This window comes from Sturnira hondurensis, unplaced genomic scaffold, assembly GCF_014824575.4.
Source record: "Sturnira hondurensis isolate 20B ecotype Veracruz unplaced genomic scaffold, ASM1482457v3 Scaffold0020787, whole genome shotgun sequence".
In the NCBI taxonomy this organism is placed as follows: domain Eukaryota; kingdom Metazoa; phylum Chordata; class Mammalia; order Chiroptera; family Phyllostomidae; genus Sturnira; species Sturnira hondurensis.
This window is the reverse complement of record NW_028093418.1, coordinates 254,866-374,843: the sequence shown is the minus strand read 5'-3', so window position 1 is coordinate 374,843 and position 119,978 is coordinate 254,866. Positions and strand designations below refer to the sequence as shown.

Sequence of the window (119,978 nt, the reverse complement as noted above, 5' to 3'; positions counted from 1 at the left end):
TGGCAAAGTTCTAAGCCCTCATCTCAGTGGTTCTCTTTATGAATGTTGCCTTTACAACTCTGGGTTGAGCTACACATATATATCTAATGTGCTTTTCTGTGTGTGTGTCTCACAATTTTTTAAAAAATTAATGACTTAGCTTAGGTTCTCCTCCCTCTTCGTAGAAGTAGTTACTATCTGCACTCTGACTTGTGGCATTTCTGTCTTGGACTTGGTTCTCTGAGCTGAGTTGTAAAAGGAGACGTTCAACACAGCGTAACAGAAAAGGAAATACTGGAGAAAGGAATAGCAACTGCAATAGACACAGAAGATGTGTGAGTGGGTGAAGAGCTTGAGGAAATTTAACCAAATGATTTTGAAGCAAGCATGGCAGGGAGTGGGGAGTGAGTAGAATATGATCACAGTGGGGACAAAGTTTTGCATCCCTCTAAATTTTTGTGGATGGTATCACGGGTGATATTAAAATATTGAACAATCCGCCTAGAACAGGACACCAACCAGGACTGACCATGTTGCTGAAGCAGACTTCTGGAGGCCCCCGGGATGCACCAGGTACTAACTTAAGTGCTTGGATCCTCGGGAAATCTGAAGGAAAGTCCAAAGGAGGAACCAGGGTGGCTGAGTGGCATGGGGAACACTGGAGGCAGCAGCTAACTACAATACAATTCAGTACAAAAATATTTCAGTACACTGGATATTAGCTCTGGTTGCCAGTGATAGAAATCCAACCCAAATTCGTGTATAGGAAAGAGAAAGGAAAATGTTTTCACCTACCAAACAGGAAGCCCAGAGATGCGGTTGGTTTCAGGCAATCTAACAGGGTCATGGAGATACCGTGTCTCCTCCCCTTGGCTCTGTTTTCTTCTGTAAATTCTCAGACAGTCTCTCCCCATGTGGTGGCAAGATTACTCTGGAAGACTTTTACATCTGTAACCTCTGAAGAAAAACTAGACTCCTTCCCAATAATTCTAGCAAAAACTCCCAGTGAGGCATGCCACTGGCTCAGGTCACATCACGTTCCTTTCCCTAAGCAAACACTGTGTCCAGAACCTGCAGCACATTGGCCATTTCTGGGTCACGTGCTCACCCTGGGAGCCAGGAGCTGAAAGCAGTTCCTAAATAAAAGAGTTCGGTATCATAAGAAGAGGGAGCGGATGATGAATGGGCTAAACCAATAGCCACCCACTCCATTCCACCCCTTAGCTGCTCCGTATCAACACACATTCTATTTTCTAGACATGCAATATCCAAGCACCTTCCCGACACAATGTTGCTATCCCATACGAAACTGCACTCCCCTTTTCTCTGGAGGAGACCATCCAGAGCCCTGCCTGATTGTTAACATCCAGCTCCAAGCCAAGAATGTTTGAATCAGCAAATTCAATCAACTCTACTTTCAAAATAAACCCAGGATTTGACCACGTCTCACCACCTTGACCACCATCAACTTCATCAAAGTCACCATCATCTACTTCAATAGTCCCACTGTGTTTTTCCATTTGGATCTTTGTCCCCAGCTGTCTATTTTTCTCCCACAGCAGCCAGAGCTCAAAATCCATCCATGGCCCATTGGTACTCTGAGTAGAAGTCCTGACAATGGTTTTACATAATCTGGCTCTCACTCTTCTCTGACCTCATGTCCCCCTACCCCTCTCTCTGCTTCAGCCACACTGTCCTCCTCACCGTTCTTACTCATGCAAGGCATGTTCTTGCCTCAGCTGCCATATCCCCCCAGCTCACTCTCACCCTTTCTTTAGTTCTTCCCTGACCAATCTATCTGATTAACAGCCATATCCATAGCACTTAGCACCCTCTGGGGTAGCTCCTCGTGGCTCAGTCAGCACCTGGAGGCTAGCCATCTGACACAATAGATAGCATAAGCATGTTAGCTTCCATAAAGATGCCTATTTAGAAAAGGAGAGGCCACACTCAAAAGTGTCAATTCACGGTGTCCCTGGAAGGTGGACTGCCTGACCTGACAGGGAAGGGATACCCTGCTTCTGGGAGAATTCCTCACCCACTGTCCCATTTTCTCATGAGAAAAGAGCACTGGGAAGAGAGTCCTTCTGGACGACGGAGAGCTTATTGCATGTCCTGTTGGCATCACTGGAAATTGTCTTCAGGTGTGAGCACTTTATGGGCCATTATTTGCCTAGACTGACGTTTGTCTGGCAATACAACTCCCTCACGATACTGGTGTGATTCCTGTCTCTTGCATTTTACCAACTTCTCAGATCTTCTTGGGTTATGACCCTTCAGTCTAGACTTGGGACTGGATATTACTGTCCTTTAGCAATCGAGGTCTTGCCCTCCTTTACCCCTCAGCCAAACGGCCTGCATCCTGGCCTACGCCAGCCACTGTACCTAGATAGTGTTGAACAGCAGTTAGCTTAGGTACGCAGGCACAACTCACCTGCCCCTGTGTCTGTGTGCCCGCCATTTGCCCAGCCGTATACGTTGGAGTGTGTCTCCTTTGCCCTACAGGAAGTACGGAGGCAGGATCGTTTGGGGCAGGGGAAGGGGAGGGGAGGATGTCAGGCTTCCCACGGCTCCCTCACTCACCTCCATCTCTGTTTCCAACCATTGGCAAGTGTTTAACAATAAGCTATTTAGGAGGGGGGGAGGAATCCCAATTTGTAGCATTTTCTGATTTAGCTGATGTTAATGCTCCCACCATGGCCCATGTCAAGCCAGCAGAGTGACATTCCCTCAAGGCAGGATTGGAAGAGATGGGCGCAGTCGACCTGAGCCAGTAAGAGCTGGCTTCAGCCCACCATTGTTTCCAGCCTCCCTGCCTTTTCTGCACCGATATTAGCTTGGAATGGAAATTTATTTTTCCACTCTCCAAGGCACAAGACTGTAAGATCTCAGCCAGCATAGTCCTCCTTTCTGCTTTCATATGGGCCAGCTTGGGCAAAGCGAGTCTTTCTTTGTGTGCCTGTACTAAGCTTGCAAGAAGTAGCCCACACCTTTCCAAATCCTTGCGGTTTTTCTGTGAAGGTCCTTAAGCTGATGCAGCAAGCAGCAGGTAGTCTGAGTTTCCAGACACAAAAGGCCACAGCTAAAAGCATGACAGAAATTTCCAGATTCAGATCTGGGGTACTCTTGGTGACCTACCCCGTCTCAGCTTGGCCAGTGCCACACTCTGAGGTCCATTAATAAGGACACCCAACTCCAGGTGTCAGTTTCTATGTCTGCCAGAGTTACATGGTTACAAGAGACAGCAATCAGTTTCAGCATGAAAGGAATTTATGGGAAGGCTACGGGGAAGCTGTGAATGGAACTCAATGCTAAACAATCAGCAAAGACAGCAGCCAAAGCTGGGCGGGTATCTGGGCAGGCAGCACCAATAGAAAAATCTCTTTGTCAGTCCACAACCAATCAGTTCCAGCTTTGTTCCCCTTTAGTGTCCAGTCAGGATTCAAATTCCAAGGAGAGAACATCTGATTGACCCAGCTCCAGCAAGAGAAGGAGGGGCATTTTAATTGTTAGCACCAACAAGACTGTAGTCAATGACCTCCTGCTACCACTACCCCCCCCCCAAAAGTTAAGGTATTGTTACTAAAAAGAAGAAGTGGGGTGGGCAGGCAAAATGCAAGTATTACAAGTTATGAGTTGGATTTGTGCTTTGTAAAGCTCCCTCTAGCCATACTGAGAAATTAACAAGAGGCTAACGTTGAGACAGAGAGATTAGGGAGGCGGTTCTGCTAAATGGGGACCTGAACTATGTATTTTTAAGTTTCTCAAGCACATTGACTAAAAGTCATTTATGAAGCCTGCTCCAACCTAAGCCTTACTAAGCCAGATTGAACCCCCACAATATGGACTAGGGGCCCAGCTTCCATGGTTGTCTCTGGTGACTGGTCCATATTCTTTTCCTTCAGATAGAATTCTCCCTGGGCTCTGGCTAGGTGGCTCAGTTGGTTGGAGTGTCCTCTGGATATGGTGAAGTTGCGGTTTCAATCCCCGGTCAGAGTACATACAAGAATCAACTAATGGATGCATGGATAGATAGAAAAGCAGACTGATGTTTTTCCCTCTTCCTCTCCCTCCCTTCATCTCTCCCCCCTTCTCTCTCTCTCTCAAAATCAATAAATAAGATTTAAATGCTTCCTAGAACCCAAATATCTACAATGCACTCTGCCTCTGGAAAATTACTCATACATTCCCTCAAGTGGAAATCCGTTTGAAGTGTGCTTTCCTGAGAAGTCCTGGATGAATCATCATCTAAGTGAGTTTAGGAAGAGAAAGGCAGGATTTGCCTGTGGGCATCAAATCTCCAGCAAGAAAGTTCCTGTCAACTGCTGACCCTTTTAACCACCGATTCTGACCATTGAACCAACAACAACTCAGTGGATACAAATCCACCAAAACTCAGTGGAGACAATTCAGGGCACAAAGATAAGAAATTCTGAAGGGGCATGCATGAAGAGAGCTTGTTTTCTGTTTTTGTTTTTTTCTGACCAGAACTCAGTTAATTGATTAGTAAAAACGTGGCTGCTCCTGGTTCTAGATTTAATTATGTTAGAAAGCAATACAAAGGCAAATGTATGTGTGCCTGCTGAATGACGATGCTTCTTGTAGTTGGAACAGGGAGCCCCAGAACCACTTGGAAGCTGAAAATGTCTGTGAATGGTCCACATGGAAACACTCACCTCATAGTCTCAGCCATATGGTGCTCTGCACCAAGCTCCGGATAGGAGGGTAGAAGGTCCCATTTGGATTTCAGGGCTTCTGTCAGTCCCAAGTCACACCTTCTCTGAACAACTTTCCTCATCTTTACAATGGGAGGAAAGATTTTAGCCCTGTTGAACCCATCAGGAAGTTTGGTGGAGATACAAGTGTTCTCGCTGCCTACTTAAATAGGGAGAAAGATGAAAGGGGAGACAACTCGAGACCCATCATGCCACACTGTGTAGGGTGGTTCACACTGTGCATCTGGGGCAAAAGAGCATCTAACCACATGCAGGGGCTGCCCTGGACACAGCCAGCACTCTGACTGGTGGCCAGGATGGAGGACACCTCCCCCAGAACCCTGCAAGAGAGGAGGCCACTCTGAATCCTACCCTCCTGACTCTGTAGCAGATACTTCTGGTGTCCCGCACCGCATTCCTTCATTGTCTGACTTGGAATACAACTCTGCTGCTTTTCTGTCTTAGGGCTTTCTCCAAAGCCACTGGGCTTTTCTCCACACAGGCACAGTGGCCCAGGGGGCCCAGGGGAAGGGGAGATGTGGACACCCTTGAGGACAATTCTCAACCCATGGGGAACAGGAGTTGGAAGATAAATACATACCCTAGCACATACATACACCCTAAATACATACATGCCTTGGGGAAACAATTCTGAGCCAAGGGTCTCAGAGAATCCCTACACTGTCTGAATTCTGGTGGTGGGGCCAGTTTTTCACAAACTTGAGAGTAATGGTTCTACCTATTGTACCCTGCATGACTCAGCTCATTCTATGCCCAGTTGCCCACAGCGCTAACCAGCTTTTTTTTTGTTTAGTCTCTTCCTTCCTTAGCTAAGTCTTCCTGCTTCTTCCTTCACTTTTGCCTTCCAAATCCTTGTCTCAGCTCCTGCTTTGGGGGAACACAAATTAAGACAAACTCCCAGATATCCTTCTGCTCAGAATGAAGGAGCTGTTTTCTTAAGCTGTCCACGTGCCCATTGTCCCAGCTGGAGACTTGCTATACACGGCCCCTGGATAAAGGTCTGCGGGAAGGGATCACCTCCCCCGATGTGAGTTGCACAAAGCGGTCCCACCCAGAAGTGATATTGTCATCTTCCCCTCCTAGCGCCCTACCCATCACCCACCTGCTTCTCATTGATCAGGCGGGTGAGGCTTCTCCCTTTCACCCTCTCAAATTACAATGGAAGATTTGCTTTTCTTGGCAGCTGCTTTGGGACCAAGTGGACTCTTGCCTCCCCTTCAAAACTATTCTGTGATGAGTAAAATGTTAATTACAAGCTTCTCACTGCATCTTGTAAGCTGACAAGATTCTCGATGAGTTCACAACCACCTACTGCCCCCATTTTCATCGTTTTATTGGGCTACTTTGGGATGTCAGTTTGCAACAAGAAGCTCCAAATTGAGAATTTACCCAGAAGTTGTCACGGTGCCTTTTTCCAGCACAAGAGATCATGCTAAGTGGCCATCAGTTAACAAGTAGCTTGATTTGTGCCACTCGGAGCAGCAGAGGACTATAGGAGAAACTTCCTGGCTTCCCCCTTGTGGTTCACCCCATAAAAGAAGTCAATGAGCATTCAAGGCTCTCTCCTGAACACCAATTGATAGGGGCAAACCAGTGGTTTCATTCCAGTGGCATCCCCTGTGTGGACTGTGACATCCGCCTAACCCACCCACTACCCATTCTTTGGACAGAGCCTTCACCATGTTTTACCAAGTTCTAAATCTCCCTGGGTAGGGAGCTCCTTGAGGATGATAGAGAGCACTTCTAGGTGTCTTTATCCTGCCAGTTGAAACACTTCCTATAGCAACCAGTTCTCCAATTCTCTCTCTAGATCGGTCCCATAGAGAATCTACAAGCCAACACAAACTCCCCCCACAACACCCTGCCACTGTGGGGAGAGGACCACAGTGTCCATCCTGGTCCTCCAAGAGTTGATGTCAAGTCAGAACTAGCTGTGCAAGGGACTGACTGGTGGAAACATTTATGAGGAAGAAAAGGGGGGGCGGGGAGCAGGAGTCAGCAGGAAGAGCCTCAGACTGCAGAGCAACGGTGAGAAAGTCTCAGAATAAAGACTGCCCCGTGGAGGACCCTTTGTTGGGCAAGAATGGCCCAGCTCCAGTCCCCATACCATCTTCCATCACTGATGAGAGCAGCTTCTACGTGAACATTGCCGCAGAGCCTCCTCGTGCCACAGCTGGAGCCCACCAGAGCAGATATTCAGCAACACTGCATTGGTTATACTGTATATTGTATGCTGTGTATTGTCTGAGAATCCTTTGCCATCTTGGACCACAGAAGTTGTTTTCTAGTTGAAAATCTAGCAGCACCTCCCCCGCCCCCTGCCGCCCCCAAGTGCCCACAGGCATCATGGACTTCCCTCAATACTGTGGAGCTGTGCTCCTGAAGACCCCCATTCACGAAGGTCCCACACAATAATCTTGACCTTTGCCAAATCAATACTGGAGGAGAAGGCTCGCCCCCTTCCCTCTAACAGGGACCATGCTTTCTCCTCCAGGACTGTCTACCAGGGTGTGGATGACAGAGAGCCAAGTGAGCTGGGCTTGAAATAAATATAGGGAAGAACTCATTCTTGAGTGCTGGTCTTACATTTGCATAAACCCGAGAGTAAGTGCCTTCTTAAATTTTGCACCCTGGTTGCCTTGGCTGGTGTAATTCAGTGGGTTAAGCACAGGCCTCCAAACCAATAGGTTGCTGGTTCAATTCCTAGTCAGGGCACATGCCTAGGTTGCAGGCCAGGTCCCCAGCAGGGGATGAGCGAGAGGCAACCACACATTGATATTTCTCTCCCTCTCTCCATCCCTTTCCCTGTCTCTAAAAATAAGTAAATAAAATCTTTAAAAATTTTTCTTGCACCCTGGCATATTTTTTGACTCATCTTAGTTCTTGCCTTGAGGATTACTGCTTTTAATCCACCAGTCGAACTCTGGGGTATCATCAGCTATAAGAGTATGAGGTTATTCCTCTCCATCCATTAATGCCAAGGCTTCTGGATCACTGGCCCCAGCCCTATGCCTGTCCTCCATCACAGAGCGATTCATCCAGGACACAGGTTTCTCTAATCGAGTGATCAAATCTTCTACCCTACATTCACTACCCACTCGGGTATCCTGAACCTTGCCATCACTATTACCAACACCAATCTCCTAATTTTGCCAACTCTCCGGTACACTTAACTTGTGACCTCCACCTAAATAATTCTCCAAATGCTGCAGGTCCTCTGTCCTTCGACTTCCCATCACTCCCACTCTCCCCTTACCCCCTTGGATGTCATGCTCCCTCTTTGTAATCACTTGCTTGCATCCCACGTGGCCGGTAAAACCTTGAAGTACTCCAGTTAAACCCAAATTTCTATCTTCTCTGCTCCTGCTCCCGACAGTCACCAGGCTCATTCCAGCTTCATGATCACAAACCTCATTGTTTTATTATGAAATTTATTGGGGTGACATTGGTTAATAGTCATGACCCCATACCTCAGATGGGTTCTAAATACTGTCCAATGATCCTATTGCATTTCTTTAGAAAGTTCATTTTCCTACCCACCAAAACGATGTACTCGTGCCTCTTCCTCTCTTATCAAATCTCCAAACCTCCCAACTCCAGCCTCCTTCCCCCTCTCCATTCTCAGTCTATGCTCCTAGCTCTTACTTTCTTCTCTATTTGATGATACAAGCTCATTTTTGCCATTTACCATCCCCCCAATTTTATTCAAAATAGAAGTTGAATAAAGGACTTGTAATTGAAATCCTGGATTGCCCAATAACTTTTTTGATTACCCTTACATAGTAGGAAGTCCACTGGTCACTTTAAGTCTCAAAACACAGTTTATTTGATAGTTAGAATGTCAGTCCTATGTAGTAGTCAAAGCTTCCAACGGCATTAGGTTGTCTGATGCCTCCCCTCCCTCAAGTGGAGGCCGGCTGCAGTCGGCTGCCAGCTCCTGGGAAGGGGGCATCGATTGCTCTCTCACTCACTTTCCTTCTCCTTCTGCCCTAGATGCTGTCTCTTACTCATGCAGAGTTCGGGGGTTGGAGAGCAAAGGAAACTGGCAAATTCTCCTGCTTTCTGAGCCCAGCCAACATTTAAAGATGACTCTCTGGGAGCTTTCACGAGTTCATCTAAAAGCCCTCACTCCTGGAGGTCTCTCATCTGCAGTGCCTGTATTTGGAGTAACATGCTGTCCTCCAGCTCATCTGCCCACTCACTTCCTTCCACAGCCCTGAGAAACCCTGAGGTGGTCCACCTCCAGGTTCTGTCTGCTGAGGGCCCTGCAAGATGATTCTCTCTCTGTCTCTCCCCTCCTCTATCTCATCTCTCCCTGTGCTTCAGAACCCAGTCTGATGCATGACACTCACGGATCTTTTGCTGCACCTTGACAAATTCTGAGAGCCCATGTCCGTCGGTCTCTCTGCCAGAGCTGGGAAGCCCATCTTTCACTGATTGATGTCCCAGGCAGAGGTCAAACATCAGCCACTACATCTCTCATCTACGGGTGTCCCCAAGTTCAAGATTCAGATGAAAGACAGGCACCCGCCCACAACACTTCCCCAGTGGAGATGGGGACAGGGCTCTCGACACTGTCTCAGTGTCTTCTAGTAGCGCCTCCCATCAAAGAGTCATCTTCAGAATTCCTTCCACCTTCATGCTGACAGGCTTACTCCTTCTTCCCTCGGTGTGGGTGGAGTAAGAGTCATACAACTATTTATTCAAAAATGTGCTTCTTGGTCTAGCACCTCACTTTAGGATGTCAGATCTATTATATTTCAGTGTCTCAATCAACACTTATAATTTAACATCCTGTTATACTTCACTGAAAGAATAATGTTATCAGACAATTTCCCACCGGCACAATAGACGAGTCTGTTTGCTTCTGTGAGCATGTCATCTGCATTTCCTCCTCCTGAAGTGGGAAAAGGGTTTCTGCTACAATCAAGTGGGTCTCTACCCCAGATCACGTCCGAACTCATCCACCCCATAGGCATCCCTTCTCCTTCATCAGCAATGATGCCAAATGACGCCATCACTCCCATCAGCTTTCAAATATGTTGCCTACTCCCCATTTTAAAACGCACACACTCCCTCCTCTCCTCACCTGCCACCCCAGCTCCCTACACCTTCACAGTGTCTAGGCTCCCGGCATTCACTTAACTCTTGTTTGGTTGGTTGGTTGGTTGGGATGGAACTTCTTTGTTTTTAATATTTATTCTAACTTTAAAGTATAGAGAAGAGGACAAAGAACAATTCCACAAACAAGCCCCCATTCATCCACTTCTCTGGATAACAAACGCCAGCCCTTGGGTACGTAGTGAAGGGCAGGGCCCTGGAGCCAACTGCCTGGATTAAAAGCCAGACTCTGGCCACCGCAGGGCCTTGGGTGACTTATCTAATCATTCTACAACTCACCTTCCTCGTCTGCAAAAAGGGGTGATTGTACCTACATCCTAGTGTTGTTCCAAATGAGGAGAAACTGAATCAAAGGCTCAGATCTATGGCGAGAGCATTGTAACAGGTTCACAAATGTGAGACATCAGAATTGCTTCGATCTCTTCCTTTCTTCTTGAAAAATTTCGCAACACCAAAGGTGAGTCGGGGCGCCCTTTGCACCCCTTCCCAACCCCACTCTCTTTCCTCCCTCCCAGAGGGAATCATTATCACAAATTGAGAGCACAAATACTCCTGCTGGGGTTTTGCATTTATGTTAGATACATTTATTTTATGAATAATATGATACCATGGGTATTTTGCATAATTTCATAAACAGCGTATTATTTCATGTATTTTTCCACATCTTCCCCACTGAATGTTATTTTTGAAGTCATCATTCATTTTTATTGTTAATTATTTTCATCTTATGAATACACCACAATTTAATAAACTGTTTCCAATTGGTGAACATGAACGCTGTTTCAAATTTTTATATTAAAAACAGTGCTGCCCAGAACAATCTTGTACACACTTTCTCGTGCCTGTTTGTGAGTTTCTTTAACGTACGTACTCTTGAGACTTATGTATACTCCACAGTGTTCCAACCAAACTAACCAGACGGGTAGACGTTTCGCTCACATCACCATCCGCACACGGGTGTTGTCAGAAATTTCGTGCTAATATAAGGAAAAAGTAAATCACTGACGTTTTAATTGTATTTTCATGGTTCCTCTTTTTCCTATCACTTGGAATTTTTATTTTGTACTTATTGCGCTTTTAGATTTTAAACTTTTTATTTATTTTTATTTTTTATTATTGTTTAAGCTGTTACAGTTGTTCCACTTTTCTTCCCTCCCCCCCTCCAGTCCCACCCAGTCCCCACCCTAAGCTAATCCCCACACTGTTGTTTATGTCCATGGGTCGTGCATAAATGTTCTTTGGCTCTTTTAGATTTTTGGACAGGGATTATATGCTTCTATCACTTCTCTGAATACATGAAATAGAGTGTGTGAGCAAAACTAATAATTAAGGTAAAACTTCACAGAGTCTGACTCTTCTGAATCACTTTTTAAAAAACCACTTTTTAATGTGAGATCATTATAGCTTCGCATGCAATTGCAAGAAATCGCTCCGAGAAATCCTGTATGCCCTTCATCCGGCTTCCCCTGATGGAGATACTTTTCACACCTATAATATCACAACCAGGAGCTTTACACTGATACAATCCCCTGACCTTACTAAGATCTCACCAGGTGTTCATGCACTCCGGTGTGTGTATTTTGTCCTGTGCAGTTTTGTTGCTTACGGTGATTTGTGTGATGACCACAGGAAAGACACAGGACACTTTCACAGCCAGGACCCCTTTTCTTGAATAGGCAACGTCACCACCCCTTCATTCCACCCGTAAACCCAGGCAGCCATGAGTCTGCTCTCTGGCCCGCCATCTTTCTTGCTTTGTCATTCCAATAAGGTTATGGAAATAGAACCCTGCAATTTGTAATCTTTGATTGATATGTAATTGGTTTTCTTCACTTTGTGTGATTCCCTTGAGATCCATCCAAATCATTGTGTGTATCAACAGTTCATTCTTTGTTATCGCTGAGTAGCTTTCCACGGTCCGGACGCATCTCAGCTGTTTAACCATGTACCTGCTGAAGGACATCTGGGCAGTTTTCAGTCTTCAGCTATTTAAAAAAAAAAGTGCTATGAACATTTATGTACAGGTTTTTGTATGCACATGACTTTTCATTTCTATGGCATAAATGTCCTAGAATGCCACCAGAGATGAAATGTTCGTGTGTCCCCACCCCCAAATTCATACGTGGAAATCTAACTCCCAGCATGACGGTATTGGAAGGTGGGACCTTTGGGGGGTGATTAGGGCAGAGGCCTCATGGATGGGACTAGCGCCCTTATTACAGAGACGCCAGAGAGCTGCCCCCCACCGCTCTCCCGGGGGAGACAGTGCAAAGACAGGCATCTGCGAACTGGGAAGCCGGTCCTCGCCAGGCCGTAATTCTGCCAACCTCTTGATCTCGGCTTTCCTAGCCTCCAAAACCATGAGAAAGAAATGGCTGTTGATTATAACAGCCATTATAAACCACCCAGCCTGTGCCACGCTGTCATAGCAGCCCAGATGCACGAACGCAAACGCCCTTGCTGGCCTGTGTGGAACGGGCGTGTTTACCTTTACGAGAAACTGTGAGCTGCTTTCCTGCACGGCTCCACCATGTCACATCCCTGCCAGCAATGCACGAGAGGTCCAGTTTCTCCACCACCTCGTACACATTTGGTGATGCCACTTTTTTTTTAGTTTAGCCATTCTAATAGAGGCATAATGATACCTCATTACGATTTTAATTTGCAATTCCCTAATGATTAATGATGTTGAACATCTTTTCATGCCGTCATTTGCCATCTGTAAATCTTATTTTGGTGAAATGTCGGCTCACGTCTTTTGTCCGTTCTTTAATGTGATTGTTTGGAGGTGGGACTTCCAAGAGACCGCTCCAAAAAAAATGAAGGCGGAACCTGCAGACCTCTTAAGGTTCAGCCGCAGAAGTTACCCAGCATCACCTCTGCTAAATTCTGTTGGTCAAAGCAAGTCACAGGACAACCCAGTCGGCTTCTGCTCTTCAAATCTCATGCCAGCACATCTCACTGTTGGCACTGAAATACAAACCTAGCATTCTATCAGCAAAGGAGTCTGGGAAATCTAGCTGCTGACCTTTTGGCCTGGGCACAGAAATGTGCGCTAGGAGGCTGTTCAAGGGGAAGCTGAGTGCCCAGCTCACTCTGTCCATCACAGCAGAGATTGGATGGTATCAGAAGCACCAACAGCTCTATTTCCCGCCTTGCTGTGGTGACAGAAAGTCGTTCCCTACTGGTCACTCCCAGAGGCCTGGGTAGGAGAAGGCATTTGTATTGGATATGTATCTGCCTGGGAAAGGCATCCCAACTGGGGCCCCAGGATTATAAGAAAAGGTCTTTCAGCTGAGGGCTGGACCCTGGGGATGGGGAGAGCAATTTATAATAGTAAAGGCTTCTGAAAGCACAAAAGCCAACCCTGTGTTCACCTTTAAAGCCCCTTAAAAAGGCCCATTGATAAAAGTGTGACCCTGGTGTCATCCCAAGGTGAAGCCAAGCTCCCTGGGGAGTGTGGCCAATCTGGTCCCAACACTTTTCCCCCAGAATGAGAGCCAAAGGGATCCAGCTCTCCGCAGCCTTTGAAATGGTGAGGCTGCCTCTATTCAACAGAGGGGGGCTGGGGAGCTCTGCACTCCCACAGTGCTCATCTGGGGTGCCAGGTCCCCAGAGCCGCCCCCCTGAAACCCCGGCAACAGCCCCTGCCACTCGAAGGCCCTGGGCAGGTCACTCCTTGTCCTGGGCCCATCTGCCACCATCAGAGCAGTGAGGGGCTGGGGCGACTGCCCATCTCCGCCCCGGCAGCCTGGGAGCTCCAAACAGGTGAGAGCAGGAGGCGGCTCTTCTGTTCTCTTGTCACTGTTCCCTGAAGAAGCCTGCACTCCAGCCCCTGCCTCTTCTCTCTTCAGAAGCTGATACACTTGCAGACAAGCGGCAGCTTTTGTCAGCCGCTGCCAGTTCTGAGTGTTTTCTGGCCCGAAGCGCTGACTCCCAGCACAAAACCAATTTCCCTACAAAGTCTTCTAAATTCTCCTGTCAGGTTTGGCACCCTTGTTCATCCACTTCTCTCGGGAGCTGGCTGCAGCGTAGGTGATTTGCCAGGCAGGGCCCCTCAGGACCGGTGTCCGTGCTTGGACGCAGAGACCAGGGAGGCAGCCCCAGGCAGAGGTCCTCCTTGGGTGCCTGCGGAGCTGTGGGCTTCCGTCCTCTGTTACTGCACGTTCTTGCAGAATGTCAGAGAAGAATTTCGTCATCCCAAGCATCCCAAGGCTTTTATCTTAGAGATGGGGAAACTGAGGCCCCAAGGAATCTGGCAGTCAGTCTGCTCAACACTAGGGTTAGAGTTTACTGCAGCTGCTGACCCCACACCCATTCTTCCTTCTTACTTGTGAGGTTTCCATTTTGAGGAAGCTGTGGGTGCCGGGGAGGGGCAGGAGCCCCCTCCCCTTAGCTCTACCGCAGCAGCTTGGGGGAGGAAATGTCGGACCAGAAAAACAAAACAGAACAGAACCAAAAAATAAACAGCCTTTCGTTTCAAAGTCCACGACCCCTGTTTCTGGGCAACCGGAGCCTCCAGTTCAAGCTCACAAGCTCCTGCACAGAGCGTGGAGATGGAACACCTGACATCCGGGGACTGTTCCAGGTCCCTGGGACTCAGAATGGCAGCTCTGACCACCCTCCCCACCGCCCGCCCCCTCCCCCCCCTTTGAGATCCACACTTACCTCCTGCTTCCCTCCCACTCACACCCCCGCACACTGCACGCCCACACATCCCTGAAGGAAGTACCACTCCTGCCTTCCTTTTCATTGGCAAAAATTTTATGTATGTATATTTTAATTTATAGTCAGGAAAATTCATCCTTTTCGCCGTACATTTCTAGCAGGTTTGACAAGTGCAGAGCCATGTAACCGCCATCACAGTCCAGGGGGAGAACGGCCCCGTCACCCCACACTGTCCCCTCCCTCACGCCCCCCTTCCTGGTCAGCCCCGGACCTCCCTCCACGCCCAGCCCCTGATCTGTTTCCCGTCCCTTTAATTTTGCCTTCTCCAGAATGTCATATAAATGGAATTATAGAGTATATGTAATCTTCGAGGCTGGCTCCTTTCGCTTAAGATGACACGCTTGAGATTTATCCAGGTTGTGTTTTATCAATAAAAATGCTTCTTAGAGGTATAACAATAAAACCGTGGTGGGAACTCAGTGCCCATCTGGCGGGGGTCTCCAGCTCTGAGCACGGCTCACCAGCTCCCCAAGAACCCGCATCGTCCTTCCCACCATGCTCAGTCCCGTTCCTGCCCCTGACCTGTTGGCTCATCACAACCCACAGCCTGCCCGTCACTCCCAGCCCGCCCATCACAACCACCCACTTCTGGTCCTGGCTCGCATGACCACGTGGGGCGCTCCGGAGTCCTCAGGGGGCTGCCTGGCCCTGATCCAGGGGAGAAAAATGGAAATGCCTGCAGGGCCATGCAGATACTGGTCATAAGCATAATGCAACAGGGAACGGTGGAAGCCAAAGAGAGCTGGAGAGTGCGTGGCCCAGCTAAAGACAATCACAGAATTATCAACTATTAGATACACTTCCTGTCCCCCCCAGAAACACACCTGTGAGCTGCATTCAGATGCCGGGATCCCAGTTTGCAGCCTCTGAAGCTCTCACACGGAATCGCCCACAATCTCACCACTGCACTGATGTAAACTATGACAGGACACAGGGCGGCCATGTCACCATTATCAGGTGGCAGAACTCAGGGTGACCACGTGTCCTCCATGGAATGCGACGGAACGTGGGAAAGCAGGCTGCCCTATTCGGACTGAGGGGACTGCGCTGGGACATGCTGTGTGCAGGCAAAGCCCTCTGTGGAAGAGACAATGCCTGGGAGACGCCCCTGCCCCGCTGCCCCTGCCAGAGCAGTCTGGTGCTTCTTCCTTGGCAGGACCCCACCCTCTGTGCACAGAGTCCAGCTCTGGCACTTTTTTATACCTGCTGTACTGCATCCAACAGGAATGCCCGCTCCCCCCACATTCACAGCCAAGAGTGCAGGGGACTGTGCCGGGAGCCCTCCAGAGAGCCTCTTAGGATCCACACGCTGGGGTTCCTCCAGCTGCCAGAAGCTTGGCTGCCCATGGCTCCCAGCCGTGCCCCTGTCAGGCATTGCCCCGGCCTCAGGGATCTACTTCGCCCGAGGTTATGCCCACTTCGCAGAGCAAAGCAGGGCTAGGATTCAATGAGTGCTGCTGTCGGGTTCTGAAAACCATTTATTCCATTTCCATTCTTTGATTTGATCCTCTCAACTCCTCGGTGGGGTGGATAGATAGTTATTCCACTTTATGTATGAGTTAAGTAAGGTCTGGAAAGGTTCTATGTCTAACCCAAGGTCTCGTGAACAATGGTGGTAAGTCTGACCTAACCTTCTGACCCCACCCCCCAGCCCGGCTCCCTAGCGTACTGCAACAGCTAGAGCTGGTGGGCAAGGGACAACGTCTCATAGGGAGGAGATGGGGTGGGTGGGGGCAGGAGCCTGCTGCCACACACAGTTATCCTGCTTCACACAACCTGGGGCCGTGGTGCACATTCCTGCCATCGGAGATTTATATCTATCTTCTCTCGACTCTCCAGCAGGTGGCAGTCAAGAGTCTTGAGGATGCCGAGGCTCTTTCTCATTTGCATACCAGCGTGACTGGGGCTCCTGGGGAGCTGACAAAGGCAAGGAGTGGGTGTGTTTGTGACCGAGGTTGAGGGCACAGGTAGAAGATGGCAGAGCCCCTCTGGCTCAAGTAAGAGCATTAGCCTGACTATCGTCTAGGTATGAAGGGCAGATTATCCCCCTTTGGAAGAAGGTCATGCCCTTGCGGGTGAATACACCTCTCTTTTCCTCTGACCCTCACAGGATAGAGGGTCTCAGCTGCTCAAGCATTCAAAACTAAGCAAAGTCTTTCCTTGGGAGAACCCTGACCACCCATGAGGGGGTAAAACCTGCTCACTCCTTAAAAGTATCTGGGGTAGAATCTGAAAAGGGGAAATTCCTCAAAATATAGTAAATTCGAAGACATCTCTTGAAATTCCATTCAATGACTGACATAATTTTGAAACTCATAAACCCTCCAGGGACAAAAAAAAGTGTATAGAAGAGAAAGGGAATAGAAGTTCTGGCACCTAGCAAAGGTAGGGACGCAGGGGGCTCACTAGGTCCCGTTAAGGCCCCTCACTGCTGTCAGCTGCCCCCTCCCACAGCTGGAGGGAGCATCTCTGGGTCTCCAGGTCTCGGTGTGAGCTTTTCACGGGCCTCCTGCTGTGGGCCCCCCGTCCTGCATTGCTGCCTTCTAAGATGGCTAGTCCTAACTGTTTATGGTTCTGAATGTGGATTCAGCTTGCTTCTTCCCCTGCCCCCGCCTCAGCCGTCAGCACAGTGAAGAAGATAGAAACACAAGCCAGTTTCAACTCTTCCATCCCCTCACCATCTTCAGGCCTACCTGCCATCCATCTAGGGAAATGGATAAATTTCGGTGGGCGCACCCACAAAGCACCCTCCAGCTGTCAGAAGCAAAGAACTAGCTGCCTACACCACCACACGGCCAGAGCTCAAACGCAGAGTATTGAGAGAGAAAGAGAAGAAACAGAATGAAAGTTAGAACAATACCCATTTCCATAAATGAAAAGCACATACGCACAAATGGCCAAGAAACCATGACAGAGCGCTCAATTTCATTAGTCATCAGGGAAATGCCAATTAAAGGCACAATGTGGAACCTCTGCACACCTACTCAAGTAGCTAAAATGAACAAGATAAAAATACCAAGTGCTGGAGGATGCAGAGGAACCAGAATTCTCACACGGCCACGGCTGGTGCGGAGTGTGTTGGTAGAACCACTTTGGAAAACTGTTAGGCCGTGCCTACTAAAAGCAAACACGCTCTTGCCCTGGCTGGGTGTGGCTCAGTGGGTTGCAGCCTGTTCCTGTGGACCAAAAGGTCCAGATTCCTGCTCAGGGCACATACCCAGGTTGCAGGTTTGATTCCTGGTTGGGGCACGTATGAAAAGGCAGCCAGTCAATGTTTCTCTGTCACACCGATGTTTTTCCCTCTTCCCCCACCCAGCCTTCCTCTCACTCTAAAAGCAATGGAAAAGGGTCCTGTGGTGAAGATTCTTTTAAAAAGCAAACACATTATCTCCCGTGACCCAGCAATCCCACTCCAGGGGTGTGCCTGGCAGGATTACGTATGTACGCTCACCAAAATCCCTGTTAGACTGTTCACATCAGTGCTATTCATAGTAACCCCAAACTGAAAACTACAGAACATGCATTGGCAGTAGAATAGGTGAGTAAAGTATGCTATATTCACCCAACGAAATTCTAGAAAGCAATGAGAACAAAAGAATAAAAACCACAAGCAATATGGATGCATCTCACAATCCTAACGCTGATCAAAAGATGCAAGAGTTCATACTATAGGATTTCATTTAAATAAATATCAAAACTAGGCAGACTGTCACAGGGAATTCCATGTGATGGTAGTAGTTAACCCTGGAAGTGGTGGTGACAGGAAAAGGACATGAAGAGGAGTTCTGGGGGCGCTAGTGACATTTGTTTTCTCCATCTATGTGCTGGGTATTGGGACATGTTCAGCTAGTGACAACCCGTGAGCGGGACACTGAGGGTCTGTGCCCTGCTCCATCTGTAGGTTATAGTTTGAAGTGAAGCACAAGAAAAGGCCTGTGGCGGTAGGAACAGGAAACACATATGTGCAAGCAAGTATGCATACTTTACATGGATGTGTACATATTTAAAGACCTGCTTCACCTGTGAGAGAGGGTGCCTGCATGGGGAGGGACACGGCAGTGAGGCTGTGGTGGCAGGGGAAGAAGGAAAAGTAAGACCAGAGAGGAGTCTTGTATGCCCAGCCGACTCTGCAGCTGAGGTGCAAGGGAGGGGTGGGGGGATAAGGAAACACTGATTTGAAGAACCTTTGACTGTTCTCTGAACAGTCCACTGAACGTGCATCTCTGCTTCCATTAAATGGGGTCTGGAAAAGAGAACGGAGTTGCCCGGATCTTGGCAAGGGCTCCCTGCCGCGAGGGCCCCCGTCTCAGGCCCAGTGACCTCTCCTGCCTCCCCAAGGCCTCTCTCAGACCACAGATATGTCAGCTGGATCTCCCCGGGAGCAGAACTCCGGTTCCTCCTCGTGGGCTTCTCGTCTCAATCTGGTGCACGGAGACTCGCGGGGCTTAGCCCACTTCTCCTGTTGGCAACACCCCACTGCTCAGCACTGATGAGGGCTCTGACAAGCCCACCAGTTGCTGGCCGTAGATGAAGCACAGGGCTCTCTGATGCTGACTCCCTTACCCCCAGGAGACTCCATTCTAGCTCAGTCTCCTACTCGGACCAACGTCCTCCATTTGCAAGTTTGAATCTTCACTCTTGGAGCCCAGAAGCCGGTGGTAGAAGACCTCAGGGAGGACCCGAGTTTTACTCCTCTCTCCTCCCACCTTCCCACCTAGCAGGTGTGAACCCAGGAACCGCGTTCCCGCCCCCGCCCCCGGGCGGAAAAATTTCACATTGCCTGCACTTCCCACTTTGGCCGCTAGTGGGAGATGGAGGCCAACCTGAGGCCCACCAGGGGGCTAGAAGCCGGCAGCCCGCAGGTGGTTCATCCCTCTAGCCTCGAGCTACCCAACCGGACGCGGGGCTAAAAAGGGTCCTGAGTCCTGAAACTTCCCCGCAGACTGCTTTTATTCCTCATTCGGGCCTCTCCTGCAAGCACAGATAGATAGCTCCTCAGTGTACCTGCAGGGCACTCAGTGACCCCTGGAGCTACATAGAACAAGGTCCCAAAGGGAGGATGGTCCCCCGGTGACCTCTCCAAGATGCCAATAATGGAGGGCAGGTCGCAGCCTCTGAAGCTCCCAAATACAGCACCTCGGTGCCCTCTGAGAACTCAATGCCCTTTTGCCCCCCAAGAACAATCCTTACTTCCAGGAGCCTTGAAGATGTGTTAGAAGAGTAAAACACTGCTGGGAAAGAAAGTCCCCTGTGTGTGCACGGGTGTGCTCCTGCGATGCTCTGGGCCTCAGACCCCCTCCCAGTGATGTTACTGCTCTGTGGGCAAGAGACGGTTGTGGCCTGTTTTGTTTACACAAGGAGCTGTATTGCTGGGTATGCGTCCCTGCCGGTCAGCCTGGGTGTGTGAGCGATTGTGTCTGTCAGCGTCTGGCCCCTGTGTCCCTGTGTGAGAGATGCTGTCTGTCTGTCTCAGTGTCAGCCATGTGTCAAGGCGTGGGTTGCATGTGGCGTGTATGTGTTTCAGTATGTGTGTGTTTCGGTGTGGGTGTCCACGATGGTTAATTGTGTGGTCTTTCCGGTCAAGGAGTGTTTCCATCAGCGCGCGGTGTCAGTGGCTGTACAGCACAGTACAGGTGTCCACCATGGTGCAGACTTGTGTCTTGTCTGTGCGTGTGTCTCTAGGAGCATGTGTCTATGTGAGTGTGCGTGTCTGTGTCAGTGTGTCAGTGGATGTGTGTCTCTGAGTCATGAGAGTGTCACAGAGTTTGTGAGAGTGTCTGCCTCAGTGACAGTGTGTCATTGATGTGTCTGCCTGTGTGTCCCTGTGGGTATGTGTGTCAATGTGTGTCTGTGTTGGTGTGCGGGGCACTATGTCGGGTATGTTTGTCTAGGCACGGTGGTCTGTGTGTGTTAAGGTGCTAGTGTATGTCCGTGTCCACGGGGGAGGGTGTCCGGTGTAGGGTCCCCAAGTCAGTGAGGCTAGGTGCGTGTACTGGGGCCAATGTTTGTCGGCGTCCGAGTGGGTGGCTCTCTGGGGCGAAGCATCCCCAAGTCGGTGTGTCTGTACACCACCGTGTGCCGGTGTCCGCGTGTGTCTGTCCGTGTTGCGTGGGCAGCTGTTTGTGGCGGGGCGCCCCCAGGTCGGCGTGGGGGTGTACGCCCCGGCGGGAGCGGAGGTGTTCTCCCTCCGAGCGGGCGGAGCGCCACGTGTGGAGCCCCGGGCGCGTCGCTCTGGGGCGGAGCCAGCCCGGGGCCCCAAGCCCCAGGCCGAGCCCAGGCGGGGCCCGCCCCCGACCCCGCCCCCAGCCCGAGCCCGCGCCGCCCGCGGAGTCCCGGAGCCGGAGACTAGCAGCGGAGCCGAGACGGCCGTGGCGCCCGTGGGATGCAGGGATCGCGACCCCGGGGCCGCTGAGCCTGCGCCCAGTGCCTCGAGCCTCGCGCCGAGCAGAGTCCGCGCCGAGCAGCAGCCACCCATCCCGGGGCCCCGGCTGGGGCACCAGCAGGTGAGCGAGCGTCCCTCAGCCCCGCAGCCCGGCCCGGCCCGAGCACCCTCCGCCTGCCGCCGCCCAACTTTCCTCCCCGAGGGTCGGAGCTCCCAGCCCCTGCGCTCACCCTTCCCTGACCCGGGTCCGCCCGGCAGCTCCCTCCCCCATCACTGTCCCTAAGGGTGGGAAGGGGAGAAAAAGGGGCGAAGCTCAGCGGGGCTGGAGGGGATCCCCGGGGGGAGGGCATCTCTAATAGCCACGCGCCCCCTCCCCTTCCCTTTCCTTCCGGGTTTCCCAGTGCGCTGTCGAGGGCCGGGGGAGGGGGAGCTGCGGCCCCGGCTTCCCCACCGACCCCGGCGCAGGCTCGGGGAAGGTCTGGGATTGGGACCCAGTTTCCCGAGGCCGGAGACCCCAAGGTCAGAGCAGCGACCAGGCGCGCAATGAGTGTGGTTCCAGAGAGCGGGGGAGCTGCCCGAGCAGGGCTGGGAATGGGGGAGGGGGCCAAACACCCCCTTTCTCTGGGCCGTGCGGAGCCGTCTGCCCGGGGAGTCCTCTCTGGGACGAGATCTCTGCCCGTCCTGGCTAGGGACAGATCTCTGTGCGTCCTGAGTGGGGAGAGATGTCTCTGTGTGTGTTCTATCTCCGCACGCACCAACCACGAAGAGATCTCTGCGCCCTCTGACGCCCTGATGGGGCGGCTTATGGTCTCCGTGCGCCCTGAAGGCGGAGAGATCTGCGTGTGCTCTCACCAGGGGAGATCTCTGTGCGCTGGGAGTGGGGCGCAGTTCTCTGCCCTCCCGGCTCTGACCCGGGCGGTCCACGTGCCCTGACGGGAGCCGGCTCTTGTCCTCTGTGTTATTTGATCGTCTTTGGTGGCGCCTTAGGAGGAAATGGAGGTGCCTTGCCTTGCGGGAGCTGGAGGTACGGAGTGGTGGTGGTGGGGCCAGTGCTGGGGACAAGGCCCTGGCCCTAGGCCCGCCTGCGTTGGAACACCTGTTTGAGGACAGCGCAGAGCCCAGTCAGGAAGCCATGGCTGAGGTTGCGGCAGGAGTCGATCTTCTCTCCTTAGTGCCTGGGGTGGTGGATCAACCATCTCCTCTTGGGGTCCTGGGCTGGCATTCCCTTCCCCTAGCTGTCTCCTTGCTTCCTGCTGAGACCCTCCAGCCCCCACAGCACCGTGAAGACAAGCGCATTGTATGACCCTACCATGTCAGAGCACCTCAGCCCTCGCCCTGATTGCCACCATCCCACTCACCATCCAGAGGGACCTTGAGGAGCGAGGCTGGAGCCATCGTGGCCCAGACCCTTGCTGCTGCCTTCAGCTCCATTCCCTTGTCCTCAGTTCCTTCCGGTTAGAACTGGGTGGGTGCACAGGGTTGGGGGCGGTGGAACTGGAAGATGGAATGAGGGTGGCTTGGGCCAATGGCTCAAGTCAAGCTGCAGTCACAGCAGCTTGGGGAGCCGAGGGCCAGAGTGTGGAACACAGATTTCATGCTAGGATTTCCAGCTCCATACTGAAACTAGCTTCACTGAATGTTTAATCTTACTCTGTCATCACCACCGCATTTTACAGGGGGAAATTGAGGCTGGGAGTGTGTCGAAGACTTACACAAGGTCACCCAAAGAGCCAGTGGATCTGGGGCACCACTTAGTGTGAGATTCCTTGAGATCTGCTTCCCAGGACTGACCTAGGACTGACCAAGGAGGATCTGAGCAGAAGGGGAGCTGGCCCAAGCTGTGGCATGGGCAGCTGCCGTGCCTCTCGATGCCTGGCCTGGTCTCTGAGTGGTGATCACAAGTCCCCTGGAAAAATGACAGGATTGACTCAGCATGACGCTCGAGCTCAGAGGAGTGGTCAGAAGCACCAGAGACAGCTGGGAGTAAGAGATCAGGAGATACTGGTGTCCCAGGCAATCCAAGGAAGGGGGAGTCTGGGGGGCAGCCTGGGATCGTGGTCAGTGGCATTCTCTGTTCCATTTTGTTCACAGGAGGCTAATTCCTGCTGACATTTGGGAAGGTCACTGTGAAAGCATGTAGTGATTAAAGCGTGTCCCCTTGGCCCATTCAAAAGAGGAGTGGCAAAAAAGTAGTTGGCCAAGGGCATCTATCTAATAAATATAACCTTTCACCTGGGTTTTGAAGGATGAATAGGAGTTCTCCAAGAGAAGAAGGTACAGTCTAGCCATCAGGCCTAGCATGTGTCCGCAGCATCCAGAGATGTGAAACAGCACAGTTGTTACTTCAGTGACTCGTTAGGATCCATGGTGTGAGTGAGGGAGAGAAGAGCAGCAGCTAAATCCAAGATCACAATCCCAGGGACCTTTGTGAGCTCTGCTCAGGAATTAGGAATTTATCCTCAGTAATGGTACTAAAAATAGCTAACTTTCACTGAGTGCTGCCAGCCAGCCAGGCGGAGCACTAAGCACTTTATAAGGCTCATCTCACTGAATCTTTGCATCAACCCTGGAGGTAGGGACCATAATAATGACCATTTTGCAGGTTGATGAAACCGAAGGCCCAGAAAGCTTAAGTAACTTGCTCACTGTCAAACCTCGCTAAGCAGCAGGACTTGAGTTTGAGCCCAGGTGTCTGTATCTGCTCTCTGCCCTCCCACCTCTCAGTGGTCTCCATGCGGACCAGAGGTGCCGTCAAAAGTCTTGCAATGGAAGGAGAGGGACAGGCAGGTGACCGCAAGTAAGTGGTGTTCCAGCTGCTTTCTCTGTTAGGGGACGTGCCTCTCTCCTGTCCCTCACTTAGACTGCTCATTAAGTGAGGTTCTCTGCCGCCCTGTCCCACTAGGAAGGGGACGATGGGCAAGTGAGGTTTGGGTTGGCGATCCTGAGGAAGAACGAAGTGGGGGGGAGGGTCTGATTTGAACCTGTAGCACTTCCAGGGAGGGATGCTGATGTCCAGGGCCAGTTGGAGGGAAGGGCCCACTTTTGGGGAAGGAGACCTGAGCAGGAGGTGGGAACCTGGGATCATCTGCAGACACTGGTCACTGAGAACCATGGTAGTGAATGAGGTTGTCCAGCAGGAGTGCTGGTCAGTGGCTCAGTCCTGGTGACATTAGCATCACTTGGGAAGCTCTGAAAAAAAAAAACAAAACAAAGCAAAACAAACCTATGCCTAGGCTCCACCCCAGAGATTCGAATTCATTTGGTTCAGGTGAGGCTTGGGGAGCAGCAGGTTTGAAAGCATCCAGGTGACACCCATCCAGGTGAAGATGGGGGGAGAGAGGAGGGTGGAGTCCAGAGCCTTCCGGCATTCTAACCATTCTAACCATCGAGGCAGGAGCAGTCAGCAAGTGGGAAGAGAGCCAGAGTGGAGGTGTCGCAGAGGCAAGGAGGGCGCCTGTCCCAGAGGAGAGGAGTCCCCTGTCTCTTTCTGCTGAGTTAAAAAGGTACATTCTGAGAAGTTCATGGATAGATTTTTTTTTTAAAAAAAGGAATGCTTAATTTTAAAAAAGAATTGTCCGTTAGACTGAGCAACAATGAAGGTCCTGGTGATTGTGACAACAGCAATTTCCCTCTTACCACTGACAGAATGTGGTGCCCAGCACAAATCAATTGTGGGATGCGTGCGTGCATGAATGAATGAACTGGTGAGAATGGAAGTCCTTTTGGGAGAGGGTTGAGGAGTGAGCAGGGAGTGAGGACGTGGAGAGAGCATGTGTAGACAGCTCTTTCAAGGAGTTTGATGGTTTAAGAGGAAGGAGAGAGATAGAGGGGAGCTGGCAGGGGGTGGCGGGGGTCCAGGGAGGGTTATAGGAAGAGCCAGGAGTGGACACTGAGGATGTGGGTGTCCATGCAGTACATCTGTGTGCGGTGCTGGTGGGGCCAGTGCCCCTTCCTCACGGCGAGGGACCGGAGGTTTGTGAGTTAAAACTGTGCCCGTGGGGGCCAGTGGGCCAGTCAGGAGGCCTGGGGTGAGATCTCTGAGGGGTGAAACCTCTTCCTGTGAATCTCTGAGAATCTCTGAGCGGCAGATTTGGGGGCAGGAACTGTGGTTCCTACTGGGCGCGGGGCCAGCAAGGGGAAGGAGATCCCGCTCTGTGGAGAGAAAAGTGTTCCAGAGAGCCATATCTGGGGACAAGACGAGGTCATCTAGAGTAGGCGTCCAGGAGTAGAGGGGCTGGGGTGAAAGTCCTGTGGCTAAATGCACAGCGGCAGAGCAAGGAGAGGGCGAAGCCAGGGGCAGCCTGTGCACGTGGCAGGGAGCACAGCAGGCGCAGGGTGAGCCCGGGACTGGGTGTCCCCTGCCTTCCGCCAGCCCAAAGTGCCCTGAGTCAGAGAGGTCTGAGGCGGAGTTCAGCATGGGATGGTGGGGGAGAGCCTGGATAGGGCATTCAGCCCCTACTCTGGGCCCTGGAAGATTCTGGAAGGGGTACAGTTCAGATACGATGACTGTTCTCTTGAAACTACATCCTGTTGGGGAAAGACAGACTGCCTGCTACTAACCCAACAGATGGAGAACATAATTTTAGATAGTGACCAGTGTGATGAAGGAAATAAAACAGGATGATGTGAGGGAGAGAAGGGAGTCCCTTTAGACCTTCTTGAAGGAGGAGACTGAACTGCAACCCAAGTAACAAGAAAGAACCGATTTTGAGGAGGCCCCAGGAAAGGATGTCTTGTAAAGAGGGAGCTGCTGGTGCAAAGGCCCTGGGGCAGGGCTGAGCTCCTGAGGCAGGGCTGGCAACTGCAGCTGGGGCAGAGGAGACCGGGTAGGGTTGGGGAGGTTCCTCGCCTCCTTTTCCACCCCCACCTTCTTGGTCATCTGCCCCTTCAGACTGCCCCTTCGGCCATGCACGCCACTCAACGCAGGCTGGCAGCAATTCCTGGGGATGAGGCTATATTTAGATCCGACTCTCCTCTCTGTGGGCCTAGAACATACCGTGTCTTTTTAAGATGATCAATATGGAATGGGTGCTATTTATAGAGACCCCACGTCAATTTCTGGGGCCTGAGACCCTCCGATGAGGGAAGGAGTCCAGGGCCAGGCTGTGTCGGGGCAGGCACGGAGGCTGGCATTACAGGGGAGCCATCTGACTCATGGGTTCTTTGAAACTTGTATCATCTCCCCTGCCTGCTGGGCCACCCTCACCTCATCCCTGCAGAGTCATAGCTATGGGCTGGAGAGCTGGGTGCCCACAGCCTCCCCACCTCCAACTTCAGTTCCTTGGGGTGGGGTGGTATCCAGTGTGCCCAAAGCCCAACAGACAATCCCGTTTTGGTTGTTGAAACCAGAGTCCAATGGGACAGTTTATTAATCTCTCTTGTCCATTCTTTGTGCCGCTTACTACTATGAGTAAGCAGAAAGGATACCAAGAACCCCCAGGGCATCTCAGCTTCACCCCACGGCCAGGAACTCTGTCCAGGACAGAGAAAATGCAGGATTGGAGTCCAGAGCTCAGCCTCTCTGGTAGGAGGTCAGTGTGGCCCAGAGCAGCCAGGGGAGGCTGCCTGGAGGAGGTGGAATTGGGCCAAGCCATGGAAGATGCACAGGCTTTGGAAAGGTGAAAGGGATCGTTTGTGGTCCTGTCGTGGGAATAGATTGTTTCTGAGCTAACACTAGACTTCTTTCTTCCTCTCTCCTCTTCAGTGTCTTCCCCTGATTAAACCTCCCAGGGAGGCAGTGGAAAGTTGAGTCCCCACAGGGGTAATAACTGAGTGGAAGGACGGAGCTGCTCTCACAGCATCCGCATGGTCCCAGGGAAGGTCCCTCACCCGCTTGGAGATTCCACTGTTGTCACCTCAAGGGCTTTTGATCCCCTCTTAGAGCCCGGGAAGGCGGAGGACCAGTGCTGGCTACTCCAGAGGCTCAAGGTCACACGGGGATGCTGGTGGCTCTGAGCCCAGGGCCTGGGTCGCCTGGCCCCACCCAGGTCTTGCCCAGGCGGTCCCCATGCTTTCTGGGAATAGATTTTGAACAGGAGAAAGGCTCTTCCTGGCATCAGGAGGGTAGTAAATGCCTTTCTGGCGGGTATCGATTCCTCGAAGGCCTATTTGAAGGGAGGACCTGGCCCAGGAGGCGGTTTTCAGAGGGACAGCTGATCGGGGAGAAGTAATGTGGCTGCAGGCACCAAACCAGTTCTCGGGCAATATTAACGGTGCCCCCATTTGGGCCAGGCTGCAAGGTGCCCTAAATCCCCATCTAAGATGGGGGGTAAAATCAGACCCTGGGAGGGACCAGCCCAGCTCAGTCAATACCTCCTACATGACTGTCAGAGCCCCAGCCTCATCGACTCGGGGCCGACAGCTGGAAAGTGTCCCAAACAAGCCCCCTTGGAGCCCACCTTCTTCCTCTGGGCCTCTTCCCAAGGAAGATCCCATTCCTGGGCCCATTCCTTGCTGGTCCCAAGCCCACCCAAGGGACGCCCAGCTGGTGTGGGGGTGCAGGGAGGCCGAGGGACGAAGGCCTGCTCAGCACAGGACCCTCCGGGGCTGGGTCAGACGCAGCCCCCACTGTTAGTGAAACCAGGCAGCAGCCAGCCGCTAGCAAAATTGGAAACCCGGGGAAAGCCTCCACTCACTTGCTGGGCCTGGGTGCCTATTAGATGGATAATTGCTGAGCTTCTGTTTCAGGAAATGTCTGAGGGAAGGAGAGAAAAAACTCCTGAAGGATCCCCCGGGGCTGATCATGCCCAGAGATAGCTGGACTTTGGGTCCCTTCCAGCCCTCACCTTTGTGATTGAATTAAGGGCTTGTCCCCAGATGGGTCAATTATGTTCACAGTGCATGGCACCGGTAACTTAGATGACACTCACCAGCAGACACAAAGTCAAAATTTCAAGGGTGTTACGTTGAGTAAGAACACATAAGAGTCCCCGTACAGCACGATCGTGTGTATGTGAAGTTCTAGAACAGGCAATAGTAACCTAGGGTGATAGAAATCAGGAGAGTTGGTTGGAAGGGGACTGTAGGGAACTTTCTGGGGTGATGGAGATGTTTACTATCTTAACTGGGGGAGGAGTTACCCAGGCATATACAATTGTTAAAACTCACCCCCCTGTACACCTAAAATCGGTGCACTTTCTTGTATCTATTTTATACCCGTTTTAAGGAGTGGGAAGGGAGACGAGCCGCCCCTTTTTGGCTGCCCTTGGCATGGACACTTGTGGTGCAGGCTGTGTATGTTGGTGGATTGGCCTCTCTCCCTCTTGCGGGCTGAAGAAACCCTGCAGAGTAGGTCCCTCAGGCTTCTCTGGGGGCATTTCTCCCACTCTCAGTGCACACAGTAGGTGCCCCATAAACACTCCGGTTGCCATGGCATCAGTGCTGAAAAATCAGTGCTAAAATTAGTTGGAAGAAACTGGGCTAGACAGAGACTTAGGATGCTGGTTGCTGTCTCGTGGGCACCTGTGTGCCAGGAAGGGCATTTCCTGGACCAAGGTGGGGTGCCTTTCTGGCCCCTTGTGTGTCCTGTGTGGGTTCAGACGGTCTGGGGTCTGGGGCAGGAGTGCCCCTGGGTGACAGAGCCAGCTCTCTGACTTCCGGGAGTGGTACTGCAGTCCTGCTTACCCGAGGTTTCACTTTCCCTGGTTTCAGTTACCCGCAGTCAAAGGCAGTCCGAAAATATTAAATGGAAAATTCCAGAATTAAGCAATTCATGAGTTTTAAATTGCACGCCGAAATGAGTAGTGTGGGGAAGTCTCGAGCCACCCTGCCCTGTCCCACCTTTGTCCTGTGTCTCCGGGCTGTATGTGCTGCCCACCCGTTAGTCACTCAGTCACCGTATCAGATCAGTCATCAAAGCAAGAGAGAGACCGCATTCAATGATTTTTATTGTGGTGTGTTGTTGTAGCTGTTGTATTTTATTATCAGTTATTGTCATTAATCTGTCACTGTGACCGGGTTGCAAATTAAGCGTTATCATAAGTATGTACGTATAGACGTGAACATAGTATACGCAGGGTTGGGTACCGTCAGGCGTCCACTGAAGCTGTCAGAACAGATGTCCGGTCAGTAAGGACGGACCACCGTCGATCATGTGGGTCCACACCCTGGAAACCCAGGGCCCGGGGCGGTGTTGGTTCTGGACTGGCAGCTCAGTGCCACTCAGCACATTACAGATCCCCGATGCATGAAGCTGTAAAAGGGGTGACAGGGAAACTCAAGCTTGGGGAGATGCGGGTGCCGCGTGCCCTGTGGAGGGGGCCCTGAATGACCCGGGGAGTTTGGTGAGATGGATGAGCTGCTTCCAAGCCCTCCACCCCTGTCCTGACTGTGGAAAGTGGAGGGGGATGAAAAAGCAGGTGTCTGGGGCTGAATCCAGGGTTCAGACCAAAGGTGCCCCCCACCCCACCCATGCAGGCTCTCCTCAACTTCCACTCTGGAGGGGGGTCCAGTCTCAGGGACCCCCACCTCCCGTTTCATCCCTGCCTGGGAAATCACTCGGGCAGAGCAAGCGGGTGGGGTTTTCCAGTCAGCTGAATTTCTCAGGGCTTCAGCCTGAGCGTTGGAATTCATGAGATGCAAATGTATGTAAATGAGGGCATCCCCAGCTTCTGGGGTGGGTGTCTGCCTCCGGCAGGGAAGGGGGTGATTCCAGATTGCTGTGGGTGGGGATGGGGACTGGAGAAGGAAAGCCCCCTCAGGATGCCCCCCTCATGAGGACTGGGCTGGACAGGGTTAATGTCGGTGTAGCTTCCAAGAAGTGGAGCTTCAGGGAGTCTGTTAGCTGAGGGCCGCACAAGGACATGCCTTTGATCAGGGAGCAAAGACCTGAATGCACAGGCCACCAGCACCAGCTGGCACCCCCGCCGAGCCTTTGTCCAGGCCTTTACCCCGGGAGAGCCAGGGCTGTGCAGATAATTGCCGGGGCGGGGCCAGAGGGACAGGCTGAAACCTGCGGTGGACCCCCACCCCCCACTACTCCAACCTGTGGCCAGAGCCTGCAGAGCCACCCACAGCCACTGCCATCGACCGGGGTGGCCACTTTCTAGTCGGCTGAGGACAGGTCTCCTTCAACCCATCCCGCCCCTCCTTCCTCTCCTCTCTCCTCCCACCATCCCCGGGCTAGCCGGCCACCCAGCCCCAAAGCGAGTGGAGTTCTGTAAGGGTTTAGGAGAACCTGGAGGCTGGAACTCTGGCAGCACCGTCCAGTAGAGGTACAATGAAAGCCACCGATGCAAGTCACATGTGCAATTTTTAATTTTTGGTAGCCATATTTTACAAAGTAAAAAGAACCAGATGAAATTACTTTTAGTGTACTTTCTTTAATAAATCCAGTCTATCGAAAACATTACCAGTTTCCATTGTAGTCAACATCTAAACGTCGTTAATGAAAGAGTTGGCATTCGTTGCTACTATACGAAGCCTTCAAAATCCATGCGGATTTTCAACCACACATCTGGATTGTCTCTAGCCACAGTCCCAGTGCGCACCAGCCGCGTGTGCCCCGTGGCCGCCCTGTTGGACAGGACAGCTCTGCGGGGCCTGAGCTGGAGAGAAAACAGCTGGGGAATCGTTTCTGCCCAGGAAACTGCCCACCCTTTGGGAGTGGGCAGAAATCGACCAGGTCTCTCTGGAAGCATCTGCCCACCCTCGGGCAGGGCCAGGATGCATAGAGGGAGGGCCGGCCTTAGGGGAGGTCCACGGGGCAGCCCCGTGGCTTTGGAGCAGGGATCCCTGACATGCTTGGTCCAGGTGGGCGGGCCACAAGTAAGCTGTGACCCTTCCTTCCTCCGCTGTGTGTGCCCTCAGGTGGGAGGTGGTGTAGTGACTGGTTAGGCTCAAAGGCCTGGCTGCAGACAGACTGGGGCTTGCGTACCAGACCTCTAAGCATCTCATGCTCTCCTAAAACGGGGGTAATAGCAGCCCTCTTTTTGTAGGATTGGTGAAAGAGTAGAAAAAGGTGACCCACACTTAGTACAGCTCCTGGCATATAATGGCCACCTGAGACTGCTGGGGTGACCCACCCCCAGCTCTTGGTTGAGGAAACTGAGGTACAGAAAGGGGGGATCACATTGTCCAATGTCACAGTGTGGGTCAGTGGCTGGGCAATGGGGAAGTTAATCTTTCTTTCTTTCATTCATTCATTCATTCATTCATTCCTTTACTCACCAGGCCCTTGTAGGCAACTCTGCTGGGCCAGGCCGGGCTCGGGGAGCTCAGGGACAGCCAAAGGGAGAGGTGGGTGTGGAAGTAAATCACCGCACCCGGCGGTGAGGCTTGGATGGCAACACGGGTTTGCCGGGTACGCAGAGAAGGGGGGGCCGCCAGGCAGAGGGGGCAGCAACGAAAGGGTTCTCTGAGCTGGGTCTCTGAGGGGAAAAATAATGACGATGCCACAACCACGATCGCAGGGGACATTCAGGGAACACTTCCCGGGTGCCCGGCATGCACAAGTATGAGTTCATGGATGCCTCAAAATGGCCCTGTGAAATGAGGAAGGGCTATTTTATTAACCCCATTTTACAGATGAGAAAACCAAGGTGGAGAAACATTAATTAACCTAAAAACTCAAGGCAAGTCAGTGGCCAGGAACCAGATCCACAAGCCATCTTGCTTCCAGACCACAGATCTAACCACTTTCCTGTCCCACAGAGGAGCAGGAATCTTCCAGATGGGGAGCTGTGCGTGAGGGGGCTGCGGTGGGGGAGGGGAACAGAGCCGAACACGGGCCTGAGTTCTGAAGCCCAGGGCATTTCCCCCCTGCCCTTCTCAGCTAGATCGGAAGGAGAGTCTCTGCTGGTGACTTCTCCTCATTTCCCTGCCGTTACCTGTTGATTTGGGATCCATCGCCTTGGGAAGAAAAGGCTCTACAATGCCATCTGTAGTGCCCTCTACACAGTGGGTGCCGATTAAATGTTTAATGAATTATTCAATTAATGAGTCCACAAGTCAAGATGCTAATTAGTTTTAATGTGTTCTCCTCAAGGAAGAACTGAAGGCGCTCCTGGGGCTGGCACCTCCAACCCCCTGTTGGGGGTGAGCCCCTGCCTCAAGGGCGGCCACACCCTCTGCCGGGAAGGAGAAGAGGAAGGCAGTGCCACAGGGCCAGGGCACAGGTGAATGAGTGCCCTCGGTGGTCGGTGCCCTGGTCTGAGGTCCCCCCAGGCTGCAGGGCAGGAGAGGGGCAGGCCGCAGAGAAAGCCAGCTGAGATTTTCTAGGAAGCCTGTGAACCACTTCCACGGGGTGCTTTGCAGAGATTTACGTGGCTCCAGGCTTTGATTCCAAGGCGACCAAAATGCCAAAGGTGACCCAGGATGCAGGCCTGTACCTGCTTTCAGGATGGGAAGGGGGTGGGTGGGAAGGGGCTACAAGGAAGGGTTGGCTGGAGTCGGGTTCCTCCTCACGCCTAGGATGGCCAGGTGCCCCGGTATGTCCAGGACTGAAGGTATCTCGGGAGGCAGGGATTTCAGTGCTAAAACTAGCGAAGTCCTGAGTGACCGTGGCTTCACCTCTGGGGTGCCCGCAGCTGCCCAGGCAAACGTGCTCCGTATCAAGACATAGTCACTGGCATTGACAGAGCACCAGCTGTGTGCCCCGTGTGTTCAGGGAAATCTCCCTTCAGGAAGGGGAAACAGAAAGAGGAGACAGTACGGGAGTCCATTTTCAGGTGTGGACAGTCGCTATTCTCCCCCAGTAGCATCTCTGCCCTGATGTGAACACCTGTGCGTACAGGCCAGTAACTTGGAAGGGGGTGGCAGGGCAGCCGAGTCCTAAGGAGAAGCTTTCAGGCTGTTTGGGCAGAGAGCAGGAGGCCAGGAAGGGGTCAAGGGCTGTGGGCAAGGCCTCCTGGCCCAGAGGAGGGAGGACAGTGAGGGTGGGCAGTCACAGGAGGGGTCCTGGAGGAGGTGGAGCAGTGTGGAGAGCAGGAGGTGACTGCCATCACACAGGGCAGGGGAAGTGTTTGGGGGTGTCTGAGCCAGGGAATGGTGTGGGGTGTAAGGGTGGGGGTGAAAGGAAAGAGGGACGATGAGGGTGGCAGTGGGATCCACATGGTCCCAGCAGGGACAGGGAGGCCTGTCCCAGGGCAGTGGCACTGAGGATGGAGGCCTTGATATTGGCAGGAGTGGAGGGGGTGTGGCCAGTGCCCCAGGAAAGGACATCAGGAGGAACCAGTTTGAAACAGAGAGTTCACAGTTTGCTTCTTTTGGCTCTTGGGAGCCGGCAGAACTTTGGGAGAGACATGCTGCTAACCAGAAGCTCATGGCCTTGGGACAGGGTGGAGTAGGCGGTGTCTAGAGCTTAAGTGACGCTGACATGACAGGGAAGACTGGCCCAGGAAGAGGTGTCAGCTGGAAGAAGCTGACCTGGCGTGGGGAAGGAGGTGTAGGGCCAGTGCAGATGGAGAAGCCGGTTCGGGCGAGGCAGGAGTGTTGTGGAGTGCTGTTATCTAGAAGGATAGCTGTGGTCTTTGGATCAGATCAAGTCCAGGCTCTTACGCATGTTGGAGACAGAGAGGCCCCCTTGCTGGTCTTCCCTGTCCGGAGGTAGGTCCTCCCCAGAAACTGGGGACTTGGCCTCCTAGGCCTGAAGGGTATGGCTGGGCCTGAGCCTGGAGCATCCTCAGGCCACCCGCGCCCTTGCTAGCCTGGCACCACCGGAAACCTTGCAGCCAGGGCTCAGCCAGTCTCAGTCACAGCAGGCTGTGGGCCCTGAGCTCCTGAAGGAAGGGCAGGGCCAGGGCCAGGTGCAGGAACAAGGGAGAAAATGGTCCTGCCCTCCTACCTTGAGGCACCTGTGTGGTCCAGAGACAGAAGATGCACTGGGCTGGTTTGCAACCTGAGGCTCCCTGGCCGCTGGGAGCAGGGAACTTCATCTGGAATCTGGTTTCAGAAACCACCGAACCCTAAGGGTTTGGGTGTTCTGCTGGGGGCCAGGTGGGACAAGACCCTTCCTAAGACCCGGGGCCCCATCATCAATGTAGCCAATCAGAAGACCTAGCAGCAGGTCTGAGGAGGACTGCAGTTGGGAAGTATCGGTGAGCACTAATGATATGTGGTGGGGCAGGGGCACCTCCCTCCGCAGTCTCTGAGTATTGCTGAACACATCTGTTTTGCTGCTTGTATTTCTAATGGAAGGGAATGCTTAATTTCAGTGAAAGGTTAATGAGAATGAGAGGCACTTGCCCGCCCAGATTCTTTCCCCATCCTCCCAGAGGTCTGTTAGGAGCCCCTGAACTACATAGACAAGCAAAGTGGATCTCTGCTATTAGCACTGGGCAGAGGGGTCACCCTTGGTGAGGGAGGGTAACTGGTTAGTGACTGGAGGGGACCCCCAGTCTGAAGGATGGGGAGCAATTTATTTCTTCACCTGGATGCTGGTCCCAGGTGCATTCAGTTTGTGGAAATTCACCCACCTGCACCCTTAGGGTCCCTGCAACAATCCACATGAATGGCTGATTTCAATACAAATTTTAAAAACACCTTTACTAGGACAGATGTGTATGCAGGTGCAAGACTGCACACGCGCGCGCGCACACACACACACACACTCATGCTGGTGTGTGCCAGGGAGCTTCGGCAGGTCCATGGTGCATGTCTGTCTCCAGAACCTGGCAGGCGTGTGGACACAGACAGACACCGTGAGGCAGAGGCGGAGAGACTATTTTTAGGAATTAACTCCAAGCAAACGGGGGGCCTCCTGACTTACAGGTCCAGAGATTGCTCGGGGTGGAGAGGGTCACCCTGCAAGGGACTGCCATCGTTCCAGGCTTTTTTTTTTTAAGAAAAAGAATAGTGACATTACTATTTTCATAAAAATAATACGAGATCAGCATACCTTATTCAAGCACTGAAGACAGGGACAAGGAAGAAGGTTGGAATTTACCCAGATTTCCTCCAGTGAGGGAAAGAAATCACCATTCACATTTGGTGATGAGCATCGCAGACGCTCAGAGATGGGAGGGAGGCAGACGTGCTTCTGTAAAAGGGAACCTGCTCCTGCACCTGCTCTTTTTAACGAAGATGTTTCTTTAACTTTACATGAATGCGACCGAACAAGAGGCCAAAGGTCAGGGCAGTTCTTAAAGCCAAGGTCCTGGAACCTCCCAAGGTCCTGGGTCCTGGGGTCCAGAGGCACCCTTTGGTGGTCTGCCTGTGTTGTATGTGCTCGCTGTTTACCTGGCTCCTGGCCAGGCACCTAATTTGTAGCAATCCACTGTGCCTGGGGCCAGGCCCTGGGAGGGTGATGTGCAGGGCAGTGGCAGCTTGTTGGGGTCACTGGCGACATGTTTTGCAGGAGTACGATCGAGGCAGAGTTGGCCGGCGGTGGACAGAAAGGAATTCTGCCCTGGCAGCGGTCTCCAACAGGTGCCCTTCCGCCCTGTGCTCTCAAGCTGGTGCCTGGCCAGCCCCGGGTTTGATGTAATTAGCGACGCCGCTTCCCGGCCGTGTCCTCGTCAGGAGCTGTGCTGACCACATCCTGTTTTGGTGGGGTAGTCAGCAGCGCATTCTCCGGGCTCTGTGTCATGGGCTTGTTCACACCAGGTCCCGGACCCGTGGAGGCTGCCAGGGGCCGCATTCTCCCGGTTTGGCGTCACGCACATATGCCAGCTGGGCGGCCTGGTGGATAAGTGGTCACGGTTTTTCCAGTTCTGCTGGCACGTGGGATTGGTCCTGGTTTGTCAGACTGGGGGGGAGGGGGGCAAGTGGAGGCCTGAGATGCACCCTCGGCATTTCCCATCTTTGGAGGAGTACCGCCATGTCCTGGGGGTTTCACTGAGGGTGCTCTCGGCATGGCTCCCCGGCAGCTGTGCGCACCAGGGTGCCAACAGCTGGATGACAACTCCGGCTGTCCCCAGAAGCCCACAGGATTCAACCAGGTCTCTTTTGGCAGACACGGGTGCCTCTGTCTGCCACCAGATGTCGGCCCACCGAGGCCCCACGTGAAGTCCATGCACCTCCCATGGCCGGCCGGGGTGCGATGGAGAGACCAGGCAGAGTGTCCCCCACGCTGTGACCCCACCACCGTGGCTGGGGAGTCTGCCTGGAAAAGAAGTCCAGAGTGTAGGCTTTGGCCCAGGAGGCCTCTGATGGTCCTCATAGGGCCCCAGGGTTTCCTGTAGAAGGGGCAAGTTTGGGAGGAGGGCTTGCACAGGGTGCCTTCTAATGCCCTTGCCCCTCAACTGTGTTCCTCATCACCTGGTTCTTCATTCGTTTGTTTGGTGCCAGCCCTACTCAAGATCTGGGATAAAAAGGTGACGGGCCCTGTCCTCACCCCATGGGTTGTCCCTGTCCATCCACAGTGTGTCATGCAGTCGCGAAAAGTGTCTCACAGTGTGTTTGGTTAAGGAATCAACAGATGTGAGTGTTTCTTCTTATGCCGCATGGGGCAGAGTGAAGGCGCTTTGGTGACACCATCACTCTCTTCTGCTTGCATTCAGACCTGCTCATTGGGGTGGAAAAGGGAGCAGGGACCCTCTTGCGGGTCCCCGTGCACACCCCTCGGCCTACAGGGCTCTGGGTTCACCCAGGCCAGCATCCACCAGGTGTGCCTGTGGGGATGCGGGGACCTGGGGTCTGGGAGCATCTTTGCAAACCCTGCCCTTCCATCTGCCAGCACGGTCGCCGGTGGGTGGGTCTGGCCACCCTGCCCTCTGGCCCTAGATGTCCCATCAGGCCTGGTGTTTGTGTCTTCCAGCCTCCCCACAGGCAGCCTGAGGACAGCCTGGGACCCAGAAGCAGGATGAGAAGATGGCAGACTTCCTGTTACCTCGGGGCACCGGCAACTTTCACAGGTTCACCCGAGAGTCTCTGGCGGCCATTGAGAAGCGCATGGCGGAGAAGCAAGCCCGCAGTTCGGCCACCTCTCAGGAGAGCCGTGATGGGCTGCCCGAGGAGGAGGCTCTCCGGCCCCAGCTGGACCTGCAGGCCTCCAAAAAGCTGCCGGATGTCTATGGCAACCCACCCCGAGAGCTCCTCGGGGAGCCCCTGGAGGACCTGGACCCCTTCTATAGCACCCAGAAGGTGACTTCCCCCACCCCCTGCCCACGTTTCCACGCAGCCTCCCAGTCTACACAGTGGCCTGGGGAGAGGGCCTTGCCCCCACGCTGGGCTGTTTGGAGTGAGCTCCTCCAAGCTGTAGGGAAGTGAGTCATTAACGATCTCTATTCCAATCACCTTTATTTTGGAGTTCCAGAGTAAAAGGCCAGAAATGTGCGGCCCGAGGTGGCTTGCTGCTATAAAGAAAGAGAGGGCAGCCACAATTTAAAATCTTGCCTTGTGGCAGAGTGCCTACTTTGGGGATTGGTGCGTGTGAAATGGAGGTGGGCCCTGAGTCCCATCCTGAGTTGAGTTTGGGCCCCAAAGCACAGCACGGGATCCTCTCTCCTAACTAGGGACAATGGGAAGCCCCCACAGCCCGCCTCAGAGAATTTCCTGGGCCTCAGCTGGGCCAGGTTGGCCTGAACTGGGGACCTCAGCAACAGCTTCCTGGGCTTTGTGGCTGGCAAGGGGACCCAGCCCGCCTGCAGGAAATCTGAGAGGGGTGGGGAGGGGCTTGTTCTGCTTTTGTCCCTCCTGGGTGTAGGAAGAGGAGAAATGGCTTTTGTCCACTGGGCAGGGTGAGTTCGGATCTCTCCCAGGATGGATTTCTATCCAGAAGGTGTATTCCCCTGCCTGGGTCCCCTGATCTGGCCTCACTTCTCAAGACTGACTGCCCAGCCAGCACCCAGCCTGGCCACAGGCACACCAGGCTCCCTGCAGAGGCCTGCTCCCCAACCCAGCTGCCCTCACTTCAGGCCTCCAAGCTGGAGGCAAGTGGGTTTGAACTTGGGGGAGGCCTTGCCCCAGAAGGCCAGGGACCAAGGACAGTGGCTGCTCACGTCACTGCAGGCAGTGCCTGGGCCCAGGAAGCAGCAGAGCCTGGTAGGATGTGGGTTCCAAGGTGAGTGTGAGTCCGTGGCAGGTGTAGGGGTTGTGTGTCCATGTCGCAGGGCACCTGACTGTGCTCAGAACACGTTTAGGAGACTAGGGGGCTGGGGGGGGTGGGTGTTCCAGATTGGCACCCTGGGTGAATTCTCCAGTGACTGGGAAAGCAGCCTTGTGGGAGAGGAGACCTTGAGTCTGGTCCTACTTCTCCCAGTTCCGGCGACTCAGAGGGATTAAGGTCAGTGGCTGGAGCCATAGTTCAGGCAAGAGTTAGGCTGGAATTTGGGGTTAGTCAGGGTGGGTGGGCTTAGGTCCGGAGGTCAGAACTGGAAGTAAGGATTAAGGTTGGGGTTAAGACCACAGTCGGCAGCGAGTCAAAGTGGCGATTAGGTCGAAGTGAGTTGGGACCCGGCAGAGAACACCGTCATGGCTGGGCCGAGCTTATGGGGGCTGGTGGCAGTTGAGCCTGAGAGGAGTCAGGGAAACTCTTCTGTCCCTGGGACTGGGAATACTTGAACCAGCCTAGGTACGATTCTGGTCTCCAAGCTTTGGTCTCTCCTCTCTGACCCCTGGCTGCACTGCCATGGCCCCGCAGGGTGATTCGAGCACCACAGCCGCACTTTTGGTCCCGATAGATCTGGTCAGCTCCGTTACCTGGCCCAGGTTCAGCGGACCCTGTCTCACCAGCAGCGGCCTGGGCAAAGCATGCCCCCGGAGGTCTGCCACCTCAGCCAGGCTGGCCCAACAGCTGGGGCGGGGCGTGGGCTGTTCTCCCCCAGGGCCAGCCCAAGTGCCTACCACAACACAACACTCAGGCCCCGTTGTGCAGGGTGGACAGTGTCAGCCGGGCGCTCAGGGAAGAGTCTACCCAGGACTGCTCACTGTTCCCCCAGGGGGAGACACTGTGGCGTGGTGTGGGGCTGACATCTGTCCAGTCTCTGGGAGACAGAGTCCCAGGGAACACTGCTCTCCGACGGACTGGGGTCTGCCCTTCCTCACCCCTTAGTCTTCTCTCTCGCCCATGCCTGGGGGGAGGCCACGCCAGGGGGGGTGGGAGTGAGAAGGGAGGAGAAGGAGGCGCATCGACCTGGCTGTGGCAGCAGCTCGGCTAGGACCGGGAGACGCCCCTTCTTGCTGGGACGGTGATTCTGAAAGTGCATGAACTAAATCTCATCCACCCTTGACATTCTGCTAAACTTGACTTCATCCCACTCCAGCTCTGGTGACCCAGTGAGGGCCCACTGACCTGTGGAAGATGCTGCTTCCCCCACCCCTCACTCTCCCTCAGACCCTCTCTTCTCCCCACCCCACCCCTGAACCAGGGCTCTAAGGTTTTGCGCCAACAGCTGCCCCCCAAACCTGTCTCCACGAGGGCCCAGGGGCTGCCACCCCGACCTAAAGCAGCTCTCTGCCCACAGACCTTCATCGTGCTGAATAAAGGCAAGACCATCTTCCGGTTCAGTGCCACCAACGCCTTGTATGTCCTCAGTCCCTTCCACCCCATCCGGAGAGCGGCCGTGAAGATTCTGGTTCATTCATATCCTTTGCAGGCAGTCCTGCTGCGTGGATGCGCAGAGGCCCCCGTTGAAGGCGGGGGGGAGGGGGGTTTCCTCCGACAAGCAGCATGGTCCTCAACCCAGGGGCTGGTTGAAAATGCAGTCTCTGACCCCACCCCAGGCCTGCAGGTCACAACCTGCATTTTAACAAGGTCCCAGCGGATTCCTGGCCCCTTGGAAGTTTAGGAATCCCTGCTCAGATTCTGCAGGAAAGAAATGTCCTAGGAACTAAACTGCTGCGCATCCCAAGAGAAATGAGGCCTGTTGGTGTCCCCTGGCTCTGATATTGGCTCAGGTGTCCCCTCCCTCACCACCCACTTGCAGGGACCTCAAGCGGATCACCCAGGCTCAGCCAAGGAGAAACCGCTTTCCAGTAAAGAGGCCTCTGGTTCCTTCACTTGCGGGTATCTTTCGGGGGACGCAACACTTGCTTTTTGATTAGGTGTTGACAAAATGTTTGCAGTTTCAGAGTGTCTCGAAGAACTCTGGTTAGTGTTCAATTATATAAACCACAGCCCAAAAAAGCCGCAGGCTGCAGAGGAGATCTGTCGAGTGCCGCCGTGTCACGAGGGACATGTACTGGTCTTTGGACCGACCACCCGTGGGATAGAGTGCTGGCACCCAATCACGGCTGTTCCCCAGACTTCAGGAAAGGGGCCCCCCAGATGGAGCCCCTCAGAGAGGGCGGGGGCTGGCTGCAGAGGCACGGTCATCTATTTCACTGTGACGGCCTGGGCAGCCTGCCTTTGACGGGCGGCCGGCTCTGCTCTCCGTGAAATCCATGCTGCTGGTTCCAGAGGTGTGATCAGTCGTGGGTGGGGTGGGCTGGCCCGATGCAGTTCCCGAAGGTCCCCTCACTTCCCCACTCTGGGTGGCCAAGGAAGAGACCTCACCCATTAACCTCTGGGCAGGCAGGAGGCTTCAGGAAAACAGCTGCCCCATGAGGGACCATGAGGGACCATGAGGGACGAAGTAACCAAGGTGGATGCTAATGGCCTGGGGGTCCTCCTCTGTAGGCAGGAGGGAGGACCACTCCTTCCTGGCCCCACAGTCTGCCTCCCCGGGCCTCAGGCCTGATTCTCACCCCAGGGATGAACTGGAGACTCTCGGTGCTGAATTTGTTCTGTGCTCACAGACTCTGCCCACTCCTGCCTTTCTCACGAGGTTGCTGAACCGCGTGTGAGTCTGGGGGAAATCCCACCTTCAGGCTGTGGTGGAGGCATCAGCAGGGTGGTCTCTTGGGTGGGCTGTATTCAGGGGCAGCCTGTCACTCACAGCTCCATCTTTCTGAGACAAGAGCAGTCCTTCATTTAATTTTGAGCCGTTCTGCCACTGCTCCCAAGCCCCCTGTAGAGACCAGGGACCTTGCCAGGCAACCTGGGATTATAAAGTTGCATAAGACCCTGTCCTTGCCCCCCTTGGGAATTTTATAGTCCCCAACAAGTGACAGAACAGCTACAGGAATAGTTGTCATTCCTGCAGGTGTGTGGGCACAGCCTGGCGAACACAGCGGGGTGGGCAGCCGGATGAGGAAAGACCAGCCTTCTTTCTCGCGCTGAGCCTGGTTTGGGCCTCGCTCGAAGGGCAGGCCTCCCTGAAAGCCAGCTTCGGCTCCCCCCTGGGGCTTCTCCTCCTGGTTTCTAACCAACCCAGCAGTGCTTGGCAGCCAAGGCAGCCCCCAGGGATGAGGCAGCAGCCCCAGGGTTCCCTCGGGGCTCTGGGCGGGGTATGGAGCCCAGGAGACCAGGGAGGCAGGTGAGGGCACTGGAGGTCCCAGCCTGGCCAGAGGGTCCATCAAGCAGTGGATCTGAGGCTGTGAGGTTCTGGTACCACCTATCAGGACTGGCCCTGTGGGCTTTGAGCCAGCCTGTGTTGCTCAGGGCGGCTGCCCCAGGGAAGTGGCTCAGCAGGAGAGAGGCCCCATGCTGGGTTCTTAGCCAAACCCTTAACACCCCTGCCAGAGGATGGATGGGCGGGCACTGCAGGCCCTCAGCAGAGCCCCTTAGTTGGCTGGGGGTGGGGCACTGGCAGAGAGGAAGGGGCCTGGATCTGCAGGGCTTGGGAGTAGCCCCTGGCTGGCCCTAGGCTTGCCATTCACACTGTGGCACACCCACCCGTAGCATCAGATCTTGTAGGAATTGCAGGACCTCGGACCCACCCTGTGTTTCATCACAGTGCCCGGACCCCTGAACACACTGCCCCGGGCATACGTCAGTCTGTGAGGGCCGCCTCCGTCCCACCCGGGAAGTTTGTCACAGTTGCAGATTCCTGCCCTTTCCAGACCACGGTCGCTTTCCCGTGCATCTTAGTCAAGATGTAATTCACCTGCCATAAAAGTTACCGTTTTAAGCTGTACAGTTTGGTGGATCTTAGTGTGTCCGTAAGGTTGTACAAACAGCACTGCTAGGTCCAGAATATGTGTATCGCCCCGAGGAGAGACCCCCTGCCCCGGAGCAGTCACTATGCATCTCTAGTGCACACAGCTTGCATACTTTGCATTGTGAACCTTCTCGCTTCTTACGTGATTTTCATTGTGGTTAAAAATTCTATAGCATGAAATCTGCCATCTCAACCATTTTTAAGAGTCCACGGCACTCATGTTGCCTTGTACGTGCCTTGCTGTGCACCATATTTCCAGAAACTTTGTTTTTTATATATATTTTTTATTTTTAGAGAGAGGGAAATGAGGGGGGAAAAGAGGGAGAGAAACATGGATTGGTTGCCTCTTGCACACCCACAACTGGGAACCGGGCCACTGTTAGGCATGTGCCCTGACCTGGAATCCAACTCCCCATCCTCTGGTCTGCAGGCTGGTGCTCAGTCCACTGAGCCACACCAGCCAGGGCTAGAAACTTTTTCACCTTGCAAAACCGTGACTCTCTACCTGTAGCTGGCTTACATCTTTATATCCTTTCAAACATCTAAGTCCTCAGAGAGCAGAGGTCCATGTCAGGCCCTTCGGAAAGAGCAGGAGGGGCAAAGACAAACTTAAGAGGGGGCAGGAATGCAGCCCCCTGCAATCAGAAAAGACATCCTGCTCACTTGCCACAACGCGGGCATGCGCAATGACATGTTGGCGAGTGCACGCCGCGTGAGTTCACCTTTGCCCTGGGCGCCATGCAGCCCTGGGAAGGTGCCTAAAAAGTAAATAGGGGCACGTCGAACTCTTTTTTCCTATGTATTTGTGTTAAAATGCTGCAGGGTGTGTTCCCACTAGGATCAAATCAAAGAAACCAACTGAACTCCAAATTCCACGGCAGTCGCATTCAGAAAGTCCTCGTGTTCACGCCAAGCGGCACTTTGCTTTCCTGGGCACACAGCTCTGTTCACAAAGCCCTCCCACGCTTCTCCAGCAGATTCAAATGGGCAATCACACTGCATGTTTGTGTGTGTGTTTGTGTGTTCATTAAATAGCACAAATCTATGAAAAATACCCCCACAGTTAATTTCCTTCCCTTTGGGAGTTTTTGGACTCCTCTGGATCTGAAGACAGGCAGCCAGGTTGCAGACATTCCCCGTGACCCACGCAGGCAGTTCTTGCTGGCATTTTAATCATGAGGCTGGGAGTGGGTGTCTGGGGACAATGACATGACAGGATTGAAGATGTTCAGCCGCGCTCAGGCCTGGAGAGCTGGCCTGTGCTTCTGCCCACACACAGGCCCAGCTCAGCCATGGCTCTGAAACCACCAGGCAGTGCAAACAGGTGTGCCCAGGTCGGGAGTGCGCCTGACTCATCTCCAGGATTGGCTGCATGCTGGGCTCCATGGGGGACCTGGGGATGCTCTGGGCAGAGCCTCATGGACTAGAGGCTCAGTCCAGGTAGGAGGAGATGGCACACACTCGCACACACAGCACACGGGTGCACACGCAATGGAAAAGTTGTCCTCAAGGCCAGGGGAGCTAGGCAGCGTTTTGAATAGTCAAGGGGCAGAGACTAGTGTCTGCTGCACCCTGAACCATGGCTGCATCTGGAAAAGCCGAAACCCAGCCAGGCAGCCCCTGCCATTTCCCAGCATGGGACCTAGGCCCTGGTAGGCAGGACTCAGAGGGCTGTCTGCTCTGGCTCTTCCCTAAATCTTGCCTTTCGAGTCCAGCCCACCTCTGTCTGTGTCCACTCAAGTCCTCTGGTCCAAGGCAGCTTGTCCACCCTGCTGCTCGCTGCCAAGAGACCTTTTCTGCACTCTGGTGAGAGCTGTGGACAGTTCCCCTGCAGCCAGGAAAGTTTGGACTCCACAGAGAGGGGTCTACCCAGCCTCAGCCCACCCTGCTTTGCCACAGCCAGCCTTCGGTGCCCGTCTAAGGGCCTCCTCCAGGAAGCCCGGCCAGAGGCAGGTCTGGTTTCCTGTAACACCCCATCTCTGAGCTGTTCGGTGGCTTCAGGGCCTCCCTGTCTCCCACACAGGGCCAGGCACACGTGCTCAGGCAGCAGCTGTTCTTAAAAATCACAAATAAGTCCACTCCTCGTGTGTGGTAGTCTGCTTGTACTTTTAGTGTGAGCCCTGCACGAGTTTGATTTTCACGCTGCCCTGTGGGTGGCAGAGGCCATGGTGGGGTAACATTCCCCCTCGGTGGGTGAGGGCCTGAAGCAGCATGCCTCAAGCTGGCCGCTCAGTCTGGAGGCAGGCGAGTGGCCCAGGTGACGACGGTGGTGTCGCCGTGCAGAGGTGGTATAGCGGCACGGCTCAGAGTGGAGGCTGAGCTGGGCCTCCGACCAGCTTTGTATCTGCGGTTGTTTTTCCATGGCTGCTGTAACAAACCACCACAAACTCAGCAGCTTAAAACAACACGAAGCCATCGCCTTACAGTTCTGGAAGCCAGAGATTCAAAACGCTCTCTCTGGGCTGATGATGAGAGAGCGGCAGGGCTGCGCTCCGGTTCGGGGGCTCCAGGGGAGAATCTGTTTTCGAGGCTTTTCCAGTGTGTGGAGGCTGCGTGCATTCCTGGCTGGTGGCCCTGTTTCATCTTCAAAGCCCGTGACAGCTGGTGGAGTCTTTGTCACATGCATCACTCCAAGGCTGGCTCCCTGCCCCCCCCTCACTTGTCAGTACCCCGTGGTGGCCCTAGGTCCACCCAGAAAACAAGGATAATCTCTGTACCTTAAGGTCCTTCATTTAATCACATCTACAAAGTCCCTTTGCCATATCAATTCACATTCGTCTTCCAGGGATGATACTCTGCCTCCCATAGTATCCTTCAACTTGACCTCTGTGCTTTGGTCTCCTCTATGAAATGGAGGTAAAGTCCCCACCGACCTTGTGGGGTGTTGGGAGAGTCAAATTAGCTCACAAGAGCCAGCAGAGCCCAGCACCCAGGAAGCGTTCAGTAAATGCTGGCTGTTGGCATCACTTCACATTTCGGGAATCATCTGGGGTCCTCAGCAGAGGGCTTAGCAGTGGATCTGTGGGGATGGATAAAGGCTGGTTGAGGGGCTTGTTAGCTGTCTGCCCAGTGAGGGAAGACGCAGCCCGGAACCCAGGTGTGCAGAGTGTGTGTGTGTGTGTGTGTGTGTGTGTGTGTGTGTGTGTGTGTGACGGAGAGAGGCGGGGGGTGGGGCACAGGGGAGGACACTGAGATGGGTCTCTGGTCCCACCCTTGAAAGCTGCAGAGAGAGTTAGACCGGCCCTGGAGACCATGGTACAGGCCGAGGGAGGCAGATTCCAAGCTGAGAGAAGGACCCCAGTGCCTGGAGACATGTCCCCTGGCCAAGAAGAGATCGAGGCTTTCTGGGGCCACAGCCTCTGAGCTGAGCAGCTCTGGTTTGACCAAAGCGGGTTCTGAAGGCTGATCCCTCTCATCCCAGATGAGAAACTGGAGATTGGTTGTAAGCTGGGGGCCGGGTTTGGCATGCCATTACCTGGTCCCCTAGATTTTCTAGAAGGAAGACTGGAGGTGTGGGGAGCCTCCACGTGGAACCCTTGAGAGGCCTCCTCTCCCTCCCCAGCTGAGGTGGCCCCTCCCCTGAGAAGTCAGCACCTCAGCTCAGCCTGACCTCCAGTTGGACAGCACTGGCCTCCCCTGCAGCCTGTCCGGCCAGGACTGGTCAGACCATGGAGAAGGGTGGAGCTGTGGTCGGCGCTGGCTTGGCTGACCCCCCCAACCACGTGGTTTTCCTTGACCCCTGGGCCACGCTCTTCAGCATGCTCATCATGTGCACCATCCTGACCAACTGTGTGTTCATGGCGCAGCACGACCCTCCCCCCTGGACCAAGTATGTCGAGTGAGTATCTCCAGCCGGCCCCTCCCTCCCGTCCTCTCCATTCAGTCCTGCGGCCCCTAAAGGCACCCCTGAAGAGGGCTGGGTCCAAGCTCAGGGACTCACTCACTGCGGGGGGTGGGGGGCAGCCCCTCCTTTGCTGTTCCCACTCCTGCCAACTTCCTGCTGGGAGTTGTGCCCTCGGGAGGGCACAACTTGATGAAGTTTCCTAAAGAGGCCTGACATTGGAAAAGGCTCTGAAATACTAACAGATAATACTTGATTGAGCACTTAGTGCGTGGCAGGAGATGCCACAGGGTAGCACACCTTGTCTCTTGTAACCCTCAAGGCAGCCCAGGGGGTAGGCACGGCCCTGTCTGTTGGCCAGAGAAGGAGGCAGCATTGGAGAAGGAGCTTCCTCAGCAGCGCTCGGCTGGGCGCTCTGGCCCCCAGGGCTACCCCAACCTCACACCACGCACACTCTGCTTCGCTTTCCCTGCAAGTCCTGCCTCCTCTAACCATTTGCGTGCTTTTAGAAAACCACTTCTTATCTTCCCTCCCCAAACAGAAGGCCCTTCCCCACAGGTGCTAAGCAGGTCTGATAGGCCCTTAGAGCTCATGCTCCTGTGTCCAGGAAACCAAAGTGGCTCACCTGGCCGCTGTCCCTGGTCACAGACGACCAGCAGTGCCCGGGCCTGCACCCAGGTGCTGAGACCTGGGCCACAGTCCAGCATCCAGGCTTCTGACGTCCTTCAGCCCACCCCAGGCAGAGGGAACAGCACCCCCAACCCTGCCTTTAGTGTAAGAGCATCAACCCCTTTACAAGGTCAAGATAGACACCTGTAGTCACCTACCGTGTTGGCAGTGGAGGATGGACCATGCTCTCCACACTAGCTGCTGAGGACCCTCCAACAAGGCTGAGAGGCCATGTCTATGGGCGTCCTTACTGTCCCACAGGGCAGGCCCAGTGGCCACTGTATGCCTGTAGACGTGAGCTCCCAGGGCTGGGTGAGGAGGTAGGTGGAGGGTCTTCTCACATCAATAGAACCGAGAAAGAGAAGACGGAGGGTCACGTGGGCACATGGCAGGCCCTCCACGGTGAATAAACAAATGTGAAGGTGAGTCCGTCGGCTGGAGGTTCAAAGCAAGGCTCCAACCCTTGACTCCCAATCTGCCATGGGGCCTTGCAAAGAGCCTGCTATGAGGGAGGTGCTTGCAGAGAGCCCATTTGAGGGAGGTGCTGCCCAGGACTGGTGCCACCTGGGGAACCTGGCCCGCAGGCTTCCACCTCCCTGAGGAACCTGCCTGTCTCTTCTCCCCAGGTACACCTTCACGGCCATTTACACCTTTGAGTCTCTGGTCAAGATACTGGCTCGAGGCTTCTGCCTGCATGCCTTCACCTTCCTCCGGGACCCATGGAACTGGCTGGACTTCAGCGTCATTGTCATGGCGTAAGTACGTCGCTCGCCCACTGCACCGTGCTGTGCCACACCAGGCCGCACGGAAGGGCAAGTGCACCGTCCTGTGCTCAGCCCTCCCAGCCTCCCCGCTGCAGTCCGCCTGCTGCTCTGCAGGGGGCGGTGTAACAGTCCACCTTCCCACTGTGGTAGGAGGAAGGTGGGGTAGAGACCCCAGCTCATCCTGGCGGGGAGAGACGGGTGCACAGTAGCTCCGGCGGGCTGTGGTGATCAGGTGCACCGCCTCACCTGTTGCTCCCCAGCAGCCCCGAGCTCGGGGGACACTTGAGATTCAGGTTGAGCACCTCCGCCCTTTCCACCAAGGGAAACCAGCATCACAGCTTGAATCCCTGGACCACTGCAAACAGTCCCCTGGATTCCAAGGTGACTAAGGATGAAATTACAGTAAGGAGAGTGAAGGAGCCTAAAGAAGTGGCCGGCACGCCCTGGACCTTGGGCCAGGCCCCCGCAGGTTGTTCTCCCCACTCATAGACTCCGAGTCTGGCACCCTTTGAGGCACCCGGTCAGTGGCATGATCCAGTGGGTCCTCACACCAGCCGAGAGGTGGACTGGACGGGGGTTTCTAAACCCCATTTTACAAATGAGAAAGGACACACGGGAAGCCCGCCAGAATGTCAACGTGACTCCTGGCTGGCGGCCACCCATGCTCAGGCCCCACCTCCTCACCGAGGAGGAGACCCTTGCCGAAAGACTGGGTTGAAGCATGCCACGTTGGATGTCTTGGGTGTCGGGTACTGTGTTCTGTGGAGACAACTGCTCGGGGCCGGCCTGCCGTGAGGGAGCTGTGGGCAGGGGCTCGGCCGTGGAACCCTTCCTGAGAACCCCAGGTGGGCGGAGAACCCAGTGCCCGCGGGGCTGGGCACCGTGCCTGGGCAAGGAGCAGAGCTGGTGAGGGTTGTGCTCCCTGCCCCTGTGGAGCGTCAGTCTCCCCACCTGTGAAAGGACAGTGTTAGGTTGGGCAGTATCGGAGGTTCAGTTCAGCACCCATTTTGTATGATTCACAGATTCACAGAATCCACCTATTTATGGCAAAGTCTTTATTTTTTTAAATTATTTATTGAGGAGAGAGAGAAACATTGATTTGTTGTCCCACCCGTTTATGCATTCGTTGGTCGATTCTTATATGTACCCTGACTGGGCATCGAACCTGCAACCTTGAAGTATCGGGGACAATGCTCCAGCCAACTAAGCTACCTGTCTAGGGTGACAAATTCTTGTTTAACCCCAGACATGGGCAGCTCTGAGCTCAGCCATGTGCTGAGGGAGGGAAGAGAAAGAAAGACCTGCTGATGAGCTAGATAGAAAATCCAGTGGTTAAAAAGGACACCAGAACTGCTGTTTCTATTTGACAGGTAGGGAAACTGAGGCTCAGAGAGAGGCTACCCCTTCCCCCAAACCCTGTGTAGATTTAGGCCTGGGCAAGAGCTGAGGGAGCCAGGGAAAGAATAGTGGGAGAGGCGGATGCAGAGAGGGGGGTTGGGGGGTTGGGGGCAGCCTGCGTGGCCCCACAGACCACGTTCCCAGCCAAGAGCAGCGGGAGCCACTGGGAGTTAAGAGAAGGGAGTGACGTGGTTGGATTTACATTCCGTAAAGATCGCTCTGGCTGCTGTGTGGACAGGAGACTAGAGGGGCAGGGCGGAAGCAACAGAGCCATTAGGGGGCCATTTTAGTAGCCAGGAGAGAGGGGCTGGTGGCTGGGCCCAGAGTCCCCATGGAGCAGGTGAGTGACACAGTCAGAGTCTGGATAACCAGTGAAGACAGGGTTGACGGAGACTCCGAGGCAGTCTTTGGCTCGGGCAGCTGCAGGAATGTGGTGGTTGCCACTTGATGAAATGGAGAAGAATGGAGGGAGGAGCGGGCTGCGGGAAGAAGGGAATCAAAAGTCCGGATTGGAATGTATTAAGCTCGAATGCACCCAGGGTTAGATAGAGATGGAGCCAGCAACGGGATTGTCCAGTCTGGAGCTCAGGCTGGAGGTCTGAGATAGAGATACAAATTGAGAAGCCATCAGGATGCAGATGGCATTTAAATCCAGGAGATCAGATGAAATTATCCAGGAGTGGGCGAAGCCAGAGAGGAGAAGCCGCCTGGGGACTGGACCGTGGGACGCTCGTACGTCTCTGGGTCAGGAGCAAAGAGGATGGAGGGGAAGAGACTGGAGGGACCTGCCAGGAAGGGTGGAGGGAAATCAGGAGAGCACAGCGCCCCAAAGCTAGAGGAGGGGTGTGACCCAATCTGCAAGATACCACAAGGTGGCTGAGTAAGGTGAGAACCAAGGCTGGACAGACAATGTGAATATTGCTGATGACCTTGACAAGACAGGTTCCAGTGGAGTGGAGGATGGACACCTGATTACAGAGGGCTCAGGAGAGGGTGGGGAGGTGGAGCAAGTGTAGACATCGATTTTGTGGGGTTTGCTATAAACACGATCGAAAACAGGGTGGTGGCCTGAGGGAAGATGAGTGAAGGGAGGCGTCTCTGCAGGCAGCCGGGCCGTGGAGCATTCGGGAGAGCAGGACGTTTGATGGTAGAGCTGGGCGGGGTAGGGGATGGATTGCAGGAGTGAAGGCCTTGCACAGGTCCAAGGGCTGGAAATCCAGGGCCAGGTGGGGCGTTACTGTTAAGAGCAGGGAAGGCAGAATTTCAGGTGGAGATGGAGGTGAACTGATGCAGTCGATGATGAGAGAAGAAATTTCTCTTCTGATTGCTGCTATTTTTTCTAAGTGATAAGAAGTGGGATCATCAGCTGGGAACATGGGTCTGAGGAGAGGGGGAGCCAGGAGGTTCCACTGACCTGGGAATGGAGTCGTGTGGATGCTGGGCCCAGGCTCCAGGGGCCTAAAGCGAAGGGGACAGTGATCCATGGCCCCTGAGGGTCCAGTGTCACAGGAAGGGGGCTTGGGAAGAGAGGACACAGTGGCCACCCAAGCCATCCCTACTGTCCCATCTTGGAGCCTGAGCAGGACAGTTTCATGGCAGTGACCCCCCAACCCTCAGAAAGACGCTGCCCTGGGCCCCTTGTCGGTTGGTGGGAGTCAGACTCCGGCCTATCCCATGACTCTGGGGGTGCTCAGCGTGGCCTCAGGCCCTTAGCAGGTCTTCCGGTCCCGTCTCAGGACAGAATCCCAGTCTCCATCCCCACCAGATCCCACAGAGCAGGTGTGCCCTGCCTGCCTTCACTCTGGACCAGAGCAGTGGTGACAAAGCCAAACGGGGCCTCAGAGGCCACCAGACTATTTCCACGTCTGCCAGCCTCTCGAAGAAAGGGCCTGCTCACTTCCCGTAGGCCGGGTGGACCCACTGGAATGCCAGCTTTGTGCTCTGGGGCTGGGTTGGCCTGGCGCCTTTCATTAACAGTGATTCGGCTTTATGAAAACAAGTAATTACTGCCATGGTGATGCAGTGCAGTGGTTCAATAATGTGGGGCTCTTAGGACAATCAGAAGAGTCTTAAGTGGCAGAAAAGTTGTGTTTCCATGAAACTCCCCACCCCATCTCCATTTTATGGATGGAGAAACTGAGGCTCAGAGAGAGCCTTCACTTGCCCAGAATTACAGAATGAATCAGCAGCCATGCTAGGACTGAAACCAAGTCTCCTAGCTCCTAACCGTGAGAGGTCCCCCAAGTCTGATGTTTCTGGCTGGGTTTTGACTTGATCCCCCACCCCCACCCCCACCTCCACCTGGTTTAGAGGTTGTGGGAGGGTTGGAGGGGGGCTGGGCTCAGCTGGCAGCCCTCCAGCCAGAGTTCTTCCTGTGGCCCCCTCCCAGCTGGGCATTACCTGCTAGTTAGCACAGCCTCCCACCATCTGGGGTTGTTATGGAAACCAAACCTGGAGGGGAAGGGGGGGAGGGCAGGGAGGAGAGGGTGGCAATCACCGCAGTAGCTGGTGCTGAGTGTACCCTCTGCCTGGCAGCCCAGGAGGGGCCATCTGCATTGAACGGGAGGCTGCACATCAAGATCTGGGGTGGAGCGAGAAGGTGGCCCAGGTCTGCCCTTCCTCCTGGATTCTCAGCCTCCAGCAACGCTCCCTCTGCACCGGGGCTGGTGGGATGGGGTGGAATTCTCACCCACAGCCCTCTGCTCTTTCCAGGTCAGGACCCACGATCCTACCGCAGCCATCTGCCCCTGCCCAGCAGCTGGGCCCTGGCAGCAAAAGTCCTGTAGCATGGCTCAGAGGAGCACTTTGCCATCCCAATAGGCAGAGCCCCACCTACCTCGGCTGAAGCTGGCCCTTTGCCAGACTCGGGTCTCTCCTGCCTGTCCACACTCCAGGGCCCCAAGAGAGGCCTCACTCAGGGTCTAAGGCCCCAACCTGGGAAGCAGCCAGGCCCCAGGCCCTGGGCTGAGTAAAAGAGGCAAGAGCCCTCATGTCGCAAACATGGTCACAGACACCCCTGCACTCACGGGTCTGCACCCAGCCCCGTGCCCCACTTGCAAGACTTCCCCCTCCTCAGGGTCACTCCCATGAGTGTCCTGACTTCACAGACACACGACCACTGGCCCCTCTCCTGTTCTCAGCCACTTGGCCTGCTTTGCAAGCCTGGGGCAGTACACGCCTCGGGATCTTGGGGTCCCAGCCTCCCTGTGCTCAGAGCCAGCTGCAGAGGGGGTAGGTAATGAGTGCTGGGCAAGCCCTGTCTGTGCTGGGGACCCTAAGGGGGTGGGGAAGGCAGGTTCCACACTGGGACAGGCACGGACAGGCGGAATATGCGTCACAGGAGACTCCAGGAGACAGACAGGGTCTGGAGGGGACAGGAAGGGAAAAGCAGGGACAGTTGGTTCCCTCTCCGGTCTGCGCACTGTCCCGCTCACTCCCTGGACCCAGAAGAGACAGCCTGGGAAACCATGTCCAAGCAAGAGAAGCTCTTCCCCCAGGCCACACCCACTCAACCAGCAGCAGGAAACGGGGCTCAGAGAACCCCTGGCTTCCGCGGGATGGCGACATTGGCAACGTTGCAGGCTCAGCTTGCCAGTCCTGGGGCATCACCATGTCTGGACAGAGAGTCTGAGTCTGAGAGAAGCATGTGGAGCAGAGGCCAGGGGGCTGAACTGCCAGAGAGAGCAGGATAACCATCCACAGTTGAGAGGGAGCACGGGCCAAACTAAGGAGTACACATGGGCCAGAACGAGGAAAGTGACTTCTGCCCCCGCCACTAGGTGGGGCTGCTTCTGATCGCTGCCCCCGCAGGGGGTCAGTCAGCTGACGTGAGTCCGGGGCATGAAAGGGAACCCCGATGTGGCCAGAAGGAAAGTTCTGCTGACTTCGCATCCCCGGAGGGACGGAGTGAGTGAGGAGGGAGAGACATGGTCCTCAGGGCCCCAGGACGGTGGCCGGGCCCCACGAGTGGGCTTAGGGGGAGCTGGTGTCCTCCAGTGTTGGTTAGAGCTGGACCAGACTGGATCCCACTGGCCCCAGGATGCCTGCCAGTACTTCCCTGTGGACGCCCACGGCAGCCGGAAGGCAAATGCAGAAGCTCTGAGTAGAGTGGAGGGCCCGGAGGCCCAGGCCACCTGGCAGAGTGAGGCGGGCTACAGGGCCAGCCCACCCCTGGCACTCAGGCAGCGTCGCTGGGCTGACGCCCTGGGTCTGACATCACCCAGACGCCAAGTCAGACACACTTGGTTAAACATCAGATGTCCTGAGTCCGCTGTCCTTTGTTAAACATCAGACACCTTCGGTTAAATGTCAGACACCCTGGATGCGAAGCCTTTGGTTAAATATCACAAGTCGCTTGCCATTGTCCCAATGGCCCTGGTCACACTCTGTCCCTCCATCTCTCAGACATCCTGGTCATGTGGGCCATCCACATGCGTCCTCATACTCTGCTTGGGCCTGACCCTGCCGCCCAGAGAAGACTCCTTCCACCTAGGCCAGTGGAGGCCTCTGAGGTCCAAGTTGTGGGCGGCAGCCCCGAGGCCACTCAACCCTGCCCAGCATCACTGAATCCAAGCAAACCCTGAGGGCTGCTCACCTCCGGAGGTCGCTCCTACTGTGGAGACCCAGGGCCATCCTTAAGGGATACTGAGAGTCCTGGGGTTACCCTGGGATGAACTCATGGGGTAGGGGGTGGGGTCTCCCTGGGATCCCTCCTCCTGCCTTTAGCTCTTCTTTGTGGGCCACTGCCCGGAGCGTTCGAGGGGCTGGATGTGCAGGCAGCCTCCCTGCCCATCTTCCAAAGCATCGGTTTGAGAATTCTGCTTCCCCCCTGGAGTGTGCTAGGGCTCCTGAGCCACCGCTCACACAGACTTGCGGCTGGAAAGAGAAAGGGTGCAGTCCCAGAGACCCAGCCACACTTCTGAGACGGTCTCAGCCGAGGCTTCAGGGTCCCCTGGTTTGGACGGAGCAGCCAGGCACAAGTGGGTGGTCCGGGCTGCGGAAGGTGCAGGATCAGAAGCCCACCTGCTTCCTCGCTCACCTGGCCGGGGCCTCCTGAAAGGGTTCCCTCTTCACCCTGTGGTGCCCACAGCCTCAGACTCCGGTCCCCAGTGTCACGGAGAGTGTGGCAGGGTAGTTGCCTCCTGGCACAGTTACTTCACGGGACATCACCAAGAAAGCGGCCTGGGGCTTGCCCTGCGTCCGTCCTTAAGGCACCGTGACTGAGCTGCCTGTGGCGGGAGGGTGGAGATCGGGAAGAAAATCTGGGGCAGGCCCTGGGCCATCACATCCTGCCCCATGGGAGAGGGCTGGTAGGGGTTGTGGCGGGGCGGGGTAGGCTGAGGGGCTGCTTTGTAATTCCCAATAACTGTGGTTTGACTCTGCAGGTATGTATCAGAAAACATAAAACTAGGCAATTTGTCGGCTCTTCGAACTTTCAGAGTCCTGAGAGCTCTAAAAACTATTTCGGTTATCCCAGGTAAGATGCCCAGGTTTGCCTCTCAGATCTCAGCTACAAGTGACTCTCTCTCTGTCTCCCCTCCCCACCCCCCACCTCCCATGTGTCTCCCCTTGGCGTGTTGTCACTGTCTCGTGTGTGAATTTCCCTTGTTACAGATACACAACTGAATTTGTGGACCTGGGCAATGTCTCAGCTTTACGCACCTTCCGCGTCCTCCGGGCCCTGAAAACTATATCAGTCATTTCAGGTGAAAATCAGGTTAAACGCCAAGGCTGGAGGGACTTTCCAGCCACCTGAGAGTCAAGGCGACCTCAGGAAGGCCCCTCGAATGTGCCTGTCACCAGAATACGTTTCCCAGAGCTCGAGTGTGGGAGCCATCGGCGGTGGACACCGCTGTGTCCTCAAAGCCCCAGTATGGGCTTGAGGCCGCCCACTCCAGCAAGGCCCACTCTGACAGACACCCGGGGACACACAGCACCCCATGGCAGGTCCTGGGTTGAACCCAGATTTGTCCCCAGGTAGCGATTCCTTCCCCAAACTCAACTCAGCTACTGTCATAGCTAAAAGCTTGTATGTGAATCGCTTCTACCTGAAGCCTCATCCTCCAATGAGGAAATCACGTATATCCCTGGAACAACAACAAAAAGAGAAAACTCCGGCCCAGCCTCTCATGGCTGAGTGCCCAGCCCTGCCTTGTGTCCCCGAGGGTGATCTGTGCAGAGCAGGAGCCCAGCCCCGTGCTGCAAAGTGGAGTGTATTCTGCGGACAGGTGCCATCGGCCTTGGCGTCTAACAGCCCTCGCTGCATGGTGCGGTAGAGGCGTAGCAAACGGCGCATGGGAGCCTGAGGGAGAAATTCTCCTCGACGGATGTTGGCAACTGTACCCGGAAACCTCCCCAGGCCAGGCGGCTTCTAGAGAAAGTCCGTCAGCCCCATTGATTCAGGAAAGCTCCCAAAAGACTTCCCGTGATTTCAGAGCCCAGGGGCTCTTATAGAGCCCGTTCTGAATGCAGCGGCTCTGAGAGCTGGAGAAGACGCTTCTTTTAAGAAAGCAACTGGAGACTGGTTGCATGCCAGGGATCCAGAGAGGGGTCAGAGCTGAGGGAGGGCTGCACCCACTTCTAATTTGGAAAGCTGGTGGGGCCTGGCCCCCAGGCCTGCATTTGGCTGCCCCCAGGGAGGCAGGGGTCCTGCTCTGAACCCCCTGCAGGAGTTCAGATCTCCCCCCACTGTGGCATTATCTATCTTGTAAGAGGACCCTCCCCTTATGCTGTATTCACATGACACCTCAGAAAGTTCCTCCTGCCCTCTGAACCCACTGTGGGGTGTGCACAGGGGCCGTGTGTCCCAGATCCCTGCTGAGAGCCAGTAGCAGGAGGGACAGTCTGTTCCCATCCACTCCCATGGAGCTGCCCCACTGTAAGAGGTGACCTTTCCCTCGTCAAGCACATACATGCTCAGAATCCTCAGGGTCCGTCTGCTGGGGTCCCAGGGACAGCCTCACAGCACACACCTCACAAGAGAGGGTAAGCACCCTTGACCGTAGCAGTTAAGGAAAGGCATGTTCCAGTCCATTTTGTAAGACAGGCTGACAAAGGAGAATATATCTCAGCCCTGGGGAAAAGTAGGAAGCCCATCGATCTCAACCCACCTCCTTTGGATCTCTTCAGGGTGCCAGCAACCCAGTGAAGCAGCAGAGAGCAGACTCTGAAAGCGGACATTAGGAAAATGTTGTGGTCAGTATCATGGAAGGCTCCATGGAGGAGGTGTCTCCTGAGCTGAGTCTTGCATAGCCTTGGCCCTCTCCAGACCTTAGTCTCCTTCTCCATAAAGTGGGGGCGGAATAGTGTAACCATTGGTGTCTAGGGTGCTCTGCCTAACCTGTCAAAACTTCAGTGGCAGGAGGATTTTTCATTTGGTTTCCCAGAACTCGTCCCTTCCTGGGTCTTTTCAGAAAGAATTCCTTTATTTCTTCGGAATCATTCTTGCCGGAAATGGACTCTGATGTTTAAGTTGTTGGTCTGTGCTCACCAACACATTGTCCCCACGGGCACTGTCCCCACAGACCAAGACATGCCTTGCTGGACCTTGAACTGGATTCTTTAGGCCAAAAATGCTTTAGGCTAGCCTTGTGACAGAGCCCAACTTGAGTGGGCAAGCTGCTGCCCACCATCCCTCACTTTGTCACCCACCACCCCCATGCTAGGGGCCAGGTCTCTGGGCCCAGTGGGCAGAGCCAGAGTGCCCACTGTGGGGTCCTAGCACCTCCACAAGACAGGAGGAGTTCTCGACTGTGCGGGGCTCGTGAATCCCCCCACCACCACCACTACTCCCTGCCCGGACCCCTGCGAGGTCTACCCAGGTGGTTGCCAACATCTGCCGGGACGATTTCCACAAGCGCGCTGAGTGCCTCTGAGCCCTGGGCAGGCGGCGGCATGAGTGGCGGCGAGGCCGGGACTTCCTCTCCCTCCGCCACGTTTGCCCAGCACTGCCTCCCTGCCTCTGGGTCACGGGCACAGCAGGCTCAGGCACAGCCGCCACGGGTGCTCCTAACACATTAACCGGCTGGACGATGGATGGATGGAGCTTAATCTGAGATCTGGCCGCCTGTGGGGGTGGGGTGGGGGAGGTGGACGGGGCAAGGGGTGCAGTGGAGGGGCAGGGCCCCTTGCTCCCCATGCTGTGCTCCAACTTCTTGTACGGCAGTAGCTCAAGTGTCAGACCGAAGGTGTCTACACGTGCTTGTCTGTCACCTCACTGTGTGGCGCTGGCTTCTGCAGGGAGCTGGGCTGGGCAACTAACAGATCACTGCCTCTCCGCTTTGGGGAACAGGATGGTTGGGAATGAGCCCCAGGGGCACAGAGCAGAGGAGGAAAATGCAATATAGGTCAACCTCTCCCCTGCCCCTGAACCTTTCCCAGAGTGGGGTGGTGGGGGGTGTCACCTGACCTGGCCTTGCCAGACCTGCCCCTGCAGCCCCCGGCACATGAACTAGATCCTCCACCAGGAATGGCCAGGTCCCTCCCCAGCACAGAATCAAGGCCAAGGCCCCTCCGTTGATGGGAAGAGGCCTAACCATGATCTCCTTAGGCTACATTTAAAGGGACAGGCCTGGCATACCTTGGGGGCAGAGCCAGAGGGGGACAGGCTGGAGTTTTTGCTTCCTCAAGAAAACAGCATTTTCCACCCTCCCCCCGCCCCCCAATTCACATGTGTGGCTAGGGGAGAGCACGGAGAACGGGAAGCCCTGAAAATACCCGGCCAGACGGACTCCCACCCCAGGGGGGTCAGGGCAGGATCTCAGCAAAGCAGAGGGAACCTTTGGTCTGAAAAGCCCACAGGAGGCCTCCTTCACGCTGCCCCCACCTCACAATTGTCCAGGGGAGCAGGAAGCAGGTGGCAGGGGTGAGCCCTGCCTGCTGTCACCTCCCACAGGCCTGAAGACGATCGTGGGGGCCCTGATCCAGTCTGTGAAGAAGCTGGCCGACGTGATGGTCCTCACGGTCTTCTGCCTCAGCGTCTTCGCCCTCATCGGCCTGCAGCTCTTCATGGGCAACCTGAGGCACAAGTGCGTGCGCAACTTCACGGAGCTCAACGGCACCAACGGCTCCGTGGAGGCCGACGGCCTGGTCTGGGAGTCACTGGACGTCTACCTCAACGATCCAGGTGTGGATTCGGCAGGGGCCTGGGCAAGGCTTTACAAGGCCTCGGGGCTGGGCCACCGCCCACACAGGCCTTGCCACAGGGCAGGCCTCCCTCCAGGATCTTCCCCCAGAGATGCAAATTGAGGGCCTGCCCTCAGGAGTTCCCAGGCTAGGTGGGGGGATGAGGCCGAAAGGTTGGGAAGGATGGGGGTTGATGGAAAGCCAGACTGGAGCAGCATCTGTGACGCTGGGAGGTGGGCCTGACCCTGGAGGACAGGAATGGGTGAGGAGACCGTCCTGCCTACAGGGACAGGAGTGTTTGGGAAAGGGTGGGTCACGGAGCTGGGGGAAGCTTACGAGGCTTCAGGGTGGAGGCCCCCCGCAGCTTGGTGTGCACCTTCTCGCCTGACTGCGGGGTTCCTTGCCAGAGTGTTAATTCCACGCACATGCTCCCCAGAACCCCGTGAGGGTGATGGGACAAGCTCGGTGGTTGTCCAGTCATGTGAGCCCCTCTCGTTTCCCTGCCCCATGGTTGGCACTGCCATTCTGTGGGCTGATGGCCAGTGTGTCTCTTGGCTGGTGCCACTGGGCTGAAGTGCAGGGAGTCGCTGTCACAGGCCATACCCCAGACCACCAGGGCCCCGAGGGCTGGGGTGGTGTCAGGGCCTCTCATACACCGCAATCCACTTCAGGAAATGAAGCGTAGACAGAAACTCCATGAGGAAATTTGCACATGGTTCAGCTGGGGCCACACAGCAGTGGTCCCAAAATTTCACACCCACCAGAGTCCCCTGGGGGCCTTCAGGAAACACACGACTGGACCCATCCCCGGAGTTTCTCAGTCAGTAGAGCTGGGCGGGCAGAGGCACTTGGAAAGTTACATTTCTGTCCAGTTCTCGATTAATGCTTGACGCTGCTGGTTTGGGGACCAGACTCTGGGAACTCCTGCCCAAGACTAAGGCAGGTAGCAGTGAGTGATGGGGACTGAAGGATGGCCACACGGAGGAAGGTTCTGGGCCGCACCTGGTCCAGCCCCAGCCCTGGCGTAGGGAACCAAAGTATGGCCCAGTGACTGGCAGGCATCGCTTCCACCACCGAATGCACAGGGAAGTGAGTCCAGACAGAGCTGGGCTGTGACACAGCAGCCAGGCCAGAACTCTGCCCAGACCCCTGCCTCCTAGTTCAGGGCCTCATTGGCCCCTTGAATGGCACGAGGCAATGTGCAGAAGCTCCCTGTGGGGACTTCCTGAGCTTTCGGAGAGTGTTGGGGACACTGGCAGCCAAATGCCTGAGGAAGAGGAGGAAGGCCAGGGAAGTAGCCAGAGTTGCCTCAGGCCTGGCAGAGCAGAGGGTGGGGTCAGGGCAGGGGCAGAGGGAAGGTGGGAAGACCACCGATGCCTCCACCTCTTCATAGCCTGGGTGCAAGGCAGGAACCCAGGAGTCTGGGCCACCACGCCCCTCACTGTCGGATGTTTCTCCTCCAGAAAACTACCTGCTCAAGAACGGCACCTCCGACGTGCTGCTGTGTGGGAACAGCTCTGACGCCGGGTATGTGGCGACCCCAGGGGCACGGAGGCCTCCCCATGCCTCCCTTCCTGCCAGGTGCCCAGCAGCTCTCCAACCCTCTCCCGTGACAGGATATAGCTGCGAAGTGGGTGCGGATCTGCAGGGAGGGTGAACAGAGGCCTGAGAATGGAGTGGCACTGGGGTGTAGCCCAGGAGGCCCTGCAGGGCCCCCTACCAGCTCAACCCTGGCTCCATTCCCATCCAGAAGCCCTCCAGGGCTGCCCCTTCCCACTCAGCCCTCTCCCTCCCTGCAGATCCATCCTTCAGTCCAGTCTGGAGTGAGTATGGCCTCCCCGGCAGCCTGGACCCTCCTGCAGGGCATTCGGGCTCCGGACCTACGCTGAGTGTGGGACCCAGAGTGCCCACTAGCCATATGCACACCGGGGCTCGGGCCATGTGGTGGTGCCGTAGGTTGTTGGGGGCAGGGGCACACAGGCTCACCTGGTGGGGAAGGTCATCTGCATGAAGTTCCAGAGCCCTTCATGCTACTAAGAGATTGTCTCAGGGTCTGAGGACGTTGGCAAGGCACAGAGGCCCCTGCCTGTGTCCTCCCACTTGCTGAGCACCCAGCCCCCCGGCCCCTTCTCTTTCTCACGCACAGCAAGCATGCATGAGCATAGCTCAGAGCTCCTTCTTTGGAAGAGAGGCTGCCCCTCCAGCCCAGTGCACTGGGGGTCTGCCTCATTGCACTGGGTACACACCTGTGCAAATGCGCGGGTTCTGTGGGCATGGCCGGGCCCCAGCCCATCCACCCCAGAATCACCCCTCAGTCCCTTGGTCCAGCCTTTGCCCTGCTCCATCCCGCTCAGCTCAGCCAGGCCTCACTGCTCCCCCGCATGCCTACACTGGGTTCTCACTCCCTGTGGCAGAGGCAGGTAGAAGAAGAGACATGAGCCAGGCCCTCGGCACTTCCTCTGCGAAAGGAGAGGCAGCTGGGACAGCAGCGGGCTGGGGTGTCTTATTGGCAGAGAAAGGGGGATGACAGTGACCCAGGAAGGGGGAGGCACAGTATACAGTGTGGCAGAAGCAGGACTGAGCAGTGTGGCCCTAGGTCTGTGAGGCTCTGCCTCAGGGAGCAGTCGGGCATATGCTGGGCTGCCCGGGAAGACAAGCCAGGCCGGGCAAGGGTCTCGGGGACAGAGGACCCCTCACAGCATGAGACAGAGCCTGCATGTCTGGCTGCAGGACATGTCCCGAGGGCTACCGGTGCCTGAAGGCCGGCGAGAACCCTGACCACGGCTACACCAGCTTCGACTCCTTCGCCTGGGCCTTCCTCGCACTCTTCCGCCTGATGACACAGGACTGCTGGGAGCGCCTCTACCAGCAGGTGCGTGCGTGGGGGGGCCAGCAGAGGGACGCCGAGGACGGGCTCAGGACTCCGCTCCGGGGCCGGGCTGTACCTGCCCGAAGCAGCCCCAGAAGCTTTTCCACTGGCGGGTCAGGGGACTGGGGACCCATGCATCTGAGGGATAGGGGGCTCAGCAAACAAAGAAACTGTCTTGTTGCTAATGACCAAGTACCCACCTCTTTATATAGGACACTGTGCTCTGTGAGTGCGACACTCTCCACCCTATGTGATGGAATAGTCGCCTCTGTAGGTACATTTCCCCTGTTGACGGTGACATTCTGTCTCCCCCTGTGGGTGGGACGTCATCCCCTGGGTGTAGGTCATTTTCTGTGGGTTAGCACACCTCCCTCAATAGGTGGGACACTCTACCCCTCCCCAGAAGGGCCCCAGTGTGAATGACCTCTGCCCCCTCGCTCCCCTAGACCCTGAGGTCCGCAGGGAAGATCTATATGATCTTCTTCATGCTTGTCATCTTCCTGGGTTCCTTCTACCTGGTGAACCTGATCCTGGCTGTGGTCGCCATGGCCTACGAGGAACAAAACCAAGCCACCATCGCTGAGACAGAGGAGAAGGAAAAACGATTCCAGGAGGCCATGGAGATGCTCAAGAAAGAGCACGAGGTGGGTGAGCATGAGGCCAAGGAGCGTCCAGACCACGCCCACACCTGGTGTGGGGTGCCTGTAAGCATGGTGCCTGCTGGGGAAAGCTGTTCCCTATGACCATGGTGTCTTCTGGGTAAAGGTGCTTCCTATGAACATAGGGCATGCTGGGTAAAAGAGATCCACAGGGCCCTGGCCGGGTGGCTCAGTTCATCACAGTGCTGTCCTCTACACCCAAAAGGCTGCAGGTTCAATCCCCAGTCAAGGCACTTACCCAGGTTGAGGGTTCAGTCCCTGGCTGTGGCACGTACAGGAGGTAGTCGGTCGGTTTGTCTCTCACATCTCTCCCTCTCTCTCTCTTCCTCCCCCCGCCCACCCATTCTCTCTATAAAATCATTAAACTTATCATCAGGTAAGGATTGAAAAAAGAGAGACAGAGACCCAGTGCCCATGGACACAGTTATCCTGGTTGGGGGTGTCTTCTGGTGGGGTGGTGGGCATCCAAGGTTGGAGGTCTGAGCCAGCCCAGGAAATAGCCTCAGAGCAAGCCTGTGGGAAGCCAGGCTGTGGACATCACTGCCCATGCCACTACCACCAGCACCCGCTTTGGCCAGCCAAACCTTCTAGAAGATTCCCTGACCTCTAGTCCTGTCACTTCTTCTGCTCATGAACACCCGCCTCCATCTGTTGCCCACTCTCCCCTCCTTCAGGAGCTGCCCACATCAGCCACACTCTCCTGCTCCCCGACTTTGATCTTCCCAAACATCCTGGGTCTGTCTGAGACCATCTCTCCGAGATGCCCTTATTTGGGAGGAAGTGCCCAAGTCCACTTGCTGATGGGAAAACCCGAAACGCTGGGGGTTACGTAGCCAGTTTTGGCCTGAGGCTGCCTGGAGTCTCAGCGACCAAGACATCTTTTCTTCCACCCTTTTCCAGGCCCTCACCATCAGGGGTGTGGACACCGTGTCCCGCAGCTCCCTGGAGATGTCCCCACTGGCCCCAGTAACCACCCACGAGACAAGGAGCAAAAGGAGAAAACGATTGTCTTCGGGGACCGAAGAGTGTGGGGATGACAGGTTCCCCAAGTCAGACTCGGAGGATGGTCCCAGAGCAATGGCAAGTCCCCAGCCGTGGCTCTGACCATTTGGCAGGAGATGTGGTATCCAAAGCCCTTGTGCTAGGTCCCTGGTACAGTCACAGCCCCGGTGGCTGCTCCCCAAAGGAGAGTACCCTCGGGCCCCTCCCAGCCTTCCTGTTTCTCGTGGCCATTTTTGGAGTGGCACCACCCTGGGGACGGGGCTGGGAGACACCCCACTGTGTTAAGTGGTTGGACACAGAGGACAGGCAAATAGGGCTGAGGAGAAAGGCTGTTAGAGCCAGGCTTGTCTGCACAGCAGGAGCCTTCCCGCCTCCTTTCCCCACCCGCCCCTCCCTTAGCCCCACCTGCAGGCCCAGGTGAGCTTCAGTCTCAAAGCCCCAGAGGCACAGGCTCCAGGTGAGCAAAGATCTCAGAAGATCCAAGATTGCTCCAGCCCTGCGCCCCTTCCCTGAGTGCCCCTTCCCTGAGTGCCCCTTCACTCAGCCACCCAGACTCACGGGGCCAGCTGAAGCCCTCGATGCTCCGAGAAGCTGAGTTGGGGCTGATGCTGCAGGAGATGGGCTGGGAGCACTTGAAGAGCTGTCTTGGTCACGCCCCTTCTCCCTGTGTCCTCAGAATCATCTCGGCATCACCCACGGCTTCAGCAGGACCTCCGTGAAGTCACGTTCCAGGCGCGGGAGCATTTTCACCTTTCGCCGGCGAGACTTGGGTTCCGAGACAGACTTTGCAGATGACGAAAACAGCACGGCAGGGGACAGCGAGAGCCATCGAACATCCCTGCTGGTGCCCTGGCCCCTGCGCCGGCCTAGCACCCAGGCACAGCCCAGTCCCGGGACCTCAGCTCCTAGCCACGCCCTCAATGGCAAAAGGAACAGCACCATAGATTGCAACGGGGTGGTCTCCCTGCTGGGGGCAGGTGACCCTGAGGCCACCTCCCCAGGGAGCGGCCTCCTCCGCCCTGTGATGCCAGAGCACCCCCTGGACACGGTGAGCCAGCCCCCCGTGGTGCAGCACCAGGGCAGATCTGGTCTCCAGACCTATCACCAGGGCCGGGTTCAAAAATACTCACCAAGCATTTCCTGAGCACTGGGTGTGTGCTGGGTTCATGGGCGTGTTGTGGTAATAAACAGAGGTGATAGTTAAATGGTTAGCAACTGTGAGGCCTGGGCACCGAGACAACACGGTAGCACAGGACCAGGGTCCTGGAGGGGCTGCGTGTGCCAGGCGTCAGCCCCACAGAGTTGCTGGACCCCGCGCCCTCCAGAGGGAGAAGGGCCAGAGTGGCAAGAGGACACTTGCCAGATTTGGGGCAACAGTTTTTCACCAAGTTTGAAGTATTTCAGTGCCTTACACCTGGTGACTCAACTTTGGTGACTCAACCCAAGTACTGAGTCCTCTAGGAGGATGGAAGCGGAGCAGAGGGCGAAGGAGCCCCCATTTATCAGAAGGCACTTAAGCAGAGACAGGGAGGAGGCAAAGGTGGGAGCCAGGCTACTTTCTGAAACTTGGAGGGCTAGTATGGAAGAGTGGATAGCACCCAGGTTCTGGGGACAGACTGGTTTAGAATCCTGGGTTATGGCCGTGGGCAAGTTACTTTATTTCTGTGTGTCTGTCATCTGGAAAACAGATGAAAAATACCCATGTAAGGACCGTTGCGAGAATCAATGGGCTAATACGGGTAAAGCAATTAGGACGTGCATGAAGTATGTTGATGTTGTAATAACGTACTATCATTACATCATCGGCGGTGGGGAGGGGAGCATGGTCCAGGCCTAGAAAACAGCAAGTGCAAAGGCCCTGAGGCAGGAGTGTGCCTAGCCTATGGGAGGCAATGCCATGAGGTCAGTGTGGCTGGAACCCAGGGAGCACAGGGGAGAGGGGTCAGAGTTATTGTCAGAAAGGTAACAAAGAGGGCCAGGCCAGGCCAGGGAAAGCCAGTTAAGGGTTTTGATCTCTCAGCGCACTGATCTCCTGACAGACAGGTGACTGTCCAGTTCACTGTGGAGCATCCTTGCGGATCCCTGATCCCCAACACAGGGCCCAGAGAAGCCCACCCAGACAAAGGGCAGACATGAGGCTCAGACCCCGGTGCCCGCGGGGAGCTGGAAGAGGGCAGACTTTCTGAGGACACCAGGACAGAACAGGGAAGCACTCAGGAAGGGGGAGATGGGGCTGAAGAGGAACAGCACGTGGCCGAGCAGCCTGTCTCGCTCAGACTCTTGGTCTAGCCGTGCGTCTCTGCGCTGGTTAATACAGTCCTCTGTGCCTCCCTTTCCTTGTCTGCAAAGGGAAAATAAAGTTAACGTCCACGTCAGCCGGTTGTGCAAGGGCTAAAAGAGTTAAAACCTGCCCGATGCTTAGGCCAGTCCTTGCCTAATGTTCCAGTAATTATTATTATTATTATTATTATTATTACCTATTACTATAATGATTGAGCAGGAAGGAATCAAGACTCCAGACACATTGCAGAGTGCCTGGGGCCCTTACACCCTTTTGGAGCAAGAAGTCCAGGGGAGTGTCCCGGGAACCCACTGGGGGCAGACCACAGCCTCTGGGTAGACACGAGGAGGCCCCTGGCCATCACCTGTAGGGTGGGGTATCTGGGATACCCCAGGGATGCCAAGTCCCAGTGGCTTCGGACCCCTCTTCCTGTCCAGTGCTAGAGTCTCATCCTTGTGCAATCCGGTCAGCAGCCTGGGAGCTAATAGAATTTCCTAATCTCGTTAGGGAGAAAATCGTCTAGTTGTGCTGCACATGTCAGGAGGAATCCAAGTTCAAACACTTCATTATCAGGGGTTCTGACTTCACCCGTTCTCACTTCTGTAGGGCCCATTTGTAACCTTAAAGGGATTAGCTGGCCGAGGGGGTCATTGGCAAAGGTAAAGGAATTAGTAGACCTAGATGGAGACATTGAGAAGTTAAAGAGATTAGCAGGCTCTAGGCCCCTGGGAATGCCTTCTTGGCTCCTACTCAGTTCCCGGTGAGACATTTCTGCCCAGTTCTCGTTGGAAAACAAGCACAGTGTCGGGCACATGGTGGGTGCCAAATTAACATGGGAGGGCAGGGAGGAAGGGCCATCCCAACAGACAGCTCATGTTTCATTTATCCAGATTGGGGCAGGGAGTGACTTTGTCCGCCGTCTGCGCAGAAGTGCCTGTCCCTGAAGGCCACCTGGGGCTGGGTGGGGCATACCCAACAGCCACTCACTAGACTTTCTTCCTCTCCCGCCCACCCACCCACCCCATCATCTAGCAAGTTAGAGGCAGGGCTGGGACTCTAACCCAAGCCTCCTGATTTCCATCAGGCTGTGCTGAGTGCCAAGGGTTCCAGGGGTTGTAGCAATGAACAAAACGGACAAGAGCCCAGCCCTGGTGGAGGTTACATAGTAGTCCGGCAGACTGTTAACTGGTCAATATTTCCAGGTAGCAATACGGGTCATGTTATAGAAAGTTGCTAAGGGGAGTTTGGGAGAGGGGGCTTTTAGTAGGAATAATCTGAAAAGTCCTTCCAGCAGAGGTGACATTAAAGTTGGCAGATGATTTTAGGGAGCCAGCCATGAAGACGTGGGAGAGTGGCGTTTTAGGCAGAGGGGACAAAGTGCAAAGACTCTGAAGAGGCATAGCTTGACGTGTTCACAGGATGAGAGAGCCGGGCAAGACCAGGTGTGGTGGAACCCGCGGAAAGGGATCTGGAATGAGTTGGAGGAGTTAGGTGTTGGACTATGTGGAGCCTTGTAGGTGATAGAGAAGTTTGGATTTATTATGTAAGCTGGGGAGCAATGGGCTGGGGGAGCTGTTGATCAGAGGAGTATCATGATCTGATTTTTAAGGGACCCCCTTTCCACTGTGCAGAGGATAGGAGGAAGAGACAAAGAAGCCAGTGAGGAGGCTGTTCAGGTGGTTTTAGGAAAGAGATGATGAGAGCTTGCACTAGGATGGCGTATCCGTCAGCTATTGCCACAGTGATGCTGTGTAACAAACTACTCCCTAAGTCAACGGCTAACTACTTTTTATTCTCAAGCTCACTTCCCTGCAGGTGGACAGCAGTTTGGCTGGTCTAGGTTGGGCTTGGCTGGGCAGCTCTGCTTCAGACTTCACATTGGCTTGGCTCCCCACTGCGGGTTAGACTCAGGGCTGCTCCTCTCGCCTTCGCGCGGAGGCCCAGGCTGAAAGAAGGGCAGCTACCTGGGGAAGCTCTGTTCGTGAAGGATTACTGACGCACCAGTGCCTTGCACCAGTGCAAGGCAGTTGGCTTCTGTCCACATCAGGTCCACTAACATTGCATTTTCCAAAGCAAGTGTGTCATTGACAGGACGAGGAAGTTTATTCACTCATGCTGAAAGGGGAAAGAGTAAATGTTTGCTAAATGGTAACTCCAACTATCCAACAGTAAAGGAGGAGAGGAGAGGTTGGCAGAATTTAAGACAAGCTGGTGAATGAAGCTGGGTCAGTTGTACCTAGGGTGCCGCTGTTAAACCAGCCACCGCAGCCCTTCTCAGGTGCCTCTGCTTGAATATTTCCAGTGACTGAGGGATCACTACCTCCTTAGGCAACATTTCAGGGCAGTTCCACCAATTACAAAGGTTGACCTGAACTTGAGCCCAGATGGATTTGGCTCCCTCCCCCAGACCCAGGCTCTGCCACCCTGGGTAGCCTAGGCCCACCCTTGTGACCTAGAGAGATGACAGAACCTCACTTTTGCATGCTGAACAGCCAGGGGCCTTCAGCAACCCTCAGCACGAGCTCATAGACTCTGGTTATGCAAGGCTGTGCTCATATGAAGCCTTTGTGGGCCCCCCCTTCATTCTGGTGCCCAGAGAATGCTGCTGCCACCTGCCTTTGTCAGGACACGTCTCCATTTGCAGACCTGCTGCTTTTACTGACAAAAACGACTCAAGCACGTTGAAAACAGATCGAATGGTGCAGCAGCACGTGGAGCGAGGGGGAACTTCTCCCGCTCCCCCCCACCCCACAGTCCCATTCCCCAGACACAGCCACTCTGCCAGTTCAGTGTGTATCTTCCAAGTCTTCATCTCATTCCCATCAGACTGGATGTCTTGGGCATGCTCCCCGGGGGACACGCGTGGCACTGCCTTGTTCTCTTCATCATCCATATCAGGGTCCAGAGTCGGATTATACCCATAATTGATTTAAAAATTCTTCCTATTGATTCGCTGCTCTGTTTTTACAGTAACAGGAACCAATGCTGCAATGAACATCATTGTGTGTATATTTTTGGTGCATGTGTATAATTATTTATGAAGTTAGATTACTAGCTGAGGAATTGCAGAGCCAGTTTAAAATTTTCTTGGTAGACAGAGCCACACAGACTCCACCGGAGCTCCTACCAACTCTGTCGAAGCATTGTGCTTTACGCTTATATTAATGTCACCATGGAGCACAGGGGATTATTTGTCAGCTTCTTTATGCTTGTGATTCTAGGGAACTAGTGGTCAGTTAGGACTCCCGGGTCGTTTCTGCACAGACTCGTGTGCAGCGGCCTCTGGTTAATAGAACTCGGTTATGTGGCTCCTGTCCACACTCAAGAGGCACCACTGCTGAGCGATGGTGAAGAACGGAGGACAAAGGAGATGATGATTGGTGGGAGGGATGGGGGGAGTTACTGGGAGGGGGTAGGGAGCCGAGAAGCCCAGCACCTGGTGTTGTATCAAGACCCCCACTCTGTCTCCCTGGGACCTCCCCAACCTGAGTCTGAGCCAGCTGCCCCAGGTCCAGCAGAGCCCCACCCCCAGGCTGACGCATATCTCCTGGTTGTACCCAGACCACTCCATCGGAGGAGCCAGGCCGGCCCCAGACGCTGACCCCCCAGGCTCCGTGTGTGGATGGCTTCGAGGGGCCGGGAGAGCGGCAGCGGGCCCTCAGCGCGGTCAGCGTCCTCACCAGCGCACTGGAAGGTCAGCACTGCCCACTCCCACCCCCAGCCCCCGTGTTGTCCAGACACTCCCCACTTCTGGTCTCAGCCTCGTTGTCCTGACCGAGCCAGGCTTCCCCCAGCGGCTTGGCCTGCCTTGCACGTCCCCACAGCCGTTCCAGACTCTTCTGTCCGTGTCCCCTGGCCCAGGTGTCCCTTCATCTGTTTCAGCTTGTTCTCTCCTGTTCCAGACTCTTCTGTCCGTGTCCCCTGGCCCAGGTGTCCCTTCATCTGTTTCAGCTTGTTCTCTCCTGTACCTTCTCAGGAGCCATGGCTACGTTTCTTCCAAACATTCCTGCAAGTGTCCCGGCTAGTCCCGGGTGCACATCGATCTCACCTATCCTCCCCCAAGCATGTCCATGTCCACCTGGGTACATCCTGCCCCAAGTCTGCCTGCTCTAGCCTCACCCCAGCCATTCCTACATCTACCACAGGCTTTTCCAGGCTTCCCGCGCCTGTCCCAGCCAGTCCCACCCCTGGTGACCCACATCCCATCCATCTGAACTTGGCGTCCCCCGACTCATCCCATATGAGTTCACTTTTTTCTGGCCTGTGCCCGGTACCCCCATCTGTTCAAATACATCCCAGATGTCCACAGCTCCCCCGACCTGTTCCATCCTGGGGGTCCTTCATATCTGAACTGGCCTGTCTCAGATGTTGTTCTCCTTGTTCGTTGACAGTCTGTCGTCCTCCGACTGTCTCTATGTCTGTGTGGAGCTATGGGAGGACAGCCCACATCTGTCCTAATCTTCCCTGTCCTGGGTTTCCCCATATCCATCCTAGCCCCCTGTCCCCATGGCCCTCTTCTCATATTTTCCAAGGTAAGGGCTCGGCACACAGGCTGCCCTTCCCTTAGTCTTCCCTGTCCCTTTCGCTGTCACCCTGTCATGTATCGGCCCTGTCCTCTCTCCGGCTAAGTCATACGTCTTTTCTAAACTCCCACGAGTTATGTGTGACTCAGTCAGCAAAAACTGGCTCACTGGCTGTGCCCCCAGAGTTGGAGGAGTCCCACCGCAAGTGTCCGCCCTGCTGGAACCGCTTCGCCCAGCACTACCTGATCTGGGACTGCTGCCCGCTGTGGATGTCCATTAAGCAGAAAGTGAAGTTCATGGTCATGGACCCATTTGCTGACCTCACCATCACCATGTGCATCGTGCTTAACACGCTCTTCATGGCTTTGGAACACTACAACATGACAACTGAATTCGAGGACATGCTGCAGGTTGGAAACCTGGTAAGGGCCCCCAGAAGCTGCCTCTAAAGTGGGCGTCCTGGCATGAAAGGCTCTTGGCAGGCGGTCACAGTCTTCATGGCTCAAGGAGGAGGGATCCAGAGCACAGAAGGATCTTCTGCTGGGGGAGTCACTGTGGAAGGCACCTTGATGTAGGGGGTTTCAGGATCGGCTTTTAAGGAGCTAAGAGATGTAATTGGGAGCGAGAGGTTGGGGATAAAGGTTCATGAATACGCCCAGAGGCTAGAAAGCCGAAGGGAGGTGGAGGTGAGCCTAAAATGTGTGGGGACAAGAGGCTGGGCAATAGTAGAGGGAGGAGGGAAGTGTATGCAGAAAGAGGCAGTTCTCTTACAGCCAGAGCTCCCGTAGGTGAACATCAGTGTTTGGTGGTTGGAGGAGAGGGTGGACGGGTTGTTGGATGGAGAGCAGGAGGGACACAGGGATAGAGAGCGGGCTGGCTGGCTGGCTAGACAAATGGATGGGTGGACAAATGCATGGCTGGATGCTGTGGGTAAACCACACACAGCTAGATTGGAATTCTGACTCAGCTCTTACTAACTATATGTGACCTCAGACAGATCCCTTAGGCTCAGTAATTGGCACAGAACATATTTGTGGAATTTAATAATAGTAAAATTAGCATGGCAACCTCAGCCCCATAGGATGCTGATGAGGACTGAATAAGATAATGTGTGTGATGTGCTTGGCTCAGAGTTTGAGAAACAATAAGCCGTAAAGATAAATGGTGTCTGTGGTTATTACCATTGTTAGGATATTAAAGAGGCCGTCCCTGGAAGTTGGAAAGTTTGGGTTCTAATTCTGATTTTTTCCCTCTGGAGACTAAATCATGTTCTACCTCTTCACTAGAAAGACGGGCAACTGAGGCCTGAGAGGTGACACAGTGGTGACAGAGCTGGACATGTAGCTACTGTCCCTGGACTCTGAGCGACAGAGCCCTATTGGCCTTGTGCCGGTAAACCCAGGGTCAGCTGTTCCCCAGGGGATCCTCGGGCAAGGCTGGCAAAGACCCCACTGGCCTCTGAAAGGGGCTGCTGGGATGGTCACTGAGTTTTGGGGGAAGGCAGGGTCATTCGCTCTGACCTCTCACTGCAGACCCAGCCCTGTGTTGTCCCAGCTGCACAGGTGTCGACCCCCACCAGGAAGGCTGGTCTCCCACACTTTGGGGTCTGAGGATTATCTTCTCTTACTACTTTCCGTACCTAGGGCTCCAGGTAGTTCTCAGCAGGATCTACTGAAATTTTCTCACAAGCATGGGTCCATTTGCTACCATTCTACTTGTGTATGCGAATGGAAGGGAAAACCGTATCTCAGTCTATAGGAGCCACAGAACGCGGCTGTGGCTCCCTTGCCTTGGTCTGAAGAGGGCGGTGACGTGGGGCTGCGGCCCATTGTGGTTCTGATGGGACGCGGCCGTTGGTTTGGACGGAGCAGCAGGTGCGGGTGATGCAGGGCTCTGTTCGCTTCCCTGCATCATTAAGGAGTGATTGGATTGCAGTTGTGTTAAAGTTGTGGTCCCAGCATTACTAATAGGTCCCACAGTTGGGTTATAGCTGCACCTTGTTCTGTTTGGATGGCGTCTTTGCTAGTACATCAGGTTTTCATTGTCTTGCAGCTAATATATTTTAGGTGGCTTAAATAGTAAATGGAAAGAAACCAAACCACAAAAATAAGCATGAGGAAGTAATCTTGGTGTGGGAAAAGCCGTTTGAAGAGTGCCACTAAAGACCAATTCCAGAAATGGAAAGCTGTATAGGTTTGAGTGACTTTGAGCCCATTGTATAATCAAAGGTAAAAGGTGACTGAAACTTCTGTCCCCAGCAATACAGTAGACAAGAAAGCCTGGAAAGCCCCTGGCTGTGAAACAAAAACACAGGGAACTGTGTTCTTTGCCACGCACGGCAAAGGTCGTGAGAAAGTAACCAAAGTGCCCGAGTGCCAAACACAGAGAGGGACTTAGGGACCATGGCAGTGAACATGCGAGGGACTTCTGTAGTTGCCCCGGATGGGGTCGGGGGAGGGAAAAGTGTGAGTAAGGGTTGGAACTGCGTAGTCCCGGAGGAACGTGACCTTGCCTTCAGTAAAATGGTGAACCAGAAAAAATCCACACACTGACGCCGGGAAGCAACGAAGAAGGAAGCTTATTGGTCTCAGCCAGCGATCGCAGTCCCTCGAGGGCGGTTTATGGCCTCAAGTATACAAGGTGGGCAAATGTGGGTTTACAGTTGTTCATGTGGGAAATAATAAAATAATTAACAAATAATCATACAAGAATAGACTCTGTCTCATGCCCGTAGAACTGTAAACTTGCCTCAATCTGTATATATTAAAAAAGAAAAGTTGGAAATTAATGAGCTAGTCATTCAAGTTAGAAAAAATAAATAAAAACTCAAAGGAAATTAAAGAAAAAGAAGAAAGACATAAATTTAAAAGTGTAACTAAAGAGAAGTTTGAAAAAAAGACATTTTTGAAAAGCTTAATAGGCAAACTTTCAGCGAGATTAAAATAAAAAAAATGGAAAGCACAAATAAACAAATTAAGAATGGAAAAAGCAGCCCTGGCTGGCATAGCTCAGTGGATTGAGCACGGGCCTGTGAACCAGACGATTGCGGTTCGATTCCCAGTCAGGGCACATGCCTGGGCTGCAGGCCAGTTCCCAGCAGGGGACTCACAGAGGCAACCATACATTGATATTTCTCTCCCTCTCTCCTTCCCTTCCCCTCTAAAGATAAATAAATGAAATCTTTAAAAAAAAAAGAATGGAAAAAAGCATAACTACACAAACAGCAGAGCTTAAAACACAGTGTAAAAATTATAAAAAACTTAATGCCTATAAATATTTTTAAAGATTTTATTTATTTATTTTTAGAGAGAAGAGAAGGAAGAGAGAAAGAGAAGGAGAGAAATATCAATGTTGCCTCTCATGTGGTCCCCCACTGGGGAGCTGGCCCACAACCCAGGCATGTGCTCTGACTGGGGATCGAGCCAGCGATGCTTTGGTTTGCAGCTCAATCCAATGAGCTACACCAGCCAGGGCCACCGCCTGTAAACAAACTAAGCAAAAATTTTTCTAGAAAAATAGAAGTTACCAAGAAGAGATATTTTTTTTAAATATTTTATTTATTTTTTAGAGAGAAGGAAAAGGAAGGAGAAAAACATCAATTGGTTGCCTCTCTCACAACCCCAGCTGGGGTCCTGGCCATTACTCAGGCACGTGCCTTGCCGAGGAATCGAAACTGGTAACCTCTAGGTTCACAGGCTGGTGCTCAACCCACTGAGCCACACCAGCCAGGGCATCAAGAGGAGATTTAACATCACAAAGAAAGAGGAAAAAAATAAACAAATTCAGCAGTGTATGGTTAAGAAAAATCAAATAAATAATGAGAAAACTCCTCATGATCAAGTTGGGTTTATTCTAGGTATATACCTTCCCTTTGGTGTCTAAAAAGCAGCTTTAGTAAAATTAAACTCTCTGTGGTAAGAACTCTTGGCAAACTAGAAATAATCTGACAAAATATCTACAAAAATCTATAATAAATAACATGCTTGACCATGAAACGTTAGCAGCCTTCCTGTTAAAAGTCAAGGACTGGCCCCTGCTGGTGTAGCTCAGTGGATTGAGCGCAGGCCTTTGAACCAAAGGGACACCAGTTCGATTCCTAGTGAGGGCACATGCCTCAGTTGCAGGCCAGGTCCCTGGTAGGGGACACATGAGAGGCCGACACATATTGATGTTTCTCTTCCTCTCTTTCTCCCTCCCTTCCCCTCTCTCTAAAAATAAATACATAAAATTTTTAATTAAAAATTAAACTGTGCATCGATGTGATAGTGAAGTTGATAATAAGCAGTAAGGAAGATGCTATCATTATTATCCCTGTTTTACTGAGGGAACAGAGGCACAAAGCAGACAAACGACTTAACCAAGGTCACACAGCCAGGAAGCGGTGGAGCCAGGATTTGTACGGAGAGCCCAAGTTCTCGCCTAGCGCACTGCATCACCTGTCTCCCTGCTTCCTGTCCACACGGTGCAGGCGGTGCCCGTCACCATGGTCAGAGAAGGGAAAGAGGAAGCAAACAGGTCTCACGTTCTTGTCCAGATTAAGAAAACCTACAGAAGGACTAGGAGGACTAATAAGACAGTTTATCAGTATGGGCAGCTACTGGCACAATTTACAAAGATGGGTTCTGTCCTGAGCCACTGTGATCACGTGGAGAGAGGGATTTTTAAAGTTAGCGTTTTTAAAAACGAGTCATTGGAAGCAACCTAGGTGCCCATCAGTAAATGAATGGATAAAAAACAAAAACCACAAAAACTGTGGTACATTTACACAATGGAATTCTATGCAGCAGAAAGAAAGAAGGAGCCACAGCATGGATGGAACTGGAAAGCATTATGCTAAGCAAAATAAGCCAGGTGGTGAAATACCACATGATTTCACCTTTAACAGGAACCTAAGCAACAAAACAAACAAGCAAAATATAACCAAAGACACTGAAACAGAGAACAGGCTGACAGTGTCCAAAGGGGAAAGGGAGAAGGGCTTGCAGGAACAAAGATAAAGGACACATGGACAAAAAGAAGGGAAAAGGGAGGGAGGTGGGGAAGACTAAGGGAGTGGGCTGGGATGGGAGTAAAAGAAAACTGTACTTGAACAACAATTAAAATAAAGTGAAAATAAAAAGCTAAAAAATCCAAATTGCAATAAAAACCAGGAGGAATCTAGGAATAAATGTAGCAAAAGATCATCAATTTTATTTGAAAAAAGTTTTTAAAAACATAGAAGATTTAAATTAGGGCAGAGGTGTGCCTTTTTGTGTCATGAAAGTCTCAATACTGGAGGGAGCTCAGTTCTTCCCAAGTTAATGTAGACATTTAATGGCATTCCAGTCGGAATCCCAACGTATTTTTTATGGGAACTGACAAGGTAACACTAAAATTCACATGAAAATTGAAGTCCATCGGGGTCAGTTAGAAGTAAGGTGGGGAATGTACCTTCCATGTGCGTGTTAGGATGTACTATGAAGCTATAGTGATGAAAACCATATAGTATCGAAGCAAAGAGGGAAAGCTGGACCAGTGCTACCGAGTCAAGCACTCGGAGATGGGGATGCGAATCTGGACACTTGATAAATAATGGAGATGGCATTAGAAATCAGCAGGAAAATGAGAGATTATTTAATAATAAATAACGCTGGGCACAGGGGTTATCTAGAGGGAAGAAAATACATTTAGGTCCCTACCCCAAATCATACTCATTCATTAGTTGTAGGGAATTGGATCCAAAACCTGTGATACAGCAAAATTTTTAAGCTTTTAGAATAAAAGTGGGGAAAAAATATTTAAAATCCTGAGGTTGGGAAGGCTTTCTTCAACAACATAAAGAACTTATATCATGAAAGGAAAGGTTGATAAATGTATTTATATGAAAATTAAAAATACCCATAAAATAAAGCATATAATAAAACAAACTGAAATCACTACCATAAGCTGGAAATTGATATTGCGAAAAGCATTTAACTAGAAAGCCATGAAATCCAGAAGAGCTACTGAAAGCTTACACATCAGTGAGGAAAAGAGGGACAACCCCCTGGCAAAAAGACAAGCACAGTGGACAAAGGAAAGGACAGGCAAATCACAAAGAGGAAACCCAGATGGTTATAAACAAATGAAAAGAATCACAGAGGAATGCAAATCAGGACAACACTGAGATTCTGTTTCTCACTCCTGAGAGAAGGGAAAATAAACTTCCATGTGTTGACAAGGATGTGAAACAGTGAGAACTCACACTTGGTAAGAGTGTGGATTTGGTACAACCATCACAGGGAGCAATTGTACAATCAGGTAAATGACAGCTGTGCCTTCCCTATAACTTAATTTCAGATACAAAGTCTCACATGTCTCTAGGAGACAGGTCCAAAAATTTGTTAGGGAAAACTGAAACAGATATAAATGTCCATCCCTCCATTGAAAAGCGGGTAAATAAATTATGGTATATACATACAATGAAGTACTGTACAGAATGAGAATAAATACATACACAGTCATACCTCAGTGCTTGTCAGCCTCAGAATTTGTCAAACCCTGTATTGGTTGCATTTTGATGAGAAAAAATTTTTCCAGCACTTGGTGCTTGCTCAGGACTTGTGGCACTTGCTAGAACGTTTATTTATAAGTCACAGTGCCACCCTGCAAGAGAAAATGCTCCACCATTCTGTACTCAGCAGTCTCGGCACTCATCACCAGTTCCAGAACAAATTAACGTTGAGTACTAAGGTACCACTGCACGTGTATCAGTATGGGTGGGTCTCATAAACATGCAGTTTAGAATAAAAGGAACTTTGCGAAAACGAATATACATTAGGGGGGAACCCCCCCAAAACCACAATGATCTTCTGGAGGGTGGGCCCCTTTTAGCCCAGGCTTTCCCTGCTGGGTGAGTGTTCTAGGAATCCATCTTACCAGTATACCAACTGGTGTTGTTGTGAGAGGCTGCGTTCAGTCTCAGTGAATTTCTTGTGAAGACTCTTTCAATGCATTTGCCCATTTCAGTGGGTGATTTACAAGTGCAACTGCCCATCCTACACAGTTAGCGTTCATCGGGTTTTGGCCAAAAATGGCGTGACCCCCATACCCTACCCTCCCTATTCACCTGATCTCACCCCAAGAAACTTTGTTTCCCTGGTTGAAAAAAGTCCTCAAAGGGAAACGTTTTGTCAATACGGAAGGCCTGAAACAAAAAATGCCAGAAGTACTAAAAGGCATTGAAATCAACAGTTCAAAAACTGTTTTGAGCAGTGGGGAAAAAAATCTCAATAGGTGTATTGTATCAAATGGAGAGTCCTTTCAAGGCGACTGAAGTTTAAACATGTGAAAATAAATACACATTTTTATAAATAAATTCCGTGATTTGGGGGGGTTCCCCTCATACAACCTGGCCCATTTATATGAAACTTATAATAATGCAAATACTACCTATTGTTATCATATGCATTAAAACTGTACAAAAATGCATGGAAAAAGTAAACATGAAATTCAGGATGATGAGTACCTTGGAGTGAGTGTGGTACTGCAGGTGGCTTCAGTTTTACCTGTGATGGCACAGGGCGGAGTCTTCGTGGTAGAAGCTGAAGTACTTAGGTTCAAAGTCAGGCCCCATCATTTGAGCCGGTGGACTGACTTCCCTGCTGTGTCTCAGCCCCGCTGTCTGTAGCATGAGGATAGCACCAGTGCGTATCTCGTATCTCGTGTGCTGGCTGAGTGATTTATTGGATGTAAAGCACCGGTGTGGTGCCTAGCATGTAGCAAATACTCCTTAAGTCTTTGGTATTATTCCGTGAGGAATAATAAAACAAGGTTGGATGAAAAACATGGCAAAATGTTCATAGTGCGTGGAGTTTGATGGTAGATACAAAGGTACTCATTGTATTATTCTGTGCTTCTCTAATGCTTAAAATATTTTGTTACTTTAGGAAATATAATGACAAAGGTAAATGGCAAGCCAGGAAAACTGTTGCAATGCATAGAGTAGACAAAGAGATTATACCCTAAATATATAAAGTATTATTTACAAGCAACAACAACAAAAAGACAAATACTATAATAGAGAAAATAAGCAAAGACCAGGAATAGGCAATATCGCAAAAGAAGAAATACACAAGTCAAAGAAATGCCCACTGAAACAACCATAAAACAGGGCCTTTGCCCAGTATCAGAGTGCTTATAGAGAAACATTCACACGCAACTTGTGGAATTATTTAAAAACTGTCTCTGGGCGGTACTGAGCAGTATTATGTGTCAGACTCTCTAGTTAGGACACATCTATGTGTTCAGTGGAATGTCCCAGAACGGAAGGAAGGAAGGAAGGAAGGAAGGAAGGAAGGAAGGAAGGAAAAATGATGCTATAGACAGGGGTGTCCAACCTTTTGGCATCTCTGGGCCACCCTGGAAGAAGAAGAGTTGTCATGGGCCACACACTAAATACACTGCTATGCGTAATCACAAAAATATTTCACAATGTTTTGAGTACAGTTATGATTTTGTGTCGGGCCGCGGGTTGGACGCCCCTGCACGGTGGATCCTATTTCATTGGCGTGGAAGGATATTCACAAAGTGCCATGTTTTAAAAGCCAGTTTACAGTGGACACAGCATGGTCCCATTAAAGACATACGCCAAGGATCCCCCAAAGGCCGCCCCCTTCCAGGAGAGCCTCCATTAGCACCATAGATCAGTGGACCGCCTGCCAGCAGCCAGGGGAAGCGGGTCCCCCACACATGATCTGTCTGCCGGACCCCAGGGAGCCTGCGTGTCCCGCGGAGTGTGCGTATCTGAAGGCCGCCTGCCGCCCGCTCCCTGGGCCTGGAACCCCCAGCGGCTCTGCCCCGTACAGCTAATGCTGCCCGCGGTCACAATAATCGCTCCCTCGTAGGAGCATCCACTTTACATCCATTAGCTCTAACTTAGAAAGCGCCTATGGAGCTATTATTATCCCCATTTGACATATGAGGACACTCAAGGCTCAGAGAGTTGAAGGAACTGGCCCAGATCACACAGGGACGCCCCGTGCTTTGGAACTGGGTCCGCCTGCCATTCTCTGCACATCTTGAACCACCCAGCTCTGACCCCCGGGCCTCAGAAACCCTGGAGTGGTCGTCTGGACGGAGGAGGTCTGGTTCCAAGCTCCATGCGCTTCTAAAGCAGTTGCCCACACATTAGATTCACCTAGATGCTTCTTTCCATCTTGGCTCCTGGGCCGAAGTTTAACTCGAATCACTGGGGGTAACGACCTAGGTATCAGCCTTTTTTAAACTCCCTGGGTGATTGTCAAGGGCACCAGGTTTGAGGCCCAGTGTTAGCGCTTGTCAAACTTCACATCTGGGGATCTAGGTCCAAGTGCAGACTCTGCTTCCACAGGCCTGGGGTCTTCCAGATCCTGCCTTCCCCAAGAGCTCCTGGGTCGTGCTGTTGGTTCTTTTGCTCTTCAGCTCCCCAAAGGCATCCCTCACGAGCCTCTGCCGTCGTTTCTTGTCTTTTTCTCCTGACTCCGGCGCCCCTTAATATCTGCTACCTTGCTGCCAAAAGAGCTGTGACCTGGGTCAAGTGAGGCAGATCTTTCTGAGCTCCTTTCCCCCCAAATGATCATTTGCACCCCGAAGCCTTGCAGACAGGCCTTAGGAACACACACAAGTGGGTTGGCACTGTTCGAGATGCAGAAAGACAGAAAAGGCCCCTCCTGCTGAGAAGCTCACGGTCCAGCTCAGAGGAGACTGAACGAACAGAGACATAGCTACATATGTGTGCATCAGATGCAGGTATGTGAGGGAAAGGAAAATAAAACAATGAAGAGGAATGAGCCGTGTGGTAGGAGGGGCCATGATGTTAAGTGCCAGGAAGGCTCTCTCACTAGGTGGCTTTTCAGCACAGACCTGAAGGGAGTTGAGTCCATGGATTTTTGGGGTGGGGGGCATGGGCAGTGATCCACGGAAACTGAGCAGCAAGTGCAAAGGCCCTGAGGTGGAAACAGCAGGCAGGGAAGGTGGCTAGAAGAGTGGTGGAGATGGGGTCAGAGGGCTGGGAAAGGTATGGGTGCATACCCCGGACACAGGCTTGGGTGCTGGGGAAGGGGGAGGAACCCAAGGACACCTCTCCATCTGTTAGGGCAGCTCAGGAACTGGAGCTGAGGCTGAAGGATTTGGGCTGCTGTCTTTTGTCCCAAGACCCCAGCTTGGGGAGGAACAGTTCCCTCTGGGCACAAGCACTAACGAGACCACTGGAGTCGGGAGGGCTGGGCAGGCAGGAGGTACCCTGTGTGACAGTGCAGAGGTGCCCCGCCGCCTGCCATCCTGGGCCAACAGCCATCCCCCGCTTATGTCCACTGGGGCACACCTGAGCAGAGAGAGGGGTGCAGGGCTGGTCCTGAGGTGACCAGCAGGCGCCTCTCCTTGCAGCACGGAGCCCTCTCAGGGTAGATGCCAATGGCAGGGTGCCCCCTTCTGACTGCTGACCCCAGCAAGTCCCTCAGCTATGACCTTTTCTCTCACCTTCACCCCTCCCCTCCCCACAATTACTGTCAGTCAGGCGCCACCCCTAGGGTTGGCCTGGCCCCCTGACCTCAGTGCTCCCTGCAGAAGACCTCAGTGCCCCCCATTCTACCCTGGATAACCCGTGGGTCCTCCACATGCCCAGGGAGGCTTGTGAACAGACACCAACTTCCCTCCAGCCTCACGCTCCCAGGACATCCCCTCCTCCTCTGGGAACAATGGCCCCATAGTAACAGCCGGCACACCTCGGGGCAGTTGGCCGTGTCTGTGGCTGCCTGGCCCATCATGGCATGGGCTCCTTGACCAAGAGTCTCTGCTGGCCAGGTCTGGGCAGCTCAGGACTCGTGAGTCCATGAACCAGCTGAAGCCCAGTGGCCTCTGCCCTGCTCAGAACCATTTCCAGAAGAGAGAGTTGGTCCCACTAAATCTCGAAGGATGGCACTGAGCTCACCTCTGGTTCCCGAACTCACCAGCTACGTGGCCTGAGAGAAGTTACTCAACCTCTCAGAGCCTCAGTTTCCTGACCTGGAAGAGAGGCATAGTGATACTTGCCTTGTCGGGTTGTTGCACGGATTAAAAGAAGCAGCATGTGCAGAGCATTCTAGCCCACCCACCTCTTAGGACGCAGGCCCCCAGGAGGCAGTGGCTGGTCACCACTGCAGTGAGAGGAGTTCAGCGTGTGGGGGAGGAGGGGCAGGCACAGCACGGACAGCGGTCTGGAGCCACGAGAGCCATGGGTGTTCATAAGAATGCATGTATTTGGCACATGTGGAGCGAGGACACGTCTTGTGGCAACTGAGGCTGGGCGGAGTCTGAGGCTGGGTCCCCTGCCCTCAGGAGCTTTCTAAACTGAGTCTCTGCAGAGCCCCTGATGGGCCCAGCTGTTTCTGAGAGACAGGCTGGCAGGTCGTGCTCGCTGAGCCAAAGAGAGGGCTGGGGGCACTGGGCCAGAGGTAGCCCCCAGGGGCTAGGCCACAGCCAAGCGAGTCCCCACTGGGGGCCCAAGTGCAGGCAGAGCTGGCAGCCCAGAAGGGAGACCCTGCTGGAGCGAGCGTCAGGAGGCAGGGGGTCTTTCCAGCCCAAATGTGGGAAACCCCTGATTTCCATTCCCTCCCCAGGTCTTCACGGGGATCTTCACAGCAGAGATGACCTTCAAGATCATCGCTCTCGACCCCTACTACTACTTCCAGCAGGGCTGGAACATCTTCGACAGCATCATCGTCATCCTCAGCCTCATGGAGCTGGGCCTGTCCCGCATGGGCAACCTGTCGGTGCTGCGCTCCTTCCGCCTGGTACCCGACTGGGCCCTGTAGGGGGGGGGTGGGGGCACCGAGGCACATCTCCCTTCAATGTGACCGCTCCGTCATCCCAGGTCTGAGCTGCCATGCCTTCGCCCAACAGCTATTGGCTAGGTACCCCGGGTACCAGGCCCAGTGCTGGTGATGTGGGAGGGGGGGAACCCAGGGGTGGGTAGGACAGAAGGAAATCTCCCTCCGTCCCTCCAGGGGTCCCCCATGACCCCTTTGGTCCTCACAGGATCCCAGGAGTGGGGCTGGTATTACTAAATCCCCGTTGCAGACAAGGGGACTAAGGCTCAGAGAGGTTGTCACTCTGGTAGTTGTGGCAGGAGTCCCTGTCGTCCTGTTATGAGGGATCCAGGCCTTTGCTACTACGATGACCTATCGTTCAAGGGCAAGTGCATCTTGCCCTGTATCTTTACGATGTGGGGAATTCCAGAGTTGAAGGAGCTCAAAATCTAAATGCCAAAGAAGGGGCCTTTGGAAGAGGCAAGGTTCAGGTGAGTTCAAGAAGTCAGAAATAATTTCCCAAAGCCACACGACACATGGCAGGTGGAGCCAGGTCTGCTGACAGCTCATCCAGGGTTCTGCCTGCTGGTTTCAGAATTTGTAATTTGGAAACAGATGCACACGTAAATCACCCGAGGATCTTGTTAACTGCAGCTGATGGTTTAGTAACTCTCGGCGGATGCCGGAGCTCCTGGTCTGCAGACCGTGCTTTAAAAAGCTCAAAGTGCCTGAGAGGTCCAGACATGGGGCTGAAGGCAGATCAGGGAAGGCTGCCTGGAGGAAGTCTGAGTACTACTGGTGCTCAGGAGGGCAGGAAGGTGGGAGCAGTAGAGAAACCCTGGGCTGTGAGTTGTAACCCCAGCTCCACTGCTGTGAGCCCAGGGATGGAGACAGGTTACTCCACCTTTAAGGGTTGGTGTCTTCATCTGTCAAAGGAGCCAACCTCATGTGGTTGTTGGGAGTTCTGAATGGGTTGATTCCTCCTGAGCACGTGGTCTGACACAGTAGATGTTTAATAAACGCCACCATGGGCTCCCTTTCTCTGTTAGAACTAAGAGGAGAGAAACATGGAGGTGACTGGGCGAGTCAGATGGTTTGAGCTGGCCCAGAAGGGCATCTGGTGAAGCAGGGTCTGGCAGAGGAAGGACTTTCCACGTTGGGGGAGTCTGCAAAGTCCCTGGAAGTGAGACCACGGGGAGTGAGGGGCTGCGGTGGGAACAGAGAGAAGGGCCGAGTGGGGGAGATGAGGCTGGGGCTGTTGACCTGGCTCCCAGACCAGAGCCCGCTGAAGCCACCTGCAGGCTGTGCAAAGAGACAGCGGTGTGTGCTCTTGGAGAAACCCAGAGAAACAGGCATCAGTGTCTTTCAAGGGCTCCCAGCTGTTTCAGGCAGGAACTAGGGGAAGGGGGTAGGGGTCCCCATGGGCAGTGGAAGCCAGAGCCCGTCAGCCCATCACAAGGACCCTTCTCTCCCCAGCTGCGGGTCTTCAAGCTGGCCAAATCGTGGCCCACCCTGAACACACTCATCAAGATCATCGGGAACTCAGTGGGGGCGCTAGGGAACCTGACGCTGGTGCTGGCCATCATCGTGTTCATCTTCGCCGTGGTGGGCATGCAGCTCTTCGGCAAGAACTACTCAGAGCTGAGGCACCGCATCAGCGACTCGGGCCAGCTGCCCCGCTGGCACATGATGGACTTCTTCCACGCCTTTCTCATCATCTTCCGCATCCTCTGTGGCGAGTGGATCGAGACCATGTGGGACTGCATGGAGGTGTCTGGGCAGTCGCTGTGCCTCCTGGTCTTCTTGCTTGTCATGGTTATTGGCAACCTTGTGGTAAGTTGGCCAGTGGCCTCACACACACACATTCACCTACCTTCCATTTACCCACCAGCTGCCCATCCACCCTGTCTTCCGTCTGTCTGTTCACTTACCCTTCCTTCCGTCCATCCACTCATTAACTCAGCCACCTGTCTATCAAACCACCCATCTACCCATCGATCTCTCATCTCCCCATCTATTTACACCCCCATCCATCTGTTCATTTACTCACCCTTCCATCTATCTACTCATCCATTCATTCATCTACCCACTTAGCATTTTGTATCAAGTCATCCATTCACTTACCAGTGATTCTTCTCTCCACTCATCCATACATCTACCTATCCAGCCATCTATCCACTCATAATTCACCCACCCACTAACTCACCCATCCATCTGTCCACTTCTCCATCAGTTTATCTACTCAGTTACAAAACTTTGCATTCATTTACTCACTTGCTCACCCAGACATCTGTCCATCAACCCACATCTACCCATTCACTCACCATCCACCTATTGATTCATCACCTGTCCATTCATCTGTCCACCACCCACCCAATCCATCACTTCCATTCATCATACACAACCATACACACATACCTATTTATTCATTCATTTACCCATTCATCTACCTACCCTTCATGTGCCTACCATCCATTCATCCATCACCCATCACCCATCTTCCCACTCAGTCATTTCTCCACTCATTCATCCACCCCACATCCATCTATGAACCCACCCATCCATTCACTCGCTCATTGGCCCATCCATTCATATCGCTCTTCATTTGTTCATTGATTCATCCATTTTTTGTCTGTTTAGTCACTATTTAGTCATTTCATACTCATTAATCTACTTACTCATCTACCCATTGTTTGAGTAGTCATTCACTGGCAATGATTTATCGCATGGTTTCTCAATTCAGCTTAAGAAACATTGGCTGAGCCCCTGTTGCTTGCAAACTATTGTGCTAGACGCTGTCGGACCCACAGAGGCAAATGTGGCCCTGACATTACTCATAAACTTGAGGGAGTGGGGAGGTGTGGAATTCAAAAAGACACGAAATAACTCTCAAACTGCTCAGAACAATCAGAACCATTAAGAGGAACCCCTGGGTATGGATCCCCTCTACCTGGAAATCAAAGAAGGCTTCCTGGAGGAGCATTTAGAGCTGACCTGAGAGGCAGGTGATGCTAGAGAGGGGAGGGTGAGCAAATCACAGGTGCAAGCAGGTGTTGGTCCAGGTGAGGCGGGGCCTGGAGGAGCTTGTATGTCTCCCTGGGTGGCTGTGGTGGAAGTTCCTGCTGCCCTGTCATGAGTGATCCAGACCTTTGCTACCTATTTGGCAAGGGCAAGTGCATCTTGCCTTGTGTCTACAATGTGGGGAATTCCAGAGTTGAGAGAGATTGTAGTCTAAATGCCAATGAAGGGGCCTTTGGAAGAGGCAAATTTGAGGCAAGTCGGTAGTTCAGGAAGAAGTCAGTATCCACTGTGGACGTGGGACCACCCTCCCGATGACCCACACATGCACAGACATCACACCTGCATAGTCTGGCTCCCAAGGGGGTGGGCAACCCAGTCTCACATCAGCGCATAGAGAGGTTTTAGGGGGCATGAGTCCTGTGGGCTGTGGATTCCAGAGCCCTTTCCCAAACCGGCCTGCTATCTCCTCCCTCATGCCTTAACCGGGCCAGGGCAGGTCCAAGATGAGGCAGGGTCAGCCCCCTTGGGCCCCGCAGGTTGGGGAGCCCAGAGAGGAAGCAGGGCCGTGGTGCACCATGCTGATCAAAGCCAGCTCTTTGGTTGGCCTCGCAACCCCCTTCCACCTCCATAGACTGGCTGCTGGTCAGGGCGAAGCCTTGCTCAGCCCCTGGCCTGCCCTGGGTTCCCCAGACTCTGTTCCAGAAAGGGCACAAGCACTCGAGCTGTCAGCCCAGAGCCAGGTTGAGCTGCCCTCACACAGCGCCCTGTGATTTCCGAGCGGATCTGTCTGGGATGAGAAGATTAGAGGCTGCTGGGGGAGGGAAGCTAACGCCCACGCACCATCACCCCCCCCCCCACCCCAGCCTCAGGAATTGGGCTGCAGCCCAGGCGTGGGAGGAAGCAGTTGCCATTGAAATGGGAAGTGATGATCAGGCAGGGGCTGGGGAGTAGCAGCGTGATTGACAGGGAAAGCGCTGGAAGAAGACAAACTTCTGAAGCAGGCGACAAGGGAGGCCCTAGTGTCCTGTGTGGGTAGATGAGGCTGCCTGGGCAGCCCCTGCCCTGCCCCCAGCCTGGGCCTCAGCCACCTGGAGGTCAGGGGAGGTGGGCCAGGCCTGAGTGGAGGCAGTGGGGGAGGATCCAGGGTGGGCCGCCAGGCCACAGGTCAGGTGGAGACGGCAGCTCTGAGTCACATCACATCACTCCCCGCCCAGTGACGACATGGAACAGGCTTCCAGGTGTCAAAAGTAATCATTTCACCATAGAGATAGGATCTGGAGGTCCCACTCCGCAACCATTCCACACTGTGTGAGTGTGTGCTGCTTTGTAAACCGAGGGCCAGTGTCGGAGGCCTGGCCCCCCATCCTTCCCCACTGCTTTCTCGTCCCCAGCCCTCTGACAGGTGTGCCTCAGGGGCTTGTGAGAAACCAGAACAGGGCTCAGCATGGGTTTCCACTGAGAACTGCGCACCCACCTTCACACATCCCCCTCCTGGAGGGGCCCCCATTCAACCGAGCTCCCTCCTGGGAGGAGGAGACACCGAGCCCAAAGCGGGGAGGTGTCTCTGGCCTGCGTGCCTGGTGATGCTCCGGAGCTGTCCGACCCACTGGTGTCACCTTCATTTAACCTTCAGGAACCTGGGGAATGGTCACTCCGCAAGTTTCGTAACAGAGCTTAAACTTCACCCTTGCAGAATGCTTTTCACAAGCAGTAATCCAGACCACCCCAAAACAGATGAATTGTGCAAACCTCCCTGGGGGTCTCAAATCCTTAACCCTGAACCCTGAGCCCCTCCCCCAATGCCTCAGTGTTCCTGTCCCGGCCTGAGGCTGAGCGCTCGTGGCACGGTGCATGCCACAGCGAGCTTGATCTGTTGTCTTCACAGGTCCTGAACCTCTTCCTGGCGCTGCTGCTTAGCTCCTTCAGTGCGGACAACCTCACGGCCCCCGATGAGGACGGGGAGATGAACAACCTGCAGCTGGCCCTGGCGCGGATCCAGCGGGGCCTGCGTTTCCTCAAGCGGGCCACCTGGGACTTCTGCTGCGGCCTCCTGCAGCGGCGGCCTCAGAAGCCTGCTGCCCTGGCTGCCCCTGGCCAGCTGCCCAGCTGCATCGCCCCCTCCAGCTCCCCACCGCCCACGGACACAGAGAAGGCACCTCCAGCCCGCAAGGAGACACGGTTTGAGGAGGGCCAGCGGCCAGGCCAGGGCACTCCTGGGGAGCTGGAGCCCGTGTGTGTGCCCATCGCCGTGGCAGAGTCAGACACGGATGACCAGGAGGAGGACGATGAGGAGAATAGCCTGGACACGGACGAAGAGTCCAGCAAGCAGGTGAGCCCCGACCCGGCCTCCTTTCCCACACTCCCCTGCAGCACCTTGCTCAGGGCAGCTGCCCTGCCAGGCTGCCGCAGCGGGGCCGGGGTGGAGGCAGAAGACAGGAGGTCCCCCAACAGCTGTCCTCATAGAGGGGCACTGAGACCAGCCCTCAACCCTCTCCCCAACCCAGCCCAGGAGGGGATCTGGGAAGGGGCTGCTGTCTGTGATTCATCCTCTGGTGGGTCGAGGGCAGCTATTTGTGCAGAAGGGGAAACTGAGGCACGGCAAAAGAGGGGTAGACCCACTAGGAGTTCCTTGTGTATCTGGAGAGAGCCAGGACCCCTGGCCCCTGGCCCCACGCCGACCATCACCCTCCTCCAGGATGGCCAGCAGGGAATGGCTTGGAGAGGGCGAGCGCAGTCTCCTGACCTCCGACTGCCCCTCCCCTCCTCCCACACCCAGGGCTCATTCTGAGATTTAAAAATAAGCATCCCGAAGATGGCAGGTGTCAGAGACGGCACTATCTTATCTCCCAACCTGTTATTTTTAACACTTAGGACCAGAGTCTGTACGAGAAAGACAGTGCCTCCCTACCTCTCACTCAGCGTCACCGTGGCCCAAGCCAGGCTCACACGGCTGCTTCTCGGGTCCTTAGGTCCAACAGGAGGGCAGGCTCCCTCTGGGTCGTTGGGCCCGTCCTAGCTGCTCCCTCTGGGCCCCCACTGGGTGGGTGTGGCTGTGAGGAGCAGCTTCGCCCCCTGTGTGGAATTTCATCTGAGGCTTCGGACCTGGTTCCAGGCCCCTTGCCTCCCTGTGGCCCCAGAGGCCAGCTTCGGCCCTGGGAGTCAGGCAATGGGGTGCGACAGTGTCAGGAGGGGAGGGCGGTGTTGGTGTTGCCAGGACCACAGCTCCCAGTTCCCCCCAGGACACTCCCAGCAGAGGGTGGAGTTCTGGCCACCCCTCCTTTTCTCTCTCTTCTACTTCTGGTGAGCCTGTGGGCTCTGGCTCCCTGAGATGTGTGTGTGCAAGTGTGTGTGAGTGTGCCTGAGCGAGCAAGCTGGGGGTGCCATGGGAACTCACAGGAAAAATCACCGCATCCTTCTGAAGTGGAGGTGCCACATATGGGAGCTGGGTGGGGCGGCCTAGCTGCGCCCCCTCTAGGGATGGGAAGAGGGGGAGATGTATGCCGGGGTTTGTCTGGCTATCAGCCCTTTACCTGGACCAACCAGGAGCCTCCCCGCAGCCCTCTCAGGGCTTCTGCAGGAGGGTCTTCAGTGAGATGAGGCCCAGGAGGAGGGCAGGAGGCATGGCTGGGGCCTGAGGCAGAGTCAGGGCCCTGGAAGTGCTGGAGCTCATGGGCTGGAGGTCTCTTCAGCAGGAACCCCAGCCTGTGTCTGGTGGCCCAGAGGCCCTCCCGGAGCCCAAGGCCTGGAGCCAGGTGTCAGAGACTGCCTCCTCCGAGGCCCAGGCCGGCGAGGCTCCGGCAGACTGCCAGCAGCAGCAGCGGAAAGCGGAGCCCCAGGCCCCAGGGTGCAGTGAGGTAACGCACACCTTGGTCCCCGAAGCCAGCGGGGTGCCACCTCTTGGGCTAGAGCCAGCTGTGAGAGGTCCCGGCAAATGCCTGCATTGGCTGATGGGACCCACAGCGGCTGTCCCAGGCAGTGTGGGAGGCCTGTTAGCAGAGGGGACCACGGGCAGCCCTGTCCTTACAGAGGAGGGACCGGAAATTCTGGAAGCAGCCGTCTGGGGACCCTGATGCAGAGCTACCCAACCCCCTCCCCTGCACTCAGCCCTGCTCGCTCGGTCCCTGTGCTGTGGTCCTGTTCAGCAAATGTTCGTCCTGTCCCGCGATTGGCCCCCTCCCAGGGGCCTTCAGGGAGCTGTGGAAACAAGGTCTTGGCTTCTTGGCACATGGGCCACCAGATGCTTCTCACCCGGACTAAAGCAGAGGCCACAGACAGGAGCCCTACTGTAGGGTTTTGTTCTGACCACAAAAAGAGTTTTAATTCAAATTAGCTACCCACATTTAAAACCTGGGAGTTCTTATGTAAAAAATCTGCATTTCTGGCTTCTCTTGGAAAAAAAATAGGAAGAGCTGTCCTGCTGGATGGCAGCTCTCAGGTTGGCTCGGAGCCCCCCTGCCTGGCTTCATCCCGTTCGCTACCTGCCCGGCTCCCGTAAGCATGTGTGTTTTCGATCCTTGTGCTCTCAGACTGTGGCACTGCCCACAACACCCGCACCCTCTCCGCTCCCTCTCACACCAAACACCGCGGGAGGTGTTGGTCGTGTGTGCAGGGATCTTGTTGGGGGCCACGGTCCTGCAGCCTGGCCTCAGCCCTCCACCCAGCAATCATGACCTGCTCCAAAGCCATTTTTCTCCTCTGCCTCATCCCTTTCCTGGGATGGGCCTGTGGGAAGCTTCGTGGTCACGGCCAGTTCGGAGTGCGAGGGTCTGGTGGAGCCATCATCCCGACCGCAAGTCCCATCTCCCCAAGGAGGGCCTGCCACACGAAGGCATGTGGGGACAGAAGGACGCAGGATGGGCAGAAAGTCATGGAGAGAAGGACTTTTCTACTAGAACATCAACCTTTGAACGAGTTTTGTGACTTCTCTCTGTCTTCAAATCAGTTTCTGTTGGACCCCGTAAAAGGGAGCAAGGTGGGCTGGGGCCTTCCTGGGAGAGACGCTCTGTCATCTCCCCGCAGTGGGTCTTGGGAACTTGTCCTCCCTGGTGACAAGCCTGCATCATTTAGGTGGCTCCTGTGTTTGAAAAGAAAAGCAGGGTGAGGCCCCCCTGGCTGTGCCTTTTCCAGCTCCGTGCTCCCCCCCCCCCCCGCCCCGCAACAGAGCTGGGAGGAGAAGGGAATGGCCCTCCAGGCTGAGGGGACCACAGAGGCAAATCCGCAGCCCGGGCTGGGGATCTGCCCTGCACGGAGCAGCAGCTTCTCCGTGCCCTGCACTTCCCCATCACAAATGGGGAAGAGGACTTCCAGACACCAGCGGAGTCAGTCGTGGAGGGAAGAGAAAAGAAGGCAGCTCCAGGAGCCGAGGCGCACGATCGCAGACCATCGCGTCTCTACATGAAGCCCAAGCAGCAAGACACACAGACTGAACTGGAGCATCGAGGGCTTCAGACCTGACCTGAGGCAGCGAAGGCTCCCCTGCCTTCATGGAAGCTCTGCCCTGCACACCTGTCCCTAGGTGGGGCTCCTAGAGGCAATGCCTGCGATGGGCTTCCTTTGCAAGGGACTGAGTGTGGAGAGCTCTCGAGAGAGACCCACCAAGAAGGAGGAAGCAGCACGGAGCGAAGGGAACAACTCCCAAGGCATGACCTCAGGCCTCATGGTGGCTAGGTTCTAACCTCAGATTCTGTATCAGTCACTCAATGGGTGTCGGCCACCCCTGGCTTTAGTTGTAACCCCCAGGCAATCTCCAGACAGGGCAGCTCCCCAGCTAAAGACAGTTTTCTGGAGATGCACCCAGGAAGCAGCCAGTGTGCACAGCGGCTGGGATGGGTGCACTGGCCTGATACACGGGAACTGGGCAGAGCACCAGCAGTGGCTGCTACAGCCCCTGACACACCAGCGCTCACACGTGACACACACAAACACAGGGCACATGCATGCACACACCTCTCTCTGTCAGGTTAAGCGAGGTCCAGGCAACAGAGCCCTGAATGTGCCAGCACCTTCTCTCTCTTACCCCAGGCTCTGCGCCTCACACCAGCACCCATAGGAATTGGGGAGAAGCATGGGCAGGTTGCCGGCCTGTTCGCTGCATGTCTGACCTTGAGCTTCTGTGTGCCGGTGATGCTGGTTCTGACTGCGATCTGGGTGTGGCATGCCTGTGTGCTCTGCGTGTGCCAAGCTACTGCTCTGTGTCCATGTCCCAGTGTGTGTCTGTGTTGCCACCCCATGTCTGTTTTGTGTCCAGCTGGACGAATTTCTCCTCCATAGTATTTCCCCAGCCGCCTGCACAGCCCCCACACCCCTACCCTAGGCCCCAGCAGACCAGAATCTCAGACCCAGGGGCCCTGCAGTCCAGTCCCAGCTCAGCCCTGACTGGCCCCAAGTGACCTCTGGGGCAGGCTCTTGTTCATCGTGGGCTCAGATTCCCTGGGAGGGCAATGGAAGATAGTCAGGGTACCTCCCCTCCAGGAGCCGCAGGCTCCCCCAGACCCTGGGCTGGGGGCTGGAGGCTGCCACGTGGCCTGCACTCACGCCCTTGCCCGCCCTGCCCCACACACCTGCCCACAGACGCACGAGGACAGTCTCTCCGAGGGGAGCACAGCAGACATGACCAACACCGCTGACCTCCTGGAGCAGATCCCCGACCTCGGCGAGGATGTCAAGGACCCAGAGGACTGCTTCACCGAAGGTCCTGTCCTGGGTGGCCCTTCGCCCCAGCCTCGGCACGCCAGGGAGCGGCAGGAGGACCCACAGCTCCTTGGGGCCTATATTCCACCCCATGCCGGCCTGGCTGCCTCCCCTCCCTGCCCCCCTCACCATGACCCTGGGGCTCCTCCATCACCACAGGAGTCATGGCGAGTCTGCCAGCAGTCTCCTGGGCTGGGCGGTGTGGGCCAGCTGCACCAAAGACCGGTGACAGTTTTTGTGGGGTGGTGGCATGACTGTATGCCCCCACAGCAGCAGGGACTGGGTGTAAGTCGCCCTGCTCCCCAGGCCCCAGCTTGGTGCCTGGCATATAGCAGGCCCTCTGTAAGTGCGCAAGGCCGGGGCAACTCCTGGTCATGGTGGGGACCTGCACCTGGTGCATGCATTGGTGGTGTCTGTCACAGGGCAGCTGGGGATGCAATGAGGAATCGACCTCCATGTAGCCCATCGTCTGGGGCTGCCAGTGAAGGGTCCACCCTTCCCTAGGCTCAGAGCCCCTAGGCTCAGAAACTGCAAGCATGGAGGAAGCCCAGGCAACTCCAGAACGTTCGGCATGGGGAGGGTTTCCCAGATGAGCAGAGGACGAGATGGAGCCCATCCAACCCCAGCCTTGCCCACACCTGCTGGGCCTCTCATCCGCTTCCTGGGCACCTGGTCCATCTGGCCTTTCCACAGAGGACCTGCTGAGTGTGGGCCCCTGTGAACAGCCCCACGTCCTCCCAGCCCCCCATGTCCCTGCGCCCCATATTGCCCTGCTCATCACCTGTGTCTCATCTCTCTCAGTAATTCCTTCAACTACCCAGCCTTCTGCCATCAAACATGGGCATTCGCAGGCCCTGGGCTGGGCCTGACCCCTCTCCCTTCCCCACAGGCTGTGTCCAGCGCTGTCCCTGCTGTGCTGTGGACACCACGCAGGCCCCAGGGAAGGTCTGGTGGCGTCTGCGCAAGACCTGCTACCGCATCGTGGAGCACAGCTGGTTCGAGACGTTCATCATCTTCATGATCCTGCTCAGCAGCGGAGCGCTGGTACCCTCCCGGGGATGCCGGGCTGGGCAGGGAGGGGTGGAGGAGAGTGGCAAGAAGAGGGCAGGGAAAGGAAGTCTCCAGCTGGACAGCCAGGTCAGAAAGTAGGGCAGAGCCTCTGCTGAAAATGCCCCCCCCCCGGGGCCCCAGATCAGGGGTCGACTCACAGCCTCTCAACACCCGTAGCACAAACAGAAGCCAGAGGAGAAAGGACTCACAGGGGGTGTCTGCCCAGGCACCCTGGTTCCACAAAGAGGCAGTGATTTGCCCCAGGTCACAGTGCGTCACTGGTATAGGTCACAGGTCACCAGCCTCCCACACCTGAGCTCTGGTGACACCGAGTGCCTGAAGCTCGGGTGCTCCATCAGGCTGATCCCATGCAATTCACGGTGCCGGCTGAGCCCGCAACGGTGGCTCTGCTCACCGCCAGTTTTCCAGGGCTAGAGAGCAGACTGTGTGCTTCACAGGTGATCACATTTCACATGTGGTTGCCCCACAACCACCTCTTGTAGAAACATTAAGTAACTTGCCCAAGGCCCCACCACCCAGAAGCAGCAGATGTGGCGTTGAACCCAAACAGTCGAATTCCAGAGGTTTGTTCAATGGGTCTTTCCCAGGCTTTCCTGTGTCTACTTCTGTGAGCCCTGGGGGTGGGGAGCAGGCGATAGGAGGAGGAGACCCTGGCCCTGGCAGCAGTGGTTCCCTGTCTAGTTTTGGAAACCAGACTCAGCAAGTTCGAAAGTCAGAGATCAGCTCAAGAACGTTGAGCAAGAAAGGAGTGGATGGCTCAGGTGATGGGAGGCCAGAGAGATCTGGAGCAGTCAGGAAGACTCCCTGGAGGAAGCAGATGGAACTGGACAGTGGAGGACAGGGTGGTTTGCTGAGCCCAGGAGAAGCAGGAAGGCCTTCCAGGGATGCCCTCGTCTGGCTCAGATCCCTTATTGAAAGAGATGAAACAGCCCCGAAGAGGGTTCTGGAAGGTACTGGTGAGCAGGGAGAGGGATGACTGAGAAAGCAGAAGAGACAGAAACTCTCCTGACCCTGGGGGAGCGAGCACCTGCTATTGTTGGGGGTGAGCGACCAACAGGGAAATGATTTGGACTACAGAGTGGGAGAGGGCCACTTGGATCCGAGGTTGCGTGCCCCCAGTCCGGGATGCCTCTCATGGGGGCGGGCCATGGGGAGGCACGGCGCTGTCTCTCCTACACCTCTGGGCCTCCCTCTCCACCCTGCATTGCCCCCTCCGGTTCCAGAGCTGGCCTGGAGCCATGACTTGGAGACTGCATGCTGCGTTACCATTGGCAGCTCCAGTGAAGTCTCTGCAGGCTTCAGAGGATGATTTGACAATATGTTAACGAGGTTTGTTTTTAAACAACCGCAAACAAGGGCAGCCAGAGCCGTTTAGTCTGGGGTATGGAGGAAAAGCTCAGCCTGGCATAAGTGAAGAGGAGTTTTGGCAAGCAAAGGTGAATTTCATCAGGGGAGACAGCCAAGCACTGTTAAAAAAAAAACAAAACATGCCAGTGATATATTGAGAAAAAGAAGTCTGAGTGTGTTATTTAAAGTTATAAACTTGTTTAACAGAAAGCAGACTATATATTCCTTGCAAATTGCTGGAGGAAAAAAATTGTAAAGAGGATGGATCTTTCAACAGAAGACAGGAGAAAAAATAAGCAACAAGGAAGCACTGAATCAGAAAACTGAGAATAATATGACAGAGGCAAGAGCAAACGTGTGTTTCAGTAATAAATGTAACAGGGTAAAATTCATCTTTTAAAAGGAAAGGACTCTGGATGGATATTTTCAAAACTTCAGCTATTGCTCTGAAATTTCAAACCCGGAGCTCTGTGATTCAGAACTAGTAAAAGTGCAATAATAAGATATAATAAGCAAATGAAAACAATGACAACAAACACCAAAAGTGCTTTTGTCAGTTAACATTAAATAAGGTTGGATTCAAGGTAAAAGCTTGAGATAAAAGAGAGACTTGGCTGGTGTAGCTCAGTGGATTGAGTGTGAGCTGGGAACCAAAGTGTCACAGGTTCGATTCCCAGTCAGGGGACATGCCTGGGTTGTGGGCCGGGTCCCCAGTGGGGGCCATGTGAGAGGCAACCACGCATTGATGTTTCTCCCTCCCTTCCCCTCTCTCTAAAAATAAATAAATAATAATAATAATTAAAGGAAAGAGAGTCCAGCCTATATTAAAATATGACTATTATGAATATATTTGCTAGGGATTGTATAGCACTTCTGTGAAGCAAAAACCATTGAGGTGGGGGTGGCACAGTGCGTAGGACAGGTAGATTTTGCCACACTCCTATTAGTTCTTTACAAATCAAATAGAAAGAATGAGAAAATAAGAAAACCAAGTATGCATATATAATTAATATTTTGACGTAACCTAATAATAATAGAAATAATAGCTAACACTTAAATAGCACTGGCTGTGTGCCAGACTCTGTTATAAACACATTACAAACATTAATTCATTTGATTCTCCCAATTACCCTATAAAGCAGGTAGTATCATTAAGCCTAGCTTACAGATAAGGAAACTGCTAGATGTAGGAAAGATAGAAAGATTAAAAACAAACCCTTAAAAATGTAAAAGTTATTCTTAAATAAATCTTGGACTAAACAAAAAATAGTTTGGAAGTAGGTTCATGGGTGTTCATTACATTATAAGTAAGCAAAGAAATAAAAGTAAAGAGACTATCCAGAAACCAAAGATGACACTCAACCTGTTCTGTCCACCTGAAATCTAGAAAAATGAGAAATGAAAAATCAAGGTAAAGGAGAAACCTGTAGTTGAGGGAAGGGAAACTAGAAAATAACAATATTGAGAATATTGCATGTTAGATGCAGCCAAAGCTGTAATAAGAGTAAAATTCATAGACTTAAACAACTATATTATTAAATAGGAAGAATACAAACTAATTATTTAACTCAATAAATTAGAAACATAACAAAATAACTTGAAGGAGGTGATTTATAAAATACAAACGTAATGAATTAGAAAATAAATAGTAAAACTGATAAAAGTTCAGAGTAAAACAATCAGATAGGTACATTCAACATCTCCAAGGGTGGAATTATTCACATTCTCAAGAAAGAAAATAATCCCAGTCTTATTTAAAATATTCTAGTGTATAAAAACAGATAGAAAGCCCACAAATTCTTTTTATGAAGGCTAAATAATGCTGATTTTAAAACCTTAAGCATACCAAAAGGAAAACTACAGACCATTTTTCATACTCCATACTTACAAAGAGTGACAGAAAAATCTTGAAGTACATGCAAATAGTATCCAACAATATATTTAAAAGATTAAATAAGCCATAACTAGCCCTGGCTGGTGTGGCTCAGTGGACTGAGCACTGGCCTGTGAACCAAAGGGTCACCAGCTCAATTCCCAGCAAGAGCACATGACTGAGCTGAAGGCCAAGTCTTCAATAGGGGCATGAGAGAGGCAATCACACATTGATGTTTCTCTTCCTCTCTTTGTCCTTCCCTTCCCCTCTCTCTAAAAACGAACAAATAAAATCTGTAAAAAAATAAGCCATAGCAAAATGTATGTCAAAATAGTGCCATATCAGAAAATCTATTTATATAAACAAGCCAAAGATTAAAAATTATGTCAGTAAATTTCTGGTTTTTAAAACTGATAAGAATAGAAATAACATATTTTCTCAAGTTAGTGAAAAACTTAACTCCCAAATTAACTTCTATCATCATCATTAGTAGTAAAACACTTCATCATTTTTATTAAAGTCAGAAATAAGGAAAAGGATGATTTAACAATTCATTACTGGGTCATTACTTGAAGTACTAGCCAGTGCAATTAAAGAAGACAATTAAACATATAATAAAAAAAAATGAAAAATAGAATTGAAGGTAATATGGTCAAGTATAAAACAAGAGTTAATGATAATAGATATAAGTAGAAATTATATCATTACTTTCAGATAATGATTGCCTAGAAAATTTAAAACTTATTAAAAACATTTTATGTCATAAAATATACAAAGAATTGTTGCTGTTGTTGTTTTATACTAAAAGAAACCTTTTAGACACAGGCAACACTTCTCGAATATTCCTTACATGCCAGGCGTTGTAAACAAAATAACTAGGCATAAATACAACATGAAATGTTATAAGAAGTGCTTGAAGAAAACTATAAAACTTTGCTAAGGAATGTAGAAGAAGAGAAATAGATAAATATACTATAAATATACTCTGGTCCTGGGCAGGAAGGCTTCATATTAGTTCCTAGAACAGTTAATAAATTTAGTGTAATAACAATAAATTTCCAACATTTTTGAGGGAATTTGACAAAATATTGCCAAATTTTTTATCTTGGAAACTTCCAAGAAAATTCATATAATGCTAATTCAGGAATAAACAGAGAAGAACCATATAGAGAGCTCTGAAATGAAATGTAGTGTGTGATAAGGTTGACTTCTAATCTGTGGATTTGAAGTGATTCTTAAAGTGTTGGGACCATTGCCCAGCCACTCTGAAGAAAATGTTAAAATAGTCACTCATTACCAAAATTAGCTTTTTAAAATTGTAATATTAAACAATGAAACCAGAAAGTATTTTTAAAAAGAAAAGAAGGGTCTTTTTTTCTAGTCTTGGAATAGGCAAGAGCTTTCTTAACATGCCAAAGGTTTTATTTACTATATAAAAGTCACATTAATGATATAATCCTATTACCTTATACTAGAACCTCAGCATGGTAAACAACAGGAAATAAGACTGAAAGGCACGCAATAGGATCAAGTGTATCAAATAGAGTTAATGTCCCCAAACAAAACAGACACTCAAGTAAAAAAACAAGCAAGAGAAGAACACTGCAAATCAATAGCCAAGGAAACGATGTCAGCACCACCAGTTAAAATAAATAAAAATGGAGCAAAATGCAGTTTTTGTCCATTAGGCTGGGAAGGGTGACAAGGGAGAAACGTCACGGGTGGGGGTGGAGTGGTGAGGTAAGAGCCACCTTCGTGCACTGTCGGGGGAAGGTCACTAGGTGTCTCCTTCTGAGGTCCTGTTCCCAATCTGTACCAAAGTTCACCTTTGACTTTCATCCCAGTTCTAGAAATTTATCCTCAAGAAATGAGGAGACACGCTGTTTGTCATGTGGTCTCTATTGGGATAAATTGGAAACAACAGTACGTTCACTGCCAGTGTTATTGGCTGAATAAACACTAGTTTATGCAAATAATGAAATGCCATGCAGCCTTTAAAAAGAATGGTACTGTATATAATCACACCATGGAGTCAATAATTGCTCACAAAAGATTGTTTAGTGGGGAAAAAAGTTTCAAAGGAAAATATTTAGTATACCTTACAAAATGGTGCATGTACTCGCACGCACACACACACATTAAGTAGTGCCCAAAAGAATTTTCACCTCAGTCTTAGCACGGCTGCTTTGGTGTCATGAAATTGACACTGAAAGGTGCCTTTTCTTCTTTATAATTTCTGTCTTATTTACGTTTTATAAGAAGCACACATGTTTTATAACCAGGAAAAGCACACCTACTCTTTCTATTGAACCCTCCAAGTCCGTGCTGGGACTGGAATCATGCCATTGTCCCGTGTACACTGGCCAGACTAGCGGCACGTATGTGTCCATGGTGCCTCCGCGGGCACTGCGGGCAGCACTGGCCACCTAGATCTTGCTGCTCGCAGCCAGACAGGGAGGCCCAGAGCCACAGGTGGAGGCGGCTCCCTAGGGCCCTCGGTGACGTGCTCAGTTGCCTAGACTGGGAGGCTCAGAGCCCGTTCTGGACGCGGAGCAGTAACCCAGGTGGAGCAGATGCAATTCAGAAGGCTGGAGGTGGAGGAGGGCAGCTGGGGGCCATGGGGACTTCTCTGTTGGCTCAGGAGTTTGGGCCGAGGCAGGAGTGAGGAGGTGGAGAGAGACAGCTCGTGGCATGTTAGAAACTTTGACTCTTAGATTCTGAGGGTTTTAGCAGGTTTGGCCTTACCTGCTCCTGTGTTTCCTAAACTTCATAGCTAGAAACTGTCTTTATTATCATTTATTTAAGGTTTTGCTTTAGATTAACTCTCACCATTTGTTTGTTTGTTTGTTTGTTTGTTTTGATTAAATAAAGTTTACCATAAACGGGAACTTCTAATGATTATTGCAGTTGGAAACCAGTGTTATTTCCTATGAGAAGTAGGTAACTGCATAAAGGAGAGTGAAAACAAAAAGTTTCATGCTGTTTCCAGCAGGAGGTCGGGAGTGAGCTAAGCCTGCACACCCACTCTCCTTATTAAAACAGAAGATCAGCAAGTTGTAGGAAGTTCTTTACAAGGCCCTAGCCCAGAACCGAGACTTGCTCTTCCATGTAGAGGAAGCAGTGTTCTCACGCTCACTCTGCCCTCATGTCCGCACACCACGTCCAGCTTTTCCCGGCCCACCGGGGGCACACACACGCTCGTGGAGCTCGGGCTGACCACACAGGGGTCCCTCCACTGCCCGTCTCACCTCTGCCCCTCCCCCCACCCTCCTGGGTAGCAGTTTGCTACTAGAGTCGATGCCTCACTCAGAGTAGGATTGGCCATGGTCAGGACATCGTGTCCATTTGTCTATTTGTCTGGCCTGGTCTACAGGCCTTCGAGGACATCTACCTGGAGGAACGGAAGACCGTCAAGGTGATGCTCGAATATGCCGACAAGATGTTCACCTATGTCTTCGTGCTAGAGATGTTGCTCAAGTGGGTGGCCTATGGCTTCAAGAAGTACTTCACCAACGCCTGGTGCTGGCTGGACTTCCTCATCGTGGATGTGAGTGTGGCCCCTGGTGGGAAGAGAGCAGGAGCTGAGACAGAGGGTGGTGGGACAGAACGATAAGGCTGCCAGGAGTCCGGCTGCAGTGGAGGCACTTGGCTGTGCCACGGGGCAGGCAGAGGGGAAGGAGGCCGGAGTCTGGGGTCATGGAGGAGAGACTTAGGCCCTGTCCTCAGGAGCCCCCTGGCTTCTAGGGGAGACTAGACTCACCGTATGAAACGGTGAAGAGCATTCCAGGCAGGGATGTGAGCAGGGCAGGAGTGGGGGCTCCCTCTCGGCCTGTTGGGAAATGTCCGTCAGGCCCACTAGACACACAGGCAGATAAGAGCCCACGTGCAGGAGGAGGTGTCTCCACGGGGATGGAGCGAGCTGAAGGCCCGAGGGCACAGGACTGGTGAAGAGGTGCTGGGCAGGCAGGAGAGACCCTCCTGGCCCATCCCACCAGGAGAGGTGGAAGGTGGGGTTGCCTATGAGAAGGAAGAAAACCGTGCACCTGGCCAAGGGCTTCCAAGCAGCTGCCCTGGACAGCTGGGTGGTTGGCATGGCTTACCTGCCCAGACTGTGTCCATGGAGAACCTGAGGCAGGGGGTTGGCACATCCTCTAAGTACCCAGTTGGCAGAGGAGTAAAAGGCACCAGCCCCACAGCTACCCCAGCCCAGGGCACTGCTGGGTGCCAAACAGGGTGAGTGCAGGGTCCGACGAGGTTCCCGAGCAGTCGAGTGGGAACTGGCTGGGGCAGGGGGTGAGACTGGGGTGCGGAACAGCCTTGGATCTGCTCTCACTGCAGGTGGAGGGCCCGGCAAAGGCAAGGGCTCAGGCAAGGGCTCATTGTCCCTTGTGGTGGGTCCTGCAGAACAGAATGCAAGTCAGGATCTACAGACTGCGAAGAGCTTTCCAGAAGCCACCGGTGGCTTCTGGACTTGGCTGCAGGCTCTGCCCACCAGCAGGGGCTGTTCTTCCTGTGGTTGCAGAAGAGGCTCGGCCTGTGCTCTGTCTCCATCCACACCCTACTCTGAGACCAAAGGGCGGGGCTTGGTCCCCAGCAGGCCTGGCCAGGGTCCAGGCTTCGTGGGAGATAGGAAATGACTGGCTGTGGCGGGAGGGGCTCCTTGGGTCCACACCTGCGTGGGGACACTGGATCAGGTCATTGGACCTCCAGTGCAGGCCTCTTTCAGTCCCCCCAAGTGGCTGAAAGGATGTTCATGCTGGGGTGAGGGGTGCTAGGGTAGTAGAGAGGGAGGGGTCTCTGGGTGTCCTTATAGCTTGGAGCCCTCAGAGCCAGAGCCTGAAACCCCAGCTGCCCCCTCACCCTGTCTCCCACTCAGGCGTCAGGCCTGCTGAGGGGCTGTCCCTGGGCAGGCCCAAGGGAATCTGCAAGGACTTCTGGAGAAGCCTACCCACACCCCACCACCTGCCGCCATGGGGAAGTCGGCACAGGGAGCACTTCCTGCCCAGTCGGGCAGCTGGTGGAGACAGAAGCCCTGACTCACAGCAGGGAGGGCCTCTGCCCAAGGTCGAGCAGAAGGGAGTGAGTGCTGGAATCCAGCTTCCCTGACACTGGCTGTGCCGCCCCCACCCCAATTCCCACACCTCATGGGAAGGGGGCTTTTCAGGCCTCAGGGTCTGGAGAAGGATGTTTTCAGGATCAATTCATGCATTTTTCTTTTCTTTTCAGTAAACCCTGTTGAATATGTATGGTAGGGGCTGTTGTAGATGCTGGGGGTCTCAGGGAATAAAACAGACAGAACCCCCTGTCACTGTGGAGGGATCATAAACCTAAGTAAGCCAATTTTGTGTCATGTCACAAGATGGCGTGTATGAGGAAGAAAAGGAAGTAGGGGCAGGGTGAGGAGGGCCAGGGGCAGGGAGAGGGGAAGGTATAGATCTCAACTTTAAATAGGCTGGCCGACATTTGAGCAGGTTTGAGGGAAGTTGGAGTGAGCCGGGCAGGTGTCTGCAGAGCAATCCCAGCAGAGGTGGGAGCGGCAGTGCCCAGGTCCTGTGGTCAGTGCGTGCCTGGCACACTTGAGGAACGACCAGGAGGCCAGAGCAGCTGGAGCAGAGTGGGCGGGGATGGCAGGTGTAGGAGAGGAGACCAGGCGCATGAGGCAGAAGGGGCGCAGCCTTGGGAAAACAAGGGCTTTTCTTTAGAATGACGTGGGGAGACATGGCGGGGCTTTAAACAGAAAAGTGATATGAACTGACTCATGTCATTAAAAGAACACCCTGTGGGGGGTGGGGGAGGGGCCAGAGTGGAAGCAGGGAGTAGAGTCAGAAGGCTGTGGCAGTAATCCAGGGGAGAGGTGACAGTGGCCTGGCCAGGATGGTAGCAGTGACCGCGGTGACAAATGTCTGAACTTCTGATGTAGTTTGAAGACAGAGCCAACAGGAAATCCTGATGGGTTGAGCATAAGGTGTGAGGGACAGGAGGCGCAGGGTGACACTGGGCTGTGGCCTGAGCAGCTGGAAGGATGGAGTTGCCATCAGCCAAGTTGGGGGTCTATGGGTGGGACAGGTGGGGCGGGGACAGACGTCAGGGGTGGCCTGCCAGGAACTGGGCAGGCTGACTGGCCCCGGGGCCCTGTCCTCAGGAGACGGTCCTAGGAGATGCCCCCTTGTCTCTCCAGGAATGGAGCCCCGAAGCTGGGCATCCTCAAGGGGTGCCCCTCTGCCCAGCCCCCTCCCACCCGGTGCTTCCAAGCCTGGGAGGAGGCTGTGGCAGTCAGGCCTTTGCCTTCAGTGCCTCACCACCCCCAGGCTGCCCTGAATGCCAAGGTGCTATTAATGGCAATTGCATGCGAGGTCAGGCAGGGGGCCACTTCCAGGCTGTGATCCCAGGCCAGCGAAATAAGAGCGACTGGATGCCCATGGAGCTTTAGAAGGATCAAGTCCACAGGAAGCAAATGCCATGGTGGGGGTAGGGCCGAGGGAGCAGAGAGCTGAGGCTCTCGTTGCCCCAGAATCTCCACCCAAGCCTCCCTTCTTGGAAGATGTCAGAATGTTGCGGAGTCTGACTTTAGCGAAATGCCCCTGGAAGGTCTGTCTGCTCATTCTCAACCCAGGACAGGTCTTCCTTCCCCCCAGAAGGCCCAAAAATTTGACTTAAAGGCTTTACGGTTTTGCTCCTCCACACCAGTGGGTGGCTTTGGGGACCCTCAGTAAGGGTCTGAAAGCCAGGACATGCTCCGGCTTGCCCCCATCTCTGGGGACCCAGGAAGGCTGGCCCTGGGCACTCAAAGACGATCCGGCTGGGGCATGGGCAAGGCCTGCTGGTCCTCTCACACCCAGCACTGTTTTCAGGGGACCCAGAGCCCTTCCACCTGACCCCAGAGCTCACTCCATGGCCCCCGCCTTGCCTCCCACAGGTCTCACTGGTCAGCCTGGTGGCCCACACTCTGGGCTTTTCTGAGATGGGCCCCATCAAGTCGCTGCGGACGTTGCGGGCACTCCGACCCCTGCGAGCCCTGTCGCGATTTGAGGGCATGAGGGTAAGAGGGATGGCCGCCTTCCCCCCAGGGTCTGGGGGGTGGCTCCACGGAGGGGACCCCCACTCTCACTTGCAGACCAAGCTGCCCAGACTGGGACCATGGCCAGTGACTTGGTAGGAGCTTCCAGGAGAGGGAGTCCGCTGGGTATGGGGGCACACAGAGGAGGCAGAGCTGTGAGAAGCACCACAGGCCAGTCCCCTCCAGCCTTGTGGCCTCCACGAGGACCAGGACAGCACTGGACAAAGGAGAGGAGGGGAGGCACCCGGGCACACACGTCTCCACTGCAGTCTAGCCTCACTGGCCCAGGGTCCCCAGCTTCTGCCGTCCTGTGGGACCTCGTCTCCGCACGCGTCCCAGCTCTGCGTGTCTGTTCGCACCCCGGTCCCCTGGCAGACACGGCCGCCTTCCCTCTGCCTGCGAGGGGCAGCCGGGCTGTGACAGAGAGTGAAGCAGGAAGGAGCAAACTGCATCCCCACCGCTGGATACCAGTTTGCGTTTGCCTAAGAGTTTACTCTTTTGCACTATTTTCTAAGTGTACAGAGCCCTATGCATCTTTGGAGTCACCAGGTTTTACAAAAGAAAAAAGTGTTCCCATAAAGCAAACGTGAAAAGCTCACCGAGGAAACACGTTACACAATACATGGCAAGAGTGCAAACAGTGTGTGTGTGCTAGTGTGTCCCCACTGTTTTTGTTTACAAATGTGCACGGTTTGTAAATCGCTGTGGCTTTCGTGGCACGTCCGTGTGCTTCCGCTGTCTGGCGGGCACCCTCCTGTAGCCCCCATTCGGTTGATGGTTTTGAACTAATCCCCCACCCCACCCCCATGTATGGAGACACAAAGCACTCACTCCCAGTGGAAACTAACCCCAAGTGAATAATCCGGCCTTAGTGGAAAGTCTCTTTGGGAGCAAGGACATTTGATTCCAGAGGGACACGGGGGAGATGCTGGTTGCTATCAGCCACCGAACCAGCCAAGGGCANAGTGTACAGAGCCCTATGCATCTTTGTTTACAAATGTGCACGGTTTGTAAATCGCTGTGGCTTCCGTGGCACGTCCGTGTGCTTCCGCTGTCTGGCGGGCACCCTCCTGTAGCCCCCATTCGGTTGATGGTTTTGAACTAATCCCCCACCCCACCCCCATGTATGGAGACACAAAGCACTCACTCCCAGTGGAAACTAACCCCAAGTGAATAATCCGGCCTTAGTGGAAAGTCTCTTTGGGAGCAAGGACATTTGATTCCAGAGGGACACGGGGGAGATGCTGGTTGCTATCAGCCACCGAACCAGCCAAGGGCACACTTGAGAGCTGAGTTTCCCACCCTGTTCCTGGGATCATCGTGCCTGCCAGGGAGCTGAGGACCCCCTCTGTTTTGCATATGTCAGCATGACCCACCCGGGCCCCATACCCATTACACAGCCCTGCACCTGCTTCACCTCCAATCTGTGGCCAATGTGTTTCTAGCTCGCAGACAGCTGGGGACTTGGTTCATGGAGGGGCGACCATATGCCTTTGCCTGGGAAGCCTCTCCTGGGTGCTGTGAGCTTAGAGGAACAGTGTGAGGCCGTGGCTCCATGGGGTCAGAGAGCTACTCCCCACGGAGGGCAGAGGTGCAGGGGGCACCCCCACCCCCACCCTCCCAGCCCTGCTCCCCCAGCAGCAGCGGAGGACTGTCAGATACCCTCCCCACACATTGCACAGAGGTCCGGCAACCCCAAAATAAACCCCGAAGCTTGGCTCAGATAATACGTCTCCAGAGGCCCTTTCCCATCTGTCTCTGGCGTAGTCAATTACCCTGTCGAACATTAAGTTTCAAGGTCATGGATTCAGGCAGGGCCAAGGGAAGGCAGATGATCTGGAGTCACAGCAGACTCTGGGGTGTGAAGGGAAAGGTGTGTGTGTTCTTTCTCACTCCCCTCAGTCCCCACCAGGGCTTCCAGCTCTAGGTTGCCTTTCCTGGGGGACAGAAAGTGTTCTGCACCCCTCCCCCACAGGGACCTGTGGCCAGGGAGTTCAGTAGGTTGGGGGTTGACAGGTCTTGGAAAGGGCATATTTTCTGGGCACCCCCAGGAGCTGAGTCTTCTCTGTCCACTCAAGGTGGTGGTCAACGCCCTGGTGGGCGCCATCCCGTCCATCATGAACGTGCTGCTTGTGTGCCTCATCTTCTGGCTCATCTTCAGCATCATGGGCGTGAACCTCTTCGCGGGGAAGTTTGGGAGGTGCATCAACCAGACAGAAGGGGACCTGCCTTTAAACTACACCATCGTGAACAACAAGAGTGACTGTGAGTCTTTCAACATGACCGGCGAGTTGTACTGGACCAAGGTGAAGGTCAACTTTGACAACGTGGGGGCTGGGTACCTGGCCCTTCTGCAGGTGGTAAGTCACAGAGAGGAGGGGCCTCCTTCCGCTCCCTGATTCTCTAGTAATAGCGCCTGCTCCATGGTGTGGGCAGGAGGGGGCCAGTGAGGCCACTCTGAATCCTGGTGGTAGGGCCATGTTGCCCAAGGGAGTTCAAGGTTCTCCAGAGACTTCTTGGCTCCTTGAGGAGTCCCTAGATTGGCCTTTCTGGAGCAGATGCCCCTTTCTCCAAGATCCGTGGCATGGGGGTTGGGCCCTGAGGCAGAACTACCTTCCCAGCCAGCAGTCAAGTTCAACTCCCCATGCAGTCAGTTTGGCAGGGTGATGGCACAGCTTAAAAATGAAAGACCATAGCCCTGGCTGGTGTGGCTCAGTGGATTGAGTGCCAGCCTGTGAACTGACAGGTCGCTGGTTCGATTCCCAGTCAGGGCACATGCCTGGGTTGCAGGCACGGGGTCTCCAGTTGGGGTTGTGTGAGAGGCAACCAATTGATATATCTCTCACACATCGATGTTTCTCTCCCTTTCCTTCTCCCTCCCTTGCCCCTCTCCCTAAAAATAAATAAAATCTTTTTTCGAAAAATGAAAGACCAGAGAGACCCAGGGGCTGAACTATTAGCAAAATTGTGGCTCTGGCCATCTCTCTGTTACAAAAAGTAGTGCTCTCCTCTGTGTTGTTTAAAAGAATAGATTTCCTTTCATCCCTGATGTTCAAACACACACAGCCCTACCCAGTCTTCCCAAAGTTGTCATTGATTTGTGAGGACCGTGGTTTCAGCAACTGTAACACGTGCCGTAAAATTGACCTGCGAACAGCCCGAACAGCAGAAACGCAGATAGAACCGTAACTCATGAAGCCGCGGCTCGCTCACTCGCTGTCCCACTCTAACCCAGACACCTGTTTCCAGCAGTCCCCACAGCGGAGGTAAACTCAGCAGTACGCCCACCCGAAAACTTAGTGCACGTCCGCTCATACCTCCACGCACCCCTTAAATCCCAGTAGTAGCTTTCTCCAAAGGCTCCTGAAATACCTCATGGAGAACAGGGTCAGGCCCAAACCCAGAGGTCCTCTGATCCCTGTGACTGTCCCTTCGAATGTCAGAGCTTGGAAGGAAAGGTCCCTTTCATGGCCTGAGGACTGCCCAGTGTTCCAGACAGAACAACATGGGGGCTGGAAAGAATTTAGCCACAGGCATTTGATAATCTTGGGTGGTCCTCAGCGGTTCCCAAAGCATTTCCAGGTCTCTCTGCACAGGGGAGAGCCTCGTGGCATAAAGGGCTGAAATCACTTGCCATCTGCAGAGCCACCTCAGTTTCCCCATCTGTCCTCCCAGCCTCAAAAAAACTCTCTAGTGTTGGGCTCTCTGCTCTGAGCGGGTCCCCTTTGTCCTGCACCTCAGAGAACCTGGTAGCTTCCGCCCCATGGCTTTTGAAAGCAAGTCCCCAAAGAATTCCAACCTTCCCTCACACTTAAGGGAGTCCTGCGGCCAGGGGTGCAGCATTGGTGTGGACACACTTGTACCGTGAAAGGAGGGAGGCTCAGGGCGAGATTGAATTTTGCCAAGGACACAAGGGAGGCTCACCGGGCAGTTGGTCTCACCGCCCAGCCTGTCTCTCGGGCTCTTTCTGACTCTCCATGGCAGGCCACACTGTCTCGTTGCCACATCGCGTGCTGGGGGCGGCGCATGCTGGAGCCAGCACGTGTGGGTTCACAAGAGCTGATGGTTACGTTTTCAGATATTTTACAAGCTATTATTAAAAATTACATTTTATAAAATCATAATTAACTAAGAATGTTAAAATGAAATGAAAACTCGCCATTGCCCTCTAGGATCATCTGTGCTCTTGAGGTTATTACATCTATTATATCTGTGCAGAGAAATCCTGTGATGCTAGGCTCCCGTGTGGACCTTCCCACCCCTGTGCTCTGTAGCAGCACGCTGGCCACATGAAATCAGCCATGGTGGGAAGGGTTCACGCAGGGAAATTGGCAAACCCAACAATCGGAGCTTTTCCTTCTGCAAACTCATGGTTCACCCCTTACCCACACACCCTTAAGTGTGAGGGAAGGTTGGAATTCTTTAGGGACTTGCTTTCAAAAGCCATGGGGTGGAAGCTCCCAGGTTCTCTGAGGTGCAGGACAAAGGGGTCCCGGTCAGAGTGGAGAGCCCAAGCCCCAGGTCTCTGTCCCTGACACCTACCATGGGACTCTGTGTTGTTTTAGAATCTGAAATGCACATAGATCTGAAAGGCCAGCCTCCTTCAGGCCTCATCCATCTCTTGGCCAACATCAGTCAAGAAGCTTATTCCCCCAAGCATGGCCTTCGGGTGTCTGCTTGGCTGGCTTCCCCTCCACCCTCAGCCCTGAACAAGAAGGCCCTTGCCTGACCACCTAGCCATTTGGACCCTGCTGTATAGGGGTCGGGTGGGCTGCTAGCTTCTCCCGGAGGCTACTTCCCAGCCTTACCTGTCCAGACAGGACCCCTGGTGGCTCAATCCATGCAGAGTTCAGTGATTTTCTTACTCTTGTCTCTTCCTTTCAGGCAACATTTAAAGGCTGGATGGACATTATGTATGCAGCTGTGGACTCCAGGGGGGTAGGTTGGCCTCTCGTACCCAGTCAGGCACTTAAGGCTCTGGGCTGCTTGGCCACTGGGGAATCAAGTCCACATCTGAAAGCCCCATGCCCGCCCCCTTAAGGACCAGATCTCTTGTGTCACCTGCAGTTGAGCCTCTGGAATGCCCAGGCCTGGCCCCAAGGCAGTGGTCTCCCAAGGAGTCCCCAGATTCTCAAGTATCTTTGCAATTGAATTCACCGTAGTTCACTTGAAGCTTAAAGTCTTAACCCCAGGAGAATGGGGTAGGAGCAGCAGAGATGCAAATCAAGCTTCTTTGTCCTTGTACCCCACCCCTTCACACTGACAGTTCACAGAAAACTAAGAGACACCCCGTCATCTCAAGCCTCCCGATGGCCCGGGGACAGAAGCCGTGTGGGGACACGGTGCCAGGCCTGAGCCCAGCATGCCTGCTGTCCTCACCTGCCACCATCCACTTCTCAACTCCACTCCCCACCCACCCAGCCCTGGCCCTGCTCTGTATCACACCTGTGCCGGTGACCTTCCTCTGGACACCCCCTCTCCCCCAGAGAACGGACACCCCCAGGCAGCCCACAGCCTCCCTGTCTGAGCCCCCTGTCTGACTTCTCCCCTGTAGTATGAAGAGCAGCCCCAATGGGAACACAACCTCTACATGTACATCTACTTTGTCGTGTTCATCATCTTCGGGTCTTTCTTCACCTTGAACCTGTTCATTGGTGTCATCATTGACAACTTCAACCAACAGAAGAAAAAGATACGTAGTGCTCCTGCTCCCCCGGGGTGGCAGGGCTGGGGGCGGAGTGTTCTGGCTCCCGGCCCCATTTGCTTTCTGCTGAGGGTGGTCTCCTGCAGGATGGAGTGGGGTGGGAGATGGGGGCATCCATGATGGAACATGCCTAGACCTCCAAGAGTGTAACAAGGAGCCCCCATCTGTCCTAGTCTACCTGAGCCATGAGGCTCCTGGGAGAAGCTAGGTGAGGGTGGGGACTCTTCTCCTGGCCCATAACCAGGGACAACAGGTGGAGCCTATGCAGAGGCCAAGGTCTTCCTGGAGCCCCATCAGAGGCACCATGACTTGTTTGCAGGTGTAACCAAGTGGGCAGAGAGAGCCTTCAGCCTGGCTGCATTGGGCAGGGGAGAAGGTGGGAGTAGGGACATGATTGGCAGGTCACAAAGCCAGGATGAGCTTGAGGTGAATCGAGGGACCCAGGGAAAGCAGGTTTGGGGAGGAATCTGCGGTGCAGGATAGGGACACACTTTACTGGGAGAGGGAGTGGGGAGGAGGCCGGCCCTGGCACCCTCATTAATGAGGCAAGACCCCTATGCCATACCTGCTGGAGCCTCTGAGAACCCCAAAATGAGTCTGGTGCCTATCTCTGCACTTAGGGGGCCAGGACATCTTCATGACGGAGGAACAGAAGAAATACTACAATGCCATGAAGAAGCTGGGCTCCAAGAAGCCCCAGAAGCCCATCCCCCGGCCCCTGGTAAGCCCAGCTCCCAAATCAGCAACAGTGGGGAGAACTTGCTGGCGTGGGAACCTAGGAAGCCCCCACAGCCTCTTCACAGTCTTTCAGTGCAACCTGGGACCCTCAGCCAGTCCAGGGAAGGAGGGGGACCCTCAGGCATCGGACCATACACAGAGACCTCAGTTGCACAGAGATAGTAAGGAAGCCATGGAAAGGCTGTGGCAACCAGGGGTCACCCCATCCCACAGAAACCCTTCTGCCTCTGAGTTAGCTTTGCATACCCCACCCCTAGTCATTGTCTCATCTGTGAAACCCCCTGAATGGCAGAGGCCCCTGGTGCATGGGACCAGGAGGGCTGCTGGGTCCTCTTCCAGGCTGACTCCCTTGCTCGATCAAGCCATTTTCCGAAAGAGCACGTGTATGTTGGAGCAGGGTGGGGGCCAGTAATCAAAGTAATTAGGTGGCATAACCTAAATCACTAGCTAGTAAGTGGCAGCCCCAGTGTTTTTGATCAAATTCATCAGTTTCATCTGATTCCTTTTTGTTCACTACTCTATTCTAGGTTAGCTGTGTGTGTGCGTGTGTGTTTTCACTTATTTATAATCTTCTCTCTTCCCCAAAATAATCTGGGGAAGATACATACAAATATAGCTAGTAGAATAAATAAAGTCAATTCCTTAAAAAGAGTGGAAGAAATGTATTAACCTAAGGGAAAATACAATTACTAGGGCTGAACTTTAAATTTGACCTTGAACCTTCAGATGGTGGGCACAAAAAGAGAAGCACAGTGAACACTGTGCTAAATAAACTCAGAGGGGGAAAAATGTCCTCCTGAAGATGCATCAGAGAAGGCCTAAGGGAAGAGGGAGCCTTGGGCCTGGGCCCTGAGCCCTGAGCCCTGAGCCCTGAGCCCTGAGCCCTGAGCCCAGGTAGTGCTTCATCAGGAGGGCCAGGCCATTTCAGAGCTCCTGACTTCTTCCTCTCCCTCGACGGTCCGGTGGGGTTTTGGCCTCACCAGACTGTAGCCTAAGCAGGTGGGCGATCTGGGACGAGAGGCAGCAGCAGGGGGCATGCTGGCCTGCCCAGGACCCTGCTGAACCCATCCTTTGCCCCTTCTTTCAGAACAAGTACCAGGGCTTCATATTTGACATTGTGACCAAGCAGGCCTTTGACGTCATCATCATGTTTCTCATCTTACTAAATATGGTGACCATGATGGTGGAGACAGATGACCAGAGCCTTGAAAAGGTCAACATCTTGGCCAAGATCAACCTACTCTTCGTAGCCATCTTCACGGGCGAGTGTATCATCAAAATGGCTGCCCTGAGGCACTACTACTTCACCAACAGCTGGAACATCTTCGACTTCGTGGTTGTCATCCTCTCCATCGTGGGTGGGTATACCAGTTGTCTGGACAGAGACGCATCCCCCAGGCCAGGGCTTTCCTTCAGCTCATGGTCTGCACTTAATGACAAGTATTCTGAGGCTCCTTTATTCTCTTCTCTCTGCATTCCTCCCCCTCTCCCCCATCTCACACACACACACACACACACGCACACACACACGCTCAGACTCTTGACCCTGCCCTCAGGGAACTCTGCCTTGGAGTAACTGACTTTTCATCTTTCTGCCATGTGCAGCCTTTGGTGAACTCAGAGGGAAATGCAGGTGCAGCTGCAGTTACAGGCAGGTGGCTAGAAACTGGGAGTAGCAGCAGTAGATGCCAGGGAGGTCCCGGCAGGGTCGAGGGTCAGAGTGTGCCTACTGGGACTGGACTGTGCAGCGCAGCCACAGCAGGAATGGAGCTGTTGAGGGACGGTCTCGGAGGCTTCGGGAGGTGCAGCATGTACCTCAGAACACCTACTGGTCACAGTGCTTAGCCGTCCCAGTGCTTGGCTACCCCAGAGAAGCACAATCCACAGGGATTGACAGGTCAATATGGAGCCAGAGTGTCTGAGTTGAATCCCAGCTTCTCACTGACTAGGTGGCCACTTGAGTGAGTTACCTCACCTCTCAGTTTCCTCTTATGGAAAATGAGGAGGATGGTATCAGCTTACATCCTAGAGTGACGGGAAGGGCTTAATGAATGATATGACGTGTTCAGCTCAGTGCCCGATGGACGGTAAACACTGGACACATGTCAGCCAGTGACATTATGATTCTATGAGGAGTCTGGAAAGATCACTTGAGCCAATACGAGGCAAGCTTATTTCTCTCTTTCTCCTGTGAGTTATATCTGTGTTCCTTAACAATCCCAACCCAGAGTAGTCAACAGAGACCAAGGGGCGGGTAAGCCCTGGAAGCTAGCAGAGTTGAGCGGGTGGTAGAAACCCTCTCGGAGGCTGAGGTGCAGCTGGCGTGGCACCAACACAGCACAGCATGGTGCACAAGAGAGCGCTGACTTGCAGTCCAGTGCTTCATGCACTTAGTATGCATGTGGATCATCTGGGCTTGTGAAAATGCAGCGGGTCTGGGGCGGAGCTGAGGTTCTGTATCTCTGATGAGTGCCCAGGAGATGTGGAAGCTGCTGGTCCTCAGACCATACTTTGTGTAGCACGGAGGTAAGAGGCCTGAGTTCTGGTCCAAGCTAGGCCACTAAAATGCTGGCCAAGTCCCTTCAGGCCTCAGAGCCCCTGATCTAGAAGATGGACTTAGTACAGTTCTATCACGAAGTGTTCTCAGGGGCGCTTTGCAAAGGACGTGGGTCTTCATTTTCTGGATCAAGTGCAGAAATGGAGATTCAGAGAGGTGAGGAGAACAGGGCTCTGCAGTTAAACCAATTCTCCTGGAAGGGCCCCTTCGTCCTGGCTCCTTGCTGTTCAGAGACCCCACCCAGCAACGCTGGGCTGGAGGGAAGATAGAGGTGCCCCAGGTTGCCACAATGTCTGCTGTTTCCCACAGGCACCGTGCTCTCGGACATCATCCAGAAGTACTTCTTCTCCCCAACACTCTTCCGAGTCATCCGCCTGGCCCGAATCGGCCGGGTCCTCAGGCTGATCCGCGGGGCCAAGGGGATCCGCACGCTGCTCTTTGCCCTCATGATGTCCCTGCCTGCCCTCTTCAACATCGGGCTGCTGCTCTTCCTCGTCATGTTCATCTACTCCATCTTCGGCATGGCCAACTTCGCTTATGTCAAGTGGGAAGCTGGCATCGACGATATGTTCAACTTCCAGACCTTCGCCAACAGCATGCTGTGCCTCTTCCAGATCACCACGTCGGCTGGCTGGGACGGTCTCCTCAGCCCCATCCTCAACACGGGCCCCCCCTACTGTGACCCCAATCTGCCCAACAGCAATGGCTCCCGGGGGAACTGTGGGAGCCCAGCCGTGGGCATCCTCTTCTTCACCACCTACATCATCATCTCCTTCCTCATCGTGGTCAACATGTACATCGCCATCATCCTGGAGAACTTCAGCGTGGCCACAGAGGAGAGCACCGAGCCCCTGAGCGAGGACGACTTCGACATGTTCTATGAGATCTGGGAGAAGTTCGACCCCGAGGCCACCCAGTTCATTGAGTACTCGGCCTTGTCTGACTTCGCCGATGCCCTGTCTGAGCCACTCCGAATCGCCAAGCCCAACCAGATAAGCCTCATCAATATGGACCTGCCCATGGTGAGCGGGGACCGCATCCACTGCATGGACATCCTCTTCGCCTTCACCAAGAGGGTCCTGGGCGAGTCTGGAGAGATGGACGCCCTGAAGATCCAGATGGAGGAGAAGTTCATGGCAGCCAACCCATCCAAGATCTCCTACGAGCCCATCACCACCACGCTGCGGCGCAAGCACGAGGAGGTGTCGGCCACCATCATCCAGCGGGCCTTCCGGAGGCACCTGCTGCAGCGCTCCGTGAAGCACGCCTCCTTCCTCTTCCGCCAGCAGGGAGGCAGCAGTGGCCTCTCCGAAGAGGACGCCCCTGAGAAAGAGGGCCTCATCGCCTGCAAGATGAATGAGAACTTCTCCCGGCGCCTTGGCCCGCCATCCAGCTCCTCCATCTCCTCGACATCCTTCCCACCTTCCTATGATAGCGTCACCAGGGCCACCAGCGATACCCTCCAGGTGCGGGTGTCTGACTACAGCCGCAGCGAGGATCTCGCAGACTTCTCCCCGTCCCCAGACAGGGACCGAGAGTCCATCGTGTGAGCCAGGACACACCAAAAGGCAGCCTGTTGCCTCGAGGCAAACCCAAGTGCAGCCACAAACCAGCGTCCGCTGGGCCTTCCTTGCTTTGGGCCTCAGGGATGAGAGAGGAGCCTCAGCCCCATGGATGGAAGAGGCAGAGTTCCGTGGCACCCATGTTGATGGCCAGGAGCAGTTGGCTGAGCCGACCACTAGGGGCGCCCTGTCCCTGGAGGCCCCACACATACCAGTGGCCATGTCTGGCCAGGCAACACGCTGGGCCTCTGAGAAGCAACTCACCCCAGCTGTTGCGGCAAAATATAAAACCGAGACTGTATATGTTGTGAATGGGCTTTCATAAATTTATTATATTTGATATTTTTTTACTTGAGCAAAAAAACTAACGTTTTTTCCGTGGACATTGGCAGCAACGCATGCTGCCCCTCCTGAACTCTGAACCAGACTGGCTGTGCAGTGGCTGCGACTCTGTTCTCCGAGCAGAAGTGGAATCGGTGTGGCTCCCACAGGCCTTCAATGCCCAGGGGCAGAAGGGGGCTCCCCTGCCACTTGGGCTGAGGTGCCAGCAGGGTTGAACCCCTTTTCTCATGCACACGTGTGCACACGCTCACACACAGGCCAGCATGGGCCCCCCCTGACGAGTGTCAGGCAGCCACCCTGTCCCAGTCCCCATGGGTGGGAGTCTTGTCAGCAGGGGCTCCCTCTGGCCTCCAAGTTCCTGTTGTCCCCAAGTTCCTGTTTTCCCCCTGTGTTTTTTAGGCAGGCCCTAGTGGGGTCAGTTCTACAAAATTAAAAGGCCTCCAAGGGAGTTGCCAGGGTCCCAGGGCTGGTCTGAGGCACTGAAGTTGCCTTCTCTTCCCAGGAGAGCTTGGTCCCTATAAATGAGTATTAACTTAAAACTGAAGGGCCTGAGGGAGCCAGGCTGCTCACGGCCTGACACCCAGCTTGTTCTTGCTGCCGAACCTGGCAGAGCCTGCCCACGGCCAGGAAGAGAAGGCTGAGCACCATGGGGTAGGGGCTAAGAAGCTCGACAGCCCTCTGCCCATCTGAAGAAGGGACCTCGTTGTCATTGCCGGACCTCTCTGCTCTAACCGTGGGGGCCAGGGGAGTCCTGCATGGTCCCCGGCTCCTCTCCAGATGCAGCGGCATGGGAGTGGGGCGGACAGCTGGGGTCCTGTGCAGGGAAGGGGCCTCGGAATGGTCAGGCTCTGTTCTCGTGCCCTGGGAGGGGAATGGACCATGGGACCCCTTGGGAAGGGAGTAGTGTGGCCTTGCACCTGCCCCTCAGGCTCAGCTGTGGGTCCTGGTGACACTGCACCCAGGACCCCCTGGAGGAGGGTCCAGGCTGTCCCACAGGTCTTGGGAGAAGGCCTTTTCAGGGAAAACCACTTTTTCTAGTACAGTTCCCCCAGGGGCCTCTTCAGCTGCTGACAATCCTATTTAGCATATGCAAATCTTTTAATGTAGAGAACTGTCACCCTGAGAGTGACAGTGTTGGCCGCTGGAGCCAGAGCAGGCTGGAGCTCGGCTGCCCGATTCCAGCTCCCCAGCAAGGCTGCCTTCCTCCAGGTCACCCAACCTCACCTCCTGGGCAGCCCAGGCAGCCGGAAACCGGCTGTTCCTCACCTACCTCGCCGAGCTGCCCGAGGGCTGGATGTCCTGAGCTCCTGGCCGTGCTGGTGGCATTGCCAGTGAGTAAAGTATTACATTTCTTCCTGTCACCTCGAGTTCCTGTGGTGGCTCCCCCAGCCCCCACCCACCGCACCCACGAGATTTCTCTTCTCCCCCGTATTCCCTTTGAGTCCAGTGTGGGGCGTGGTTTTCACTGTCCCTGTGACGCTTTTCCGAGTGGAAATCTTATTTTTGTAGATGTCTGTGCTGTGCCCTCAAGGCTTGGAGAGGAGTGCGCTGTCCCTGCACTCAGCACGCTGCACGGACAGGAATGCGACCTGGGAGGTGGCCGGGATGCCAGCCCAGCTGGCCGGAAGGAGACTGGCATTGTGTGGACAGCCCAGAGCCCTGAGACGGGGCCGGGGCTGGCTGCTCACAGCGCCAGTGGCTGCGGACAGTGGACAGCATGGTCGAGGGCAGGGACTGGCTGGACCCGACTCCTTAGCTTTTAGGGTGGTTCTCATTTTTTTTTTCTAGGACTGCACAATGACCAGCAGGAGGGGAAAAGAGTGGAGGAAAAAGGAGGGAGGGGCAAGCATTCAGTGCCAGCTGTTGTCTGAACTAATCGAGCACTTCTCACCAAACATCATGTATAAATAAGATACATATTTTTAAAACAAACCAATAAATGGCTTATGTGATCTGCCCTGGGCTCTGTTCTTGTGCCAGTGTCTGACAAGGCCCAAGGAGCCAGCGAGGGGGCCTCATCCTGGGCAAACCTGGACAGCAGTGGTGGTGTTGCGTGACAGCCGGGTCAGATCCCACGCAGGACTCCCCATTGTCTTCCCAGGAAGGTGGCAGGTAATGGTCTGGTGTGTGCAGAGCAGTCGACCCCCGCCAGAGGACACCCCAGGCTGCGCCTTCCAGGACCAGTCTCGGGCATAGCCGAGGGGGAGGACCACGATTTGGGGCTCACACGGGGGGAAAGGTTTGGAAAGGGGGATGAAGGAAGGGGCAGCTGCCTTGGAGAACAGCCAGGTGGTGGCACCTGTGTGTCAAGCCAGGCTTGGACCTATGGACATGTCATTGACATCCTCCCCCTTCCCCTCCCCCTCACTCCGCAGCCCATTGTCTCTCTGCTGCCCCAGCCCCCACCTAAAGCTCCGGCCAGGCAGCAGTGCCTCCTTGTGCATAGTGGCCCCTCCTGGAGACCCTCTCTTCCCCAGGCCACTGTGGCGCCACCGCCTCCAGGGTTCCCCTCAGGCTTTTTTAGAGGGGCACATTTTCCAGTGTCGGACTGAATGATCAAGCTCTTGAGGCCCTGGGCCCTCTTCTGAGAAAAGAGCAGAAACACCCTCTCACCCCCAGCTTTAAAGAACAGTCTACACTCTGTACTTGGAGGCCCAGCCTGGCCACGGAGCCCCAGGCCAGCACAGCAGGGGGCCTACTCAGGGTGACTCCAGAGCTACCAGCCCTGAGCTCATCTGTCTCAACCTTGAGCCAGCAGGGGCAGGTACCCTACCAGCGCCCCCTTCAGCCACAGGCTTTCCCTCACCTCGCCCCTGGTCCCACGCCTGGTTGCCACTACATTCTCAGCGTCTGTAAGGCCCCACCACTGGTCTGTCTTGCTGCTGCTTCCCTGGTCAGGCCAGCATCTTGCCTGATGGCTGCCCTTGCTCCAACCTCGGCCATTTCACCCAACTCAGCTACCAGATCTAATCCAAGATCACTGCTTCCTGGATAAAACCCTCCACTGGCTTCCTGCTGCCCCAGGATCCAGGCAAACCCCTCCGGGCCTCCAGCCCTGCCAACTTCTGCAAATGCATGTCCCTCTAACCCCTCAAAGGCAGGGCTCTTCCTCCTCTCAGCCTTGCCAGCTGCTGTATCCACCCCCCAGAGCACTCCTCTCCTTTCCATGCAGCACCCAGGCCTCATCTTGACATCCCCTCCTCTGGGGGCCCTCCCTGACCACCACACCCCTCCCCCACCACTCACCGGCTCTGGTCCTTCCCTTGTCACAGGGCTTATCACTTCTCATCGTGAACACCTGCAAAGCCCATATGTAAACAAACATGACCCCCAGAGTCACCAGCCCAGCTCTTATTTTTGTCTCTCCCTGTCCCTCTTGGCTTCATTCAGTGAAGATAATCTTCCCCAGCCCTGGTTGGGAAACAGGCAGATCCTGGCTTTTCAGCTCAGTCGTAGGGAAAAGAAGAGCAGCCTGCAGTCACTTGACCTTGTAAATAGTCTCAGGCTCATCATTAGGGTGTCCAGTCCCAGGAACATTTGGCCCCTCCCTACGGGCCAGCCAGGACCGGGGGGATTCTCCTACAGGCCTCTGGGGGCTTTCTGAAGACTCCCTCATGGGCATGCTCCCTGCAGATTGCTCAGCCCAGGAGATGCACCATTTTGGGGTGCCCTCATGACCCCTTCCTCTGCCCTGGGCACCTGTGAGCCCACCCAAGCCTCCCCCTGCCAAGTCCCTCTGCCCTCCAAGGGCCCCTGCCCTGGTGGCACATGCGGCCCCCTCTCAGCCGGCCTCCTCTGGCCCACAGGCAGCACCCAGAGCTCTCGCCCCTGCCGCAGCGCACTCCACAGCCACCACCAGAGCACCTGGCCCAAGACCCTCTCTCCCAGTCCCAGGGCGGGGTCAGGACCCGGCCACGCATCCACCTGAGCTTTTCTTAGGCCAAGCGAGGCCCAGGACTCCCCACCTCCAACCTGTCCAAGCTCTTCTAGAAAGCTCTGGAAGTCTGTGTGTAGGGCTGGGCTAGGAGGCACCACTGGCCCACCCACAGGCTCCGCTCCAAGGGAAGGGCACAGGGTCCTGGAATCTCTGGACACCTTTCTCCAAAGACACCAGCCAACAGGTCCTAGGCCCTCCCCTCTCTTGGACCCTTTTTTATGTGACTTGATGTGACTGCAGGTCCCAGTGTCTAGCGCCACTTCCCTTGTAAACAGGCTGCACAGGAGATACTTGCTGCTTGGTATCCTGAAACCCTTGGTTTTAGTCCTTTGGTCAAAACGGGGGCAGAGCCCTGGCTAGTGTGGCTCAGTGGATTGAGCATGGGCCTGCGAACCAAAGGGTCACTGGTTCGATTCCCAGTCAGGGCACACGCCTGGGCTGCAGGCCAGGTCCCAGGTTAGGGGCACGTGAGAGGCAACCACACAGTGATGTTTCTCTCCCTCTCTTTCTCCCTCCCTTCCCCTCTCTATAAGTAAATAAAATCTTTAAAAAACTGGGGCAGGGACGGTCCATTTTAACCTCCTGTGACACTTGTCTTTTTCCAATGAGACTGGGGCTTTTCAAAGGGCAGGTCATATCCAGTGTAGCAGGTCAAGGCCAGCTTTTGAGAAAAGAGTACCAGCCCCGGCCTGCGACTCAGTTGGTTGGAGCATCGTCCCATGCACTGGAGGCTGCGGGTTCAACCCCGGTCACGGAACATGCCTAGGCTGTGAGCTGGATGCCTTGTCAGGGTGCATAGGGGAGGCAACTGATCTATGTTCTCTCTCTCTCTCTCTCTCTCTTTCTCTGTCTCTGTCTCAAAATTAATACACATATCCTTAGGTGAAGATTTAAAAAAAAGAATATCAGAATTTACAACAGCTGTATGTTCTGTGTGGGAGTGCGGTTTTGTGAACTTGTTGTTTCAGGCACACACAGACCCTGGGGGAGCACCTGGACAGTGGCGGGGGATAGAGTTCGTGTTGGAGACCCCAGGGAACAGGCAACAGGAGTAAGAGGGCAGGGTCTGGGCTGCTTTGCTCACCGATGCACCCGGGACTTTGGGCAGCAACTCAGCACCTGTGTGGGGAGTGGGTGAGGGGTGGGAAAGAAGCTGTGTGCCGCCAGGAGGCTGAGAAGGGTCCAGGCCTCTTCTCTCACAAGCTCCAGGACGTGACACCAGGTCAGCGCCCGCGTGGTGGCTTCCTCGTCATTCTCGGGGCCAAGGGGTGAAGTCTGGAGTTGTCGGGCATTCCCCGGGGTCTTCCCTGGCTGCCTGAGAAGGGTCTTTCCCTGGCCTGGGAAGTGGCAGGCTCATCTGGAGGGAGGGAGGGAGGCAGGAGTGGGGCTTTGTGCTCAGAGCAATGCCAGAACTGCCACTGGCTGCCTTGGGGTGAGGCTGGGGTCCAGGTGGCGGGCAGCTCTGCGAGGGACGGACATCGTCTCCTGTGTCAGCGGGAAGGCATGTGGCCCAGGGAGCTCAGCCTTTGGCAGGGAGAGAAATGCTCCTGGACAGACATCAGCTGTCACCCTGGGGCTGCAGCGCTGGCAGCTCCCTTGCCCTGTGCCAGCGGCCCCTTTGCCTGCCAGCTCTGACAGCCACGAGACTCAGAGCAGAGGCCGGGAGGGGCAGGGGACAGAGCACGGGTGCTCCTACAGGCAGACCTGGGACTGCAAAGGAGATCGGAGAGCCGCCATGGGCCACCACTGATGGCTCAGAGAGCCCGGGGCTGGTGTCTGACACCCTGGTGGCCTTTTGCAGCCAACTGTGCTGGTGTGGCAGCTCCGCACTTCCAGGGCTCGGAGCCCACAGCATGGCAGGCTGGCCTCGTATCTGGGAGTGGGCGAGGCCAGGCCAGCAGGGCCATTGAACCTCACTCTGCAACCCACCCCTGTGCCTGGCACAGACTGGGAGCTGAGAACATTTGCAGAAGAGACAACCCAGTCAATTCACTGTCCGCTGAATTCACCCGGATCCTCTCCTCCAGCTGAACCAATCCTGTCCTCTGAGGTCCCTGGCCCTTTCCTCATCAGCAGTGCCCCCACCCCACCTGTTTCTTCTGGAAGGTCAGACTCAGGGCCCTTTGAGATCCTCACCTACTGGAAGGCACATGTGGATTCACACACATACACTCTCAAGGCTCAGGAATGAGGGTTCCTTCTAGGGAGGGGGAGGGGCGCCACCCCAAGGAGCTGTCCTAAATCTCAAGGGTGAACCTCAAGCTTCTGCCCCAACCCTCCCTGGACCAGGGGCCTTAGGACATTCCCAGGGACAGAGGCAGGCAGACAGGCCCAGGAGGACTTCATTCAGAGCCGACATTCAAAGGCTGGCAGCTGCCAAGCCTTGGGGAGGGTGGGGGATCCCTATCAGAGGGACCCTGGGAGCCCTGCTGGGGCTCCAATCCCCTGTGGTGTCCCAGGTCAGAGGCTGGGCCCGGCCAGCCCGAGCCCAGCACGTGTAATGACCACGCCAACAAGCACTTCCTCCCACGCCAGCTCACAGGGCTGGCATCCTGGGCAGCCGCCAGGCACCTGCTGCTGAAGACAAAAGCCCCGTCATCCCTGCCTTTACAAAGAGACAGGCTGGCTCGGATTCCAGCAATGTGTCGTACAGGTCAACACAGAGCCCCTCTCCCCGTATGTGGGCTGACAGGCAGGCAGTCTGTCCTGGCTCCCACACTAAGCTGTGCCCAGCCTCCTTGGCCAGAGGCTTGGGGAGTGGGTGCTGGGATTTTAGGTGCAACCGGCCAGGGGCCTGAGCTTGCCTCCAGTATTTGTCCTTGGAGCCCTGTCTCTTAGGGGACTGTCTGTCACTCACCCTCTCAGGATGCATCCCCTCTTCCTGGAAGGCCAGGGACCATGCTGCTTCTATGTGCAAGGCCGTGGGGGGAGTCAAGGACCCTGGAAGGCAGGGAAGCTTGACCAAGACAGGCCAGCTTAACAGCGATAATGGGGCCTCCTGTATCCTGTGTCAATCCATCAATTTACAGTCTTCTCTCCAGACAGGAGACAATGAGGAAATGACAAAAGCCAATCAGGCCAATAAATAAAGGGTAATGGAATAACCAGTATGTGCTGTCCGTCCCGAGCCCCAGAGCCAGGAGCAGGGCTGAGCCCCTCCCTTTTGGGTGTCTTGACTTTAGCCACAGGCCCGTGGGGACAGTTAAAACTGGTCAACAACCCCCTCGGGGACGCCTGGCCGAGTTTCCAGCTGCCCAGGCCAAGAACCTTGGCGTCATCCCTGCCTCCTCTCTCTCGCTCTCTCACCCTCCCTCCAATCCGGCAGGAAATCCTGCTCGCTCTGCCTGGGAACTACATTCCAAG

The 119,978-nt window shown here is 54.1% G+C and overlaps 1 protein-coding gene across 1 annotated transcript; it reads left to right on the top strand.

Annotated features, from left to right (window-relative positions):
- The first annotated feature begins 36,669 nt into the window (after nt 1-36,669).
- SCN5A (sodium voltage-gated channel alpha subunit 5) lies at nt 36,670-114,549 on the top strand. Its single transcript, XM_037030611.1, has 27 exons — nt 36,670-36,966; nt 39,288-39,406; nt 45,553-45,642; nt 46,941-47,069; nt 53,861-53,952; nt 57,370-57,600; nt 59,063-59,126; nt 60,330-60,471; nt 60,915-61,112; nt 62,028-62,207; nt 62,806-63,177; nt 67,972-68,104; nt 69,117-69,355; nt 80,528-80,701; nt 82,193-82,549; nt 85,623-86,066; nt 87,427-87,591; nt 90,308-90,428; nt 91,317-91,471; nt 98,092-98,265; nt 101,635-101,757; nt 103,854-104,135; nt 106,660-106,713; nt 107,330-107,467; nt 108,096-108,200; nt 109,305-109,575; nt 111,084-114,549. Exons 1-27 carry the CDS (start codon nt 36,694-36,696, stop codon nt 112,322-112,324), a joined length of 6,066 nt encoding a protein of 2,021 aa, XP_036886506.1. The 5' UTR covers nt 36,670-36,693; the 3' UTR covers nt 112,325-114,549.
- Nucleotides 114,550-119,978: the final 5,429 nt, after the last annotated feature.

Bases quoted from the DNA above. Each gene is read 5' to 3' on its own strand.
- SCN5A (XM_037030611.1), top strand. From the start codon at position 36,694: ATGGCAGACTTCCTGTTACCTCGGGGCACCGGCAACTTTCACAGGTTC. The intron at 60,472-60,914 runs GTGCGTGCGTGG...TCGCTCCCCTAG, and splicing joins GGGAGCGCCTCTACCAGCAG to ACCCTGAGGTCCGCAGGGAA. The intron at 80,702-82,192 runs GTACCCGACTGG...TTCTCTCCCCAG, and splicing joins TGCTGCGCTCCTTCCGCCTG to CTGCGGGTCTTCAAGCTGGC.